We start from the raw sequence: 144,179 nt of genomic DNA on the forward strand, positions 1-144,179 counted from the left end.
GATCCACATTACAAGGGTAAGGTTGCAGAACTCATCCTGCCATCGCAGAGGGAGCAGAGGATGAAACATCTTCAGGAGGCCTTGAAGAAAGTTTTGTGCAATGCATTTCCAGACCCTGTGAGGTTACAATTTCCTGGTGCTGGACAACGTGTTGCTGAGGCTTCTGTCAGGTCACCTGAGGCCAGGTGACAGATGCACACTGTTGGGGTCAGGAGGGCACTGCAAAGGTAGTGGACCCTACGGCTGACTGCTGCGGTTGGGAGTCTAGGTGGTTAAGGAAGGCAGGTCCACTGGAACACCAACACTGGTCCCACAGGGGCTAGAGCGTAAGATTCCCCAGGGCACGGAGTCTAAGAGCCAGCAGGTGTTCACCAGAGCCTCTAGTGGTGAGGATGAACTGGGCTGCAACTGGCTCCAGGTCGCGACCCCCAGGGTCTCCCAGCTCACATCCACAGTAGGCTACAGGAGGACAGAGATAGTAAGGGAATAAGCCAAAGGGCGGGGTGACTAGCAGACAAGGATAAACATAGAACATGCCAAAGGTCAGGGTCACAAGCAGGCAGTGATAGTCAAGAACAAGCCAAGATCGGTAACTGGAATCAGTTGTAGAAAAGCAAGATGCACACGGAAGCTAAACATAGAAAAGTTGATCAGCAAGACAGACTTGCAGTACACAGGTTAATATAGAGTTCCCTGATAGGGGCTGGGGTGGAGCCATGCTTTGAGGAGAGATTATTTATGTAGCCAGGTGAGAGTGGCTGGCCTCTAAAGGTGAACACATGGAGGAGAGGTAAGCTGACAGACAAAGATTACTGCATAACCATGACAGCTTTGTTCAGTAAGAGTAAGAGCAGTGGAGAAGGTGGCCGGCTGAACGATGGCTTTAGACAATTTTTCAGTACTCAGTGCCAAGGTCTGATCAGTTCAAGCAACCATCACCAGCGTCTGCATTACATGGTGCAGGAATATCTAGGGGCAAGAGCAGACTTGGAGACTTTTCCAACAGAGCATCCACTGGGTTACTGGGTCTTGAGGATGGACCACTGGCCAGAACTAGTTCAATATGCAATTGATCTACTGGCCTGTCCTGAATCCAGTGTTCTTTCTGAATGCACATTCAGTGCTGCTGGACGGTTTGTAACGGATCATAGAGTGCACCTGTCCACAGACTCCCTTGATAGGCTCACATTCATAAAAATTAGTCAGTCTTGGATCAGCAGTAGCTATTAAGCACCTGATGCTGATGTAACTAATTGATTTTTCTATGGATGTGGGATCCCTTGAAGACTGCCTATGCTGAGTGACTATCCTATTCCTCCTCAATCTTGATGATGCTAGCTTCCAACAATATTTTTGGTTTAGGGCACCACCACAACTGCCTAAGGCCCAATTTTTCTGTCCCTGTTTAACAGGGGCATGTAATTACAATTTCTGATCTAATATTTCATATCAGGGCCCGTTCCTGCGCCCAACAAGAGTATCTGTGAGGGGTTACAGTGTTGGGGCACCACCATCACCAAAGGCCCAATTTTTCTGCCCCTGTCCCACAGCAGAAGATGCACAATGTCCATGACCAGCACTGTGGACTGTAGACACAGAGCCTGCTTGCCCTTTTTTAGTGGCCTGTGAGTGTCTGCCTCTCCTTGATGGCCTTCCGGACATGATGGGGATTTTGTTTTGCAACACCACACTACACTGTATTGTGCACTGTGTACACCACCAGAAAAGTAGTAGCAACTGCACTATGGGTGCACAGTATTGTGTACACCACCAGAAGTCTAATAGCAACTATGGGTGCACTGTATGTATTGTGTACACCACCAGAAAAGTAGTAGCAACTGCACTATGGGTGCATGGTATTGTGTACACCACCAGAAGTCTAATAGCAACTATGGGTGCACTGTATGTATTGTGTACTGTGTACACCACCAGAAAAGTAGTAGCAACTGCACTATGGGTGCACAGTACTGTGTACACCAACAGAAGTGTAATAACAATTATGGGCGTACTGTATTGTGTACACCACCAGAAAAGTGGTAGCAACTGCACTAGGGGTGCATGGTACTGTGTGTACGCGCCTGAAGTATATTAGAAACAGTACACCAGGAATGGCCTGCAGTGAGATATAGCTAAACTGTATGCAGTGGATATATATATATATATATATATATATATATATATATATATATATATATATATATATATGAGACTATCTGCATATATATATATATATATATATATATATATATATATATATATATATATATTAAATACACTGCAGCTAATTGAATCACCTGCCTGCCTGAAGTATACAGTACACTAGGAACGGCCTGCAGTGAGATATACCTAAACTGTATGCAGGGTATATATATATATATATATATATATATATATATATATACAAAACTATCTGTATATATATATATTAAATACACTGCAGCTAACTACCTGCCTGCCAGAAGTATATTAGAAACAGTACACAAGGAACAGCCTGCAATGAGATATAGCTAAACTGTATGCAGTGGATATATATATATATATATATATATATATACAAGACTGTATATATATATACATACATACATACATATATATATATATATATATATATATATATATATATATATATATATATATATATATATATATATATATATATATTAAAGCGGGGGTCCACCTATCTATCGTTTTTTTTTTTTTTTGTGTTCATTCACAAACTTTTCTTCTCAGCATTACATACTCACATATTGTGTGTAATACAGGGTATGTCCGCCTGTGTCAGATTTCGTCGGAAAGAATAACTTATATTATTCACTGCAGGCGGTTTCCATCTTCATTGTGGGCATTTGAAGCCCACAAGCATTTATTTCCTGGATGCGGTGAATGCTGTGCTCCCAGCATTCACCGCTCATTCCCGCACATGCTCAGTGGCATCCTGGGAAGCCTGAGACTAGCTCCCAGGAGGCTGTGCGGAGTCTGGGAGAGGCTAGAAACACGCCTACTCCCACGGGAGGAGAACCAGGAAGTGCAAAGAAGAATAGAAAAATAAAAGGTAATTACGGCGATTTAAATTTTTTTAAAAGGCATGTTAGCATCTAGGCAAGGAAGAGAATACATACAGATATTGTTCAAAATTTGGGTGGAACCCCGCTTTAAATACACTGCAGCTAACTGAATCACCTGCCTGCCTGAAGTATATTAGAAACAGTACACCAGGAACGGCCTGCAATGAGATATAGCTACACTGTATGCAGTGGATATATATACTAGACTATCTGTATACATATATTAAATACACTGCAGCTAACTGAATCACCTGCCTGAAGTATATTAGAAACCAGGAACGGACTGCAGTCCGATCTAGCAAAACTGGATACAGGGGATATATATATATATATATATATATATATATATATATATACATATACAAGACATATACATATATATATATATATATATATATATATATATATATATATATATATATATATATTAAATACACTGCAGCTAACTGAATAATCTGCCTGTCCGCTCAACCTAAATGACACTCTCTGCATTCACGCCAACAACACACTACACGAGGCCGACGTGCAGGCAGCCTTATACAGTGTGGGGCATGGACTTAGTCCCTCTGAGCCATGATTTGCAAAAGGCACCCTTTTGCCAATGGCCTGAAGGTCATGGTGCATGCTCTGGCCAATAATCATGCAGCAATGCACTGCACTCCCACAGTGCATTATGGGCTGTTATGTGCCGCTCGAATTTGGCATGAACGGCCCATAATGTTCGGTTTTCGACGAACGGGTGAACAGCCAATGTTCGAATTGAACTCATGTCCGAAACGAACAGAAAGCTCATCCCTACTCATTATATATTACCAGTAGCTATACATTCCACTTATGCAGTGCTACGAATGGGAGTCTGGCAGACCACCAACCTCATCCTGTCCTTGCACTTTGCGGGATGATACCGCCATTTGTTGAACTACCCCCAGGACCTGCCTCTCGGCCCCAGTGGAGCCTCAAGTTTTCCTTTTATACGCCCTCTACGGGTCTTTTTTGGAAGGCCAAAGGAGAGGTTTTTTCTCCTCTCCCTTTACTCTTTTTATAATAGAAGAGCAAATTACACATATACTTATGTGAAATAAATCCCACTTTCAACCACTTATGGATTTATAATAACTTCTTCAAAATACCTAGATTAATGTTTCTCCCTCGGAACCAAGAACATATTTGGTAGACAGACCGTGTCATTGTCGCTGTTTTAAATTAAAACTTTATGGAATGCCAAGTCAGCTAATGCAGTGTAAACTATAGAACTGTTTCTAATTTACACCCACCCTTGAGGAAGGAGGCTAATTTACTCAGAAACGCGTCGGGTGCAAGAGTACTTCAGTTTCAAACACTGTATACATATTAATGTAAAATTGTCTGATTTGCATTCCAAACAATAGATGTTATATTACTGTTATGTTTTTACTGTTTCTACTTAATAAATTATATTTGTACTTTATATACTTTTTAATGCTTTTTTTGTATGTGCCTAAAAAGTCCACCACTAGGGGACCCCTTCTGTTGTTTAGTTTATTTTGGTATTAGAGCATTCAGATATTTGACTTAACATATTTTTAACTATTACCATAGTTGCCAACATTGGAAAAAAAATTTCGGGACACTTTTTTGGCTGTAGGCGGAGTCAGCCTATAATCAGGGGGGGCATGCGTTAGGAGGCGTGGCATAGGAAAAGGGAAAAATGTGGCGCGCCAAGCGCGCCGCGCAACAAAAGGGGCGTGGTTTACGTGAAATAGTGGGCGTGGCTTACATGGGCGTGGCTAAAATGGTGTGTGGTTAGAGTCTGAGATAAATGAGGGATGCAGAGGGAAAGGGGGGTAGAGGGAGAGGGATGCAGGGACAGCAGACCCAGATCCTACACTACAATAGCAATGTTTATTCCAGAGTTTAACCATCAGCAGATAAAGATACTCCAAACACCTGGTGTTAGCACTTCAATCATCCCGGCACCATGGTTGTTATGGTGTCAGGATGATTGAAGTGCATTATTTCTATTACATTGTAATATAAAATGAAATCATTCAACTCACCATAATGCAGAATCATTGGGACCACTGAGCGTGTCGCCTGCCACCAGATGCCATCAGGTTCCCCCAGCAGAGTCTGTCCTTACATAAGGTGCCCCCAGCAGAGGGGGGAGAAGGGGGTGCAGGTATGTTGGTGACACAGGGGTGAGAAGGGGGTGCAGGTATGGTGGTGACACGGGGGGGAGAGGGGGGTGCAGGTATGGTGGTGACACGGGGGGAGAGGGGGGTGCAGGTATGGTGGTGACACAGGGGGGAGAGGGGGGTGCAGGTATGGTGGTGACACAGGGGGGAGAGGGGGGTGCAGGTATGTTGGTGACACGGGGGGGAGGGGGGTGCAGGTATGGTGGTGACACAGGGGGGAGAGGGGGGTGCAGGTATGTTGGTGACACAGGGGGGGAGAGGGGGTGCAGGTATGTTGGTGACACAGGGGGGGAGAGGGGGGTGCAGGTATGGTGGTGACACAGGGGGTAGAGGGGGGTGCAGGTATGGTGGTGATACAGGGGGGAGAGGGGGGTGCAGGTATGGTGGTAACACAGGGGGGGAGAGGGGGGTGCAGGTATGGTGGTGACACGGGGGGGAGGGGGGGTGCAGGTATGTTGGTGACACAGAGGGGGGAGGGGGGAATCAGGTATGGTGGTAACATGGGGGGAGGGGGGTGCAGGTATGGTGGTGACACAGGGTGGAGAGGGGGGTGCAGGTATGTTGGTGACACAGGGGGGGAGGGGGAAATCAGGTATGGTGGTAACATGGGGGGAGTGGGGTGCAGATATGTTGGTGACACAGGGGGGAGGGGGGAATCAGGTATGGTGGTAACATGGGGGGAGGGGGGTGCAGGTATGGTGGTGACACAGGGGAGGAGGTGGGAATCAGGTATGGTGGTAACATGGGGGGAGGGGGTTGCAGGTATGGTGGTGACACGGGGGGAGAGGGGGGTGCAGGTATGTTGGTGACACAGGGGGGGAGGGGGGAATCAGGTATGGCGGTAACATGTGGGGAGGGGGGTGCAGGTATGGTGGTGACATGGGGTGCAAGAGGGGAGCCAGGACCATCAATGTCCCCAGCCAGCGGAGCCCCGGTCCTTCCATGCTGGACCTCAGCCTTTGAGAAGTGTATTGCAGGGAAAGCTCCAAGCCTCTCATACACTGAGCACACCCCCTCCCCTTATCTCTCCTCTCCCCCACTACACTGACAGGCCACAACTACTCACAGGTCCGTCAGACAACTCCTGAACAGCCAGGTGAAGCCTCCCTTCTTCCCTCCGGTCACTCCCACCATTCCCCGAGCTCCGTCGGACACACGGGGCGGAGGTTGATGGCGGTGGAGGCTGATCATGTCTTCCTTGTGTTTAGTGTAGAGCGGGGAGGGGTTGCCAATCCCTCCAGCCAATAGGCTTCAGTGTACAATAGAATTTTCTATTTGTACACTGAAGAGAGAAGCCGATTGGCTGCCCCTCTCCCCTGCACGGAACTTTGTGACTGACTCGTGGAGGCGACGGCGGCCATTTTTGTGGAGCCGTTGCCGTTTTTTACAAAAACACTCACGATTTTCTCGGGACAAACCCAAAAATTCGGGAAAACACCCGGGACAAGATTAAATCGGGACGAGGGTCCCAAAATCGGGATTGTCCCGGGAAAATCGGGACTGTTGGCAACTATGTATTACATAGGAAAAGAAAGATGGTGCAAGAAAATTTTTACAAAAAAAAAAAAATTACAAAACAGAAAGTATAATAATAAAAAATGAAAAGTACAAATTTTGCCTGGTTCTTGGAGATCATGCAGAGTACAGTTCGATTGCAGAGTAGACCAATCTGGTATATCAGAGTCACTGACTCTCATGAATGATAGCATTTCTTTATAGTTTCAATGGAGATGAGAGCTACAGCTGCCAATGGCAATCGTTTTTTTGCTGACCCTCTAGAAGGTGTTGCTGAGCAAATCCCCACCCACTTAAGAGCTGCAGGGTGTGATGCAAGTGTGCTGAAGTTTTTTCATTGTACTTCAGCCGACACTGCCTTTAAGTGTTACTAAACCCACAACAATAAAATCAGTCTGTATATGCAGTAAAGCATGCTTGTTATACTCTCTGTGAAACTTAAGGGGTTAATCCTTTGCATTGTGTATAAAGGCTGTTTGATGTGTATTGCTAGAGAGTTTTTTTTTTCTTGGGAGGGTGCAAGTGATCAGTACAGGGCCAATCAGCACTGTCCAGACAGAGGATCAGGGGAGAATGAAAACTCCTCCTAAAAGCTTTACTAAAACTGATAGAAGTCACAAGGCTGCTATATACTGATGAGAAAGGGTATTTATCAGTTTATATTTACTAAAATAATTGCATTTCCATGTTATGTGTACTGTGGGAGACCAGATATAGTGAATGCAGGTTCCTGGGTTTAGCAACACTTTAATGCCAGTTATTCTAATTATATCTATATTTCTAGAACACAGGTTTGTACAGTCTGACAACCAAAATATTGTTGAATAGAATGAAATTCTGTTTTGATAGACACCAAATACATATTACATTCAATGCATATATTGCTTAGAAGAGTAAGAGTTCATTTACACCATGTGACAGACCCAACCAGGACAGGGACTGACACGTACCTCGTATGTGAGCCTGACGTGTAGAGGGAGACCTCTCGTACAGCCCTGGTTCCCAGATCACTGGAGTTGAGGACAGTGACCGTAGGAGCACAGTGGGTATGAGTGCCTGGTGGATTCTCTGGAACTGGAGATGATGTCCACTGGGAGACACTGGAACTGGCTGGAATGCCGGGTGCAGGTAAGCTGGATGCAGGTCAGCAGGATGCAGGTAAGCTGGATGCAGGTCAGCAGGGTGCAGGTGAGCTGGATGCAGGTCAGCAGGCTGCAGGTAAGCTGGATGCAGGTCAGCAGGATGCACACAGCAGGCAGAAGCAAGGTCAGACAAGCCGGGTCATACACAGTGGATCAGTTCAACAGAATCGGCAGCCAAGGAATGGTCAAGTTCAGGCTGGTTTCTGGTAACAGGAGATCAGGCAGGCAGGTAAACAGAATCAGAGTCAGGGAAAGCCAAGGTTCAGGATTGGAGACAGCAGCGTGGTCAGAGAGCCAGGTCAGGTGATCGGATGCTGATTACAGGAACAGGTCACAGGTGAAGCTGCAGATCAAACAGCAAGAGCTGAATGGTGGAAGCCCCTCTTAAAGGCCACTGGGCGCCAAAGCCAGCGTCACTGTGCGTGCGATCTCCGCGATCGGCACATGCGCATTGGCGCACGCCTGTTCGTTACTTGGAACCTGTTGGTGGGGATGCGCCTGAGCCCTGTTGCAGGTCTGGAAGTAGTATGTCCATGACAGGGACTTTTGGAAGGGATTTCAGGGTAGCCTCTTGCCTACTAACTATGGCCCCTGGCTTTTGAGGGGGCTCTATTCTTGGGAGGTGTGTGCCTGGGGGACACTTGGAGTGGTCTTATTTACAATAAATCAGTTCCAGTTCCAGTTTGCACCTGAGCTAGTGCTGTCTAGTTCTTGGGTGCTCAGTTATAAAACCTGGTTCCTGGTTCCAGACTGGTGGAAGCTGTATCTTGACTGAGGCACCCAAGCTGGGTGCTGGACGGTCTGTCAAAGACCATATGCAGAAAAATGCATTTTTAAATGCAGTACAAATGCATATGCAAAAAAAAAGACATAAGACAAAAACGTGGTCATGAACAGGGTTGGGGGTCAGGAACTAGCGACAGAGCAGAAGCAGGATCCAAGTTCAGCAACAGGGGAATAAGCAGAGTAATAGCAGGACACAGGGAACGGCTGAAATAGTACGCCTGGTGCCAACATGCATTCAGTGCACGTCCGTGCGCATTCCTGTGCACATTCCTGTGCGCATGTGCGAGCCTAATCAACATTCTGCTGAGAATTCTGCACACATATGTATTTCTATTAACCATTCTTTGTGTATGCACATTTCTATTAGCCAAACATCTGGTAGGCATTCTCTGACAGCTCTTAAGTGTGCATGCCACTTAGAACACCTCGAATAACTATTTGCAGCATCGCTGTAAACTTGCTGAATCATGTCAAACATCTCTGTGGCACATTTGCCCTGTTTCATGCAGAATTTCACCTTTTTTTTGGTGAGACTTGCTGTCCATGATGAAATAGTAGATGTGGTAATGCACATGGTCAGAATAGCACCAGTTGCACAGCTCCCAATGTACACAGGGCGATGTCTTTTGGCTGACTTATGACTTATGAAGGTCGGTGCTCCCTGTAACTGTGCGTGCAGCCTTGTGCTGCCATCTGTTGGCATGTTACAAAACTAGTCTCAAAACTTTTCAATACCACCTTCTATAAAATAAAAAATGTTTGGCTAGAGACAATCTTTAAAGCAGAAATCTAGGAAAAATAAAAATTAACACTTGCAATGGTTCCACCTCTGCAATACAAGTGCTTAACTCTCTAGAAACAGAGACATGAGCAGAAAAATGTACTGTATTCTTTGCTTCTGCTGGATTTCTCCCCCCCTACACAACCACTACCAAAGCTGCTTCTCTTGACCAATCGTGGCTTGGCTGATGTTGTCACATGCAATGAAGACCAGAATCCACTGCAAAGGTCAGCTTTTGGTCTATCTGCTCTGTGATTTATCTCTACAATTGTAGAGCACGTGTATGAACCAGGGCACCAACCTTTTGTCATCAAGGATTCCTGTTCATTTATTCACCCCTCGTTTATGTCACAGAGGATTTTTTCCCTGCACTTCTCGGCTGTAGGTGTCTGGCTGGCACTTGCACACAGTGAAGGAATCATCTTACTGAGTGATGCAATGGCAGGAATGATATTAATAGAGCAGGCTCAGTGCCCTGCTTCCGTGACTTTTCTGGGACTAGTGATGAGTGGTAGAGAGAGCAGTGAGAGTGACCCAAAGAAACATGTTTTCCATTGCTGCCATCGCTAAAGACATGCAACACTCTAGAAACATCAGAGGTGATGGGAGATTTTTATCATGCTAGGAAAGTAATTAGGCCTCCCATTCCTGGTATATGTGAACAATGCGCATGATTTACACAGTGATATAGACTTTCTTCTCACCATACAACTTTTAAAGTAAAACAACTGTCACCAACTTTCACCCAGAAAATAAGTAATGGCAGAAAAAAAGATCAAGTGGTCCATCCAGTCTGCCCATATTTTTTATATATATGTTTTTGTGGTCCATTGAATGTGCCCCATTTGTTTTGTTTTTTTGTTCAACTAAAAAGAAACTGTTTTAAAGAGACTGCCAAGTTCAATGCATATATTAAAGTTGGTACCTTCATCCCAGAAATATGGAAAAGAATGGAGAAAGGAGGCTGGAGGTGGACTTTAATGGTAAGACAGAAAGGCAATAGTCTCAAATAGAGAGTTTAAATTTTTATTACAAAAATATATATATATATATATATATATATAAAAAAAGAAATGTACAAATAATTTTCTAAAAACTGCATATGACAATCAAGGAACATTTGCTCTATAGTTACAAATTGTGACATCTTGTTACAGTACTACCATCTGTGTATTGCTTTCCCTATATGTTTTGCAGAGGTGGTCTACCGCTTCTTCAGGAGCTTTATAGTACATATATACATGTGCGATGCTTTATAGAGCGATTATCATATGACTATGAATAAAGGGAAAAACATACATGAATCAAGTAATACTTATTAAATTTCATATAAGTTAAGATAAAGATAAAGATACATCATATATATGCTGTAGGGACCCTATTGCCCCGTACACACGGTCGGACTTTGTTCGGACATTCCGACAACAAAATCCTAGGATTTTTTTCCGACGGATGTTGGCTCAAACTTGTTTTGCGTACACACGGTCGCACAAAGTTGTCGGAATTTCCGATCGCCAAGAACGCGGTGACGTCAAGCACGTACGACGAGACTAGAAAAGGCCAGTTCAGAACCAAGCGCGGCACCCTTTGGGCTCCTTTTGCTAATCTCGTGTTAGTAAAAGTTTGGTGAGAGAAGATTCGCGCTTTTTCAGACTCGTGGCTTTCAGATCGTTTTCTGCAGTTCAGTTTGTGCTTGTATCTGCTCTTCAGTGCGTGCAAGCAAGTTCCGCATGACTTTAATTAGTCATTGTGTTCTTGTTCGTTCGTTACTGTTTTTCAGGTCGCTCTTCACAGGCCTTGCTGTTCTTCAGTGCGTTCTGTTACTTCGTTCTGAGCAGCCGACCGTTTTCTAGCCATGTTGCGTATACGTACTCCTCGTAGAGTTCGTGCTGTGCGGGGGCTTGGTGTTGGGGTCCTGACCTTGACACAAGTCCAGTCCATGAACAGGGTGGGGAGGAGTTCATGGACCAAGAATTGGTTGCTTCAGCGTGACCAGTTCTCTCATATGCCTTTGCTCCATGAAATCCGTGAGAATAATCCTGATGATTTCAGGAACTTTTTCAGGATGACGGACCCCGTGTTTCACCGTCTGTTGGCTTCGCTGACCCCTTATATTAGCAGGCAGGATACCTGCATGAGGCAAGCCATCACTCCGGAGCAGAGGTTGGTCGCTACCCAGGGAGAAGTCTGCAGGACTTGAAGTTCTCGACAGGCATCTCCCCCCAGGCTCTGGGTATCATCATCCCAGAGACCTTTCCTGCCATCATACAGGTCCTGCAGAAGGAGTATATGAAGGTAAGATTTTTATCCTTTAATATCACATTTTATTGTATTTAATGTTTGTTAATATATTGTATTTCTTTCCTCGTTCCCTAATTACCATGATTGGAATATGCTGTGAATGTCCCCTTTGTCCTCATGCATGCTGGATTTTTATGTAATTAATTTTTTAGGTCCTTCATACAGATTGTCCTTCACTAACCTCCCCAGCATGGTCTCTCCTGGCCCTATATTCACCTCATGTAGTCACTTAACAATGTATTTTATCAGCTCCATAGTAGTGCTTTACCCCAAACACCCCTAAAATGTTTAGAAATGTTATTTTAGCTTTCAATTCTGGCAGAGTATCAGAGGCTTATTTTTTGTGGTGTCCCCAAATCATTTTTAGTAACCCTCCCCCCAACTGCTAAGTCAGCTGATCCCAATTCTCTATCTATCCTCAATCATCTATCTGCTGACTTTGCCAAACCCATACACACTATACCCATCTCTTTTGTGCTCTGATTTATGGATGAATTCCCCAAAGCATGTAGTGCAAGGGCCTGCCTGTATACTTTCCAATGGTACTGTTTGAATTTTTAAGATACTATTATTATCTTGAGTCAGGTAATAGCAGAATGTTCAAATGTGCTCAAATGTGTACAATGTGTATTTATATCTTTGTATTCGGACACTTCTTACCTGTCCAGTGGGCTGCCAATAGTGTAACTGAGGGGCTGTTCCAAGTAATACCCTGTATTTAGGCATTCATCTCTCAATGAAGTGAAGAGGGTTACCTGTCCAAGATTTCCACACCCCCCATAATGTTCGAATAGGCCCATGAGAGGGGGGGGGAGGGGGAATATGATAGGTGTACCTTATACTTTGGTGTTGTTAAATTCCCCTTAATAAATGCTATCTGGAGGTTGCCCCAGAATGTTTGTGCCTAATCTGCTTGCCATGTTTCTGTGCAAAAATATTAATTTATTTTTGTTTTCCTCAACAGTTTCCTTCCACGCCACAGGAATGGCAGACTGTGGCCTCCCACTTTGCCCAGCGGTGGGACTTTCCTAACTGCGGAGGGGCAATTGATGGGAAACATGTCCACATCATCCCACCACCCAACTCGTGGTCGTACTATTTCAACTATAAGGGGTTAAATAGTATTGTGATGTTGGCGGTGGTGTCGGCTAATTACAACTTCTTGTATGTGGACGTGGGGAAGAATGGCCGGATGTCCGATGGTGGAGTCATCGCCCAGACGGAGTTCTACAGGCATCTCCAGAATGGCAGCTTGGACTTGCCAGCTCCAGAGGACAATGTGGAAGGACTCCCATTCATGTTCGTTGCTGATGAAGCGTTTGCGCTGGAGGACCACCTGATGCGGCCATTCCCGATGAGGACCCTCACCCCGGAACAGAGGGTTTTTAATTACCGGCTGGCCAGAGCCCGAAGAGTGGTGGAGAACACATTTGGAATCCTGGCCAGCCGGTTCCGCCTATTTCTGACACCTATCCATATGGCGGAGTATAAACTGAACCATATTATACTGGCGTGCTGTATTCTCCATAACTTTTTAAGGAAACATTTGGCCAACTATGCTGGCTCAGTTGGGCCTGAGGCCGGAGTGATACCTGAAACACTGACGGCGCTTGAAAGCGGCCGTCCTGGCTTGCCCTCCCTGAGTGCCCGTGATGTCCGGTTACGATACCTGGAGTTCTTTGCGGGTAGGGGAGCCATCAATATGCCTTCAAATTTGTGAATCCTTTTTCCAATAAAAAAAAAAAAGAAATTCTTTGTGGACATTTGCTTGTGTTTGTTTTAGCTAACCCTGACAGCAATGTGTGGAGTCCTGAAAATGGTGTGATTGTGTAACCTTATACAAAGCACTGTTGGCTGTTATTTACTAAAGGAGTATACACTGTTTATACTACAAGTGCTCTTGAAACTTCAATCAAAATGCTCTTGTAGTGCAAAGAGGATTTGCCCTTAGGAAATAACCACCATTTTTTACGAAAACAGCAATTACATCACCACAAAATGTTGTCGCGTTGAGACAATAATCCACACATTCTTGATTAACAAACTTTTTAATACCTGCACAATCACATGTGCATTTAGAAACGGTTTTTAGAACAAACCAACATGTTTGTTGTATAACAATTTTTGGGGTGGCATTATCAAAAATAGAAATGTCCATTTATGATAAAACAGGCCTGTGTAAAACCAACAAGAAAGACAAAAAACTTGAACTTACAAAGTTCACATATGGTAAAACCTGAAGGCAATATCAGACATGAGTATTTAGGAATTGTGTTTGATATTGCGTTCAGATGGGGTCAAATCACCCCTTGAAAAGCCAAATTTGGAAGATGCACACCAATTTATGAATGTCAACATGTGCGACCTGCCATCACGGGGGATCAAGGGACGTGTTTTGGGGGAGCAAGCCCTTCCTCACCGTTACTTTATTATTGAGGAAGGGGTTGCACCCCCAAAACGCGTCCATTGATCTCCCGTGATGGCAGATAGCACATGTTGGCACACTGTGTGCATCCTCCAAATTTGGCTTTTCGAAACATTTCAAAAATATTTTAAACATTGTACCAAACCAAAGTGATTTTGTGGGGTATTAAATTCGCCCCAAAACATTAATGATGTTATTATTTTTTTTTAATCACATCATTGATTTTTGACTTGAGGTTCTCCCATTCTAAATTACACCCCATGATCTCCCCGGTCAGCATCTGGGCACTTTCTGATGTGAACGGATCTCGATTCCTAACAACACGATCACCTAAAAAGAGAGAAAACAAACAAAAACAGGTATCAAAAATCTGCCAGCATCCATCTCTTACCTGAGTCTGTGGTCGCGGACACTCACCTGTTGTGGTGCCAATTTCAACCACATCTTCTTCCTCCTCCTGCTCCACTTGGGTTGGGGGTATTTCACCTTCTTCCACAGGTGGGGGGTCTCTGGTCTCCTCGGATGAGGGGTGTCCTCCGAGTCTTTTCTCCCCTATGTAAAACAAAAAGGGTATAATTAGCACACAGTGATTTGATGGCAGAACTATAAATAGGAAACATTGCTTGGAAGTGGGGTACAATTGTCAATTTTAGCAGAGTTAAAAGATGTCGCTTTTTTATTGTCCTTTGTCAACCTGCAATACTTTACCTGTTTAGTACAAGCTTCACAGATGGAGACCCCCCTATAGTATACACTGGAGCACCTGTGTGCCCCCCCTAATAAAAATGGTGTTCTTGTGTCCCACACTAGTGCTCCAGTGTCCAGACGTAAAAACAGCTGCTGAGTGTCCTCTCCTTACACAGAATCTAGTTTGCATTTCATTCTAGTAACAAACCCATCTACACAACCAAATATTTTGCATCCAAGTAGGCCCTAAAAAATGTGTGAAAATGCATATGGCCTAAACAATGGTGTTTTAGAGGGCGAAAAAAAAAAATGTTTGATACGAACGAATAATGGGCCCATGAACATTAAAATTGACATTTTAAACTGTACAATTAAGAAAAGCATATGGAGCAGCACGAACGTAATAAAGACAAAAAGAATAGGAACACAGCACAACTACTTACTTTTTTGCAGCACTCTCCGGATCTTTCGGTACTGCTCGGGCTCTCTTCATTTTAGGTCCGACCACCGCTTCCTGAGCTGATCTTTCGATCGTCGTACCCCAAAATTCCTGTGCAGACTTTTGATCACTTTCGCCATGATCTTGGCATTTCTGATATTGGGGTTGGGGTAAGGCCCATACTTCCCGTCATAGTCGGCCTTCTTCATGATGTCCAACATCTCCCCAAAGGACATATTTGTGGCCTTAAATCATCTCCTTCTGGATCGGGACGTGTCCGGATCCGGGCTTTCCTCCTCCTCCTCCTCGTTGCTATAATTAGCACGCACCTGCTCTGACTCCGCCATGTGCTCTTCACCCACTGCGCCGAACGAAAAGGGGCGGGGAATAGACTAGAAAGAACGTCAGGGGCGGGCAGAGTTACACGCATGCGCAATGTGTATAAAGCGTAACACGCGTGCGTAGTACGTACGATCTGTGAGCGGACGAAGGAGCATTGGACGCGCCGATTGTAAGAACGAAGGTAAGAGACAAACTTGTGCCTATACTGCTTCTAGATTGAGGCCTATATTGTAACAAGATTAGGAGAGTTTTGTCTGACATTAGGCTTTGTCTTGTGTTGTGTCTTGCAGTGAACATGGATATCTTATTAAAAGATAATGACTTCATGTCACTATTCATTGATATGTTAAGGGAGCTGCCATGTCTGTGGGAGATCAACAACCCACATTACAAGAACCAAACAAAGAGGAAGGCAGCGCTGGATCAATTGTTGGAAATTGTGAAGCAGGTGATCCCCACGGCAGACATCACATTTTTGAAGATCTTAATTGATGGCCTGAGGAGCACTTATGTAAGGGAGCGCCAGAAAGTCCAGGATTCGCAGAGATCCGGAGCAGCAGATGACATCTATGTCCCCAGGATGTGGTACTATGACAGGCTGCATTTTCTGGCAGGCCAGACTGAACCCAGGTCATCCCTCTCCAGTCTTCCTTCCACGCTTCCTTCCCCTCCAGCCTAGGCTTCTGACGCCCAACCTGGGCCTTCCAGGCAACAACATGTGGAGGAGCCCAGATTGAGCCAGGTATAGCATTCCTCTAAATATTGCTGGTTGTCCAATCAATGATGTTAACTAGATGTTAGTTTGGAGTACTAATTTAGGATTGTGATTGATGATGCAAAAACTAAAACCATGTCCCTTTTTCATACACAGGGAAGTCTTAGCCAGGAGGTGGCTGGGCCGAGCCGCCTGCCTGATATGCCGGTCCCTCCCCAACACCTGGAAATAGAAAGTGGCAGGAGGAGGAGTGCCCTAGAGGAGGCTGTCATAGGTCTCTTTTGGAGGGCTACAGAGGCCCTGGGAGCACCACACACAATGGAGGAGGACATTGCTGCCCTCATTGCCTCTAAAATGCAGAGGATGGAGGAGGGACAACAACTCATGTGTGAGTCGCTCATATTGGAGGCTCTTAATAAAGGTATGAGGGGCCAAATTACATCTCAGACACACCTTTGCGAACTCACAGATGGTCCTCCTCCTCCTCCTGCAGGTCCTCCTCCTCCTCCTCCTTCTCCTCCTCCTCCTCCAGGTCCTCCCAGTCCTCCTCCTCCTCCAGGTCCTACTCCTCCTCCTGCCACATCTCCAACAGCACAGTCACAGCCCGGAATGAAGCGTGGAAGAAAGACCAGAAAGTGAGGACCCTGGATCCAGTCTGGTCGGCCAAAAGATGCAGCCTCTTGTGGTACCACAGCCTGGGGACACAGATGTCATCTGCTGCTTTGCGAATCTCTGGGACTTCTGGACCAGACTGCCCTCCCTTACATATGTACTCCTCAGGCCACCAATTTTGATGTTCAAGAATTGATGTCTGCCCTGGGGGTCCCAGGCTTCGCTAATTTCTCATGTTGATCCAGCGTTGCCTCCCTCTTTGTTTGGTTCTGAGCCCTTAATAAAGGAATTTTTGTTGGAATTATACTTGCCTATGTGTGTTTTACTTCAAAAAGGACAGTTTGTTGTTGAGGATTCAGGTACATTTCCAAAATACAATGTGAAATGAACAAGGGACACCAACAACAAACAATCTCCTTGAGATTAAATAATAAAAGATATCAATGGTGTTGTGGTAACTTGACACACAAAACACACACAAAAATATTCTGGAGTCAAACTAAAAACAACATTAAACAAAGATCAGCCTTGGAAAAAATACAAACATAAAATCTAAACCAAAAATGGCTTAAAAAACAAAAATAAATAAATAAATAAATAAATAAAAAACATTCTGTCAGATGTGACAAATAACAATATATTCAGGGAATCACAATAAAAAAACAAAAAAAAATGTTTGTGAGAAGTGTGTGTGAATATGAGCAGCAAAACTACTTCATTCTTGTCACATTTTAAAGAAGAAGAGAGTGCGCTGTATTAAAACATTTTTAACATTGCAGCGTGACGAAAGTGCTGTATCCATTGCGAACGCTAAGTTTACCAGACCAAGCTGTTCCGTGTCGGAATTTCTTCTGAGCATGCATGGCACTTTGTGCGTCGGAACAGGCCACACACGGTCGGAATTGACGCGATCGGATTTTGTTGTCGGAAAATTTTATCTCCTGCCCTCCAACTTTGTGTGTCGGAAAATCCGATGGAAAATGTCCGATGGAGCCCACACATGGTCGGAATTTCCGACAACACGCTCCGATCGGACATTTTCCATCGGAAAATCCGACAGTGTGTACGGGGTATATGGGTGAAGATCTTACCACAAAGTGCTGCAGTACAGGGGGCCCAAATGGAGGACGGCCCATAATGTTTAATCACAAGGTAATAGATAACACAACTAATATTCATACCAAAATTTTGGTTGGATCACGGGGACTCAAAAATGGATCCCATTAAAATGAATTCTCTATAAGATATTGGAAAATCTGTAGAGAAGTATACATGGATAAATGGATATCTAGCTAATCCCATAAATACACAGTTCATAATTGGAAAAAATGGGGGAATGAACCCCTATATGCTATACCTTGTGCCGTACGTAGATCACATTGATACGTATACACAGAAGTGTATGGTGTGTGCACAAGTTTTTAAAAGATATCTAGAACAAAGAAAGGGGGAAACAAATGTATGTATACTGGTGTATCTATCATACTGGAATATTTCAGATTGGTTAATAAATCTAGTATAGCAGGAAATGTCTTACCTTGCAAAAGGTTAAAAATTGGTGCTGTATAAATGGGGTGTGTAGGAGATGTACAGTGCCTTGCAAAAGTATTCACCCCCCCTTGGCTTTTTACCTATTTTGTTACATTACAGCCTTTAAATTAATGTTTTTTAATCTGAATTTTATGTGATGGATCAGAACACAATAGTCTAAATTGGTGAAGTAAAATTAAAAAAATATATACATAAAACTATTTTTCGGAAATAAAAAACTGATCATTGGCATGTGCGTATGTATTCACTCCCTTTGTTATGAAGCCCATAAAAAGCTCTGGTGCAACCAATTACCTTCAGAAGTTACATAATTAGTGAAATTATGTCCACCTGTGTGCAATCTAAGTTTCACATGATCTGTCATTACATATATACACCTTTTTGAAAGGCCCCAGAGGCTGCAACACCTAAGCGAGAGGTACCACCAACCAAACACTGCCATGAAGACCAAGAAACTCTCCAAACAAGTAAGGGACAATGGTGTTGAGAAGTAAAAGTCAGGGTTAGGGTATAAAAAAATATCCAAATCTTTGATGATCCCTAGGAGCACCATCAAATCTATCATAACCAAATGGTAAGAACAGGGAACATCAGCAAACCTGCCAAGAGACGGCCGCACACCAAAACTCAGGAACCGGGCAAGGAGGGCATTAATCAGAGAGGCAGCACAGAGACCTAAGGTAACCCTGGAGGAGCTGCAGAGTTCCACAGGAGCTAACACACAGACACCTATAAATAGAGGGGCTGTATGTCACAGCCTCTCTGGTGTAAATAAGGCTGCATCCCCAGAAGTGAGACTCTAAAGTAGGCTTTACTTATCAGTGCTTTTTGCAACTATACCTGACTGATGTATCCTAACTCTCCTATGGAAGGCCTTACGTATCACCTTTATTTTTATTGTAGGGGGGTCACCTTTTGCTCACAGCAACATGGATTGATGTGATTATACATCTCCTTCACACCCCATTTATACAGCACCAATTTTTAGCCTTTTGCAAGGTAAGACATTTCCTGCTATACTATATTTATTAACCAATCTGTAATATTGCAGTATGCAATATTGCAATATGATAGATACACCAGTATACATACATTTGTTTCCCCCTTTCTGGGTTCTAGATATCTTTCAAAAGCTTGTGCACACACTATACGCTTATGTGTATATGTATCAATGTGATCTACTTACAGCACAAGGTATAGCATATAGGGGTTAATTCCCCCATTTTTCCAATTATCAACTGTGTATTTATGAGATTAGCTAGATATCCATTTACTCATGTATACTTCTCTACAGATTTTCCAATATCTTTAATGCCCCGTACACACGGTCAGATTTTCCGACGGAAAATGTGTGATAGGACCTTGTTGTCGGAAATTCCGACCGTGTGTAGGCTCCATCACACATTTTCCATCGGATTTTCCGACACACAAAGTTTGAGAGCAGGCTATAAAATTTTCCGACAACAAAATCCGTTGTCGGAATTTCCGATCGTGTGTACACAAATCCGACGCACAAAGTGCCACGCATGCTCAGAATAAATAAAGAGATGAAAGCTATTGGCTACTACCCCGTTTATAGTCCCGACGTACGTGTTTTACGTCACTGCATTCAGAACGATCGGATTTTCCGACAACTTTGTGTGACCGTGTGTATGCAAGACAAGTTTGAGCCAACATCCGTCTGAAAAAATCCTAGGATTTTGTTGTCGGAATGTCCGATCAATGTCCAACTGTGTGTACGGGGCAATAGAGAATTCATTTTATTGGGATTCGTTTTTGAATCCCCGTGATCCAGCCAAGATTTTGGTATGAATATTTGTTATTGTTATCTATTACCTTGTGATTAACCATTATGGTAAGACATCTTTTCTGATTGGATTTCTTATTTTTCAATTAGACCATTACTGGTGCTTTTTTCTGTGTGAAAGGTTTCCAGGTCCTCCGGGACAAGCCATCCTCCATTTGGGCCCCCTGTACTGCAGCACTTTGAGGTAAGATCTTCACCCATAGGGTCCCTACAGCAGATATATGACGTATCTTTATCTTTATCTTAACTTATATGAAATTTAATAAGTATTACTTGATTAATGTATGTTTTCCCTTTATTCATAGTCATATAAAAATCACTCTATAAAGCATTGCACATGTATATATGTACTATAAAGCTCCTGAAGAAGCAGTAGACTACATCCGCGAAACATGTAGAGCAAACAATACGAAGATGGTAGTACTGTAACAGGATGTCACAATTTGTGACTATAGAGCAAATGTTCCTTGATTGTCATATGCGGTTTTTAGAAAATTATTTGTACATTTCTCTTTTTTATATATATATATTTTTGTAATAAAAATGTTAAATCTCTATTTGAGACTTTTGCCTTTCTGTCTTATGGTACCATTAAAGTCCACCTCCAGCCTCCTTTCTCCATTCTTTTCCTAAGAAGAAACTTTGCTAGTGGAATAGTGCAAAATAAAATGGAAAGAAGCTGGCACACTATGGGATATTTTCCGTAGCTAAACAATACTGGTAAATACACTATGCTGTGCTACATACTACATAAATGCATACCTCAATATCAAAAAACAATAGTGATAGTCCAAAAAGTCCATACTGGTGTAGTGATACGTGAAATAACACATGAAATGGTACTCCAAACACCATGCTTTTATTAAACACTTCTGTAAATCCCTCCATACCTCAGGACTAGTCGATAGCTGGAGAGTTCTCCACCCCTCGGATAGGAACTATAGCTACTATTCTAAGGTTCTACGTAGACCGCCCCACATTGGAACTCCTACAGTGCTCGTCCATCGAGAACATTACAATATCGGACCATGCTCCAATCACTGTCACCCTCGCCTTGCCCTCAGGCACCCATAGGGCCTGGACTTGGTGACTAAACGAAAACCTGTTGGGCGACCCAGTAGTAGTGTCAAAGATCTCAGAAGCCTTGAAATATTACTTCCAGGAAAACACAACAAAAGACCTTAGTGATGGAACGATTTGGGAAAGCCACAAAGCGGTGATACGGGGCAAGCTAATCTCTCTGGGTACCAAACTAAAAAAGGAGCGACAGGGCAGACTTTCAAAGAGTATTTTCCGCGCTCCAGCAGGCAGAACTCAAACATAAAACTGGGGAAGACCCTGAGGCTTTGCGGGAATTGATGGAGCTTAAAGAACTGTTTTCACGCTTACTTGAACGTCAAGCGCGACGGCAACTAAGATACCTGTCACATAAGTATTATGAACAAGGTAACAAATGCGGACGTATGCTGGCAAGAGCCATACGTGCGAAACGCACCTGGACCCAAGTACATAAACTTTGCTCCTCTTCTGGGGAACTGATGTTTCAGTCTTCTAAGATAGCCTCGGAGTTCCAAGATTATTATGCAGAGCTATACAATCTAGATGCCACTCTGACTTCAGACGCTAGAACAGACAGGTTGACTAAGATCTGAGACTATCGGTCAACGAACGGGTTACCACCCCTGACTGAAGACCAACAGACAGACTTAGAATCCCCAATTACCACTGAAGAGATCAAATCCACTATTAAATCGCTGCCCAATGGGAAAAGCCCAGGCCCAGACGGGTTCACTAAAGCGTACTATTCAATGTTCTCCCCGACACTCATAAATCCCATGTGTAGATACTATAACTCTCTAACAAAAGGTAGCAACATCCCCCCAGAGGCGCTATTGGCACACATATTGGTAATACTGAAGGAAGGCAAAGACCCCACTGTCCCACAGAGTTACCGCCCCATATCCGTACTGAATACTGATGTGAAGATACTGGCGAAAATTTTGGCGAACCAACTGAAATATCTTATACCCCACATAATACACCCCGACCAAACAGGATTTATCACCGGACTTGATGCTAGAGATAACTCCATCCGGGCGATCCAGCTCATACACTGGGCTAGGAATAGGCAAGAACCACCTTCCTATTTAATACTTTCCACAGATGTTGAGAAAGCATTTGACCGCATTGACTGGCCCTACCTCCGTGAAGTCCTAGGCAACCTGGGGTTAGGCTCAAACATGTCAGCCTTAATACTAGCCCTCTATTCGGAACCTAGTGCACAAGTTAAAATTAACATATCTTCTCATCCAGGTTCTCGACCAGGAATGACATGAGACAAGGGTGTCCCCTCTCGCCTCCCCTCTTCACACTAGCCCTTGGGACCTTGCTGCGCAGGGTGAGAGCGAACACAGACATCAAGGGCCTGACAGTGGGCAACACAGAGCACAAACTCTCAGCCTACGCAGATGATGTGCTGTTCCACTTAACAAACCCCGTGATCTCGTTGCCAGTCCTGATGAGACAACATTTCGGGACACTCTCGAACTTTAAAATTAACTTTTTTTTAAAATTAACAAAGTCCAAAATCCTGCCCATACAGTTATCCCCAGCCATGGCAGATAGCCTAAAAAATGCATTTCCCTTTACATGGGCTTCAACCTCCCTGTGCTACCTAGGTATTCAGCTAACAGACCACTTTGACACTTTGTACTCAACAAACTACCCCCGGTTGGTGACCGCGGTCAGACAAGACTTACTGCACTGGACAAAAACAGCCTTTACATGGCTAGGGAGGGTAAATATAATAAAAATGAATGTCCTCCTCAGGCTACTGTTTTATGCATTTATGCAAATGCTCCCTATTCCCCTACCCAGAAAAATTTTTGCTCAAATGTCCAGCATGCTCACTAGCTTCATATGGAACTCACGGAAACCATGTATAGCCCTGAAAGTACTAACATGCCCGAAACGCTCCGGGGGTTTGGGCATTCCAGATATACAAAGGTATCACCAAGCTATAGCCCTCCAGAGGATCCAGTCTAAACTTTGGATAACTATAGAGAAATATATGGCAGGGAGAAACTTATCCCATGCCCCATGGCATTCACCGAGGGTTGTCGGAAGACACGCCCCCCTGATGATCCACACACTTGGAACGTGGGACAGAGTCAATCGAGCACTGGACCTGGCCCCCTCTGTGTCCCCACTGGCACCGCTGGGGGGGTTCCTCTGGTTTCCCCCTGGAGAGTATACAAATTTCTTCGGAACCTGGGTAGACAATGGGAATGCCAGCTGTGGGAAACTGTTGAGGGATGGCAAAATGATACCCTTTGAATCCCTGATGGCTAGACCTGGGGGACCACAGATGAATTTCTGGAGGTACAGACAATTACACCACTTTTTCGAGGTACACGGCAGCTCCATAAGAGACATAACATCACTTACACACTTTGAAGGCCTATTTATGGCAGATGAGCCAATCCCACACATGGTCTCAGAACTTTACCTACTATTGGGGTCCTCGGCTTTGACCTCCAAGCCTATCTATATACGTGCCTGGAAGAGGGACTTAGGTCTAGAATTTACTGGGCCTTAGCTGACTCACCTTTATCAGCTTACCCACTCCAGCTCTGCAGACTCTAAAATGCAAGAAACAAACTATAAAATACTGTCACATTGGTACAGGGTCCCTGTAGACCTGGCGCGGATGTACTCTACCGATTCCGAATCATGTTGGCGGGGATGTGGAGGCCTGCTACACCTGTGGTGGGATTGCCCACAGATCGCACCCTTCTGGAAAGATGTTAAGGAACAGGTTAAGGAGGGATAGATGTCGTCCTCTCCCTGGTCCATTTCCTCCCACACATTCCTCCCATGCCAATAAAAATGCACTACCCCACCTGCTGAATGCAGCCAAGAGATTGCTTCCTATTTATTGGAAGAAGGCACAGGTACCGAGCAGGGAGGAATGGATACGCAGAGTGAATGAGATCAGTGAAGCGGAGGAATGGATTGCAACATGCAAGGGCAACAGGGATAAGCTTACTACCATGTGGTCCTTATGGACAGATCATTTTTCTGATCTCACCCAGGTACCTTCTAGCCTAGACGTGGCATTGTCTAGGCTAGAAGCCCTGGGCCACCATAACTGTCCTCGATTGTAGCTAAATACATCTCCCGTAGACTGGAGCACAGATAGCGAACATTGCATGCTCCCATTTTGATGAAGGACAGGACTACCTGGCGGCCGAAGACTCGGTGCAAGTCCTGAAGACCCTCATAAGCTTAAGGTGAGATCCTGATTTCTCCCCTCTTTTCTACTCTCCCTGTTTCTCCCATCTCCCCTCTATAACCATTTACTACCCCCCTCTTTTGTTTTCCCCTTTCCCACCTCCTCAGTTATTTATTGCTAAAGGGCTATACCGTTTGACGGCCTGATAACAGGTTCCTTACAACTGATAGGGCGATTAGGCATGAGAAAGCCTGAAATATGAGTCACCCAATCACAGGTAGTAATGATATGCCTCCCACTGGGGTTCTGGGTGGGCCCAGGCACAGCTTGGACCTGGGCGGAGCGCTGGAGGAAGTTAGTTGGAGGTCTTAATTACCCCCCTTTCTTGGTGTGGGGCCTGGGCTGGGCAGCGTTCGGGTCAGCCTAGATCCCCCCCACCAGCCGCGGCCGACACAGGGCAAGAGGCTGGCCCAATAAGGAACAGCATGCCCAGTCGTTCGCTATGCAGTTGGCAACTGAAACCCTGAGCCTACAACAGTTAACAGGCTGATATAAGCACTAGGGACATACGCCCTCCATACAAGAGTTACCCTCCTAATGTTATATCTACCTCTGTTTCTATATGTTGCCTTTTTTTTGTTAACAATGAAACAACAAAATGTATGTCACCATTAAGCATATGCCGCAAATTTATCTTAAGCTGTGACTGATCCTAATAACAAAGTTTACAAAAAAAAGTCACGGGGCACATGTCATATGTGAATTCTGTAGCCCACATAGGGCAGCCAGGGATTGTCAGAATACTTCTTTAAAGTAGAAGCCAGATTCTTTTTGCCATCTGTGTCCCATTGGAAATATTTACCTTTTTTCTTCCCTTCCTATCTCTTTCTCTTTATTTCTTTCTTCTGCCATCCCTCTCTTCCTTCTCCCTCCATCCCTCTTTCATCTCAGACTCAAACCACACCCCTTTAAGCCACGCCCAATATATAGTTTAGACACTCCCCTTTATTAGTTGCGACATGCTGTGCGCACCACATTTTTCCACCTCCGCTACACCACGCCTATGAATGAATACTCTGCCCCCTAATTATAGTAAGACCCCCACCTACAGACAAAAAAGTGTCCCTATACATTTTTTTAGAATGTTGGCAACTATGTGGCTCTGCCATTCTGAAAAGAGAAAGGAGATAAAGCATTGACAGGGGGAATAATGCGAACTCCATTAGAGGTAATAAATACCTTGAAGTGTTACACTTACACATTACTTAGCATGCATGCATGTAAGATGAAAAATATATCTAATGCTAGGTCCCGCTTGAAGCTTAAGCATTATACATAAAGTAAAATGATTAGGAAATCACTGACAGCTCAATGTGCAGAATGGGGACTCAAGAAGCTGAGATAAAAGAGACGTCATCCCAAAACTCCAGTGGCTGTCATGTCCCTGACAATGTAGCGCTAGCTCAGTTGCTATTTGTCATGTGTTTTAGAAACAATCATTGCTCTCATCTCCACGCTAACAAGCCTGTATCACTTTTCTTTCTGGGAAAAATATCCAGCCAATGCTCGGAGCCTAATACAAATATTTGTCTTTCATAGATTCGTGAACGGACAAGGAGTAGAGGTATCCATCAAATGTTGAGCTCTGCAGGCAGGGAAAAATAACTCTGCAAGCTGTCACATGCAGTTTATTCAATGGTGCTCCTACAACTTGAGTGACGTATGTAGCAATAACTCTCAGTGGAGCTGCTGGTTTAAAGTGGGCTGTTACCGTCACCTTCGTTACCTCAATTTCACCAGAACCGGGTCTGGGGTCCCATTGAGTTTAATACCAGACAATGTAGGCACCGGACACTTGAGTATCTTTTCCAATGCTTTAATAAACATAACTGAAGGAAGTAGCAGGAAAGAGGTAGAAGAAAAGTTGCAGGGAAGTTCAAATACCTTTTCTTAGTGTAGTATTAGAAATTGGAATCTTGTAGATGAATGTACTTTCCTCTTAGAGTTGAATCTTTGCCCGCCTGGATAGGTTCCTCTCACTAACCTAGCAGCCAGTACGCAGCACAAACAAAAGTCTCTGCCACAGACTTGAATGGAATAGAAACCCGTACGATCCTCTGCCACAGGATGTAATGGTTTACGATGAATAGCAAACACAGCACTAGAACCTTTAAGCCGACCCGGCAGTACTATGCGGTAGATTAACTTTAGGATTTGTCCTCCAACTGAGTCACCAGGCCCCTCTCCAGACCAGCACTCTGCATGATCCTTCCATGACGGGTCCTCCCCTGGGATCTTCTCAGTTGTCCAGCTTCTTCACGTAGGACAGACAGCCCAGGACCATTCCCCTGCCGCGGTGGTAGGCCCCAGACAGGCTTCTGGGCCCACCCACACGCTGCAGCAGCGTGGGCCTCCCGGTCGGAGGACCATGCGGTAGTACTCCTAACACATACCTGTCAGCCAGGAGGGCCAGCAGGTGGAACGAAAGACCCTAAAATATGACTTCTGTCCCATAAATACCCTCTCCCAGAATGCAACTCGGAGAACCACCTCCACAGAGTTATCTCTGGGACAGAGGAGCACTCATACACTTCAACGTGTTGCCTTTCCAACACCGACCCATGGTGACAACGACACCCACAGGCACAGTGTGAAACTACATGCAACTCAGCCAAGCTGGAACAGAGGCAAATCTGACTATGTATAAACAGATAACCCACTAAATTTACCTATAACCAGTAGATTGAAAAATCTACCAGCGCTACATACTCCCCCCACTACAATAGACGTTGTCTTCAATGTCTGTCAAAATAACTCCCAAGCCTGAGAGTAGGTATTTGAACTTAAAAAACTTGGATGAAGAAGAAGAAAAGACATTATGGAAATATGACAGTTTTAACATTTACAGAACAACATATTCACATTCGCAAAAAGAAATCACATTTAGAACTGTTACAAGCCCCACTATCTATCTAGCTGAAAAGCCTAACAGCTTGATAGGAGATCCAATTGTTCCTGAAAAAAACAAAGTTAGACACACACTAAATATGTACAGTATCCTCACTAAACAGTTTAGGAGCAAAGCCTCATTCCAAAAGAAGAATGACACTCTCTTCCAGTATATTTTCCTTTTAATGGAAACAAACTAAAGTAACTTGAAAAGTACATCCCTATCTTTAAGTGAATTACATCTTATCAATCAAGAAAATCCAGCTAGCAAAGAGTCTTTGGATTTGAGAACGCTGGGATGAATATTATCTCTTGATCACAGAGATCTCTAAACACTAACACTTTCTAACTATACACCCCAAAGTTCTTTTTCATAATCACCAATAAAACCGAGGACCTGGCAATGTCAGTTTCTTTCCCAGTTTATCCACTATAGTGATAAAGTACACAACATCATCTTTTCCAGGTCTGCAAATGACCACTTTGTCAGCATAGATGTGCCGACCATAGTTCCAGTGTAGGAAACATCCACTGAAGCGTTCACCCATGGCAACAGAATATCCAACTTTCCGGAAAGGTTTTGGCACAGACAAATAGTCCCAAACAGCTTCACTGTACCACTGTTCCCGGTTGGCCTCAATTTCCTGCATAATTTCCTGAGTAACGTAAGGAAATTCCAGACCATATTCTGTGGCAACTCGTTTAGTGAGCATTCACTGCAAATGGGCAAGTTTAGGCAAAGGTCTATTTTTCCCCAAACCTGGAGGCACACAAGAGTTCGGTGATTTACTCACCATAAACCCGACGGGTGTCGGAAGCAAACTAGCAACTTTAGACAATGTCTCTTTGGTAGTACTGTGCGTCTCCACACAAGGTGATGTCTTCCCAGAATCCAGGGCTGTCCACTCTGAGAAAGTAAGGACAGAAGCAACATCTTCACCCTGGGCCCACAGTAGTTCCTGTGACATTGTCTCAAACAAATCATCATCACTGGAGAGATCTGACATAGAATCTATCTCCAAGTCTCTCAACTCTTCTGCTGGCAAATATTTACAAAGAGTCCCAGATATGTTCCCCTTTGATCTCTCACCTGTTCCTGACGTGGACTTCTCCGGATTCAAATACTTCTCCGGCTCCGGTTCGGGTAGTCTCTGGGGTAGGCCTCGACCATGGCCGCGGGAAGCCTTCACATATCCCACCTTCCTCTGGACAGGTGCAACGGGGATAGGTGTAGTAGACATAGAAATGAAGGTGATGTCCGCTGAGGAAGCAGTAACAGCGGCATCTTCCTCGGAAGCACTCACGGTTGCAGACAAGATCACGGCCTGTTGCTCTCCAGCAGCAACAGCAGCAGTTTCCACTGTGGTAATTCCTGTAGCCCAATCCACACGATAAGCATGGGGCGACATGGTAGGTTGCTCCACTGTGAACAAATATTCTCCACACTGCAAACATCGAACAAATAGACGGAGATGCATGGCCAGTCCTTCACACTTGTGGCAAAGCATGCCCAGCCCTTCGATATCTCCAACTGTGTATAGCACAAACCTCTCCTGCGGCTTCAGATGAATGCCAGCATCTGTCAGCAGGGTTCCAGTCAGCATAGCACCCGCAGCGGTACTGGTAGGGAACATCCTGGATCCCATAGTAGACAGTACCAATGGAAAAGAAGACAAGGCCTCACTCTGATCTTCTTCAGCACGATCACGAGGCCTCTCTTCTCCTCCCACACATACGCATCCCACGCGGTAACAAATAGGTTAGGCTCCTCCCACTTGTTCCTCTGATCACGTAGCTCCTGGGCTTTTACTTCTTACCCGCAGCCTACACAGTCAGAATTAAAGTCCTGCAATTTAACCCCTTCTTCTCCTGGAAAAATGACAAAGTCCAGAAACTTCTTTTAACATAAACTCCCGGTGAAATACTTCTCAGGGTCACGGGAGGTTGACGGCTAACAATCCCGGACGACGCCCCCACATGTAGCAATAACTCTCGGTGGAGCTGCTGGTTTAAAGCGGGCTGTTACCATCACCTTCTTTACCTCAATTTCACCAGAACCGGATCTAGGGTCCCGTTGAGTTTAATACCAGACAATGTAGGCACCGGACACTTGAGTATCTGTTCCAGTGCTTTAATAAACGTAACTGAAGGAAGTAGCAGGAAAGAGGTAGAAGAAGAGTTGCAGGGAAGTTCAAATACCCTTTCTTAGTGTAGTATTAGAAATTGAAATCTTGTAGATGAATGTACTTTCCTCTTAGAGTTGAATCTTTGCCCGCCTGGATAGGTTCCTCTCACTAACCTAGCAGCCAGTACGCAGCACAAACAAAAGTCTCTGCCACAGACTTGTATGGAATAGAAACCCGTACGATCCTCTGCCACAGGATTAATGGTTTACGATGGATAGCAAACACAGCACTAGAACCTTTAAGCTGACCCAGCAGTACTATGCGGTAGGTTAACTTTAGGATGCGTCCTCCAACTGAGTCACCAGGCCCCTCTCCAGACCAGCATTCTGCATGATCCTTCCATGACGGGTCCTCCCCTGGGATCTTCTCAGTTGTCCAGCTTCTTCACGTAGGACAGACAGCCCAGGACCATTCCCCTGCTGCGGTGGTAGGCCCCAGACAGGCTTCTGGGCCCACCCACACGCTGCAGCAGCATGGGCCTCCCGGTCAGAGGACCACGCAGTAGTACTCCTAACACATACCTGTCGGCCAGGAGGGCCAGCAGGTGGAACGAAAGACCCTAAAATATGGCGTCTGTCCCATAAATACCCTCTCCCAGAATGCAACTTGGAGGACCACCTCCACCGAGTTATCTCCAGGACAGAGAAGCACTCATATGCTTCAACGTGTTGCCTTTCCAACACCGATCCATGGGGACAACAACACCCACAGGCACAGTGTGAAACTACATGCAACTCAGCCAAGCTGGAACAGAGGCAAATCTGATTATGTATAAACAGATAACCCACTAAATTTACCTATAAGTAGTAGATTGAAAAATCTACCAGCGCTACACGTGCATCAAATGATGGTTAGATCTGTGTTGTTATTTACATACAGAGAGTTGTGCAATTTGTCCAAATATGCCCATTAGACTATACACAGCTCTGAGCGACATTTAGGTCCACCATAGCAAAAAAATATTGTACTCTAGTAGCTGTATCAGGTCAATACCTGGCTGTAATAATAATATAATGTATGGTTTTTCTTTTACACAGGCCTTTATTTATGTTTTAAGCAAGCATTGCACATGCGCAGTTTGTTCACTCAGCCACTACTTTTGAATGAGCCAGAGGGACCACCGTTGGCGCACTTCTAACACCCAGCCTGTACAGGATAGCTAGCACTTTTTAAGCAGTTGCAGTGATACTTTTTGGGGAAACAATTTACAGTCCTGCAAGAAAGCTGTATATTTTGCAAACAGCCGCTGGTAGCGTTCGTACGTGGCAGATAAGCGATCTATAGAGTCTCTTAGTTCAGCTGGTTGATCATTGAAGTGTGACAAAACTGACATGCAGTGTGAAGTTCTATCCCATAAGTCTGACAGATTGCTGGAGAACTCATCTCTAGTGGCTTCATAGTTTTCTCTGAGTTTCTGTGTCGGTTTTATTGTACGTTTGGGTATTACACTCTGATCGGCAATATCTGCAGAATCTGCTCCCTGTACATCTGCGGGTTCAGAAGCATGGTGAATCTGTGTTGGTTCAGCCACAAAAGGGTGCTCAGAGTCTTGTGTAGACATTTTTCATGTTTTTGCAGAAAATGGTACTGTCTCTTTAAGAAGATGAACAGCAGCTTAGACAGGTGGGGTAACGCAGTTCAATGTAGAGAAACAGTTTTTAACATTCATATGAGGTGCAGTAAACTTGTGCGACCATGTGCTTTCTTTCACAAGATGGCAGATGGCACTGAGCTTGATTGCAGATCAGGCACACACATACACACAGCAGGCTGTAGGAATTCTATACATCTTTTGACTATTCTGACTCAGATTGATGTGAAGCGATTTATCCCTTGTGAGACCTCTATGCCTGGCCTGTATAAGCAGATATAATCACTGCGGACAATCCTCATCAGATAACTTGAACTCACCAATACCGATTTCCATCCACAGATGCTTTATTCCGAACATCAGATTACAGCAGATGACAGGATACAAACAGATGAACAGGTTGTGGTATTGTGCAGTCAAAAATATTAGCATGTTTCTTCATTTCCAAAAATTTGTGGCAAAAAAAAATTACATCACCTTGCTAGGCAGTGTTTGTTAAATTATTAATCGCATTTTTAAAGTTTTTTGTATGTTTGTTTGTATTTTCATTTGCAGCTTTAATAAAATGATAACTTGTAATTCTGCCACAAATATCATTGTTCAAACACTTTCAGTTATAATGTGGTGACTGTCTCCTGCGTTGTCACCCAGTAACATGTACCCTTGGTTGAGACTACAGGTCGCTGTGCTGACACACTGTTGCAGACATGATCCAGCATCCTCGCTGTCAGTAAATAGGTTCAGAGCAAGGATTTTTAGTTGAAAAAACTGAAACCTGTGTACATAGCCAAGAAGTGTCTGAAAGAAGCTAGAGGAGATCAGCAGTGGCGAGAAAAAAATAGTTGAAAATAGTATTTCATAAGGATTTATTTATGGAGATCTCATATTTTATGTACAGAATATTAAATGGATTGTGCTGCCTTAAAGTACAACTAAAGTCTAATGCCGCGTACACACGGTCGGATTTTCCGACTGGAAATGTTGGATGTGAGCTTGTTGGCTGAAAGTCTGACCGTGTGTATGGTCCATTGAACATTTGTTGTCGGACTTTCCACCAACAAATGTTGGCTAGCAGGTTCTCAAATTTTCCGCCAACAAAACTTTGTTGTCGGAATTTCCGATCGTGTGCACACAAGTCCGTCACACAAAAGTTCACACATGCTCAGAAGCAGAAGCGGCCGGTCTTGTAAACCAGCATTCATAATGGAGAATTAACATTTGTGATATGGCAAATTAGGAAATCTCCAAATACAGCGCACAATTCTCTTCTTTTTTAATTGGATAATAATGAAGCTGCTTTGCTGGTGATACTGATGGAGTTATTGTAAACTAATTTTCAAAGGCTTTTTTTTCAAGTGATATCAATAATAATATTAATAATATTAGCGCTAAATGAAAAACGCAAAAAGAAAAGCGCGAATCAACACTCACCAAACTTCTACTAACACAAAATTAGCAGAAGGAGCCCAAAGGGTGGCGCTAAAAAGCTGAAAAAACACGTAGTATGTCTAGTACATCACTACGTTCGTAATTGTTGGCCAACATTTGTGTGACCGTGTATATGCAAGACAAGTTGGAGCCAACAACCTTCGAACAAAATTCCACGATTTTGTTGTCGGAAAGTCCGATTGTGTGTACAGGGCATAAGAGTAAACACATCCTCATTGGTGGCTCCCTAACATGGCCAACATGCAAGCAAGTGTACAAAAATATTTCATGCTGGCAGGATACAAATAAAAATGTTGGATTCTAAGCATTTGATAGTTACAAGCAGCTGAGGCAGATCAGATGGATCTTAGGAGCACAGCTGAAATGCATGCAGAATCCAACAGAAAGGAAAACCAAAAGAAAAACATCCTTCAGATTATGGTGCATCTCTGTACACTTGACTCTTCTAGTGGTTGTATTCCAAATTCTGCACAGACATTTCTTCCAGTTTCACGGTTCATATATTTCATTACAGGCAGCCTAAAACCAATGCATCCATAGGGCACTGAGATGTCTAGATCTCCCAAGATGCATCTATAAGGCGGTTATATGCTTAGATCTCCCAAGGCACATCTATAAAGCAGTAGGAGGCCTATATCTCCCAAGTTGCATCTATAAGGTAGTATGATACAGTAGACAGTGTATGTAGGGAATATGACACATAGATCTCCCAAAATGCATCTATAAAGCAGGGGAATGCATATATGTTCCATGATGGATCTATAAGGCAGTAGGATACATAGATTTCCATAGATGCATCTCTAACTCAGTAGAATGCATTTATCTCCCAAGTTACATCTATAAGGTGTAACTATATGTCAGGAATGATTTACGGGTAGAAGAGCGGAATGACATCAGTGATGGGGCAAGGGGGGAGGTGGAGTCCATATGGGTGTAACTCCGAAGGGTGGAAGTAAGCAGGAAATTACTAGTCGGGGGTATCTTACAGGCCCCCTAACCTGAGAGAAGAGGTGGAGTTGGATTTTTTTTCATAGTTAGAAATGGCAACGAGACTGGGAAATGGCAGCGAGACTGGGACAACTTGGGAACTAGTGACCATAGAACTATTACATTCTGCATAAATCATAGGAAAGGGAGGCATGAGGGGCATACAGGAATCCTACATTTCAAATTAGCAAACTTTTCTAAACTGCGCTCAATGCTGCTGGATATTAAGTGGGACCAAATCCTTGAAACATTAAACTCGGAGGAAAAATGGGAGTGCTTTAGGAACATATTAAATAAAAATATCACTCAGTGCAGTCCAAGGGGTAATAAATATAGAAGAACAAAGGTTAAACCAAAGACAAAGGCTAAACCAAAATGTAAAATGTCACATTAACAACAAAAAATGGCCTTTAAAAAGTACAAAGCGGAGGGGTCAGTGTCAACATTTCAACACTACAAGGAATGCAATAAGAAGGGTAAGTACGCAATCAGGGCGGCTAAAAAGGACTATGAGAGACAAATAGCGGAGGAGAGTAAAAATAATCCCAAGAAGTTTTTAAAATATATTAACTGTAAAAAAGGCGAGGTCGAAACACATGGAACGAGGAAGAGAAGATGGTTGCAGATGACCAGGAAAAGGCAGCTGTACTAGATGCTTTCTTCTCCTCAGTCTTTACACAGGAAAAGGATGGGTATAACAACCATTGTATTGTTAGCAACACGCCACAGGATCTACCCTTGTGGCTAATAGAGGCTGGAGTCTGGAAAGGAATAGAGAAGCTTAACATAAATAAATCACCAGGACCAGATGGCTTACACCCAAGAGTCCTTAGAGAACTCAGTCAGGTTATAGCCAGACCACCATTCCTAATCTTCATGAACAGCATCCTGACAGGACTGGTACCAGTTGATTGTCGAAAAGCCCACGTGGTACCAATATATAAAAAAGGCAGAGATCTATTCCTGGGAACTATAGGCCTGTCAGTCTTACATCGGTAGTTTGTAAACTATTTGAGGGGATGATAAGGGACCATATCCAAGAATTTACTGATGAAGACAGTATAATTAGCAGTAATCAGCACCGGTTTACGAAAGGTCGCTCTTGCCAAACCAACCTATTAACATTCTACAAGAAAGTAAGCTGCCATCTGCACAAGGGTAGGCCAGTGGATGTGGTGTATCTGGATTTTGCGAAAGCATTTGATACAGTCCCCCACAAATGCTTACTCTACAAGCTGAGGACTGTAGGCATGGACGCTAAGGTTTGTTCTTGGATAGGGGGGCGTGTCCAAAGGGTTGTGATTAATAACGTATACTCAGAATGGTCTAGGGTGGTTAGTGGGGTACCCAAAGGCTCTGTCCTGGGACCAATTCTGTTTATTTATTAATATAATACACTATATTGTATTAATAATATATATTTATATTATATTAATAATATATATTTATAAATTATATAGAGAGTGGGATATATAGCTTGATCTCAGTGATTACTGAAATCAAAATATGTAGGGCAATAACAACACAACAGGATATAGAAACTTTACAAGAGGATCTGAATAAATTATTAGAGTGGGCTACTGAATGGCAAATGATGTTTAACATTGATAAATGTAAGGTAATGCACTTGGAGGGTAAAAATATAAACGCAAGTTACTCATTAGGGGGAGAACCCCTAGGGGTTTCCAGGATGGAGAAGGATCTGGGGGTCCTAGTAGAAGACAGACTACAATAGCATGCAGTGTCAAGTTGCAGCTACCAAAGCCAGAAGAATATTAACATGCATTAAAAAGGGAATTTACTCCAAAGATAAAGCGATTATTCTGCCAATTTATAGAACTCTGGTTCTGGTCACCAATCCTCAGAAAGGAATTGCTGGAGCTGGAGAGAGTCCAGAGAAGGGCAACTAAATGAATATGGGGACTGGAAGACCTCAATTTTGAGTAACGACTATAAGTGCTAAATTTATTCTCCTTGGAGAAGAGACACTTGAGAGGAGATATGATAGCAATATACAAATATCTCAAAAGTGATCTCAGCGTAAGTATGAAACTTTTCAGTCCCAGGGAGTGTAAGAAGACATGGGGCCACACGATGACACTGGAAGAGAAGTGGTTTAACCCTAAGCTGCTTGGGGATTTTTCACCATCAGGGCAGTAAGGATGTGGAACTCTCTTCCACAATTGGTGTTGGCAGGCAGGATGGATAGTTTTAAAAGACTATTGGATGTTCATTTTATGGGAAAAAATATGTTTACACACACACCTACACAGGTTGAACTGGATGGGCTGTTGTCTTTATTCAACCTTACCTACGATGTAAGGTGGTAGGACAGGTAGATCTCCAAAGATGCCCATATCTACCATGATGGATCTATAAGGCAGTGAGATGCCTAGAACTACCAAGATGCATCTTTAAGACAGTGGAGAAGCTTAGATCATCCAAAATTAATCTTTAAGGCAGGGAGATGGTTGTGACCAGGAAGTGCTGGAGATCCAATTTATTCCTATCCACTTTTTAATTGTAAATTGTCTTCTGTAAAATGGGATGCATTTTTTGCTAGATAGCAAGGGCATGCATGCATGGGGTGTGCATTGTTTACTTTGAGACTTTAGGTTAATTTTAACCACTTGCCGACCAGCCGCCACAGTTTTACTGCAGCAGAATGGCACGGCTGGGCGAAACGACGTTATGTAACATTGCTTCCCCCTGTGGCCACTAGGGGCGCGTGCGCACCCGCTGCTTGTCACTGGAGCCGATGCGAGTGCCCGGCGGCCGTGATCGCTCGTGACACACCGAGAATCAGGATCTGTGTGTGTAAACACATAGATCCCAGTTCCCTGAGGGGAGAAGAGACTGATCATCTGTTCATAGAAAGTATGAACAGCGATCTGTCATCTCCCCTAGACAGTCCCATGACCCCTTCAGTTAGAATACAGAGAGGGAACACAGTTAACCCCTTGATCATCCCCTAGTGTTAACCCCTTCCCTGCCAGTGACATTTTTACAGTAATCAATGCATTTTTATTTCACTGATCGCTGTATTAATGCCAATGGCCATAATATCGCAGTCCCAATAAAAATTGCAGATCGCCGCCATTACTAGTAAAAAAAAAATAATAAAAATGCTGTAAATCTATCCCCTATTTTGTAAATGCTATAACTTTTGTGCAAACCAATCAAAATATATATAAAAAAATGGGGATATTTATTATAGCAAAAAGTACAAAATATTGTGTTTTTTTTTGGTTTATAGTGCAAAAAATAAAAAACGTAGAGATGATCAAATACCACCAAAACAAAGCTCTATTTGTGGGAAAAAAAGGCGTCAATTTTGTTTGGGTGCAGTGCCGCACGACCGTGCACTTGTCAGTTAAATTTGTTTATTCATGTAATAAAATTTATATTTTTTCTACATATTTCCTGTGTGTGATCCATTTAAAGTCCCACTTTTCTGAGGAAATTGTCTTTACTATATGTATATGGGGATGGGATCGACAGACAGTTCAGACAGACAACAGAGGCAAATTCTCCTTTTTTGTCAGTTAAAGCCATTCAGGTCATTCAGCAGCCAAATCTTCTGGGGCTGAAGCGGTTAAAGGCCATGTGCACTCAAAACTTTTTATTTAGTTTTGGATGGAGTTGTGGAGGGCTAGAGCCTCTGTCAAAGAAGATTTTAATTTTTTTCTAATTTTGTCCCTACTGGGAAGACTTACATAAGCAAGCTCTGAAATAAAGTTTATTAAAACGTGTCCAAAGTTTTATATAATTGACCTGCAGATTGTTGTTGTTCCTCAGCAAAAACTGGATTTTCATTTTAATAATTCATAAATATCACACAATGCTCGCAGGTTTTGGAGATGCTTTTCAAGTTTTGTAGTTGACAAAGATTGTAGTTTACTGACAACACCATTATCTACAACCCTAAGCTACCAGGACGTAATAGCAAAATAACAAGTCTATGAAATACTGAAAGAGTAGAGAAACTTGTTATATTTACTTTACAAAAAAGGGCATAAAAGAGGAGAATAATAATCCTGATTCAGTAATGGTCATAAAAACTGTCTGATGAGCTTTTAATTTAGTACCATACTGAGCTGTCATTTTAAATTTTAGGCACCATTAGCTGACATAGCCTGTGGTTGCAAAATTGCGGTGTTAAGTATACCACTGTACCCTCCATATATGAATTATCTCCTGAGCTCCTGGACACCTCTAGTTATATAGAGCAAATGACCCATGTAGAAAGGCTGAGTGGCGTCAACTTGCTATGAGGGACACTGCTTTTTCTTAACTGCAAATTTATAAAGTTGATTTAATAAAAAGCTGTGCGACAAGTAAGATAGTACAAGTTGTGCCAAATTATCCTTTGACTTAATTGTAAAAGTTATCTACTGTATTTTCTGGCGTATAAGACGACCTTTTACACTTAAAAAAACGGCCAAAAAGCGGGGGCCGTCTTACACGCCGGGTATCAAATGCAGCCGGCTGTATGTCAGCCCACCGGATGTGCGGTAATACTGTATGTAGCTTCGGCTACATACAGTATACACCGCTGAGCTAATCCCGGTGAGCGATGTATTCTATTAATGAATACAGAGCCTGCTCAGATTGGAGTAATAACCTCTGCCAATCCAAACAGGCTACATACAGTAGCCTGCTCGGATTGGCTTTGAGAGTCAGAGGGGCGCGGGCTGATGATGTTACAGACTCTGCCAATCCAAGCAGGCTTTGCATTCATTAATAGAATACATTGCTCGCCGTGATTGGCTCAGCACCGTATGGCTCCAACTTCCATTAAGAAGAAGGAAATATACGCAATATGAAGCCTCAGAAGGGGGGTCGTCCTATACAGTGATTATAGGCAACAACTGTAGAAATACAGTAGAATTAGGGGGTCGTCTTATACCTCCGGTCGCCTTATACACCGGAAAATACGGTATACACTGTTGCTTCACAGCTATAAAGCTACTGTGCACTATACAGTTTTTATGAAATATGCTGCAGCATAATGATTGCCATTACAGCTTATATACAGATTTTAAGGAGAAATAAGTGCAGCTCCAAAAAATATTGCTAAAAATTTAAATATAGTGAGAAAAAACCTTAGTTGAATAGAGTCCTTCATGATAAAAAAAGAAAAAAAATGTTAAACAGTCCAGTGACACAATAAAAGTTCATTTGGGACTCCAGTGAAATAATCAAAATAAAATAATTTTAACACCAGCTGAGGTGAAGAAGTGCTTTCAAATTAAGAGTTCAGAAGATAGCCACCACATCCCAGGTGTCTTCAAACTATGGCCCCCCAGATGTTCAGGAACTACAATTCCCATCATGCCTAGTCATAGTTACATAGTAGGCGAGGTTGAAAAAAGACACAAGTCCATCAAGTCCAACCTATGTGTGTGATTTTAAGTCAGTATTACATTGTATATCCCTGTATGTCGTGGTCGTTCAGGTGCCTATCTAATAGTTTTTTGAAATTATCAATGCTCCCCACGGAAACCACTGCCTGTGGAAGAGAATACCACATCCTAACCGCTCTTACAGTAAAGAATCCTCTATGCAGTTTAGGGTTAAACTGCTTTTCTTCTAATTTTAGTGTCTTATTAAATTCCCTTTCGTCGAAAAGCTTTATCCCTTTTGTGGGGTCACCAGTACGGTATTTGTACATTGAAATCATATCCCCTCTCAAGTGTCTCTTCTCCAGAGAGAATAAGTTCAGTGCTTGTAACCTTTTCTTATAACCAAGGTCCTCCAGTCCCTTTATTAGATTTGTTGCCCTTCTCTGGACTCTCTCCAGTTCCAGCACATCCTTCCTGAGGACTGGTGCCCAGAACTGGACAGCATATTCCAGGTGCGGCTGGACCAGAGTCTTGTAGAGCGGGAGAGTCATAATTTTATCTCTGGAGTTAATCCCCTTTTCAACCACTTGCCGGCCGGGCCATAGCCGAAAGACAGCTACAACGCGGTTGGGTTTTTCTGGGTGGGCGTCCATGGATGTCCTTCCAGAATGTTGCTCCCGCGCGCCCCCCTGGGGCGCGCACCCGGGAACATCCGTGACTGCCAGGTTCTGAGGACCCGGCGCATCATGGTAAATAGCTGCTGATCGTGGCCGTTTACCACGTGATCGTTCCGTCAAATGATGGAGTGATCACTTGTAAACAAACCAGCGTCACGCCGGTTCCTCCCTCCCCTCTGTGTACCGATCGGTACAGTGTGAGGGGAGAGGGGGACAGATGGCAGCAGCGCTGTGGGCTGGATGTGTAGTGCCCACAGCGCTGCTCACTGCCAAAAATTTGCAATACTCTGCAACACTGTGCAATACTCTGCCAATACCCAGCAACACTGTTCAATACTCTGCAACACTGTGCAATACTCTGCCAATACTCTGCAACACTGTGCAATACTCTGTAACACTGTGCAATACTCTACAATACTCTGCCAATACTCTGCAACACTGTGCAGTGCTCTGCCAATACCCAGCAACACTATGCAATACTCTGCAACACTGTGCAATACTCTGCAATACTCTGCCAATACTCTGCAACACTGTGCAATAATCTGCCAATACTCTGCAACACTGTGCAATACTCTGTAACACTGTGCAATACTCTGCCAATACTCTGCAACACTGTGCAATACTCTGCAACACTGCAATACTCTGCAATACTCTGCCAATACTCGCCAATACTCTGCCAATACTCGCCAATACTCTGCAATAAATTTTAACAGAAACAAAGAATTTATTTTTTACCAAATTTTCAGTATTTTTTGATTTATAACGCAAAAAATAAAAAACCTAGCGGTGATTAAATACTACCAAAAGAAAGCTCTATTTGTGGGGGAAAAAGGACAAAAATTTCATATGGGTACAGTGTTGCAGGACTGAGTAATTGTCATTCAAAAGTGTGAGAGCACCGAAAGCTGAAAATTGGTCTGGTTAGGAAGGGGGTTTAAGTGCCCAGTGGGAAAGTGGTTAATGCATGCCAATATTCTGTTTGCTTTGCTTGCAGCAGCCTGGCATTGCATGCCATTGCTGAGCCTGTCATCTACTAGGACCCCCAGGTACTTTTCCATCCTAGATTTCCCAGAGGTTCTCCCCCTAGTGAGTAGATTGCATTCATATTTTTGCCACCCAAATGCATTATTTTACATTTTTCTACGTTAAACCTAATTTGCAATGTAGTTGCCCACCCCATTAATTTGTTCAGATCTTCTTGCAACGTATCCACATCCTGCGGAGAAGTTATTGCCCTGCTTAGCTTAGTATCGTCCGCAAATACAGAGGTTGAACTGTTTATCTCATCCTCCAGGTCGTTTATGAATAAATTAAATAGGATTGGTCCCAGGACAGAACCCTGGAGGACCACACTTTCCACCCCGGACCATTCAGAGTATTCCCTATTTATCACTACCCTCTGAACTCGCCCTTGTAGCCAGTTTTCAATCCATGTACTCACCCTATGGTCCATGCCAACAGACCTTATTTTGTACAGTAAACATATATGATGAACTGTATCGAATGCTTTTGCAAATTCCAGATACACCCCATCTACGGGCCTTTCTTTATCTAGAAGGCACCTCACCTCCTCATAGAAGGTTAATAGATTGGTCTGGCAAGAACAATTCTTCATGAATCCATGCTGATTACTGCTAATGATACTGTTGTCATTACTAAAATCTTGTATATAGTCCCTTATCATCCCCTCCAAAAGCTTGCATACAATTGATGGTAGGCTAACTGCTCTGTAATTCAAAGGGATGCACCTTGGCCCTTTTTAAATATTGATGCTACATTGGCTTTTCTGCAATCAGCTGGTACCATTCCAGTCAGTAGACTGTTCGTAAAAATTAGGAACAATGGTCTAGCAATTACTTGTCTGAGTTCCTTAAGGACCCTCGGGTGCAAGCCATCTGGTCCCGGTGACTTATTAATGTTACGTTTTTCAAGTCTATTTCTAATTCTGTCCTCTGTTAGCCATGAGGGTGCTTCCTGTGACATGTCATGAGGATAAACATTGCAGTTTTGGTTACTGAAGCCCCCCGATTCCCTCGTGAAGGAGAAGAATAAATTCAATACCTTTGCCATCTCTCCATCCTTAGTAACCACATTCCCTTCATCATTCTTTATGGGACCATTATGATCTGACCTCCCTTTCTTACTATTTATGTACCTAAAGAATTTCTTGGGATTTTTTTACTCTCCTCCGCTATGTGCCTTTCGTGTTCTATCTTAGCCGCCCTGATTGTACCCTTACATTTCTTGTTGCATTCTTTTTAAAGTTGGAATGCTGATGATGATCCCTCAGCCTTGTATTTTTTGAAGGCCTTCTCCTTTGCTTTTGTATGCATTTTTACATTGGAATTATGCTGCCCAGGACTTTTATTAGCTCTTTTAAATGTATTTCTCATTGGGATGCACTGACTAATGCCCTTATTTAATATGCTCATAAAGCATACCCATTGTTCTTTGTTCCTAAGATTTATCCCAATTATTATCTTCTAGCAAGGATCGTAATTTAGGGAAGTTGGCTCTTTTGAAATTCAGTGTCTTTGTATTCCCCTTATGTTTCCTATTTGTGTAATTTATACTAAAACTAATTGACCTGTGATCACTGTTTCCTAAATTGCCCCGTATTTCCACATCCGTGATAAGGTCTGTATTGTTGGTAATCAGTAGGTCTAGTAACGCTTTGTCTCTAGTTGGTGCATTTACCATCTGACCCATGAAATTGTCCTGCAAGACTTTTAGGAATTGGCTAGACTTAGATGAATGCGCAATTCCTTCCACCCAGTCTATGTGTGGATAATTAAAATCCCCATTATAATGACACTTCCCATTTTTGCCGCTAATCCAAATTGTGATAGGAGGTCCGCCTCTGCCTCCTGCCTCTGGTTAGGGGGCCTATTCCATACTCCCAGTATTACTTTCCCCTTAGTTTCCTCCCTCTGTAGCTCTACCCATAAGGATTCCACCTCCTCCCTTGTTCCCTTAGTGATGTCATATTTCACATTCACTTATACATCATTTTTGATATACAGGTATACCACTCCCCCTTTTTTCCCCTTTCTATCCCTGCAATATAGGGAATACCCTTGAGTGGTTGCCAGCCAATCATGAGAGCTGTCGAACCAAGTCTCTGTAATTCCTACAAAATCGAAATCCTCCTCGTACAACTGTAGCTCTAGTTCTCCCATCTTGTCCGCCAGACTCCTAGCATTGGTGAACATGCCACGTAATGTAGACCAGTCGCATACTATCTCCTTATTGGGTGCACTGGGGTTGTAAATAGGACTTGTTGCTGTACTTACCTTGGGTTTAGGTGCTTTAGTCAACCTACCACTAATGCCTCCAATACTACCCTCTGGAATAAGTTCCATGCTGACTATCTCTACCTCTAGACCCTCCCCTCCGTTGCCTAGTTTAAAAGCCCCTCTAACTTTTGGCCATCTTCACTCCCAGAAGATCTGCATCTTCCCCGTTTAGGTGCAGTCTGTCCCTTCTATAGAGCTGGTAACCGACTGAGAAGTTGCCCCAGTTCTCCAGGAACCCAAATCCCTCCTTTCTACACCAGCTCATCAGCCACTTGTTTACTTCCCTAATCTCCCTCTGCCTTTCTGGTGTGGCTCGAGGTACCGGTAGTATTTCTGAGAATACTACCTTGGAGGATCTTTTCCTCAATTTGGCTCCTAAGTCCCTAAAATAGTTTTTTAGGACACTCCTTCTTCCTCTGACTTTGTCATTGGTGCCAACGTGCACCATGACAGATGGTTCTTCCCCAGCCCCAAACCCAAATACCTTGTAGACAACATACAGTTCGGCCCTTCAGGTCTTTGTGACAGATTGCCCTCTCTGTCCTTCTAAGAATTGAGTCCCCTACCACCAGAATCTGTTTTTCTTTCCCTTGGCTTTACTCCCACCCTCACTGGAGGAGGTATTCCCCTGGCAGCTAGGGGAGTCACTCAGCCCCAGTAGTGCTGGTCCCTGACTGGTTTCACCAATGTCACTCAACGTGGCGTACTTATTGGGATGTTCCAGCCAAGGACCAGCCTCCATGACTCTTTCCCCCCTATCCTTCCTGACTGTCACCCAACCAATCTGCTTTGGTGCCTGCCCCTCTTTATCTGCACCCGCCTCTGTGCTGGCCCCTGAGAGACATAACTAATAAATAATAATGTCTGTGAATGTCAGAGTTTTACAATGCCTCATGGGATGTGTAGTTCTGCAACAGCTGGAGGGCCGTAGTTTGAAGATCCCTGATCTAGATTAATAAATACTACACTATGAGGATTACTCCTGGCTCCTGGTAAGCTCCTGGCTCGCTGGATCGGCTTACTGGGTACATTCCTTGCTGGTGGACAAATATAAAGCCAATACGTGCATGCTACTGTAATGACAGCCATTTTCTGGTGAGTGTTTACTTCACTGGGACATGGTGGCTATCTTCTGAGCACTTGATTTGAAAGCACTTCAGCTGCTGTTGAAATGATTTTCTTTTGATTATTTTACTGGAGTCCCAAATTAAGTTTCATTGTTTCAATGGACTGTTTAAAAAATGTTTTCTGTTTTTATCACAAAGGACCCTATTCAACTAAGGTTTTCTATTCACTATATAATAATATTTTTAGTAATATTTTTTGGCACTACACTTATTTCTCCTTATTATTTGTAAGTTGTGTATACTGCTTATTTGTGACAGCTGCCACTTTCACTACAGTGCAGAGACATTTATGTGTTTTTTGTATACAGATATACTGTTTGCAGTTTAATTGAAACAAATTGTGCTGGATCATTTTTACAAAAATCTTAGTAGGTACCTCTCTCTCCAATACTTATATATAAAGAAAAACATGTTTTGAGGCAAATGGACTTTCCTGGTACCGACATAGCAAACATTACAACATATAGATTAAGGTTAAAAAAGAAGGGTTTATTACAAAGTTCATTATTAAAACATTGTTACAAACAAAAAAAAATCACAAATGACTTCCTAACAGCTAGGCTATGGTTTCCAAGACAATACTTTCCATCACCATAAATTAATTAGTGCAATATGAAGACGAATATATAGCCAGCTCTTCCCAATGTATTTCATGGTACATCCGCTTCATCAGGAGTATTGGAGAGAGTGAGTTTCCTATGGGAAAATAAATATAACATAACAAATGTATAATAAACAGTGATGCTATATATAGAGAACAATCTTGCTTTGAGGTTCAATGCAACATAAGTGATATAAGGGAAATGGAGGCTTACCCAAAGGAACCAAGTGGGTAAAAGGGAATCAGCACACACAGACAACTGGGACCAATCCTCACCTGGAGGGAATGGGAGCAGTATATAAAAAGAGGGTAAAAGGTATCTGTATATAAAAAATGGATAACACATGTAAATCTTTTAAAAGTTCCTGATGACTTAATTATAGAAATATGCACATGTACAAAAAATGCACATATATATCTGATGTACATACATACTAGCCAAGAGAAAATCTTTAGATTCAAGGTAGACAGGTGGACAGTGATGACAAATGACTAGTATATGAGTAAGCCAATTCCAGTGGCCCAGAGATGGTTAAGAGTAAAAGAACAAGCCAAATGGGGGGGGGGGGGGGGTGTTGGGGGGGTAGTGTCTTTAGATATAAGAACAAGGAAATAGAACATATGCCACCATGAACCAAATATGAGGAATAGGATGTTGTAATGTTTGTGTCGGTACCAGGAAAGTCCATTTGCCCCAACAAAAACTATTCTTTATGTTTGCAGTTAAGCTCAACACTGGGCACAAAAAGTTTAATTCAAATGTATTCCTTACCTGCCACAGAGGATATAAATCCCTTTTTTGTATTCCTAGTGCCTTTGCAAACATAGTTTTTTAACTTGCAGAATAATCAGTGACATCATCACTGTGCTGCACATAGCCTGTGCAAAGAGCAGAGCTGTGGGAGGGACCCAACAGTCCCACCTTCTACAGGCTGCCTGCAGATAACTACTGGAGGGGGCAGATACATGACCAGGCACCCTGCACGAGGAAAGAGAGCAGCAGTGACCAGTCCTAATCACAGGAATCTCCTGCAGGTAAAGTTTCACACTGGATTATTGCACAGATCTGGAATAAATACACAAAGCACATCAAGAAGATTCAGGCTGCATTCACACCTGAGCGTTTCAAAGTTGCACGTTTTTTGCCACGATTTTGTACAGGTCACCACTGTAAAAAGCAGAAAAACGCCTGTAATCTGCCCCAAAGAAGCTCATGTTCTTTTTTGAGCTTAAGGCGTTTTTCAGGCGTTTAGCTTCAGGTGACAAAACGCTCAGATGTGAACATAAATGAATGGGATTTTGCTTGTTGGGCATTTTTCAGCATTTTTCTCTATGGAGACAATGTGGGAGGGGCTGAGATTCCCCTCTGCTGGCCATCTGATGTCACAGGGGAATCTCAGCCCCTCCCACTTCTCTCCATAGATCAGGGCCAGCCAGCTCAGAGGGATCACGTGAGCGCACAGCTGCAGTGTCAGAAAAGCTATTTAGTCTTTTCATTTCTAACAAACACACTTCTGGTAATGGCAGCATACCTGCCTGGGATACATGTAAAGTCACATAGTAAGTTTACAAACACTTTAAGTAGTAGTTGTACTGCTGTATTAACAGTAGCTGAGAATAATAAGGATAATATTGTAGTAGTGAGGTATTATTGTAACAATGCAGTAGGTAATGGTTGTAGTAGTATAACTTCTATAGAATTGTACTAGTTGTAGCAGTAGTGTGAAACTCTTGTTAGCAGTGGTAGTGGCAATGGTATAGGTAGTTTTGCTATTTCACTCGTTTATAGAGAGGAAAAAAATATGAGTTTTATGTAAAGCATGACGTGACATTAAAGTAGATGGATGAGTTGACTGCTTAAAATGTATTTAATTCTATACTTAATTTCTAACTCAAAGCTCATTTCCAGATGAATATATTACCTCATCCAGTTTTAGTTGTAATCTGTTATAATAGTGGCCCCAGCTCCAGCTTACACAAAATCCATTGGTTTACTCATTTCTTCCATATGGACTACATGCAAGCTTTCTAGCGCTTGATGAAAGCAGAGAAAATCCTATTTGATTTGGCTGGTTTAACTATAGTACAGAGCACAGTACAGTGCAGTTCTTAACCTAGGGTCCAGGGACCCCTAAGTGGTACATGGATGGGTTTCAGGGGGTCCGTGAGGATCAGATAAAAAATAACATTTGCATTCATTGAAATACACTATATAACAAAAGAGAAATGTTTTCAAATTCAAATAGTTTGATATTTGTTTTCCAATTTCCAAAGAGAATAAAATAGAAAAGAAGATAAAGGAATAGAATAGAAAAACATATAATAGACTAGGAAAGAATATAACAGAAAATAAAATAATAGAATATAATAGAGTTAAACAGAACAAAATAGAATAGAAAATAAAAGAACAGAATAGAATAGAAACAAATAGAATATAATAGAATAAAATATAAAGAATATAACCATCTTCTGAAATTTGAATAGAAAAAAATAGAATACAAAAGAATAGAATAGAACAGAAAGAATGTAACCATTTCCCAAAATTCAAATAGAATCAATTTGAATTTGAATAGATAAGAAAAGAATATAATATAAAATAACAGAACGGTATAGAAAACAAGAGAATAGAATAGAAAGAATATAACCATCTTCCTATTCTAATCTATTCTTTTCTATTCTATTCAGATTTTAATTGATTCTATTTGAATTTTGGGAAATTATGCTATTCGTTGTATTCTATTCTATTGTTTTTTAACTATATTCTTTTTCTATCTGTTTATTCTATTCTATCCTATTCTATTTTTTTCTATTCTATTATTTTCTATTCTTTTATTTTCTATTCTATTCCATTCTATTATTTTCTATTCAAAATTCGAATTTCAGAAGATGATATTCTATTCTGTTTTTTTCTATACTATTCTGTTATTTTCTATTCTATTCTAATCTATTCTATTCAAATTCAAATTGATTCTACTTCAATTTTGGGAAATGGTTATATTATTTCTATTTTATTCTATTCTATTCTATTGTTTTTGGAATTCTATTCTTTTCTATTCCAGTTTAGTTTATTCTATGCTATTCTTTTTTTTCTATTCCATTCTTTTCTTATGTATTCGTAGCTGAATTGATTCTATTTGAAATTTGAATTTCAGAAGATAGTTATATTCTATATATTTTATTCTATTCTTTTTTTATTCTACTCAATTCTATTCTATTCTTTTCTATTGTATTCATTTTTTTCCATTCTATTCCTTTATTTTCTATGCTATTTTATTCTCTTTGGAAATTTGAAAAAAAAATTGAAAACTGTTTGTGTTTGAAATCTTTTCGAATTTGAAAACTTTTAAAATTCGAATTTGAAAAATATTCGAAAACTATTCGAAATTGATTTGAATCAATTCTAATTCGAATTTCGTCTGAATTTTTTTTCCGTTATTTCGGATTTCTTTACATTTGGTACTACTGTAATTCGAATATTCGGAACTAAACGAACCGCACATGTCTACTTCTGACACCAGTCGTAGTCCACTCCTTCTGAATCCCGCCCAAATTCATGAATGGCCTTTGCTTCTCAATCCTCTCAAGGCTGCAGTTATCCCTGTTGCTTGTGCACATTTTTCTACCACACTTTTCCCCTCCACTCAACTTTCCATGATTATGCTTGAATACAGCACTCAGTGAACATCCAGCTTCTTTAGCAATTACCTTTTGTGACTTACCCTCCTTGTGGAGGGTGTCAATAACTGTTTTCTGGACAACTGTCAAGTTAGCACTCTTTCCCATGATTGGATAACCTACTGAACCAGACAGAGAGACCATTTAAAGGCTCAAGAAACCTTTACAGGTGTTTTGAGTTAATTAGCTGTTTAGAGTCTACAATATTGAACTTTTTCGCAATATTAACATTTTCTGAGATACTGAATTTTGAGTTTTTACTAGCTGTATGTAGGGATGGGTGAATGGTTCAGCCGGAGCATAAGTTGGAGCCGAACTTTCATTGTTCGGTTGTTCAGCGAACATTCGAACAAACGGCTCGTTCGACCGTTTGTTCGGCCCCCCGAACCGACCACAATGCATTGCAGCACTGAACAGTGCATTGCAAGCCCTGATTGGCTGAAGCAGTGAAAGCTTCAGCCAATCAGGGCACAGAGCACTGTCAGAGTCATGATTGGACACTGTCATCCAATCATGGCTCATTCCCGAATCCCGCCCCACAGTATAAAAGTATTCTTTTAATGGCAGCCATTTTCAGTGTGATTTCGGAGTGGAGAGAGATAGAACAGGGCTTTGTTCAGTGCTATTAGTTAGTTAGTGTGCTATACTGTACTAATTTGCTTCAATTGTCAGTGAGATGGAGATGATGATAATGAGGTCACTGATGCAACTTGGGTGCCAGATAGAGCAGAGGAGGAACCTGAAGGTGAGGCGGCACAACCCCAAGGAGGCCGACATCAAGAAGGAGTAGAGAGCAGCCACCCTATTCCATCACATTCTGCAGCTGTTATCTCCCGGCCCACTCCCCTAAGCTCAGCTGTCTGGGCCTTTTTCCTTACATCTGCAGCAGATTGCACTGTTGCTATCTGCAAACTATGTCTCAGGCACATCAAACGTGACAAAAACACCAACCATTTGGGTACCACATGCTTAACAAGGCATTTAACGTCCAACCATTCAGCCTGTTGGCAAGAGCACCTAAAAGCCGCACAAATCTGTCCCTCCTCCTCCTTACCCACTTCAGTCTGCCCCTGCTATACCGAGTCATTACCTCTCAGCAGGCTCCACTGACAGGGATGATGGTATAGCACAGGGTGTCCCAGGTCCTAGCAGCACATCTGCCAGAAGCACACCACCAGCTGTAGACTGCAGCTGGCAAATTTCTCTGCCCCATCTGCTGCAGCGGGAAAAAAAATACAGTCCCTGCCACCCACTTGCCCAGCATCTAAATGCAAGCTTGTCAAAGCTGTTGGCTCTCCAACTACTGCCTTTCAGCCTGGTGGATTCTGCCCCATTCCATGAACTCACGCAATGTGCTGTACCGTATCACAATGGCAGGTTCCCAGTCGCTACTACTTTTCACGCAAGGCCGTTCCATCTCTCTACCATCACATGGAAGGGAATGTTCTGGCATCGTTGGGCAAGGCAGTCAGCTGTAAAATCCACCTTACTGCTGACACGTGGTCCAGCAAGCATGTGCTTGTTGTGCCCCCACATCTCCATACAGCTGGTGGTGATGATGCCAGACCTGTGAGCTTTACCCCCTCCTCCTCCGCCACCTCCATACCCTCCTCTGCAGAATTGTCCTATGAACATCAAGTACCCCTTAAGCGTTCAAAGGGCTATTCCATGAGTCAGGCAAAAAGGTGCCATGCAGTGCTTCAGCCGGTGTGTTTTAGTGTATAGCTAGAGTAGGGACAGTTCAGATAGTGTCAGTGTAGTGCCGGTTGAACACTGTCTATTTCATTGCGTTACTGCCAGTTTAACGCCATTTACTTCTGTGTGCATTACTGCCAGTTTAACGCCATATAGTTTTGTGTGCGTTACTGCCAGTTTAACACCATTTACTTCTGTGTGCGTTACTGCCATTTTAACGCCATTTACTTCTGTGTGCGTTACTGCTATTCAACGCGATATAGTTTTGTGTGCGTTACTGCCAGTTTAACACCATATAGTTCTGTGTACGTTACTGCCAGTTTAATGCCATATAGTTCTGTGTGCGTTACTGCAAGTTTAACGCCATATAGTTATGTGTGTGTTACTACCAGTTTAACGCCATATAGTTCTGTGTACGTTACTGCCAGTTTAACACCATATAGTTTTGTATGCGTTACTGCCAGTTTAACACCATATAGTTCTGTGTGCGTTACTGCCATTTTAACACCATTTACTTCTTTGTGCGTTACTGCCAGTTTAACGCCATATAGTTTTGTGTGCGTTACTGCCAGTTTAACGCCATTTACTTCTGTGTGCGTTACTGCCAGTTTAACGCCATATAGTTTTGTGTGCGTTACTGCAAGTTTAACGCCATTTACTTCTGTGTGCGTTACTGCCATTTTAACACCATTTACTTCTGTGTGCGTTACTGCCAGTTCAACGCCATATAGTTTTGTGTGCGTTACTGCCAGTTTAACGCCATTTACTTCTGTGTGCGTTATTGCCAGTTTAACGCCATATAGTTTTGTGTGCGTTACTGCAAGTTTAACGCCATTTACTTCTGTGTGCGTTACTGCCATTTTAACGCCATTTACTTCTGTGTGCGTTACTGCCAGTTCAACGCCATATAGTTTTGTGTGCGTTACTGCCAGTTTAACGCCATTTACTTCTGTGTGCGTTACTGCCAGTTTAACGCATATAGTTTTATGTGCGTTACTGCAAGTTTAACGCCATTTACTTCTGTGTGCGTTACTGCCATTTTAACGCCATGTACTTCTGTGTGCGTTACTGCCAGTTCAACGCCATATAGTTTTGTGTGCGTTACTGCCAGTTTAACGCCATATAGTTCTGTGTACGTTACTGCCTGTTTAATGCCATATAGTTCTATTTGCATTACTGCGAGTTTAACGTCATATAGTTCTGTGTGCGTTACTGCCAGTTTAACGCCATATAGTTCTGTGTGCGTTACTACCACTTTAACGCCATATAGTTCTGTGTATGTTACTGCCAGTTTAACGCCATATAGTACTGTGTGCGTTACTACCAGTTTAACGCCATATAGTTTTGTGCGTTACTGCCAGTTTAATGCCATATAGTTTTGTGTGCATTACTGCCAGTTTAACGCCATTTACTTCTGTGTACATTACTGCCAGTTTAACGCCATTTACTTCTGTCTGCATTACTGCCAGTTTAACGCCATATAGTTTTGTGTGCATTACTGCCAGTTTAAAGCCATTTACTTCTGTGTGCATTGCTGTACATTTGGTGCATTATATTGCATTATATTATTGTGTATCCATGGAGTGTGTCTGCGTAGTGTGAGTACTCAAATTAAAGTGCACCAAACACCTCTTTACATTGATTAAAGTGCATCAGATTTCAACTTCTTCTTTACATTTGCTTATAAGCACCGCCCCCTCCCAATAATGTCTGGGAGGACAACAAGGAGTAGCAGACGTTCCTTTGGCACTGTAAGGGGGCCAGCGTGGTGGTCAGTCCTCAGGCAGGGCACCATTTCCTCTGTTTGGTGAGTTTGCCCATGCTATCCATCCACAGCAAGCAGAGGAGGTGGTGGACTGGCTTACTAAACCTTCCTCATCCTCTGTCATGCAAGCAGATACAAGTGTGCAGTCCCCTGCAGTTGCCAGAGTGGATAAACCTGCCTCCTTGTTCACATCTATTCCTGCCATAGCCCCAACATCAGCCATTGAGGAGTCAGCTGAGTTATTTGACCACAGCGTCAGCCACTTGCCCCTTGATGATGCCCAGCCATTACTAGTATCAGATGTTGGTTCTGAGGTTGCGGGTGACAGGAACATGAGCCTAGAGAGAGGGAGGAACACTGGTAGACAAATTGGCATTCATGTTCCCCAAGCCGCAGCATATTTCCAAGTTGTCTGCAGTGGTACTGATGAAGATGGAGGAGATGGAGATGATGATAATGAGGTCACTGATGCAACTTGGGTGCCAGATAGAGCAGAGGAGGAACCTGAAGGTGAGGCGGCACAACCCCAAGGAGGCCGACATCAAGAAGGAGTAGAGAGCAGCCACCCTATTCCATCACATTCTGCAGCTGTTATCTCCCGGCCCACTCCCCTAAGCTCAGCTGTCTGGGCCTTTTTCCTTACATCTGCAGCAGATTGCACTGTTGCTATCTGCAAACTATGTCTCAGGCACATCAAACGTGACAAAAACACCAGCCATTTGGGCACCACATGCTTAACAAGGCATTTAACGTCCAACCATTCAGCCTGTTGGCAAGAGCACCTAAAAGCCGCACAAATCTGTCCCTCCTCCTCCTTACCCACTTCAGTCTGCCCCTGCTATACCAAGTCATTACCTCTCAGCAGCCTCCACTGACAGGGATGATGGTATAGCACAGGGTGTCCCAGGTCCTAGCAGCACATCTGCCAGAAGCACACCACCAGCTGTAGACTGCAGCTGGCAAATTTCTCTGCCCCATCTGCTGCAGCGGGAAAAAAAATACAGTCCCTGCCACCCACTTGCCCAGCGTCTAAATGCAAGCTTGTCAAAGCTGTTGGCTCTCCAACTACTGCCTTTCAGCCTGGTGGATTCTGCCCCATTCCATGAACTCACGCAATGTGCTGTACCGTATCACAATGGCAGGTTCCCAGTCGCTACTACTTTTCACGCAAGGCCGTTCCATCTCTCTACCATCACATGGAAGGGAATGTTCTGGCATCGTTGGGCAAGGCAGTCAGCTGTAAAATCCACCTTACTGCTGACACGTGGTCCAGCAAGCATGTGCTTGTTGTGCCCCCACATCTCCATACAGCTGGTGGTGATGATGCCAGACCTGTGAGCTTTACCCCCTCCTCCTCTGCCACCTCCATACCCTCCTCTGCAGAATTGTCCTATGAACATCAAGTACCCCTTAAGCGTTCAAAGGGCTATTCCATGAGTCAGGCAAAAAGGTGCCATGCAGTGCTTCAGCCGGTGTGTTTAGTGGACAGGTACCACACCAGAGAAGAGATTCTTGCAGCTTTGCAGGGACAGGCCCAGAGGTGGTTCACACCACGCCAGCTGGAGCCAGGAATGGTGGTGTGCGATAATGGCTCCTGTCCGTCCTTAGTCAGGGAAAGTTGACATATGTGCCATTCCTGGCACATGTCCTTAATTTGGTGGTGCAGCGTTTCCTAAATACGTAACCAGGGTTGCAAGATGTGCTAAAGCTGGCCAGAAGAGTCTGTAGCCATTTCAGGCGGTCATACACAGCCAGTGCTCAGTTGGCTGAAATTCAGCGGGAATTCCACCTGCCCATAAACCGCCTGATTTGTGACATGCCCACCAGGTGGAACTCGACTTTGGCAATGCTGCATAGGCTATACTTGCAGCATGGCTGATCATTAAGGAGGCATGCACTGTATTGTCACCATTTGAGGAGGCCACAAGGATGGTGAGCCGTGACAGTGCATGCATCAGTGACACAATCCCTGTTGTGTTCCTGCTGGAGCAGACTCTGCGTGGCATTATGGACAGGGCACTGGAACCACAGCATCAGGAGGAAGAGGAAGACTTCCTTTCCTCTCAAGGCCCACTTTATCCAGACACCATCATTCCTATGTCACAGAACACACTGGAGGAGAGAGGGGAGGAGGATGAGGAGGAGGATTTTGGCACTTTCATAGGCTTTGAAGAAGAGGAAGACATGCATCAATCTGTAAACAATGGCTTTCCAACCCCAGGACCCTTGGGAGTAGTACGTGGCTGAGAGGAGGAAATTCCAGATACTGTCATCCTGAGTGACCCCAAGGAGTCTGCTTCTCAATCCTCAGAAAATTTGAGGCGCATGGGCAACCTCATGCTTCAAAGCCTGTGAAAGGACCCAAGAATGCGTGGCATAAAGGAGAAGGATGATTACTGGTTGGCAACCCTCCTTGACCACCCTTATAAGGAGAAGGTCTCAGAACTCATCTCATCCCCACAGAGAGTGTAGAAGATAAAATCTCTTGCGGACACGTTAAAGAGGATTTTATTGAATGTTGTTCCTGACTCCAGTAGGTTACAGTGTCGTGGAGAACGTAGTTTTGAGTCTTCTGTTGGTAAAGAGAGGAGCGTTGGAGAAGGCGTCCACCTAAGTGAGACATTTCGGAATTTTTTTGGTCCTCGACGCCCAGGGCTGTCAGCTTTCACATTCCATCTGCAGCATCTGCATCACATGGTGGACGATTACCTTGGGACCAAAACAGAGATGGAGAGCTTTGTGACTTAATGGGTCATGAGAATAGACCACTGGCCAGAACTTGCCCAGTAAGCTATTGAGTTGTTGGGCTGCCCTGCATCCAGCATGTTTTCAGAACAGGCATGCAGTGCTGCAGGAAGTTTTGTTACTGATCATAGAACACGTCTGTCCACAGACTCCGTGGATTGTTAGACTTTTCTAAAAATGAATCAGTCCTGGATTACCAGCTATGAATCCCCTGATGCCGATGTCACTGATTAATTCTTTTTGGGATGTGGAATCTCTGCAGGATGTTTTCAGGATGTTCAATCATTTCATCTGGAAGAATGTTTTTGGTATAAGTTTCATGGGCACAATTAACACCCAAAGACCAATTTTTTAGCACCTGTTTGACAGGTGCATATCATTGCAATTTGTTTTGCCATCATCAAGAGCACCTCTATAGGGTTACGGTGGGAAGGCGCCCCCCGACACCCAAAGAGTAATTTTTCTGCACCTGTTTAACAGGTGCATATTGTTGCACCTGTCAAACAGATGCAACAATATGCACCTGTCAGACAGGTGCATATTGTTGCAATTTTTTTCAGCAAGGTCAATTCTTGCTTTCATCAAGAGTACCTCTATAGGGTTACTCTGGGAAGGCGCCACCGACACCCAAAGATCAATTTTTTCTGCACTTGTTTGACAGGTGTATATCATTGTAGTTTTTTATAGCAAGGCCAATTCTTGCGTTCATCAAAAGTACTTCTACAGGGTTATGGTTGGAAGACGTCACCAACACCCAAAGATCAATTTTTCTGCACCTGTTTGACAGGTGCATATCATTGCAATTTTTTACAGCAAGGCCAATTCTTGCTTTTATCAAGAGTACCTCTATAGGGTTATGGTAAGGCGCCACCGAACCCAAAGACCAATTTTTTTTTTCTATCCAAAGTCAAAGTGACACCAGAATGTATCCAAAAAAATCTCTAATCTTGTTCCCAGTGCACTACATTATGGCCTCATCATACACACTGTCTCCCCAGCTGTTGCTGAGCAAAATAAAGGCAGCTTGCAGGGAAAATGTCATTTTTTTGGCTTTATAAATGCAATTATTGCTGCAGCAGATTATAGACATGGTACAGATCTGCCACTTTACAGGTAGACTAAGGAGACCCCCCAGGCACTATATTGGAAGGAATTTTTCATTTTTATGCTTTCACTTTAAAAATCAGAAAGTCACTGCTCATTTAAAAATGAAGTTTTTCACAAACTTTTTATTTATTGATACATGTCCCCCATGGCAGGACCCAGACCCCTATAACCATTGTATGCCCAATTACTTGCATATAAGCATTCAAAATGGGCACTTTTGATTTTTGACGTTGGGGTCCCATTGACTTTAACGGGTTTTGATATTCGGGTCCGAACTTTTGCGGTGTTCGAAAGTTCTGGTGTGAACCAAACAGGGGTCCATTCAGCCCATCCCTAGCTGTAAGCCATAATAGTTAAAATTAAAAGAAAGAAATGCTTGAAATATATCACCTTCCTTACTACTGTAGGCAGCCTACTACTAATGGTTAGAAAACTATTCTGACTTTTAGTAGCATACCACAGTATGTGGCCTTGGATTTTGTTGTAGCAAGCAGCATACTCTACACCATAGGCGGCAAACACAAGGTCCCCGGGCCAAATTCAGCCCACCAGGCTTTGTCGTGTGGCCCGCGCAGTGGATGCCAGCCGCCACCTCTGTTTGTCACCACCGTCTATTTTTCTCACTGGCAGGTCTCCCAGGCAACAAGAGTAAACATCCTCCATCCCACGTACGGCACCAGCTTTGTGTGAGTGCATGCACGGGAACATCTCCCGCTCTCTCTTCTCCTCAGTCCCTCTAGCGGCGCTGGCTGTTTGTGAGCTAAGCACATGTGCGGTCCTCCCGGCATACCTGTCAGTGTCCGAGGTTCCTGACAGCTAGCAACGACAGCTATGGTTTTTTTTTTATCCAGCGGTCTGCAGCCTGACAGCGGACTTTTTAAACTACATGCATCTTAAAATTGACATGTGCTAAGTAATAAAGATTACGCCCACTGTGATAATCACTATTTTGCAATACCACAAAAAAAAAAAAGAATGCACAAAAAAATTGCACAAAAAAGTCGCTCAAAAAATTCCACAAAGATGCTGTGCAAAAAACTTTTTTGTTAATACCAGTGTTCATCAGTGATAACTTAGTACATATACATTCAAAAAATGAAATAATGTGATAATCACTATTGTACAATGCCAAAAACAAAAAACACACAAAAAAATTGCATAAAATTTCACCAAGATGCTGTGAAAAAAATTCCAAATATTAATACCAGTGTTCTATCAGTGATAGCTTAGTGCATATTTATATCAAAGACGAAAAGTGCTGTAAAATATGCAGGTTGAAGTCCTTATTCAGCTGTGACTATTTACAAATCCTTGCACTTCAATCTGTACGTAGCACATTCCTGAACTCTGTATTCCTGAACCCTGCACTCCTTGTGCAGCGCACTCCTGAATCCTGCACTCCCTATGCAGCACACTCCTGAACCCTGCACTCCCTACGCAGCACACTCCTAAACCCTGCACTACCTATGCAGTGCACTCCTGAACCCTGCACTCCCTATGCAGTGCACTCCTGAACTATGCACTCCTTATGCAGCGCACTCCTGAACCCTGCACTCCCTATGCAGCACACTCCTGAACCCTGCACTCCCTACACAGTGCACTCCTGAACCCTGCACTCCCTGCGCAGCACACTCCTAAACCCTGTACTCCCTACGCAGAGCACTCCTGAACCCTGCACTCTGTACGCAGCGCACTCCTGAACCCTGCACTCCCTACGCAGAGCACTTCTGAACCCTGCACTCCCTATGCAGCACACTGCTTAACCCTGCACTCCCTACGCAGCACACTCCTGAACCCTGCACTTTCTACGCAGCACACTCCTGAACCCTGGACTCCCTATGCAGTGCACTCCTGAACCCTGCACTCCCTACACAGTGCACTCCTGAACCCTGCACTTCCTATGCAGCGCTCTCCTGAACCCTGCACTCCCTACGCAACGCACTCTGAACCTTGCAATCCATACGTAGTGCACTCCTGAACTTTGCACTCCCTACGTAGTGCACTCCTGATCCCTTCACTCTGTACGTAGCACATTCCTGAACCCTTCAATCTGTACGTAGCACATTCTTGAACTCTGTATGTAGCGCATTCCTGAACCCTTCACCCTGTACATAGCGCATTCCTGAACCCTTCACTCTGAATGTTGTGTACTCTTGACTTCTGATGGTGGGGGGCTCTTGACGTCTGATGTATGGGGAGGGGGGTGGGGTGCTCTGGATGTCTGATTATAATTATTATGAGAATAATACAATTCCATGCCAGTTGAAAAGGATGGTTGCACACCGCTGGTATCATCCACAAGAAAACGTTATTGGAGACTGCTCAAACCGAACACCATGGTGGAGTGCAGATACAGCCGACCCTTTGAGGGCAACCAAACTGTTGATGCAGCCCCCGATAAATTTGAGTTTGACACTCCTGCTCTACACTATAATTTAGAGCCAGATCGGCACAAGAGAAACTAGGTAAATGTCTACAATAGATAGATGTTTAGGGGGGCTGTTCCTGTAGTAAACCAGATAGATAGTGCACTTGGTCAAAGCCGTGCACCTGCTTGTCACTTTACAAGATGATGTCTGAAGGGATTGGGGGGAGGGGAAAGCTGCTACCTTGCCTAGGGCCCCATTGTGATGTTAATGCATCTTTGCTATAATTGTATGCACAAAGCATTGGATTGGATGTGACATGATATGCTGTATGTCGCAGTGGGAAGAAAGGCAAACATGTAGCCATATACAGTATAAAGTTATGAATGAAGCCTCAACAACATACTGGAAAAGATTCATTATCTCTTTGATGCTGATCTTTACATCAATCTGCTAAGAAATCTTGTTGCTGCAATATTTCTTATTAGTTTCTCAGTCGTGATGACTGATGAGAGCAGAAGAGCGAGAATTTCACTCCAAAATGCTTAATTCAAAACAATAAATGTGATTTACCTTACTGTATACACTCCCTGGCTGGAGTGTAACCACTTGAGCTCCACAAGATTTTTCCCCCTTCATGAGAAGGCAATTTTTTGCTATTCAGCACTGTGCTATTTTAACTGGTAATTGCAACGCTGTACCCAAATGAAATGTATATAATTCTTTTTCACACAAAATACCACCAAAAGAACGTCAAAGGATTGTCAAAGGATCTGCAGGAAAAGGTAGTTGAACTGTATAAAACAGGAAAGGAATATAAAAAGATATCCAAGGAATTGAGAATGCCAATCAGCAATGTTTTTAAAAAAAATTATTGGATATGATTTATAGCAGAAAGTCAAAAATATCGTTTTTTTCAAAACTTTCGGTCCTTTTCCGCTTATATAATAAAAAACCCAGTGGTAATCAAATATCACCAAAAGAACGTTCTTTTGGTGATATTTGATTACCACTGGGTTTTTTATTATATAAGCGGAAAAGGACCGAAAGTTTTGAAAAAAACAATATTTTTATTATTTTATTTATTTTATTTATTTTTTTATTTTTTTTATTTTTATTTTTATTTATTACCACTTTAAGAGGTAAACAGTACTGAAACCTGTGTTTTGGTAAACACTTGACTTTCCAATGAGAAAGTGGGCACATTTTTTGTCACCTTAGTTCCCACACCTCACTACCAGGACCAGAGCAATTTTTACATTTCAGCTTTCAACCTATCAATTTTTGTCATTACTTAAGCTATCAAAATAATATACACTTTCATTTTTGCAGAACAGGCAAGACTTTATTTTGGCAATAATGTTTTTCACAAATGGTTTTATTTCTTTGCAATAGAACAGCAAAATTAAACCTGTAGTTTAACCAATTAGTTTTAGTTTCTGTAGATAAAAAGTATAGATAAAAATGTTATTGTAGAATTTGTACCATTTATAATTACACTAAAATGGCATTAAGCATAGTTAAGTTCTTACACAATTTTTTTAAAAAACAATTGTATATTATTTTAACATGACACAAAAAAATTGTAAACTTGAAAAAATGACACCTAAAGAGGAAGTAAACCTTGGTGGGTTTTTCTTCCTTTATTTTTCCATGCAAAGTAAAAGCATAATGTGCTGGTTTGCATCGCATACTAGCACATTATGTGACACTTACCTGCAAACGAAGCCCGCGTCGTCCCCGCTGCAGGCTGCATCCATCTTCGGCCATTTTCCTTCTAGGGCCTCGGACTCCGGCTCTGTGACTGGCCCGGAGTCAGGTGATGTCACTCATGCCCATGCGCTCGGGAGCCGCTGGTCACGGCACACTCACCTTAAGAGACGGCACGAGCCGTTCCTTCAGAGCGCATGCGCCAATGGCATAGTCGGTGCAGTAAACTGTAAATATCTCCTAAACAGCGCACGTTTGGGAGATATTCACAGTACCTATAGGTAAGCCTTATTCTAGGCTTACCTATAGGTACAACTTACACAGGGAGGTTTACAATCTCTTTAAAGGGTGTGGGGAAGTTATTTAGAACTGATTAAAGGTTAACAAGAGATTGAATGGGAACAATTCAAAAATAATTTTCTTTTATTTGGTTGCTTCAGGGGCGGATCCAGGGATCCCGAAATAACTCTGAATGTTATTGTATCCTCCTCCTGCCGCTCCGCTGCCGGCCCGAGTCTCTCTCTCACATGTGCTAATCAGCGGCGCCGAGAGAGAGACTCGCGTGTGGTACGGGCGGCGGCGGTCACTGTCTGACACTGAAGGAAGGAGGTGGGTGGGGCCTCTTCCCTGCACTCGTTGCTAGATGCCAGGCGGCCCTAGCGTTAGCAACAAGTGACGTCAGTCACACTACATGTGTGAGTGAGAGTCACAGCGTCACATCGGAGGTCGGAACTCGAGTCTCTCTCAGACTCAGAGCTGACCGACCCGGTCCCGACGTGACGGTGACAGTGTGACACAGCCTGGAGCGGCGCCTCCTTACAATACAGCAGACAGCAGTAACTACTAGTACTAACTAACAAGTATATAACAACTGAGAGTGCACTGCACAGCACAGCACACGTCCAGCCAGGCTGCCAGCCCGTCCAGCACAGGCTTTCTCCGCCCCTGACTGTGTTGGCCCCACCCACCGGCACCCTCCTCCTGGCTCCCTCCATGTTGTCCACACTAAAGTACAGGCCACCACGTGGCAGGCGACATTGGCAAGTGACAATCCGCATCTTGTGGCAGGCGACATTGGCAAGTGACAATCCACATCTGGTGGCAGCCAACAGTGGCAAGTGACACGCTGCATCTGGTGGCAGGCGACGGTAGCAAGTGACATGCTCAGGGCTCCCAATGATTCTGCATTATGGTGAGTTGAACGATTTCATTTTACATTACAATGTAATAATATAAATAATGCACTTCAATCATCCTGACACCACATCAACCATGGTGCTGTGATGATTGAAGCGCCAACACCAGCCATTGCCCCAACAAATTGGCCGCAAAATTTTATGGCAGTGCCCCTCCCGAGACTAGGCTCTGGATCCGCCCCTGCATTAAATACAAAGGAGCCACTGCAGCAATTTCAGACACACAGAGCAAGACTCAGCTGTCTTTATACTGTCAGAACAGCCCAGATTTGGTAGAAGGACCAGGGCAATGGAGGTACTCCCAGGGAATTTACATGAAGTTTTTAGGGCACACCTTATACACACAAAGTTTATAGCTGTTTAAAATTAAGTGCAGTCTTTAAGTTGCCTCCACGGAGGATTGGGTTGTGCTGCAAAAGTTGTTCCACAGAACTAAGATGAAGTCATAAGAGAGAACAAGGAGTTGCTTGCCTGCTCTGTTCAGAAGGATGAGAGTTTTATTCAGAGAGTGAAAGAGAGAAACTGGAATCAAATTATAAATTAAACCTGGTGCTCATGGATTAACTGTTTCATTATTCCTGTTTAGTTAAAAGAGAAGTATGGCCAAAGCTTTTTTTTTGCCCATACTTCTCCTGTGGGTCACAGGAGTACACTCACTTGTGGTCTCCTGTAACCCAGAATCAATTGACAGTGAGCTAAAGTCCACTAAAAGTCCACTAAAGTCCACTGTTGGCTGACATCACAAGGCCACTCCAGACTCTGGAAGGATCCCAACCGTATTGTCGGGAATCACCCAGATGCCTGATTGACAGTTGGCTCAGCCTCTCAGCATGCACCACCCACTCTTCTGCTCGGCTTCCCAGTGAGCACTAGAGGGGCAGAGCAGACTGAAAACTGAGTGATCAGTGGTCATGTTCTCAGTTCAGTTCTGAGGCTTAGGGCAGGTGGACAGCTGCAGCATCAGACTGAAGCTGTAGCATGAAGGTGACTATAGATGTTTGTGATGTTTATAGATGTTTTATGACCCCAAGCTTCTCCTTTAAGTGTTTGCCCTTCTTATCCTCTATCTATGCAATATGTAATATATAGGGTCCTCATAGATGATGTGAATTTACTGTCCTGTAAAAGCCTTGATTGTGTTGTTTGTTTCAAAATAACTAAACTTCTCAATAAAAATTTACTTGGTTAGAATAATTATAAATGTAAAAAGTAACTAAATTAAATTGAACTATTAAAACCTCTTAACCAGGAGGTATAGTTTTTATTTTATAGAAGAAAATTGTCTCTTGCTAAAAAGAAACTCTTTTATCGGTGTGCCAGAAATATATATTTTTTCCAGTTCACGCAATACCACAGATTAAGTATCATACATTAGAGCAATACAATCAGAGACATAATTCACAGGAATCTTACAGAAGGTACATACAGTATTAGTAAATGAAGCAGGTAGTAAGAAAGTATTAATGTATACCATTAAGACACACAAGTGAAGTTGGAGATATGTGAAAAAAGACCATATTTTATCATATTTGGCTGGGCAGGCTCTGCTCATGAATGTTAGTTGATATAAGGGGAATGCAGAACCCATATCTGAACACCAATTATTAAAGAAGGGTGGAGTGGAAAGTTTCCATTTTATGGGAATTTCCCTAATGGCATTGTAATATGTGTAGAAGAACAGCAGTTTGGCAAGAACATTTTCTACCTGTACACTACTACATGTCAAGAAGGGTGCCAGTATATTGTAACTCCAGCATGCATGCACAGAAGTTACCTCGTTAGTAGCTGCCCAATATGTGAAGAAAGAATGCTGCTTTGGAAGAAGCAGTGAAAACAATGGCAACAGTGGAGAGCATGGATCTGTCAAGGAGGGCAAAATATAGGGTAACTTTGCTATGATTAGCAAGTATGCACATTATGACAAGTGCCCAACCACTCCTCACACAAGTTCTGCTTTAATAGGGAATTACAGCTCCACTCCAATTCAGTCCTCCCACTTTCTTCTTCATCTCCTAAGACTTCCTCGGATGCATTTTAAACCCTATCTTGTAATCTTTAGGCGGATCCAGTGACATTACAGGTGCTTTATCCTCTTCCATGGCAGCTATGGGCTGTCCTTCCTCTTGTACTGTGTGGCATTCATGTAATGAAATCTGAACAACATTCAGCTAAGTCCCCAGTCCAGGAGTACCATGAGCCCATAGTGCCCCACATCTAAGGAAGAGGGCTTGTCCCTCGAAATGCAATGGCTGCAGCCAAAATCTGATGGTGATGCGCCTGGTGGCCATTGGTTTATCTTAAAACCTCTGTTAATTCTCCCTTTGTGAGTATTATGATACCTATACAGTAATGCACAAAGCTGGTGCGCCTTCATCCTATGTTTGTTTCTAGCCCCGGTTTTCCCCGGTTTGAAGAGGGCAGCAATGCTCCAGTGCTTACATTGGTGGTTCAAGAGGAAGGATACTTGCAGTGTTCCATTTTGGGTGGTCAAGGTGAAAGATGTTCTATTTTGTCTCCCTGACGATTGGACTGCTAGGAAGATTACTACACCTGTAGCGCCTACTTTTTGCACCTTTACTAGTAACAACAGACCCAGTAACATTTCTGGTAACAGGCTTGCTAGTACTTGCAGTAACAGTGCCATAAGACTTTAGTAAAAGGTACATATTACCACACTCCACTCCACACAGGTACAGCGCGGGTCCCAGCCAAATGCTAACGCGGTTCTTAAGGCACAGGACTGGTGGAGCAGTATAGCTAGGCTGGCTGATACAGGGAAATTGTAGTCTAGAGCTGATATGCAGTTTTTTTTCTAAGGCACAGTAGGTCACAGCACAGACTGAATCAGCCTTACTGGGGCAGCATTGGCTAGAGGGGTGGTTGACTGGCAGGTGACCATAACAAGAGGCAGCTCAAATAGACCTGAAGTAAGAGGTAATAGAGGTAGGAGCGAAATGCAGAGTCCCCTACTCTGTCCCTTCTTGCACTAGACCCTTTACCTGATGCTATTTCTCTCTTCCTACCAGATGGGGTTCCTCTCTCTACCCTATCCACTCACAAAATCCACACCAGATACAGCAATACAGCTAGATACATTGCCCCAACCAAGATGGCTTCAGGAAGTCACTGTGGGGCAGCAACGACCAATCAGATAGCCGTTTCCCCCTTTGGCACCTATGGAGGCTGCAAAGGAACTACACTCCCCTTAGGATTCCACTGCATCCCTGAAGCAGCAAGGCACCACTTACTGGGTGGAGTAAGTACTACACCTGCCAACAAGTCTGTGGAAAACATTGCCACAGAGGTGGTGAGTAGTGCAACAAAAGCTGTTTTTTTTTTATTTTACAGGTATTGAACAGTGTAATTTTTAATTTGAAAGTAAAGCTGGAGTTTTGCTTCAAACTTTAGCGCCAACGGTACGCACATATGCGGCCTCGGCTTGAAGGGGTTATACTGGGGTGTTGCCTGCATTTGCACGCATCACCCCGGTGCTGTTTTTCAGAGCTGGCGGTCGGCTTTTTAGTGATAACAACCGATACGGCTAAAATCCGCTCGACTGTTATCCTAAAGAAGCGGGAGGGGACGCGTCCCACCGGGAGACCCGATCCACGATCCGGCACTTCCGAAGGATAGACTCAGACTGGAATGAAGCCAGAAACAGCTTCAATCTAGTCTCCTATGTAAAAACACGGAAGCAGCGTCACAACGTCACTTCCGGTTTACTCGGCTGCCAATGGCGCCCATTTAAAAAAAATGACAATATTCAGAATCGCCGTTTTTGGCGATCTTAATACTTTTAAGTGCAAAGGAGGGATTTGGGGTCTTTTAGACCCTTGATTCCTCCATAAAGAGTACCTGTCACCATCTATTACTATTACAAGGGATGTTTACATTCCTTGTGACAGCAATAAAAGTGATCAGAATTTTTATTTTTTTAAAGGGACAATGTAAAAAAATAAATAAACAAAATAAATAATAAGAATTTTTTTATTTTTAAAGCGCCCCCGTCCCTGCTAGCTTGCGCAGCAAAGGAAACACATGCGTAAGTCACGCCCGCATATGTAAACGGTGTTCAAATTACACATGTGAGGTATTGCCACAATTGTCAGAGTGAGAACATTAACTCTAGTAAAAGACCTCTTCTGTAACTCTAACCTGGTAACCGTTACATTTTTTAAAAGCGTCACCTATGGAGATTTTTAGGTACCATAGTTTGTTGCCATTCCACAAGTGTGCGCAATTTCAAAACATGACTTGTTAGATATTTATTTACCCAGAATAACAACTTCTTTCACATTATACAAAAAAATTGGGCTAACTTTACGGTTTCGTTATTTTTTAATTCATGAGTGTCTTTTTTCCCAAAAAATTGCATTTGAAAGATCGCAGCGCAACTATCGTGTGACATAAAATATTGCAACGATCACCATTTTATTCTCTAGGTTCTCTGCTGAAAAATATATATATATATATAATGTAATGGTTCTAAGTAATTTTCTACCATAAAATACAGATTTTAACTTGTAAGCAACAAATGTCAGAAATAGGCTAATGCCACGTACACGCGATCGGAAAGTCGGCCAGCAAAAGACCGATGAGAGCTTTTGGTCGGAAAATGTGACTGTGTGTATGTTCCATCGGACTTTTGCTGGCCGAATTTCCAGCAAAAGATTGAGAGCATGTTCTCAATTTTTCAGACGGAAAAAGTTTCTATCAGAAATTCCGCTCGTGTGTATGCAGTTCCAACGCGCAAAAAAACACGCATGCTCAGAATCAAGTACGAGACGGAGCCACTCAGTCTGGTAAAATGACCGTTCATAATGGAGATGGCACATTCGTCACACTGCAAATTTTTAAATCTTTCAATGCAGCGCATTCTCTTCTTCTTTATAATGCTAGAAGAATGAAGTTGTTTTGCTGCTCATATTCACACAGAGTTCTCACAAACTGATTTCTTTATTATTTCTCGTGATCTCCTAAAATCTTTTTTGTTTTTCAAGCCAGATCTCCCTAATAATGTTTAGAAATAATTTTTATAGTCATTCTTTTCTCCTGTTGTTTTTTTTTTTTTTTTTATTATTATTATTTTATAGTGATCTCAATTTTTTTTTTGTATGTCACGTTTCCACAACACCATTATTATCTTGTATTTGTAAATCTCAAGGAGGTTGGTTGGTGTCCCTTGTTAATTTAACATTGTATTTTTTACCTGCCTACTCACAAACAAACTGTCCTTTTTTAAGTAAAATACATAGGCAAGTATTTCTGAAAACAAAATATCCATTTATTCTGGGTCATAACAAAATAAAGAGGAAGACAACGCTGGTGAAACTGGTGAATTTTGCGAAGCCTTTGCACCCCAGGGCAGACATCAATAATTTTACAGTCAAAATTGGTGGTTTGAGGAGTCCTAATAATAGTGAGCACAATCCAGTCCAGGGCTATAAGAGATCAGAAACAGCAGCAGATGACATATCTGTCCCCAGGCTGTGGTCATAAACAGCCTGCATCTTTTGCCAGACCAGACTGAACCCAGGCCATCACTCTCTGGTCTTCCTTAGATGCTTCCTTCCAGGCTGTGGCTGTGGTGTTGGAGGTGTGGCAGGAGGTGGAGGAGGACCATGGTTCAACTCACAAATGTGGCTTTGACTTTTGAGTTGGCCCCTCAACCCCTTATTTAGGGCTTGTAACATTACTTCCTCACATAAGAGGCATTGGCCCTCCTCCATTTCCAGCATTTTGCAGGCTGTAATGTATGCAAAGTCCTCTTGAACACTGTGGGGGGTTCTTAGGGCCGCAGTAGCCTTCAGAAATAGGCCAATTGCTGCCTCCTTCACGTTACTCCTCTTCCTGGCACTTTTTGATGGAAGGTGGAGGGGAGGGACCTGCGATTCTGGCAGGCTACTGGGCCCGGCCACCTCCTGGCTGCCACTTTCCACTGCCTGGCTGAGGCTTTCCTGTGTATGAAAAAGGGACATCGTTTTAGTTTTTGGTTCATCAATCACACACAGTTTTCATCTCATGACTGTTGCAAATTTAATGTTAATAAATAGAAAAGACTATCATTCTGACGCCAGCATTTTTCATTCTTGTCCCAATATTTTGTGGCCACTACTATCTATTGATATGTAAAACACTTTGTGAAATCAGAAATTAGTGATCAAAATTAGCATATATTTAACATCATTAATTTGACAACCAGAAATATTTTGAAAAATGGTATACCTGGCTCAAGCTGGGCTCCTCCATATGTTGCTGCCTGGAAGGCCCACATTGGACTTTGGAAGCCTCAGCTGGGGGGGAAGGAAGTGTGGAAGGAAGACTGGAGAGTGCTGGCCCGGGTTCATCCTGGCCTGCCAGAAAATGCAGTCTGGCATAGTACCACAGCCTGGGTACATAAATGTCATCTGCTGCAGCACCTGATCTCAGGGAATCCTGGAGCTTCTTGAGCTCCCTATTATAAGTGCTCCTCATGCCCCCAATTAGGGCCTTTAAATAGGGGATTACTGGCTTCACAAATTCCACCAATTGATCCAGTGCTGCCATCCTCTTTAGTTTATTGTTATAAAAGGGGTGGTTTACCTGCCACAGACAGAGCAGCTCCCTGTACATATTAATGAATATGGCCATAAAGTCCTTGTCATTGAATAGATCCATTTTCTCTGCAAGACACAACACAAGACAAACCCTAATGTCAGGCAAAACTCTCCTAATCTTGACCCAATATTGGCCTCAATCTATATGCAGTATAGGCCACTGATGCACCAACTTAAAATTGTACCTTTGTTATAACGATCGGCGCTTCCGCTACACCTTCCTCCGCTCACAGATCGTACGCACGACACATGCGTGTTACGCTTTATATACACTGCGCATGCGTGAAACTCTGCCCGCATTGCCCGCCCCTGTCATTCTTCCTAGAATATTCCCCGCCCTGTCTCTTTCGTCGCAGTCGGAGAGGAATATGGCAGAGACACAGCAGATGCGTAATAGCAGTAACGAGGAGGAAAGCCCGAAGCAAGAAACATCCTGATCCAGGAGGAGGAGATTTAAGGCCTCAAATATGTCCTTTGAAGAGATGGTGGAGATGGTGGACATATTGAAGAGGGCCAACTATGACGGGAAGTATGGACCGTACCTAAACCCAAATGTGAGAAAGGCCAAGATCATAACTAAAGTTGTGAAGAATCTGCGCCGGAATTTTGGGGTACGACGATCCACGGAGCAATTAAGGAAACGCTGGTCGGACCTCAAATTAATGGAGCAAGATCAGTATAGAAGGATCAAGAAAGTGCTTCTAAAAAGTAAGTAGTTGTCGTGTGTTCCTAATCTTATTATTACTTGCATGCTGCTCCATGTGCTTTTCTTTACTGTTGTACAGTTTAAAATGGCTACTTTCATGTTTGTGGGCACAGTAGTCGGTCGTAGTAAACATCGTTCATTTGCCAACTAAATACAATGTTTTTTCCAGATACAGGGTTAGCTACATTTGGTCATGATAATTTGTCTAAAAAGAAGTTTAGGACATTGTTGTCTAGATGTCTTTGAAACTAGAATTAATTGCAAACTTGATTCAGTGGAATGTAAGGAGAGGGCACTCAGCAGCTGTTTACACATCTGGACTCTGGAGCACTAGTGTGGGACACCAGAGCACATTTTTTAGGGTGACCCACACAGGTGCTCCAGTGGATACTTGGGGTGTCTCCATGTGTGAAACTTGTCCAAAAAAGGTAAGTATCTCAGCTTGGTTAAGGGAATGAATCATGTCTTCAACTTGGAACTCTGCCCAAACAGACAATTGTACACCACTTCCAAGCAATGTTTCACATTCATATTTCTGTCCACAAATATCTGTCTGCTAAGTATACGTTCTGTTTCATTCTCATAGGGGAGAAAAGACTCGCTCCGTCGGAGGACACCAGCAACACCACACCTCATGAAGGAGGGGAGCAGAGTATTGTGGTACCTCAGGATGTGAAGGAAGGAGAGGTGGAAGAAGTGCTCAAATTTGGCACCACAACAGGTCAGTGTCGGACACCACAGATTCAGGTAATAGATGTATGCCTGCATATTTTTAATACATGGTGTGTATTTTTATTTTAGGTGATGTTCAGGTTGTGGTACCAAAATCGAGTCATTTCACCAGTGACAGTACACAACGGCTTATCCAGGAAATCATGTTTTGTTGTCATGATTTGGACCTTATCAAGGAAAAAACCAAGGAGATTGAACACAGACTGAAGAACATGATTGATGTACTAGGGAGAATCTAAATCCTAAAAAGATTCCTGGATTTTTTTTATTTTTTCTTCTAAAAAGTTTTATTTTTAATACAGTTTAAAATTTGGAAGATGCACACAGTGTGTCAACATGTGCTATCTGCCATCAGGGGATTTCAATGTACGCGTTTTGTGGGTGCAACCCCTTCCTCCCAACTCTAGTAGGTGAGAGGAAGTGGTTGCACCCCCAAAACATGTCCATTGATCCCCCATGATGGGAGATAGCACATGTTGACATTAGGTATGGGATCAAAAGGGAAATCCTCATTTTGACTCACAATTTGTGTGCAACTTCTAAATTTGGCTTTTACAGGGGTGACTTCACCCCATCTTATGAAGGCAAGATCAAGACCTTTTTCACACTATAAAATGTCTGATATTGCCTTCTTTTTTGCAATGTTGAACTTTGTAAGTTCCAGAGTTGTGTATGTTATGTTCAGAAACATGCCTGTTTCTGTATTTTTTCAAAAATTTCAAGGTAAAAACTTTGAAAAAAAACATTTTTTTTTTTACCACCAAATGTTTTATAAAACGCACACGTGAATGTGCATGGAGTAAAAGTCTTTCTACTCAACAATGTGGCTTCTTCTTTCAGAGCTCAATAACACTTTTTGTATTAAGTTGGTGTATACAGTGACAATGGGTGTTATTTAAATAATGTGAAAATCACTTGGCACTAAAAGTGCACTAGGAGAACCTAGGAGACAGATAAAACAAACACAAGCAGTAAATCCAAATCAAGATTTTATCATATACATTTTTTGTTTATTTAAAAAATATTTACAAATTAGCTGGCATAGCAATAGCCCCCTACCCGTAAAATATTCCACATATTTTTCACGCACTTCACGGGCGCTTTGGGGGGGCAAGCCAGGACGGACAGCTTCCAGGGCCGTCAGTGTTGGTTCCTGAAGTCTGGCCTCAGGCCCAACTGAGGCTATATAATTTGGAGCATTTCTTTTTAAAAAGTTGTGCAGGATGCAGCAGCATAAAACAATGTGGTTCAGTTTGTACTCCACCAGGTTGATTGCCGTTAGAAAAAGGCAGAACCGGCTGGCCATTATCCCAAAGGTATTCTCCACGACTCTTCGGGCTCTGGCCAGCCAGTAATTAAAAACCATCTTCACCGGGGTGAGGGTCCTCTGGGGGAATGGCCTCATCATGTGATTGGCCAGACCAAATGCTTCAGAAATAAAAACAAACGGAAGTCCTTCGACGTTCTCTTCCGCAAGTGGCAATCCCAAGCCACCGCTCTGGAGACTTCCGTGGAACTCGGTCTGGGCAAAGACTCCACCATCCGAAATCCGGCCATTCTTCCCCACGTCCACATAGAGAAACTCGTATGTCGCCAACACCACCACCATCAACACGATACTATGAAACCCCTTTTGTTAAAATAGTATGACCCCGAATGGGGTGGTGGGACGATGTGGTTGTGCTTCCCATCTATTGCCCCTCCGCATTTGAGAAAGTCCCAACGATGGGCAAGGTGGGATGCCACAGTCTGCCATTTCTGTGCCATTGAAGGAAACTGTGGAGTCCAAACAGAAAAAAAAAAGTTAGTCATTTTGCACATAAACAATGCAAGCAGATTAGACATAAACATTCTTGGCCAACATCAGTATAACATTGATTTTAATGCGTATTAAAAGACAAAAAAATAAGGTCCACTTATCAGATTCCACATCCCCCTCTGATGGCCCATTGTCAAAATTTTAGGGGGGGAGAGGGTTCTAAATAAATTTGTGAGCCCAAAAAAAGCCTCTGACACTCTGCATGAATTTAAGGACAACAATAACATTTGTACACATTATAGGGGGTGTTTAGGGTAAAGCAGTACAATGGAGCTGACAAAATACATTGTTTAAGTGACTAGGCTAGGTGTGTATGGGAGGATAGCATGCTGGGGAGGTTAGCGAAGGCAAATATGCATGTAGCCAAAAAAGGAGCATTAAAAGATTCAAGCATGCATGAGGACAAAAGGGACATTCACAGCATATTACAATCAGGGTAATTATGTAATGATGAAAGAAATACAAAACATTAGCATACATTAAATACATATAATGTGATGTTAAACGATAAAACTTACCCTAATATAGTCCTTCTGCAGAACCTGAATGATGGCAGAACAGGTCTCCGGAATAATGATCCCCAGAGCCTGGGGGGAGATGCCTGTAGAGAACTTGAGGTCCTGTAGACTTTTCCCCGTCGCCAAGTACCGCAAGGTGGGGACTAGCCTCTGCTCCGGAGTGATGGCTTGCTGCATGCAGATGTCCTGCCTGCTAATAAAAGGTGTGAGCGAAGCCAACAAACGGTGAAAAATGGGGTCCGTCATCCGGAGAAAATTCCTGAAATCATCAGGGTTATTCTCCTGGATCTCACGCAGCAGAGGCATATGAGAGAATTTGTCACGCTGGAGTAACCAAGTATTAGTCCATGAACTCCTCCCCACCCTGTTCATGGACTGGACTTGGGTCAAAGTAAGAACCCCAACACCAAGCTCCCGCACAGCATGAACTCTACAACAAGTACATGGCTTCAAAATGGTCGGCTGGTCAGAACGAACTAACCGAACGCACTGAAGAACAGCAAGGCCTGTGAAGAGCGAGCTGAACATCAGAAATGATCGGACAAGAATGCACTGAAAAACAGATACAAACTGACTACACGCACTGAAAACCAGATACAAACACACAAGCACAAACTGAACAGCAGTAAAACAATCGGAAATAAGCACGAGTCTGAAAAGTGCAAATCGTCTTTCACCAAACTTCTACTAACACGAGATTAGCAGAAGGAGCCCAAAGGGTGGCACACTGTGTATTGAACTTCCTTTTTCTAGTCCCGTCGTACGTGTTGTACGTCACCGCGTTCTTGACAGTCGGAATTTGGTGTGACCGTGTGTATGCAAGACAGCTTGAGCGAAATCCCGTCGGAATTCCATCGTAAAAACCATCAGAGCTTATTCCGACCAAAATTCTGATGGTGTGTATGCGGCATTAGGCATGAAATAGGAGCAACATCAGAACTATTAAAACAGAAAACATTCCTATTGTTTCTCTGTGTCTTCTAACCATTAAAATCAGTGTACGGTTAGCTCAGTTCTAATCATTTGTCACCAATACTTTATAACAAGTGCAAGTTCAGAAAAGTCAAGACTTTTTGTCTTGTCTACCCATTTGTAAGCCCAGTGTGCAATGGCATGACATTCCCATAAGAAATATAGAAAAAAAAAGCGCTAGAGAAAATATCTTTGGAAAAAAAGCAGCAGCATACAGTGCGACAACACAAAAAGTCTAATATAAAATCTAGAAACTGCGCTATAAAACAGGAGAATAATGTCCAAAAAAAAAAACTATATCTATGGGCATCCAACAGAAGCACAAAGGGTCTTCCAAACACCAAAATATGTACATAAAACAATAGGGTAAGGTGCCCGACCACCGTGGCTGTAAATTGCGCTTACCAAACAGCAAGCAGTATGAGCAGATGGCTTACAACCCAGCCAGAGCCTTTTAGATGTACTGAATACTTCCGCTCTCTCCAGGCTCAGATCACCATTCCTTCAGTACATATAACAAAAAAGAGAGAAAGAACAAGAGAACTGGCCATACTGTAGTATGTCTAAGTTTCAAATGTAGACACTTAAGTTGCAGCAAACACCCTGATGTGCACGTAAAACCAAAGTGATAGCCTGACCACCGTAGCTGTAGAGTGTGCTTACCAACTCGCAAGCTTTATAGGCAGATGGCTAACGACTCAACCTGGGATCTTAACAGATGATGATGGGAAGTAAGGATATTCACCCACTACAGCCAGGAGATCCATTTCCTCAAAGTGCCGCCCAAAAAGGAGATAAACTGACCATAGTGTAATACATCCAAAACAGCTTTAATAGATAAAGTAATGCACTTACAGTTTAAAAGGTAATATCGCGTAGTTGTGTATAAAAAACGCCGGCCGGCATAACAAACATGAGACGGAGCCCATCCTCCTCCTCTGGTCATGTGGTAGCGTCACTACATGCGTACCCAGATGTGTTTCGTCATCAATCGGACGTTCTCAATGGGGACGGGCAGCTTAGTGAACCACCACCATTTATACGGGACCAAGCCTCGTTCTGAGTTACAAGTACAAGGACGCCATATTGAATATGGGCAAATAGCCCAAACTTAAAACGGGGAAAAATTTTATGCTGACAGTATTAATACTGGAAAACTTTTTTTGGCAAACTCATTAACCAAAAAAAGGAATTATAAATAAAATTAAATAAAAACTATGGCTTGAATATTAGGTAGAGACAAGGAAATAAAAAAAAAAGGAAAGAACATTCCTTAAAAGAATTGTATAGAAATAATATGGTTGTATATGGAACCCACTTCTAACTATCTAACTATACCCACTTCTAACTATTTTTTTCCCCTTGCAGACAGGGAGGGCCCAGAGGGGAAGTTTGGACACAATGGAGGTAACACTTGTACTTGTAACTCAGAACGAGGCTTGGTCCCATATAAATGGTGGTGGTTCACTACGCTGCCCGTCCCCATTGTGAAAGTCCGATTGATGACGAAACTCGTCTGGATAGCGCACGTAGTGACGCTACCACGTGACCAGAGGAGGAGGACGGGCTCCGTCTCATGTTTGTTATGCTGGCTGGCGTTTTTTATACACAACTACGTGATATTACCTTTTAAACTGTAAGTTCATTACTTTATCTATTAAAGCTGTTTTGGATGTATTACACTATGGTCAGTTTATCTCCTTTTTGGGCGGCACTTTGAGGAAATGGATCTCCTGGCTGTAGTGGGTGAATATCCTTACTTCCCATCATCATCTGTTAAGATCCCAGGTTGAGTCGTTAGCCATCTGCCTATAAAGCTTGCGAGTTGGTAAGCACACTCTACAGCTACGGTGGTCAGGCTATCACTTTGGTTTTACGTGCACATCAGGGTGTTTGCTGCAACTTAAGTGTCTACATTTGAAACCTAAACATACTACACTATGGCCAGTTCTCTTGTTCTTTCTCTCTTTTTTGTTATATGTACTGAGGGAACGGTGATCTGAGCCTGGAGAGAGCGGAAGTATTCATTACATCTAAAAGGCCCTGGCTGGGTTGTAAGCCATCTGCTCATACTGCTTGCTGTTTGGTAAGCGCAATTTACAGCCACGGTGGTCGGGCACCTTACCCTATTGTTTTATGTACACATTTTGGTGTTTGGAAGACCCTTTGTTCTTCTGTTGGATGCCCATAGATATAGTTTTTTTTTGGACATTTATTCTCCTTTTTTATAGCGCAGTTTCTAGATTTTATATTGGACTTTTTGTGTTGTCGCACTGTATGCTGCTGCTTTTTTTCCAAAGATATTTTCTCTAGCGCGTTTTTTTTCTATATTTCTTATGGGAATGTCATTTTTTTTTTTGGACATTATTCTCCTTTTTTATAGCGCAGTTTCTAGATATTATATTCCCATAAGAAAGCAATCTGGGACACAGTGGTACCATTATCATCTTTTTTTACGGTTATTTTCTTACTAGTACAATTAGAATGCTACATATGAAAATAATAACTATCAGTGCTCTGATTATGAACTGTTATGTCATTATGTGTAATTCCTAAAAATCTGTGATCTTAGAATGCTGTTGCTGGAGGTTCCTGGAGTTTTTCCCTGCTTATCCCAATCTCCGTGCCTGTAATCCATTTTATTTTTATCATAATTGTTGATATCATTGAAATAACTGGTGCAGAGTTTCATAGGAATGGAAAGAAGACTGAAGTCTCTTGGGTAGTAGTTATAAATAACAGCTGGTAAGACAAGGCCCTATCAGCTCATCAGCAGTAGAAACATAGACTGTGACAGGAGATAAGCATCCTGTCTAGTCTCTGTCCATTCTGTTATCTACCAGAAAACCACAGACTATGTTTGTTCCTTTGTGTGTCTTCATTCTTTTGATATTTGCATGTTGATGCAGTCTCCATTTCAATATCTTAAATGGATGTTATTATCCAATGAATAAAATTTGCAATATATCAATGGCCCAGTGGAGTATGTAGTTCAAACTCTCAATAGGACTCAACATGAGATTGTGATCCACGTGCACGGTCCCAATGGTGAAGGTCCTGACATGTGTCTGTGTGGTACACATGAGACCATACAGGGAAGATCTCAAAAGATCTGGGACAAGTAAAAATAAGACTGGGGGCTTACAAAACTAGGTGTAACTGCACCTAAAATGGTTGTAAATCTCTGAAATGAAAAATGAAAAGAGTATATCATTGAAAAAGTGTGTACTGGTTATGTTGACACCAAACAATCTAAAAAGACAGCCCTGCCCCTGGCACACAGCGTGTCCATGTTTCCCTATGAGAGAGTGTGTGTATGTGGGCTAATGTTGCCACATCATCCCTTTAATCCAGGACACACATGAATTACACACGTTCTATGGGTGATTAAGATGGTAATTAAACTCACTTGGTGCCTTATCTGCATTAAATCAACCTCAGAACCTGTGTAATTCATATGTGTCCTGGATTAAAGGGATGATTTGGCAACCTTAATGTGGGCTGGGGCATGATTTGGGGGCATGCCCAACCCAGGTCTCAGGCAACACTGAGCTTTCCTCGCTATTCTACTATTCTGTGCTGTGTGTGACATCAGATCCCTGTCCCCTGCCTCTTGGAGCAGAGAAATAGAGTTTGATCTGTGTCTTTTAGAAAGAAAAAGAGAAGAGAGGGTGGCAGATAAACAGTTACAACTTATGCAGGAGGATTTGTTTGATCTCTGTATCACCTGAGGCTAGTCACTTTGGTGACTATATGTAAGAGTTTACTACCACTTTGAAGTGCAGTTACATTTGGGGTGTGCTAAACAGTGCTTAATGCATGCTAAAATGTCATGATCATACTACTTGTGAGACAACTAAAGCATGTCAGCATGTCTTCATCATGTCTAAATTCCTTAAATGCATTGAGTTGCTGCCATGTGATTGGCTGATTAGCAATTTGTGCTACCAAGCAACTGAACAGGTGTGCCTAATAAAGTGGCCTGTGAGTGTATGTAAAACATTACCTTGTAAAACAACCTATTCAGTTTAAAATAGAAATGCAAGGCAAAAACACTTCTGTATATATAAAATATTATCATAAGCATCTTTTTTTAAATAAGTGAGCTCTGCAGGGGACATGTCAGCAAAAGTCAGAGAAACAGCAGTACTCTGATCTTCCCAGTGATTAGCTGTGTGTGTGTGTGGGGGGGGGGGGGGGCGTTTTGTCACAAGTCTGACTATTGAATTACAGGTAGGCTGTGCTCTAAAGTATAATGCAAAGAAGAAACCTGACCACACTGGGATAGATGTATTTCCATGCATGGTGTGGTTAGTTTGATATAGGAAGGCAGGGGAACTAGCATGATCACCAGGTATTTCAAACAAATGAAGCAATGCAAAAAGAGGATACTTTTTATACAAGTACATGGTACATCAGGCACATATCAGGAATATGGAATGTTAGGGTAACATAGACTTTAAACCTCCTCTCAGCTAGACAGCTTAGTCTATATGTAAATGTGGAGACAAATATAAAAGAATTTGAGATAAAAAAAAGAACTCATAGACCGATTATTATCATTACGTGCATTAATCACACACTTACTGTTATCAGAATACAGTACCCTTTAAAGCATCTGCATTAATTTAGCAGTTACTATTCCTAAAGATTCTCTTTTGTGTGTCCCACACACAATATGGAAACACTTATATTAAACCTAATACATCTATTTTATACATTTGATAACAGGGTCAAATATTTTGAAGGTTGTTTGGGAAAATGATTCCACAGATGACTTTTCATAGACGATGGTGCTCCATAGTAAGACTGGAATTTTAATCATAATAAGGAATTGGGGAAGGGAGGCTGAAAGGTAATTGTTCAGTCTGCTACTCACAAGCAGCTTTTAAAGATAGTCCTCGGGTTGGACAACCACCCCTCCTCTTCCCTTCCACCCCATCCTTCTTTCCAATTTATTTAAAAAAATGTACACCATATACACACTATTGGTGTCAAGAGGGGTCCTTCCTCTTCTCTGGTATCAGCAGTGGGGGATCCTCAGTGCTGCAAAAAAATAATGCCCATGTAGTGAAATGAGCAACTTTCTTTGTAGAGTCCTATGATAGGGGTGTCCATGACACTGAGGTGCGTGGCCTGGGCTCATAGGAAATGGGTTTATTGACCTAGAGAGGTTCCCAACAGAAAATTGTCTTTTTCTCCTGGACTAGACCAACCTACAGCAGCCATGTGGAACTCTCCATTAATGACCAGGGTCCTACTGAGCCTAGAGAGGGGTTCTGGGAGTGTTGTGTAACTCTGCAACAGATGAATTTGATTTTTATGTGTATAGTAGTAAAAGATCGAATATACAAATGGTATTGCCTTCCTAGAATGCTAAGTGTTAAGAAACTTGTATTAGTATCTGCTTAACAATTAAAAACCCTGACCAAAGCTGCTTTTCTGGCCTTTTGGCAGGAATGGCTGGCTATATAGTGTCCCTGCTGGTATGATGGGGGCCCTGAAGGCTAGTACTTGAACCCAAACTGGGATGCCGTAGAGATATGGAGCATGGGAGTAAATCCCCAGGGGAGGCTGGAGGGGCCCAGTGCCTTATGATTTGAATGGGTCTACCTTGTCTGGCCATGGATTGGGAAGGCAGAAAATCTGTGCCCCTGGGAGCTGCTTACCCCATGAATGCTCCTGGGTAGCACTTGGGTTTGCGAACCCGACTGTTTGAAAAGGTAGATGGCCAAGTCGCTAAGATTTTTCTGCACTGCGCTTCTATGGACTAGGCCCTTAGGCTAAGTCAGGGGCAGTTTTCGTTACCAGGCCTCAGGGCCTAGCCAGTGCACCAGCAGCGGCACTATTTGTTTATTTTAATTTTCTCTTACATTTTGTCACTTTTCACTTTTGTCTGTATTTCTTTTCCCACTAGGAGGGAGGGTGTGGGTCCTCGAACCTACCCAGAAGTCTAGAGGGAGGATGTGTCGCCATTGGGGTCCTTCCTCCACTGAACGGGGGGGGTGCTCTCTTTAAGATGGCTCCCTATAGCTGCGAATTTGAAATAGTGGCTGCTGGGCCCAGGAGCAAGGGCATCCCATAAAAATACAGTCTTAGGAGGGGAAAAAGGAAACAACTTGGACGGGGTTATAAATAAATAAGGTATCAAAAATATACAAAATCTCTTTGCAGCAGTATATGCAAGACATAACCACAATATTTACATCCTAGCTACAGGTCCCTGCAGCTATCACTACACAGTATTCAAAAAGATACAAGTAAGGCCGGAGCACCTCCCCCTTGAGAAAAGCCCCTTCAGACCACTGGAAAAATGTGAGTGGTCACCCACAACGACACCTGCAAAACATAAAAACACAAAAATATATATCTCTACCACTAACTTCAACTAACTATTCACAGATTCTGTCAGCGGGGAGTTATGATCATACTGACAGAAAGGTAAACAGCAAAGCACACTTTTTTTTTCTCTCAGCAGCTGGCAGAAAAATAAACATTTTAAAACATATTTTTTCTTTCTTTAGAGTCCCTGGTGAGACTGCCCCTCCCTTGGTCAGCAGGCTCTTTTCAAAGGCTTGTGTCAGGATCTAGGCCTCATCTAAGCTCATCAGTGGGAAGAGTTCATCCAGCTGGCATAGGTCAGGGTAGCAGGCTGGCTTAGTCCAAAAAAAAACAGAAAAGCAAGGCACAGGCAGCAATCTCCCAGCTGTCCATATGGCAATCTCCGCCTGTGAGCTGCACACTCCAGCAGTCCTTCACACATAGAGATCTGGATCAAGCAACCTTCTCATGCTGCCATCAGCTTTTCTTAATGCAACAGAGTGGTTTCGAGCTGGACGCCCCACCTTCACAATTACCACTCTGTCCTTGTAGATTGCTCTCCCCAGGCTCCATTCCTGGCGAATGTCCTGAAACTGGGCCCAGGTCTCCTTACAGTCTGGCACCTGCAGAGGCTTAGGGATATGCATATATTCCCGTACCAGGTCATCATCCCATTCTCTCCGGGAGTAGTCCATGACGTTCATGGTATCGGGAGGCACTTTGGGGTAGTCCACACCCCAATCCAGAGCTGCCTTTTGCTGAAATTCCCACTGGAGCCAGAGAAACCTGGACAGTTCTCTGGGCTTCCTTTTCCCTGGAAGGACACAGGAGCTGGGCAACCTCACTACCTACTGCCTGAATTCAGCTACTTTATCTGGGTGCTTGGGGGTCTGTTAAGGAAGGTCCACCTAACACTGACTTGGGCTTCAGTGGCTTCTCCGGTCCCTTCAGCTGGATCTGGCATGTTCAGCACCTCTACTGGTGCCTCCTCCAGCCTCTGAGTGGGTCCTCACTCCCACTCCTCCGAGCTGCTGTGGGATGACCAGTCTGCAAACTCGTCATCCATGGGCCCAGAGTGTGCCTGAAGTCTGGGTGATCCCCAGTCTATGTCCCCACCACTACCAATCTCCACTGGCTCACCTGAAGACTTGTCATCTTCCTGCAAAGGCTCCTTCCAGGCAGGGCTGGCAGGGTTATTGGGTAAGACCGGCACGTCAGGGATGTCATCTGGCTTCTGCTGGGCAGCACTACAAACACAGGTCCCGGACTGTGCTGCAGGCCACGGCAGATCTCCAACCTTCCTCCCCGATGTCACTGTCTTTCGCAGAGGAGTCCTGCTCCTGCAGACAAGGCAACCAAGTCAAAGCTGGGTACATGTGTGAACCCTCCACCATCTTGCTCCCCTCTCACGCTGCTAGCAGGGACCACTGGGTCTCCTCCGGGGCGTGACTCCACCCCCAAGCTTCCAGACTGGCTTGGGGGTGGCCTTTTCCCACGCTCTCTGCTGTAACCCTTTGCTCCCTGTTCTGAGGTTTGCAGGCACACTGATACTTACAGAACTTGCCTAGATATGCGATTCTGCACCAACTGTGAGCAGGTGGCAGCTGACATTTGTGGTTGCCTTTGGTAACAGAAAAGTCTATGGCACATATTTCACTGTAGTTAGCAGGTTTAGGACAGTCCTTCCCATTAGCCGTGGTTGGACAACTGGCAAACACCCCCCTGCAGGCACCGCTGGCTTACCCCGATCACCATGGGCAACAGAAGACATTTCTGTGCCTACTTTACTGTGTTTAGCAGGATTTTAGAACATAAAGTCACCTTTTTCAGCTTTAAGCAAATTGCTGGAAATATTTGTAATCCATGGGCGCGATCGTTTGCCGTAGATGCCATGGGTAACAGCGCACACTTTGTAATCCAAGGGCGCAATCACCCGCCGTGGTTGCCATGGGTGACAGCACATTGTACACTTCACTAAAAAGCAGGTGAATACAAGTGTCCATCCCAGCCACAGTCGGGGAAACTGGGAATGCAGGGCAGCAGTAATTTCAATGGCAGCTCCAGCTGGTTGCTATGGACAAAGGCACTTGGTTTTTAGAGCAACAGTCACAATCAGGCATAGCACATAAATCCATCCCTGATTCAACACCTCTGGTGGTCTTGGAACAAGGCACAGTTCCCTGGATCAATGAGAAACTCTGGTTGCTAAAAGCAACAGCTGACAGGTTATCCATGAGCAAATATCCCAGACGAGCCCCCAAATGTAGCGCTACCCCCCTGCTGGTGAATGAAGTATCTCCCACCCTGCACAGCCAGGCACACAGAATTGAGCCAGGCACACAGCACTCTGGAGTCATGAAGCAGTCCTTGCAGCTTTGTTTTTGTATTTTATTAGGGGTACTGAACTTGGATAGAGATTCAGGTATTATGGGATGCCCACTTGATCAAAGTAGCAGAACTCTGCAAAAACACAACTATATACAGTCCTTATATTCACTTTCCTTCTACCTCCAGCACAAGTCTAGCTTGTAGAACTACAACTCTCAGGACCAGCTGGCACTGTATAGATGGTCTGACAAGAGTGCAATCAGACCAATAGCAAATGCTCTTTTCAGGCAGGGACCGTGGACCCCTTTGGTAGTGTAGCAAAAAGTCCTAGTGCCCAGCTGTCCTCCTGTGGCTACTGATCCCAGCACCACCTCTTCAGGCACTGCCAGCCCACCTGGCTGCAGCTGGCCCTTTCACTAGCCCTCCTGGCTAAGACTCCACAGTCTTCCCAGACTGACTCTGCATCCATCTCAGACCGTTCTCCTTAGTCCTCTCAGGCATGCCTCTCAGTCCTCTTGACTGTAACACTCACCAGCCCACCTGGCTGTCTTCCTCCCTGGAGATTTGACTGGCAGTGTTCTCCTGCTGTCCTCCACTTGGCTCCGGTACCTCTGGTCAGGACACCTCTTTGTGTCCTGAAAAAGGTCCCTTCTGCACCTGAGCTCAGGCCTGAGGTCACCCCCTCCCAGACTGGGGGCTACCCTCAAGGGCCACTGACAGTCTAACACGCCATCTCCAGCTTTCACCCAAACTCCACTGCCCTAGCTGGGCTGATCCTGAGTATTTAGGGGAACTGTCCCCTGCCAACCCATCTGTTGGGGATTGGTCAGGGCCCTCAGAATACTCCAGGCAGCTCCTCCTTACCTCCACTCCCATTCTTCTGTAATCTTCTACAAGTTTCCAGAAGTAGGGGGAGATCTCAGAGATGCTGCCTGTGAGTCATCCAGCCCTCCCTGAGTCACTCAAACCCTGACCCAGAAAAACACACAGGTTTGGCTGCCGGCCAAGCCTTAATTTACCTACCCTAACAAAGTCTACTTCTAGCACACTAGCAACACAGCTAGGGGGTGCTACAGAAAGAAAAAACACAGAATACAGTACCACCCTAAAATAAAAGCCCAAAATAAAAGCCTTGCAGCATAAAAAAGCAGTTAAGCCTAACATAAAGACCCTAATAACATACAATAAAAAATACACCTCCAAAATAAATAAGGAAAGCCTTGCAGCAAAAAAAAGTTTGTTTTGGATGAGACAGCAGCTAAAAGCGAATGCTGATCTTAAATTAACCACAAAATAAGATGACTGGCAAAAAAAATAAAATGAAAGACAATAAGAACAAAAAAAGGCAGCAAGTTGATTGGCCAAAGAGTTGGCAATCAAAATAAAAGTGCAGTTTTCCAAACTGACCCTATACTTTCTCTATGCTGTTTTCCAGATTTTCCTATATCTTGATTAAAACAGCTGCCGACTCTTGCCTCTATTTCAGTATATAGCATAATTCCATCTCAGCACCATTTGCAAGGCCAGGGCACCAGGAGGAATTAAATTATTAAATAATATTTATTATTAAATTATTAAATTATTTTTTGCCCATGTAATTTCCTGAAACAACATGTCCTATGGTTCTTTGGCAGTTCTGGGAAGAGCTGTGAGTAGTAAAAGGGGAGTAATATGATATGTTATCCCCCCCCAATAGCTGTCTAACACTGCGAGTGTACTACAGGCATGGCTGGGTGGTATGCATGACTGGGTGGGATTCTATGCAAACTGTAATCCATTTCATTCTAAACAGCATTAGCAGCAGTAATGTGATGATGTCACCTCAGTAGTCCCTAACATCATGACATCACCTCTGTAGCAGCACAGCCAACACTAAGGTATTCATCTGCAGCTGGAAGTGATTACTGACAGGCCGGTGACCTGTGAGGAAAAGCAACGGAAGGACTTAAATCAGGAGGTAATTACAGATGAAATCATAATTTTATAATCAAAGTTGAAGTTCCATTTTAACCAAAAACTCTTATTGGTCATTTTAAGCCTGCTGGCCATAGTTGAAATGTAATACAGAGCATTATGGATAAAAAAAATCTTGTGGTTAAATTTGCACATTACTTTGCCAGGACTGTGATTCCTGAACTTACAATATTCGCCAACAACCCATGGTAGCAGCAATTCCAAACCTTATTCCTGCTTAGCATTTTAGTTCAACAGAAAAAGCATTGACAGCTCTCTACAGGAATTTAAGTGCACACTGGATTTTCCAATACTGTCAATGGGTATTTTTCTGTACTTGCAGCATTTTAAAGTGATAAAACATGATCAAATGCACATGTATTGCAGAGATGTGCTGAATATGTTTTTCCTTTTTTTGCTTTGATATACACTTTACAATTTAGAAAAGAAATTTCTATTGGAAACATAATTGTTTTAACATGAAATTTCCTGAAAAGAATCATTTCCTTATATGTGCCCAGATAGCAAGTAATTGTGCTGCAAGTTTGAAAATGACTTGCTAAGCTATCACTAGACTTGCCAGGCTTTACGAGTTTATTGCACAATTACAGTAAATCTACATTGCATGACTCCAGATCAACTTTCTTTGCCAACATTCTGCAAGTCTGCTGCAAGTTCTGGTTCAGTTATGTTGTGTAATAGTTATCCCACCACAGGGGTCACTGTGACTGAATTGTCATCATTGCTTCCTGCTATGTGTAAGGTTTTTTTTTAATTGGTGCTGGGGCAGCCAAAGAAACTGTTATAGAGTGGTGTGCAGAGAGGTGAGTGGTAACCATGAGATCTGATATGGAGTTCAGGGAGGTAAAAATCAAGGAGTGACTAACCCTAATATCCCATTGGTGTAGCACAATTTGGAATGTTTTATTTTTCCTTATTTATATGCTGAGATTTAGAAGAAAATGTGTGTATTTAACAAGGGGTGGAAATAGAAACCTCAAAGACCCAGTGCAAGAACCTGGTAGTTCCACCACTGTATAGAGGACTACAAATCCCAGCAATATAGTAACAATGCAGGATACCAGCAGCTATGGGGGTGTATATAGAGAGCTATGTATTGTATATAGAGAGATGACTGCACTGGTCTGTGTTTTAAAGAGATCCATGTACTGTACTGTATACAGGGAGATTAATTCATTGTGGAGTATACAGAGAGCCCCATGCATTGTACTGTATACAGAGAGATCCCTTTCATGGGAAATAGGAAAAGGTGGATACTTTTGTCACCATCTAAACCAGGCTCACCTCAATCTACAGAAGTCCCAGGTCACATGACCTTTCTGGTCTAGGCATGCCTTATATCCCTGACAGTAAAGCAGAGAGATGAGCGGAGGGTTCCCCCACTACTGATTTCTCTATTTTGCTGTATTGGGTTTGGTCTATAAATGGCTAGATTTGCCTCCTACATTGTGTGCAATGTCTACCATATCCCTCTTACATTCTGTTGAGGTCTTCTGTAACTATATTCCTGGCTGGCTATTCTCTGCAATCTCTGTATTTATGCATCTGTTGCCCCTTGATCTGAAAACACAATCATGGGGTGCCCTGTGTATTTGTGTATGTAATAATAATAACAATAATAATAAATGGTGCGCTAAGAAGCTATGCAGCAAAAATAGACAAATATGCAGGAATGACTATCCCTAATTTCAACAAAAAATAAAAAAATGCAGTAATATGCGATAATATTGTGAAACAATGATAAAGTGCACTAATTCAAAAAGCTATGCAGCAAAAATAAAAAATTTAGCATGAATGACTATCCCTCATTCAAAAAAATAAAAAAATGCAGTAATATGCAATTATAAGTGAAACAGTGATAAAGTGCGCTAATTCAAGAAGCTAAGCAGCAAAAATAGACAGATATGCATAAATGGCTATCCCTAATTTAAAAAAACAAAAAAAACAATAAAATGTGGTAATATGTTAAAAAGTGATAAAAGTGCTTGAATCAAAAGCAGATTTTTTTTTTATTATTGTTCAAGTACTCTTACACTTATTATTGCATATTATTGTATTTTTTGTTTTTTTTTAATTAGGGATAGTCATTTATGTATATTTGTCTATTTTTGCTGTTTAGCTTCTTGAATTAGCGCATCTTATCACTGTTTCATATATTATTGCATATTACTGCATTTTTTGTTTTGTTATTTTAAATAAGGGATAGTCATTCATGCATATTTGTTTATTTTTGCTGCATAGCTTCTTGAATTAGTGCACTTTATCATTGTTTCACAACATTATTGCATATTACTGCATTTTTTTATTTTTTTTTTATTTGGGATAGTCATTGATGCATATTTGTCTATTTTTGCTGCATGGCTTCTTGAATTAGCGCACTCTTTTTTATTATTATTATTATTACATATACACAAATACACAGGGCATCCCATGATGTGAATTGTGTTTTCAGATCGAGGGGCAAGATGCATAAATAAAGAGATGCAGAGAATAGCCAGCCAGGAATAAAGCTACAGAAGATGTCAACAGAATGTAAGAGGGAAATGGTAGACATTGCACACAATGTAGGAGGCAAATCTAGCCATTTATAGACCAAACCCAATACAGCAAAATAAAGAAACCAGTAGTGGGGGAACCCTCCGCTCATCTCTGTGCTTTACTGTCAGGAATATAAGGCATGCCTAGACCAGAAAGGTCATGTGACCTGAGACCTCTGTAGAGTGAGGTGAGTCTGGTAAAGATGGTGAAAAAAGTATCCACCTTTTCCTATTTCCCATGAAAGGGATCTCTCTGTATACAGCACAATGAATGGACCTCCCTGTATATAGTACAGTACATGGATCTCTTTACAACACAGTACAGTGCAGTCATCTCTCTATATACAATGCATGTCTCTCTATATACACCCCCTATAGCTGGTGGTATTCTGCATTGTTACTGTATTGTTGGGATTTGAAGTTCTCTATACAGTGGTGGAACTACCAGGTTTCTTGCACCGGGTCTTTGAGGTTTCTATTTCCACCTGTCATTAAATACACACAGTTTCTGCTACATCTCAGCATATAAATAAGGAAAAATAAAACATTCCAAATTGTGCTACATCAATGGGATATTAGGGTTAGTCACTCCTTGATTTTTACCTCCTTGAACTTCATATCAGATCTCATGGTTACCACTCACCTCTCTGCACACCACTCCCAAAGAGATTTTATGGCTGCCCCAGCACCAATTGAAGAAAAACCTTACACATAGCAGGAAGCAATGATGAAAATTCAGTCACAGTGACCCCTGTGGTGGGATAACTATTACACAACATAACTGAACCAGAACTTGCAGCAGACTTGTAGAATGTTTGCAAAGAAAGTTGATCTGGAGTCCTGCAATGCAGACTTGCTGCAATTGTGCAACAAACTTGTGAAGCCTGGTAACTCTAGCAACAGCTTAGCAAGTCATTTTCAAACTTGCAGCTCAAATACTTGCTATTTGGGTTGTTTCATAGAAAGTTTTGTATGATAGATGAATTGTTTTATGCAATGACACAGGGTTTATCATTATATATGATTGTTGGATTGAATGTATTTCACACGTGTACAGTAAGGGATTAGGTTAATAGCAGTAGGTTCATTATCACCAGATTATGGGATTATAGATTTGCGCTACTTGTTTCTTTTTCCTTGCCAAAAACAGAGACCTGAATAACTCTGGCTATAGACTTGTGCAGGGCTCTTGCTGTAAACTTGCGGGGCTCTTGCTGTAGACTTACCACTGCAACTTCGCTCTTGCTACAGACTTGCCATGCAAATTTGCTACAAATTGGAAAAGTGTCAACTAGAACTTGTGTTTCAAGTGCTCTGCAAGTGTACAGTTGGCCAGGGAAGATGTGCAGCAAGTTAACAAGACTTAATACTGCCACAAATGTGGGTGTCTTCACACAATGTACAGTTCGAACCCAGAAAGCAAGGATAACGTGCTACAAATTTGTGGCAGGGTTGAATTGTAAGTCTTGTTAACTTGCTGCACATTTTCACTGGCAAGTTGTACACTTGCAGAGCACGTGAAGCCCAAGTTCTAGTTGACGCTTTTCCAGTTTGTAGCAAATTTGCGTGACAAGTCTCTAGCAAGTGCAAAGTTGCAGTGGTGAGTCTACAGCAAGAGCTCTGCAAGTCTACAGCATGTACATTCAGCCTGAGTGACCCCTGTGGTGGGATGACTATTGCACAACATAACTGAACAAGAACTTGCAGAATGTTTAGAAAGTCATTTTCAAACTGGCAGATCAATTGCTTGCTATCTGGGCATGATCACCTTTCTACTATAGCTGCATTACTGGCAACCTAGGCACCTGGCCTAAGTGCTTAGGTTGCCAGTAACGCTTAGTGCTCCACAATAACCTCTGAGATACCCTACCTCAGGAAATATAATTTTAAAAAGTTCATATATACAGTATCTCACAAAAGTGAGTACACCCCTCACATTTTTGTAAATATTTTATTATATCTTTTCATGCGACAACACTGAAGAAATTACACTTTGCTACAATGTAAAGTAGTGAGTGTACAGCTTGTATAACAATGTAAATTTGCTGCCCCCTCAAAATAACTCAACACACAGCTATTAATGTCTAAACTGCTGGCAACAAAAGTGAGTACACCCCTAAGTGAAAATGTCCAAATTGGGGCCACAGTGTCAATATTTTGTGTTGCCACCATTATTTTGCAGCACTGCCTTAACCCTCTTGGGCCAGCACTGCCTTAACCCTCATGCGACAACACTGAAGAAATTACACTTTGCTACAATGTAAAGTAGTGAGTGTACAGCTTGTATAACAATGTAAATTTGCTGCCCCCTCAAAATAACTCAACACACAGCTATTAATGTCTAAACTGCTGGCAACAAAAGTGAGTACACCCCTAAGTGAAAATGTCCAAATTGGGGCCACAGTGTCAATATTTTGTGTTGCCACCATTATTTTGCAGCACTGCCTTAACCCTCTTGGGCATGGAGTTCACCAGAGCTTCACAGGTTGCCACTGGAGTCCTCTTCCACTCCTCCATGACAACATCACGAAGCTGGTGGATGTTGGAGACCTTGCGCTCATTCATCTTCTTTTTGAGGATGCCCCACAGATGCTCAATAGGGTTTAGGTCTGGAGACATGCTTGGCCAGTCCATCACATTTACCCTCAGCTTCTTTAGCAAGGCAGTGGTCGTCTTGGAGGTGTGTTTGGGGTCGTTATCATGTTGGAATACTGCCCTGCGGCCCAGTCTCTGAAGGGAGGGAATCATGCTCTGCTTCAGTATGTCATAGTACATGTTGACATTAATGGTTCCCTCAATGAACTGTAGCTCCCCAGTGCCAGGAGCACTCATGCAACCCCAGACCATGACACTCCAACCACCTTTCTTGATTATAGGCAAGACACACTTGTCTTTGCACTCCTCACCTGGTTGCCACCACACACGCTTGACACCATCTGAACCAAATAAGTTTATCTTGGTCTCGTAAGACCACAGGACAAGGTTCCAGTAATCCATGCCCTTAGTTTGCTTGTCTTCAGCAAACTGTTTGTGGGCTTTCTTGTGCATCATCTTTAGAAGAGGCTTCCTTCTGGGAAGACAGCCATGTAGACCAATTTGATGCAGTGTGCGGCATATGGTCTGAGCACTGACAGAAAAGTCCCCTACCCCTTCAACCTCTGCAGCAATGCTAGCAGCACTCATACCTCTATTTCCCAAAGACAACCTCTGGAAATGACGCTAAGCACATGCACTCAACTTCTTTGGTCGACCATGGCAAGGCCTGTTCTGAGTGGAACCTGTCCACTGTTTGGTCTTAGCCAACGTGTTGCAGCTCAGTTTCAGGGTCTTGGCAGTCTTCTTATAGCCTAGGCCATTTTTATGTAGAGCAACAATTATTTTTTCACAGATCCTCCAGGAGTTCTTTGCCATGAGGTGCCATGTTGAACTTCCAGTGACCAGTATGAGAGAGTGAGAGTGAAAACACCAAATTTAACACACCTGCTCATACCTGAGAACTTGTAACACTAATGACTCACATGACACCGGAGAGGGGAAATGGCTAATTGTGCCCAATTTGGGCATTTTCACTTAGGGGTGTACTCATTTTTGTTGCCAGTGGTTTAAACATTAATGGCTGTGTGTTGAGTTATTTTGAGTGGACAGCAACTTTACACTGTTATACAAGCTGTACACTCACTACTTTACATTGTGGCAAAGTGAAATTTCTTCAGTGTTGTCACATGAAATGATATAATAAAATATTTACAAAAAAGCGAGGGATGTACTCACTTTTTGAGATACTGTATATGTACAGTGGGGACAGAAAGTATTCACACCCCCTTCAATTTTTCACTCTTTGTTATATTGCAGCCATTTGATAAAATCATTTAAGTTCATTTTTTTTTCTCATTAATGTACACACAGCACCCCATATTGACAGAAAAACACAGAATTGTTGACATATATCAGATTTATTAAAAAAGAAAAACTGAAATATCACATGGTCCTAAGTATTCAGACCCTTTGCTCAGTATTTAGTAGAAGCACCCTTTTGATCTAATACAGCCATGAGTCTTTTTGGGAAAGATGCAACAAGTTTTTCACACCTGGATTTGGGGATCCTCTGCCATTCCTCCTTGCAGATCCTCTCCAGTTCTGTCAGGTTGGCTGGTAAACGTTGGTGGACAGCCATTTTTAGGTCTCTCCAGAGATGCTCAATTGGGTTTAAGTCAGGGCTCTGGCTGGGCCATTCAAGAATAGTCACGGAGTTGTTGTGAAGCCACTCCTTTGTTATTTTAGCTGTGTGCTTAGGGTCATTGTCTTGTTGAAAGGTAAACCTTCGGCCCAGTCTGAGGTCCTGAGCACTCTAGAGAAGGTTTTTGTCCAGGATAGCCCTGTACTTGGCCGCATTCATCTTTCCCTTGATTGCAACCAGTCGTCATGTCCCTGCAGCTGAAAAACACCCCCACAACATGATGCTGCCACCACCATGCTTCACTGTTGGGACTGTATTGGACAGGTGATGAGCAGTGTCTGGTTTTCTCCACACATACCGTTTAGAATTAAGGCCAAAAAGTTCTATCTTGGTCTCATCAGACCAGAGAATCTTATTTCTCACCATCTTGGAGTCCTTCAGGTGTTTTTTAGCAAACTCCATGTGGGCTTTCATGTGTCTTGCACTGAGGAGAGGCTTCCGTCAGGACACTCTGCCATAAAGCCCTGACTGGTGCAGGGCTGCAGTGATGGTTGACTTTCTACAACTTTCTCCCATCTCCCGACTGCATCTCTGGAGCTCAGCCACAGTGATCTTTGGGTTCTTCTTTACCTCTCTCACCAAGGCTCTTCTGCCCCGATAGCTCAGTTTGGCCGGACGGCCAGCTCTAGGAAGGGTTCTGGTCATCCCAAACGTCTTCCATTTAAGGATTATGGAGGCCACTGTGCTCTTAGGAACCTTAAGTGCAGCAGAATTTTTTGTAACCTTGCCCAGATCTGTGCCTTGCCACAATTTTGTCTCTGAGCTCTTCAGGCAGTTCCTTTGACCTCATGATTCTCATTTGCTCTGACATGCACTGTGAGCTGTAAGGTCTTATATAGACAGGTGTGTAGCTTTCCTAATCAAGTCCAATCAGTATAATCAAACACAACTGGACTCAAATGAAGGTGTAGAACCATCTGAAGGATGATCAGAAGAAATGGACAGCACCTGAGTTAAATATATGAGTGTCACAGCAAAGGGTCTGAATACTTAGGACCGTGTGATATTTCAGTTTATCTTTTTTAATAAATCTGCAAAAATGTCAACAATTCTGTTTTTCTGTCAATATGGGGGTCCTGTGTGTACATTAATGAGGAAAAAAATGAACTTAAATGATTTTAGCAAATATAACAAAGAGTGAAAAATTTAAGGGGATCTGAATACTTTCCGTCCCCACTGTATATAACTTGCAATGTGCATTTGTTGTTGTGGTGTTCATTGTATCTTTGTTGTACCACTCATTGACATCTTAGTAATAGCAGTAATTCTCCAATTTGTAAAAATATGTACCCCTTTAAAAAAAGTATTTGCAAGTACTTGCTAATGTTGAATTAATTTATTTCACTTACTCCTTGACATGAATATGTTCGTACCTCCTGATTTCATATAAAGGTTTTCTAAACAATCCCTTTTATGTTTACAATGATATAATTTACTATTCACTAAAACGATATAGTGCTTTAATGAATTTAGGTTACCAGGCATAAGAGCCCTCTGAATCTGTCAGTAGTCACTGGAGTTAATTTACTAATGGTTGAACACCTAGGAGTTTTAGAATATCATCCTTCTCTGTTCCTTTATAGGTTTTTTTTAAAACAAAGAAATCATCTAAAAAAGGAGTTCCCTACAAAGAAGAAACTAACTACTTACCACGGAATGCCGCTCCATTATAGAGGACTGCTGCCTGAAGTTTCTTCAGAATCTTACTCTTCCAGGGGTGTCAGCCTCCTATGGCCCCAGCTGTACTCACTTCTTCCTCTTGCCGACAGCCACATCACTAAAAGACGTAGTGGTGTGCTGTAATCAAGTGGGTAGTTAAAGTGGTAAGCACTGAGTTTACACTTTGCAGAAAAAAGTTGAAGAAAAAAGTCACTTTAAAGAAAGTCACAATCTAGTCGCAATCTTACTAAATATAGAAAAATATTCATTAAACAATTGTATACATATTGTGTCAGCATTCAAATATGACTGTGATCATAGTGTATTTAACACCATCAAATATACACATAGTTACACAGGGTACAGTCCTGTTTGGGATAATCAAACCTACCCCGAATTGACCAAGTTACAGCATGCGGCTAGGTGGCGAGGGTATGGGGTAACGCATATCAAACATATCATGACTAATGGTCATTTAATCTCCTTTGCACAATTGCAGTCCAGATATGGCATTTCCTCTAATATGTTCTTTTATTATTTTCAATTGAAACATGCGGTGAATGCTCAGCGGTCTCTGGAGGCCTCTGAGATGTCACCGACCCTGATCTTTGGAATTATGCAGCAGTCCCATTCTACCAAGGGCTTTATCTCCAACTGCTATGCTATGCTCCTGGGGGTATATCTGGAGAAATTCCCTAGCTCTGCATGTGAAAGGTGGGAGAGGGACATACGCGATATCCCGGGAGACCAATGGGAGGAGGCTCTGGAGGCAGTGTGGGGGTGCCCTCTTAACATCTCACAGAGACTATTACAATTATACATTCTATTGAGAGTTCACCCTACCCCACTCAGGCTACATTCCATGGGCGTATGCCCTGACCACATATGCGCTAGATGTAACAGGGATGTAAGGGACTTAATACACTTGCTATGGAGGTGCCCGAAGCTTCATCGCTACTGGAATGCTGTGGTTACTACGGTGAACTCCGAATTTCAGATCTCCATAGACATGGATCCTAAACACTGTATACTAGGTTTGCTTTATGCTGTAATACCAGATAGGTATGTTAAAGAGCCCGCATCCATAGCATTGTTTCAGGCTCCCAGGCTCATTTTACTTCATTGGACTTCCAGTACTCCCACTTCACCTTAAATGTGGCTTGCACAGATGGGCACAACATTGAGGTTGGAAAAGCTGATATATCAGCATAGGGGCAGCTTTTCCACATTTGAGAAGGTATGGGGTAGTTGGTTGGCTTCTCCTGGTTTGGCCCCAGCTGATTTAGTAATGGACAGGTTATTGTCGTGAAATTTATCACAAAAATGGATATGTTTAATTCAGATGGTAATGTTATGGCTGGAATTTGCATGCCCTTGCTTACCAAATGTTTAATGCTTGTCTACCTGCTCTGATATGGTGGCCCTAGTGTCCCGGTTGTGCACAACCCTAGATACAGCTCCAAAGGGCTCTTAAAGCATTCCTGTGACGTGAACTACAATACTGGTATGCTGAATTGATATCTGATGTGAACTACATGTACTTTTAATGTCTGGTTGTACAAATTTGTGGCATCTCAAAAAAACCTTTGCCTGATTTTAAAAAAAAAAAAAATAAAAAAAAATGATAGATATATATATATATATATATATATATATATATATATATATACACATATATATATATATATATATATATATACATACACATAGATCGTAAGCTCTAACGAGCAGGGCCCTCTGATTCCTCCTGTACTGAATTGTATTGTAACTGTACTGTCTGCCCTCATGTTGTAAAGTGCTGCACAAACTGTTGGTGCTATTTAAATCCTGTATCATAATAATAATAATAATAATAATATATGAAAATTGCCAGAATGTTTACATAGAAACTATTCACACCTATATTTTGTGGTTGCAGCAACTAAACAGTAGGCTACGCCCGGGGCAGACAATTAGACCAGGAGGTAAGTCCCAATGACCGGGAAATACCTCAGGTTTCTACAAAAGGATTGGGGACTTTTTCCCCACATTTCCCAATGCTACAGAGCGGCAAGGATGTGGAATTCCCTTCCACAGGCGGTGGCATTGATAGTTTCAAAAAACTATTAGATAAGCACCTGAACGACCGCAACATACAGGGATATACAATGTAATACTGACATATAATCACACACATAGTTTGGACTTGATGGACTTGTGTCTTTTTTCAACCTCACCTACTATGTAACTATGTAACTACAGCAGCCCATTCAAATAAATGTGTGCCGCACAACCCGCACAAGTGTGAACCTACACTAAGAGAAATATGTAGGCTGCCATTGCGCAAATCTCATTTGAACATCATGCTTAATAGCCCATGTCTGGTTTCTGCACCTCCTAATCATGAACCTGAACAAGTATAGAGATAAGGAATGCTAATTGTTCTCTAATTTTCAAATGTTGCTTGCTCAATGTCTACAACATAGCAGTCTGGAAGCCATACACGGCCTGGCAATTAGCGTTATCAGGAAGCCAGACAGATTTATTTTACCTAATTTAGTTTAAAGAATTAATTGTTTGTGTTATAATGATAAATAATAATAAAGGAACTTCATATGACAATCCTTCCTGGGGCCCTTTGTGTTTTTAATCGAGTTCTGCTCTCTACTTAACAGGTACAGGAATACAATACATTCTCATCACTTGTGAAATGCATCAAATATTTTTTGCTTTTCGGGGTGGATTTTGCCATATGTGGTTAGTTAAACACAGGATCTTGGAATACGTGTTCACATCACTTTTCATGTTCCTTCATGCTCAGTCACCTCTGCAGTCTTCAAGTCGTTTGTGTTCAAATAAGGTTTCTTATTGTATGGTTGCAAAAAGGTGTGTGTGCTTTACAGTACATGCACTTGTGTCAGCAAGTGGTAGTATATTTGTTCATGGTTACAGTATACAATAACTCTCCTCTTTCTTAAATGAGAAAGAGGGACACCGGCTTTTAGTGTTCATTCAGGCAGGTATTGGCCCCTGTCCTGTGTGCATGACCTTTTTTTTCTTGTGACTGCATCCATCCCAAGCTGTGTGCAGGCATCCTATAGGACTAGCCTCAGATGCACACTGTCTGCATTTAGATCCATGCACCTGGACCTATATTCAGGATTGTAGATGAAGAAATATGGTACTTTGGAAAAACTGTGTGTAACCCCCTGGTTCCTGAAGTTGTGAGACATCCTGGAGAAGAGGAAAGGAATCTTGACAATGTGCTGTTTTATGGAGCAACCTGCCGTTCAAAATAAAAAAAAAAAAAAAACAGAAAACAACCAGTGTGGACAATCCTTTATTACAAAATTTCCTCAGGTATGTGGAGCATGTGGGCCTTAAGCCAGGCAAACAAAAGTGACCAAGATGGCAGAATGACTTTCTACAATAGGTATATGCATACCCTGTCCAAGCCCTGTAAAAAGGAAAACAGGGCAGGTAAAAATGAGGAGCAGAGGTATTTAGAAGAAACATATAAATATATACAGTGCCTTGAAAAGGTATTCCTTGTCAAAAGAAGTTTATTGAGTATACAATGTTATAAAGATACATAAAGTATGTTTACAAGGATCTATAAAGTAAGCTCATTGTTTTACAGTAGGGTTTATATAGGTAAATATCATGAAATTTCAAATATTAAACATTGGGTTCACGTAAACCTAAATTAAAGATATATATAATTTCCTTAGTTACTTTTGTAGGTATTTAAATGATTTATACCTACTATACATATTGTTTACAAGTAGAGTGTATATAGGTCAAATAAATTCTGATAATGAGCTTTAATCGTAAGGTGGAGAAAAGGAAAGAGAAAGAAGAAAAAGGGTTGAAAGGTAGAGGTATGGTCCACAAGGTTGTCCCGCTCGTCAGTTTATTATTCTTTTTAGTTCCCTTTGAAGCCTTAGAATGGGTGTCTCTGTAAGTCATTTAATCTGTTACCATGGCAACAGGACAGAGTCATTGAAGTTTGACAGGAACTGTTGTTTTATCCAAGGATGCCAAAGTTTTTCAAATTTTGGAATTTGATTTTGATCGATGGCTACCATCTTAGCATGGGACATTGTATTATTCATTCTGTGAATTGTTTCTGCTAGTACCAATGTAGGAGATTTCCATGCCTTGGCCACTGTTTGTTTTGCAGCCGTTATTAGTTGGATCATTAGTTTGAATTGAGAGAGTGTTAACCATTCCGGTTTTAGATTAAGTAAAGTTAAATATGGATCTGGTTGTATTATTTTTTAAAATATTTTAGATGCAATCACGAAGACTTCCTTCCAGAAGGTTTGGATTACTGGGCACGTCCACCATATGTGTAAATATGTGCCTATTTCTGGGCATCCTCGAAAACAAAGAGCTGAGGTATTAGGTGAATATTTTGCCACTCTAGCGGGTACAAGGTACCAACGAGTTAGGACTTTATAATTTGTCTCCAGTGCTAAGATGTTGGGTGAAGATGACTTAGATGTGAGCCATATGTTAGACCAGTCCGTGTCTTCTAAAGTTCGTCCCAGGTCCTCCTCCCACCTCTGAACGTAAGAGGGTCTATTAAGATTTGCTACTCCATATAATTGATTATAAAGTGATGAAATTGTACCTTTAGCAAATGGATCTTTTGTACAGATTGATTCAAAAATGGATAATTGGGATAATGGTGTATCCCCCTTTAGGAATGGTGTATAGAAATTTTTGATTTGGAGATATCTAAATATCTCAGAGTTTGGTAGATCATATTTTTCTCTAAGCGATGGGAATGAAAGGAATGATTTAGATGCTATGAAGTCATTTAGTGTCTGAATGCCTGATGTTGTCCAAGCTTTAAAAGAATTTGGGTAGATCCATGCCGGATAAAAGGCCGGATTTCTGATAAAAGAAAGGAGAGGATTGTGTGGAGATTGTAACTGATATTTGGTTTTTAGTTTATCCCAGAGAGATAAGAAGTGTTTAGTTATGGGATTATGAATTTTAAAGCGGTCTTTAGGATCAAGCCATAATAAATTTGATATTAATAGAGGGTCATTTTCTGAAGCCTCTATAAATACCCATAATGGGATTTCCTGTTTTGCATGGTATTTGGACAGACTGGCCAAATGTGCTGCTCTGTAGTAGTTAGTAAAATTAGGGTATCCCAGGCCTCCTTTATTTTTGGGAAGATGTAGTGTGTGTATAGGTATACGTGGTTTAGAAGAGCCCCATATAAACGAAGTTGCTCTTTTTTGTACTATTCTCAAAAAATAGGAAGGAATTGGAATAGGGAGGACTCTGAATAGATAAAGCAATTTGGGTAGAATAGTCATTTTGATTGCATTAATCTTCCCTATCCAGGATAAAGGAAGTTGCGACCATTGTTTTATTAGATTTGTGATCTGTCTTAATACAGGAGGATAATTGGTTGAGAATAAGTCAGAATGAGATGCTGTTAAATGAATTCCAAGATATGGGATTGATTTTTCTGCCCATGTGAATGGGAGTGCAGCCCTAGCCGGGATCAATTCCATGTTTGTGAGTGAAATATTAAGCACTAGGCATTTCTTAGGATTAATCATAAGGCCGGATAGGGCTGCAAATCCATCAAGAGCTGGTATTAAGTTAGGACCAGAGACCTGTGGTGATGATAGAAAAAGTAATATATCGTCTGCAAATATACATAATTTGTGTGTAATACCTCCTACTTCAATGCCAGTTATAGTTTGGTTTGTTCTGATGTATTGGGCCATGGGTTCGAGTATAAGGGCAAATAATAAGGGAGATAATGGGCAACCCTGTCGGGTACCTCTTTCGATATTAAAGGCTTCAGATTTGTATCCAGCATATTTTATATAGGCTTTGGGTTTATTATATAATGCTTTGATCCATGTTAAAAAGTGGGGTCCAAAACCCCATTTTTGTAATGAATATTGCATATATTGCCAGGATACTGTGTCAAATGCCCTCTTAATATCGAGAGATAGAAAACATAAAGGGATTTTCCGTTTTTTAGCAATATGTGCCAATAACACTGCCCTGCGTATATTATCACCTGCCTGTCTATTTGGCATGAAGCCTACTTGATCTCTATGTATTAATTTTCCTATAATGCTATTGAGGCGTTTTGCTATTATTTTTGCTAATAATTTAATATCGAGGTTTAACAGAGAGATAGGCCGATAATTCACACAGGAAGTATCATCAGAAAGGGGTTTTGGGATCATACAAACAATTGCCATTAGTGTTTCTTGCCGAAAAGAATGTCCATCTAGAAGTTTGTTAAAAGTTTCAGTGAGAATGGGAGAGAGTATTTCTGAGAATGTTTTATAGTATAAAGCCGAGTAGCCGTCTGGGCCTGGTCTTTTGTTAAGTTTTAGGTCTTTTATGGCGTTAGCAACTTCATCTATAGTTATAGGCTCATCCAAACTGCTTTTTTGATTCTGAGATAACTCAGGTAAGGTTATTTTTGAGAAGAAGGATTCAGCCTCTGTAGGATTAAATTCATTGTTTGTCTTGTATAAAGTTGCGAGATGTGAGTGAAATTTATGGACTATTTTAACTGGGTTACAAGTGTAAACATTTTTTGATAATTTCAAACGTATTGGTTTGAAAGATTTGTTAGTTGAATTTAATGCCCGAGCCAAATATGTACCTGGTTTGTTTGTATTCATGTAGAAATTGTGTTTGGAGCGTTTGAGGGATTTATCAACTGACTCAGTGAGAAATAGATCGTATTCCAATCTAGATTTTTCCAGATGAGATTTTGTACTCTGAGATGGATTATCTTGAAATGATATGTAGGCTGCATTAAAATTAAGTTCTAGTTTTTTTGCTAGATTTTTGCGTTCCCGTTTAAATAGTGCCATTTGTCTTTGTCCGGTAAGTACCACGTTGGGTCATGCGCTTTTGGTATGGCTGAGGCTATAGTAGTGTATACTGCATTATGGTCAGACCACGGAATCGGAATTATATCTGATGCAATAATTTCTGGTATCATTCCTATTGTTAGAAAAATATGATCTATTCTGGTGAAGGTTTGATGAGGGTGCGAGAAATAAGTGAATTTCTTTTTCATTGGGTTACTTTCTCTCCATGAATCTACCAGATTGTATTTGGAAAGAAGTTGAGAAAAAGGTAATCTAGAGGTTATTTTGGATGGTGTAAAAGGTGATTTATCTAGAAATGGGAGGAGGACCTGGTTCGAATGCCCACACATTATCACTGTTCCTATTTTGTGTGTATTAATCACTTGTAATATATGTGAGAGGAATGGTGTAGGTTGTTTGTTAGGAGCGTAGTAGGAAATCACCGTGATTGCTGTATCCATTATATAACCCATGAGTATCAGGTATCTACCTTCTGGGTCTTTAATTTCTGATGATAAGGTGAATGGTGTGGATCGGTGAAATGCAATTAGAGTTCCCCTCTGCTTGGCACAGGCAGAAGCCGTGTAAATTTGTTGATAAAAAGGAGAAATATATTTTGGAGTAGAATCTTTGGTGAAGTGTGTTTCTTGGAGGCATACTATGTGAGCCTTCTTGTTATGGAAAGTACGGAAGGCTTTGGTCCTTTTTTGAGGGACATTTATTCCCTGAACATTCAGGGAAAGTATATTCAGTGGTGCCATGGCAATAGATCAAATAGTTTTGACTTACTTTTTGTTATGCAGAGCTGACTGCGCAGATCAACCTGTGTGGACTGAAGAGATGAATAGATAGAAAAGAAACCAGTGAATTCTGGAGTAAAGAGTAAACAAAAAACATATGAGATTAGATGATACATTGTATAAATTATTTTTTGCAAGTAATCACAATTTACCCGTGAAAGAGAATAAATATCTCTCTCAGGGGAATAAGTGCCTTCGTCACACTCCCACATAATATGGTTGGGAGAATGAGGAGGGCTAATGGGGGTACACGGATCTTCCGCTTACAGGAGAGAAGTGCTATGTCAAAAGACATCAAAATGATGTTTCATTAATTGGAGTGCAGAATATAGTTTTTGTTGAAATTATTTATTCCAGGGTGGTTGTATATGGTTAGTCTTGCCCTAGGCTAAATAATTCAGTTAGAAAGGTACTGTTAATAACTTTGGTATTGATGAAGATAGTTTGAATTATTTTGGGATTTTAACCCTTTTAGAGTAAACAATTACATATTTTATTCATATGTAACTGTTTAGATATGTTAACTCATAAAATTGAGGTTGTATTGCTTCAGATTAGAATAAACAAAAACATAATTCTAGGAACTAGTTAGGTAATAATATATTTGTTTTAAGAAAAGAAAGAAAAAGCTTCCATTACTTCTGGATTATTGAACATATTTGTCCTAAAAAGTAATACATCTATTGTTATTACCTGATAATATATAACTGAAAAAGAATTTCCTTATTTCACTTATATATTCTAAGGCTATATGAATCAGAAGTAATAAGAAATATAACTGGAATGTAACATGATCCCACACAGTGTGTGACTATCAGAATGCAGTTACATTCAGTTATAAATACAGGTTTTTTATAGAGAACCATCTCTTAGTATAATAAATGAAGAGATATCAGGAATTAGGATGTCAGTCCATTGAATCTTCTTGGTCCATGGATGATGTGGCATAACGGCCTCTTTTGTGAGAATGATGATTCCCATTTTGTTCTGAAATTTTCTGGGTGCTGCCTGAAGGTGAAGATGATGCCATTCTTCTGCGTGTGGGAGTGTTGCTGTTTGTGGGTTCTGTCAGATTTAATTTTAAAAGGGTTTGTTGTAGTTCATCTGCTGATCTGCTTCTGTAAATTGTACCTTGGTAGTTAAATCTGACTGAAAAGGGGAAGCCCCATTGATACATAATGTTGTGGCGTTGCAGTTCCATTAGTTGGGGTTTCATTGATCGTCTTTTAGTAATAGTAAGTTGGGATAGGTCAGCAAAAATTTGATAATTGTGTCCTTGAAAATTAAGTTCCTTTTTTTCTCTTGCAGCGATTAGTATTTGTTCTTTCGTTCTGTAATAATGAAATTTTGTGATTATATCACGTGGGGGTCCATCTTTCTTTTTGGCTGTGAGGGCTCTGTGTACTCTGTCCAGTTCTAAACGTTCCATAGGGATATCTGGCTTTAGTTCTTGTAATAGAGCAGTAATAGTAGATTGCAGGTCTGTCACAGTTTCAGGTATTCCCCTTATGCGCAAGTTTGAACGTCTGGCTCTATTTTCGTAATCTTCGAGCTTAGTTTGAAGTATTAAATTCTCTTTTTTTAATTGTTCCAATTCTGTTATATTTTCTTGGGTTGTAATTTCAATTTCATCCATTTTTATTTCTAAGGCTGCGGTGCAGTTTCCCAGCTCTCTTATTTCTTTGGTTAGGCTTTTTGTTATTTGGTCTGAGGTTTGTTTTAAAGCCTTATGAAGCATCTTTTCAAATTGTAATAATATTACTGGGGATACTGAGGAGGCTTGTGGAGAAGTTTGTGAGAGGATTTGTTCTGTATCTGACTCAAATGGAGAGTCTTGCTGTGACATTTTCTGTCTGTGAGAGCGCCCTGATGCTGTATCTTGTGAGGTGACTGGAGCTGCTTCAGCTGCAGTGAGTGCCTGTGAGCTCTTTGTGAGGTGATTTTTATTTCTGCCACGGTTTCCTCCCATTACCATATTTCCTGCCCAAACTTTCACAGTTTGTTCCCAGGGGCAAAAAGGTTCAAATGGATACCTTTTGAGTCTGCAGGCTCCGCTTTGTCCTTCTCTTCTCTCCTCAGCGGTGTGGAGCTCTAACAATGCATGTCTGCTCCGCTAGGCTCCGCCTCCTGCCCCCCCCCCCCCCCCTTGAAAAGGTATTCATACCCCTTGAAATTTTCCACATTTTGTCATGTCACAACCAAAAACATAAATGTATTTTATTGGGATTTTATGTGATAGAACAACACAAAGTGGCACATAATTGTGAAGTGGAAGGAAAATGATAAATGGTTTTCCAAATTTTTTACAAATAAATATCTGAAAAGTGTGGCGTGCATTTGTATTCAGCCCCCTTTACTCTGATACCCCTAAATAACATCTAGTGGAATGTGATTCTGCACAGACTTGCTAAATTCACCCCAGGAGCATCCAACACTTGATTTAAAGGCTGATGACATTCAGATGCACATCTACTGAAGATGCCCAAAAATCAAAATATACTAGACTAGTATCTAATAATAATATAAATTAACTTATATAGCGCCTTTAAAGGTAGCTAGTGAAAGTGCTTTACAAAGACACGAAAAACAAGAAATACACGGGCTAAAACAAAAGAAAAAAGGGACAATTGCTTGAAAGCTTGTTTGAAGAAAAAAGTTTTGATTTGATTTGAATGAGTTTAGAGATGATGACTCTAAACTCAGAGAACTTTACAGAAAATTAGTAGGGGGACACACGGGGTGTCAAGCCATGAAGAGCCTTGTAGGTTCTTGTAAGAGGATCTTAAATTCTATGCGAAACCTGACGGGTAGCCAGTGCAAGGACTCCAGGATTGGGGTAATATGATCACTGGTACCAGACCTAGTCAGAATTTTGTGCTGCAGAATTGTGTACATATTGTAATCGATTAATAGTGGATTTAGATACACCAGCGAGTAGAACATTGTAGTTGTCAAGTTGGGAGAACACAAATGTATGGATCAACTTTTCAGCTATAGTGTATAATAGCATAGGACGCAGCCGAGCAATTTTTTCTCAAGTGAAAAAAAGATGATCTGACATAATTTTGTACATGTGTATCAAAGGTTAAATTAGCATCAAATATCACCCCTAGATTTTTTAGTTTAGACGGAAGCTCAAGTACAGCACAATCTATAGATAGGCTATCAGGACTGGCCTTACATAATTGATAGTAGGTGCCAATAAGCATGACTTGTCACAGTTTAATTCAAAGAAATTATGGGACATCCAAATTTTTAGATCACAAATACAGTTAGATAGGAGAGAAGCAGCCAAAGTAGAATCTGGTTCATTGTGGATGTATATTTGAGTGTGAACAGCATAGAAGTGATAATTGAGCCCATAGGATCTAAGCAGTTATTCAAGTGGAAACATGTAAGCCGGGTTCACACTGCTGTGGTGCAAACACCGCATGTAATTCGCACAGGAATCGCAGTACATTCCTGTGCGAATTACATGCGGTATCTCTTTGGTGTGATTTGAGCCATGAATTTGTATGGCTCAAATCGCACCGCATTCGCACCAAACTGGTGCAGGACCCTTTTTTTGTCTGCACCAGAATCAGATCGCATGGGTGTTCACACCCATGCAATCCGATTCCGCAAATCGTGCTGCATTTTGCAAACCAATTGCGGGGTGTCGTTAACCTAACAAACTCTGCAATCGGATCGCATGGAAGGGTTGCGATTTAGATGCAGTGCCGAATCCACAGCAAATTCACTGTGAACATCCTGTGTGAACCTAGGCTGATTGCTAAAAAGTAAGGGACCCAAGATTGAGCGCTAAGGAACACCGAACTTGACTGGACCAACCGCAGACTGGAATCCGACAGAATATACCAAAATCTGTGATCTTCCCAATGGTCTACAAAGCAATAGATGAGGTGGCTGCATAAGTTTTCTTTTTAGGCTTTTTTCCTCTCTGTTTGCACCTGATATCCTGATAGTAACACACCTCCTGTATTATGCCCCCACTAAAGATGAATGAGCAACAGATATACCATTGGAGAGCAGCATTGTCAGTCTGGAGTGAAGGGCATGTTAGATGTACTAGCAGATTTAGATACACTAACAAACTGAAGTCACATTCCAGCTAATACTTTATAAGCAATTACAGCAACAGTTTTTTTTCCTTTTGGGATAAAGGCTTTACATAAATAAATAAAAGCTGATCATTGTAAGCACCCCTGTTAAATGGTATGTTTCATCCCTGTAACTAATACATTCCGTAGGAGAGCTTGTTCTTTTGAAAAACAACAGACTTACTGGCTGGATCAACAGGTGAAAATAGAAGAAAGAAAGCCTAAAAAAAGAAAACTCATGCAACCATCACATCTTAGAAATGGTAAGCTGCACTAAAATAAATGTTTGCTTTGGGTTTAATGCCATTTTAACAGGCTTTATTTTCCATTTTTGGGGGGCTCAAAACTTTTCTTTTAATGTTTTTCGTTTTTTATATATCTCTGTATGACTTTTTCATGTATATATTAATTTTTTTTTACTTATCTAATTAACCTTGTTTTGTATATTTTGCTGAATGGCTTTTATATTGAAAAAACAATTAATTAAAAAAAAAAAAAAAATTCAGTTTTTAAAAATGTTACCATTCTTTGTAACAGGTATGATTCAGCAAGGTCACTATCGAAAAGCCAGTCCAGAGCAATGATGTGCAGCTGACACTCATGAGAGTGCATGTAGACACAAGCTGTTGAATGAGACTGGAAGAAATCAACAGTACTGCGATTCAAGAAAGGAAGAAAAAAGGGTGAAGACAAATATATTACAGAAAAATCAAACTTAACTATTGTCAATGGTACATGGACTTAAGCAAATTATATGTCATCTGGTTGAAGTTTACATCCACTTTAACACTGAACATCAGACACTTTTTTATTGGGTATGCAGGGCTGTAAAATGCTTTAGTTGCATCTTCAATGCTTTAGTTGTATCAGCATGACAGTAAAAATGTTTATACCTGAGCAGAAGAATGTTATATTTATTCTGGTAGCATTGCATAGTGTTGCTAGATGTGCCATTGGGTTGTTGAGTCAGAGGTTCTTTCAAGTTCCTTGCTCTTTAGGTCTCATTAAAGGTACATTTAAAAGCAGAGATTAGATTTGATTCAATTTGTTAATTAACAATCTAATATAAATAAGCAACCTAAGATCTATTTTTAATTAAAGTACACATATACAGTACATGTATACTGATTCACTAAACCTAGCCATACACTTCAAATGGCACTCTTGTTAGCACAATCTGATGACCTTTATGGCAAGCTCAAGTTCTAGTCTGTTCTGAGACTTTGTAGACCCAGCTGAGCTTAAATACTGAGTACCAAGACAGGAAAGGATTAGCTTTCTATAGATTATAAACACACTTTGAATGTCCTCCCTTGTTATGTCATTTTGAACATTAAAGAAAAACTTTACACTGAAAACAAACAGAAGTTCACAGAAGGACTTCAGCCTGAGAAATGATTCCCGTGGGTCTCTGTAATGTGGGAATGGGATATATTTATATTCTATAAGTAGCTTATAGTTTCTAAATATGTGCAGAATGTTATACAATGCAAAACTATTCTCTGGGGTCTTCTGAGCATTACAGTATGGCATCTATATGAATTATAAACTTTGGGATGCCACTTAACCCCTTTGCCTCCAAGGGATGTTTGTAAGCAGAACAGAGTTTGAGATAACACTAGGGAGTGGAATTGAATTCCAAATTTTGAACCCACCGCTGCCATAGTTCACCACTTTGTCCCCAAGTCTCTACACTAGTAGACCTCATCGTCTGCATTGGTTGCAATTTAAAGGATCGTACCGACGTGGAGGTAATGGTTGTCCATGTTGTCATCATATAAAAAAAGGGGAGATGTTATACATTCTACCTCTTTGAAAAAGGATTTCAAGGTATCTACATTCATTAACTGCAACACCAAGTTTTTGGTATATGTGGTTACCTGTGAACAGTGTTCATTTCAATATGTGGGTGGCATAACCCGTGGGTTGGGTGACCACTTGTACGATATAGCCAAAAATCATTCAACTAATATAGCAAGACATTGGAACTAATGTCATGGTAAAGATGTTAGCAGTCTGAGTATCCAGGGAGTTGAAAAGATGGTACTATCTAGGAGGGGAGGTGACAGGTTTAGATTATTGTGCAAAAGAAAGGTGTATTGGATATTCCATCTCGATACTAGAAAGCCCATTAGCCTCAATTTCGAGTGGGATATTTCACATTTCTATGAGTAAACCATAGTATTACCTCTACTGGATGCTGGGCATTCTCCACTTTGTCCCCCCTCCCCCCTCTTCCCCCCTCCCCTTTTTTCCCACTTTCTTCACCCTTTTTTTTCTCTTCTCCCTCCCCCCCCCCATTTTTTTCCTCTTCTCCCTTTTCTCTCCCCTTCCCCTCCCCTTTTTTCCTCTCTTCCATTTTTATATTGTATTTTCTAGATTTATATATTCTTTACTTATGTATATGATTTGAATAGAATAGATATAAGGAGGAAGGAAAGAGTAGTATATATGTACATTTCCCTAGATTATGATTAGCAATGTAGCATACCTTGATGTTTTGAAAGGGGGATTTGTTACGATATACGCTGTATATGATGTTGTGTATTTCAATACAGGTTCTGCTTGTGTGTGCACACTCATACACATGAAGAAGGTGAGGTGTATTATATTCTGTTCCCTCATTGTGTATGTCTGTGCACATATATTTTACTACATACAAAGTTTTATATTGTGTGTGGATGGTTTCTTGTTCTTTTTTTTGTTTTGTTTTGTTTTTTTTTTTTGCTCTCTTTTATATATATATTTCTAACGTGAAATTCATTGTGAAGATTCATTCATTAATGAATTGATTAACGGACATTGGCTTTTTATGTTTTGCTATCCACTGGTGTTTTCCATGGACAATCAACGTCTCACATGTTTTTGTGAAATTGTTTAATTTTTTAATTGTTCAGATGTGTATATATATGCCTGTATGTGTGTGTGTGTGTAGCACTTCAGCTATGAGTAAGTGCCATAACCAGTATGAAACATGTTAGCTGTGTATGTTGGTCTGTACCTATCTGTGAATGCTTTTGGATTTTGTTTTTACACAGATGTAGCACCCTGATGTTTAGGCAGGGCTGCTAGTAAATTTTTTAAAAGAAAATTACTGCGCTACTAGTGAAAAAATTATTATAAATGACGTAGTAAAAGCTGCCAGCACCAAACAATAAGACTAATTGTAAGCAGAGAATGTGAAAGGAAGTGCAGCGCTGTAACTACATATAATTTCCAGAAATAATAGTGGAAGTATAAGTCCCATAGGACGAATTGCATTGGATCTCTGTCTGCTGAGCTATGCACATTGTGCCAAATTTTATACATTTCTTTGTGATCACATTTTTAAAGCACACATCTTAAATGATGTTTATACTTTTTAATAAATCCGTACGTTGTTTTGACCTATGCCATGTGGAAGCCTTCCTTTTTGTTTTTTATGATAATCCTTTACCCACTGCTGGAGAAAAATCTTTAAGGATACCACACAAGATCAGAAGATTGTGGTTGCCTTCCAACCTTTGGTTCGTTTTGCCTATCCTACTGCTGAGATTGTGTGCCTGCACCTTTCCATCATTGGAGATCGTGACCTTGGACTTGGGTGTCCATACATGCTTGTTTGACTCACCGCCGCTGGCGTGTGTGTCCACGCCCTATGATAAGAGTACTTACCCCTCTCCCCCAGTGGTGGCAGCACAGTCCTGGGTGTTTTAAAAGTATGGGAACATTCATCCCGGGCCAACAGATTGCCCAATTCACCTGGTGGGTCAACAAGGGCCTATACAGAATTGCTCATTTTTATAAAGAAAGCCCAATTACTTTAAGGAAACCTTAGAAATGCCCCTCACAGAGACATTTTGTCTCTGCCAAATTATACACTTCCTTCAAACCTTACAGAGGGATGGGGTAGATGTCACCACAAGGACCATCTTTGAGAACAGGTGTGTGAAAGGGTTGGAATCACGGGGAGGGATCACGGAACTATACATGTTCATCAATCAGGGTACCAAACCCTCCTACCAAATGGCATGGGAGGCAGACCTAGGGAAGATAATTGAGGAGGAAGTGTGGACGAAATGGTTGACCATGGTGCACAAAAGCATACTCAACACCTCATTGGTGGAGACGAATTATAAAGTGTTATCACGCTGGTACCTTGTTCCTACAAAGTTAGCAAAAATATACCCTGGTACCTCTTCCCTGTGCTTTCGGGCATGCGGACAGGAAGGAGATATGTACCATGTCTGGTGGTTCTGCCCGAAGGTCCAACGGTTCTGTATTAGAATGTTCTACCTAATCTACTCCGTGATTGGACAAAATATACCTAGAAGGGCCAGTGATCTTCCGGAAGAGACCCCCAGACATCTGCACACTCTCATATCTTTCATCCTTCTAGTGGCCAAAATTACCATTGCACATGCATGGAAATCGGCTGTAATCAATATTGCCCTGGTGAAACACAAGATCTCATGGATCATGATCAATGAAAAACTGACTAGTATCAGTCGGGATAAGCAAACTAGGTTTGAAAAAGTGTGGAGCCCCTGAATCGCTTATCTCCAGGCTTCTTGAGGGCGTGGGGCGTGACAGGTTTGTGGGGGGAGACCCGGAGTGAAGGGACCCACCCAACTCTACTCTTTCCTGATTCCCCCCCCCCATTTTTAAACCTTAACCCCCTCCCCACCTTTTTTTTCTTCTTCTTCTTTCTTTCTTTTCCTTTTTTTTCTTTAAATTTCCTTGTTATAAGCTCTGCAATGCCGTGTGGCAAAATTTTGGTAGGATGCCACTAGGAGACAGTAACCGCCTTCCAAGCCTTTGGGATTTATACTATATACTATGACATTCATCATTTGATGGACTTTGTATTGTGATAATGTGCATTTAGGTGGCATTTTATTATTCACAAATAATTCACTGATATAATGTTTATATATATATTCCTTGTTTTAAACTTGGTTGGTACTTACTCACTTGATCCATAAGGTATTGACCTTATGGTACCTCATACTAGCACTGGATCTATTGATTAGTGCAGTTTACATTTTGCACAACTGATCATTGTGTGTGTTCACTTATTACCCAGTTTATTTCTGGAGATTATATGTAGTTACAGCACTGAAATTCCTTTAACATTCTCTGCTAGTAGATTTACCTGCCAGGTATAGTCGCCTTGGCCAATTGATAGGGGATCAATTGATTCTACCCTAACTCTGGAATTGCTGCACTTCTCTCTTCTGTCACTAGATGGCTGGGTATCTGGTGGCACTAGATAAGACAAGGGCATTGCAAGGACAGATTAGGAATATATGGGGTATCTCAGCCAATGGGCAGGAATCTTCTTTGGTCCCTTGGCCTGCTGGGAAAGCCTGTTTAGTTGGGTGAGGTCAGGTGATCAGGGTTCTATGCCACCTGGCTGTCTGGGTGGACGTGTGTTGTACTGCCCCAGGCTGCTGGGCCAGAGCCTGAGGCCTATCCTGGGGACATCTGGCTGCTAGGCTGTCTGAGGGCTTATCCAGAAGCAAGAGAGCAGCGTAGGGATGGGACTGTGGCTTGGTTACGAGGCATGGTGGGTGTAATGCAAGGCAGAATCATGGGCGCCAGACACTTCTTGAATGCAAAGAGATTTATTGTCTCTTAAACAGAACTGTGAGAGAGAGGATTTAGGGCCAGGGCACCCTTTAGTAGTTGCAATGTTAATTGAAGATGGACTCCGAGACTTTTATAGGTGGACAGCCATGCAGGGAAAGGCACCCAGCCGAACACCACATCTGCATGTGTAGACAAGCTGTCTCCTATGGCGCCAATCTTGATTAGTTTCTAACAAAGGTTGCAATGAACTCTTTACTTCCTCCACAATCTCCTATTGTAGATCTTATATTGTAGATCAAAAGTGACGGTTGTAGACCAAAAGTGACGGTTCTGCCGGCCAGAGAACCTGTCGTGGTCAGAGGTAGAAGAGAAGCTGTCGCCACTAAGGGAACATCCACCTTGTTACCAGGGACCACAGTGAGTAGCTGAAGCAAGTACCAGAGCAGTATACTCGCCAACTGGGGACAGTGAAGAATTGGGAAACTTCAGCAGGTGTCCAGCCAGGGACCCAGCCAGCGTTGGTGACGCTCGCAGAGAAGCCTTGTGTGTCAAGCCAGGAACCGAGCAGGCCAGCGAGGTAACACTTGAGGAGTATCTTGGATGCCAAGCTAGGGATCTCAGCAGGGAAGTGGGGGTGACGCTTGAGGAAGATACTGAGAGAGAGAAGAGAAGAAGATTGGAAGAGTTCAGGAGATCCAGTAGCAGTGGATCAGCAAGTCTAGTGAGAGAGACTGGGAGGTCAGTTTAGTGAAGATCTACAATAGGAGATTGTGGAGGAAGTAAAGAGTTCATTGCAACCTTTGTTAGAAACTAATCAAGATTGGCGCCATAGGAGACAGCTTGTCTACACATGCAGATGTGGTGTTCGGCTGGGTGCCTTTCCCTGCATGGCTGTCCACCTATAAAAGTCTCGGAGTCCATCGTCAATTAACATTGCAACTACTAAAGGGTGCCCCGGCCCTAAATCCTCTCTCTCACAGTTCTGTTTAAGAGACAATAAATCTCTTTGCATTCAAGAAGTGTCTGGCGCCCATGATTCTGCCTTGCATTACACCCACCATGCCTCGTAACCCACTCTACACAGAAGGATGTCAGCTGTCCCGGGCTCTGGAGGTCACCATTATGCTTCTGGAGGCCCAGTATCTTGCTACACAATAAAAGGTGAATATTTGGAGTGCGGCTATCCAGCGTTTTTGTTTGCAAACAGAGCTGGCACCCATTTAGTTGTGGAGACAGCTGATACCAGGAGGGGTGATTATCTTGGAGCAGTGAACTTTCATTACTTCACCACTGTGTCTTCCAGTTGGCAAGGCTATGAGTAGACATCATGCTGCTCTAGGATCACATAAATGATGTGTATTATTTGTACAAGATCTGACCCTCATTTATTGTAGTTATTTTCATTAATACTCAGTGGCATGCTTAAGGGGGTGCAAGCAGTCTGCATTGGGAACCACCATTTACAGTTTCCCCCTGTGCAATATGCAGAGTAGCAGTAATGTGCCAGTTAATAGAGTGCTTGCTGCATTCCAGCAACGTACTCTGATAGAAAAATGTGTCCAGTATCCAACTGGATGCTAGAAGTGGGTGCAGGCAGCTCTAGGCTTTGAGAAGTTTTACTGGATGCCCATTGGACACCTTTAAACTCAATCTATCAGTTGTGCTACACCCTCCCTCTGATACCTGGAAAGGAGAGGAGTGGGAGTGCTTTGAAGCACCCTTACCAAAGTGATGTTGCGCTTTGGAGCACAATGTTACCTTATTTGCATTTTCTGAGCTACTGGGATTCTTCTAACTTCTCTTGACATTCTCCCAACCCCCTTCTCTTTAACTATATGTACAGAACAGGGGACACTAAACAATAAAAACAGCTTACATAGCTTATACATTTTCTGATGCCTGGTGTTCCCATGTACCATTATGGTAAATACAGTCCTGTCAAGAGGTCCGTAAAAAAAAGAAAGGTCATTTGCAAAGTACAATGTCACGTCCGAATAATGCCAAGAGAGTTTGGAGAGATCAACAACATGGTTAAAACATCATAATATATTTTATTGTAAACTATGCAATTAACAATCCAAAGATGGAGGGCACCAAAGTCCCATCGTGTGTGTGTATATATATATATACTGTATATATATATATATATATATACATGATGGGACATGAATAGGGTCGTAGCAAAGCACTATAACAAAAGGCATGGGTGGGGGACACAATTTAAAGCTCACTGTGTAAGGGAGAAGATATAAATGAAGATTTGTAATTGAGAGCAATCAGCCATATATGCATGTTCAGACTATCCTCAGTCACCATCACTGTTCTGCAGGGCCACATACATGCCCTCTTGGGTGAGTCAAACATCATTTACATTTGTGGAGATGGGAGAGAAAGGAGATAAGCGGCATATAAAAACTTCCAGAACTGCTTTTGTCATATGATAGCAATCTTGAATGAAACAAGAAAAGTCGCTCCAGGTGAGTGAGTCTCTGGTTAACTCTTCACATCAGATTTGAGTGTATGTACCGTGTACTCCAGCCGAGTTCTCTTTGTGATACTAGCTGAGTAGGGATGAGCTTCGAGTTCGACTCGAACATTGGCTGTTCACAAGTTCGCCGAACAGCGAACAATTTGGGGTGTTCGCAGCAAATTCGAATGCCGCGGAACACCCTTTAAAAGTCTATGGGAGAAATCAAAAGTGCTAATTTTAAAGGCTTATATGCAAGTTATTGTCATAAAAAGTGTTTGGGGACCTGGGTCCTACCCCAGGGGACATGGATCAATGCAAAAAAAAGTTTTAAAAACGTCCGTTTTTTCAGGAGCAGTGAATTTAATAATGCTTAAAGTCAAACAGTAAAAGTGTAATATCCCTTTAAATTTCGTAGCTGGGGGGTGTCTATAGTTTGCCTGTAAAGGGGCGCATGTTTCCCGTGTTTAGAACAGTCTGACAGCAAAATGACATTTCAAAGGAAAAAAAGCCTGCTCCTTTGTACCGCGTTGCCCGCCTGCTGCCAACCCTGCTTGTGACCCGACCTGCCTGCTCCACTCCTGCTCTGCACCTGCTGCCTGTGCTTCAGTTGACTGGTGATCTCCAGAACCACCTTTACCGGGATCCTCCTGCGGCTAACCCGCCAGGCTCTCATACCATTCTGTGCTCCCGTGCCTCCTGTTCATACTACCAGGGACTGGGAACCAGATACGTAAGGGAGGCCTCCCCCTGCTACATCGGGCTCATCGGTCTGGTACGTGGAAGTTTGACAGTATCGGACAGCCATGTCCGAGCCCGAGCAGGGAACCTCCCCCATGGAGGAACTGTGTAGACACCTGGCGGGTCTCACACAAGCCGTGAAGAGCCTCCAGGAAGGCTATACAAGGTTGGAAGAACGAGTCCAAGTTCTGTCTGCTCCAACCCATCCTCAAACCGCTTCATCTGCTGGAGTGTCATCTGCACCCTCAGTAGTAATGCTACCTCCTGAGCCTAGGGTACCCATACCCGGAAGATTTTATGGGGACCGTAGTAAATACCGGGCCTTTCGCAATGCCTGTGAACTATACTTCGCTCTGCAGCCCCGCACTTTTTCCTTGGAGGCAACCAAGGTGTGCTTCGTAATTTCCCTCTTATCCGGTGAACCACAGACCTGGGCTCACCGCCTCCTGGAGCAAAAATCTGGAGCCCTGGATAACCTTGATGCTTTTTTCATCACCATGTCACAGTTGTATGAGGACCCCCAGACACCCTGGACTATGTGGTGGAATTTAGGCGGTGGAGCTCCGACACTGGTTGGAATGACGCGGCTTTGCGTTATCAATTCCGCATGGGATTGTCTGATCCCTTGAAGGATGAGTTGGCACGGGTCGGAATACCCCAAACCCTGCATGAGCTCATCAATCTGTCTATTCAGATCGACCGACACCTCAGAGAGCGTCGCTCCGAGAGATCTACCAGCCAATTTCGCCCTAGCTGGATGCTCCCCAAGGTTCCGAGTTCTCCCAGCCAGTCTTTTCCTGCACCGGCCACACCGGTTCTTGATACCTCTGAACCAATGCAGCTCGGTCTGCTCCGTCCCTCTCTCAATCCAGAAGAGTGCCAGAGCCGAAGAGTCAACAACCTCTCCATGTACTGCGGGGAGTCTGGACACTACGTGAGGTCTTGCCCTAACAAGACGCGTAAGTCTCTGCCAATCTCTTCAATTTGTGCATCTACTCTTCCTAACCCTGCTAATCACCTTGCTCTCTCTATCATCTTACAGCTTCCAGGAAGGAATATTCCAGTTACGGTCATAATTGACTCAGGAGCCTGCAGCTGTTTCATTGACCTAGCCTTCGCTGCAAACCATCACATCCCTCTCCAGTCTAAAAATCGGGGACTTGCTGTACATCTCGCTGATGGCTCCTCTCTTCGTTCCGGTCCCGTCACGCAGGAAACCATTCCTTTGTTGCCCACCATGGGCTCCAACCACCAAGAACTCCTGCGCTTGGATGCCATCTCCTCTCCTCTCTTTCCCATCATACTGGGGATGCCGTGGTTGCAGGCCCATAACCCCAGCATCGACTGGTCTAGCGGGGAAGTCAAGTTCCTTTCCAAATATTGCCATACGAGTCCTGTTGAATCTACCCAACTACTTTGCTTGGACACCGACTCCGAATTACAGCAGGTGATCCCTGCGCCTTATCGGGACTTTCTTGACGTTTTTAGTAAAAAGGGAGCAGAGACTCTACCTCCTCATAGGCCTTATGATTGCCCAATCGAGCTGTTACCTGGAACGGAAGTTCCCTTTGGGAGGATTTTCCCATTAACAGAGCAGGAGTTGGATACTCTAAAAATATTCATGGACACTTCGGTGTGCTAAAGACGTCTGAATTGGTTCAGCGCACATTCTGGTGGTCTCAGTTGGCGAATGACTGTAGGAGCTATGTAGAATCCTGTACAATCTGTGCACGGAGCAAGAATAGCCGGACAAGAGCCTGGGGTCTGCTAAGACCGTTACTTGTCCCGGAAAGACCGTGGAAGATGATAATGATGGATTTCATCGTAGAGCTTCCCCAGGCAGAAGGCTTTTCTACCATCTTCGTCGTCGTAGACAGGCTAACCAAAATGGCTCATTTTTTACCTATGAAGAGCACACCCTCGGCTATGGAGACAGCAAGGGTCTGCATCAAGGAAATTGTTAGGCTGCACGGAGTCCCATCAAATATCATATCTGATCGCGGTGTTCAGTTCACCTCCCGGTTTTGGAAGGCTCTCTGTGGTTCTCTGGAAATTGAGCTGGCACTCTCCTCTGCTTACCATTCCCAGACTAATGGGCAGACGGAGAGAACTAATCAGACTTTGGAGCAGTACCTCCGTTGTTTTTCGTCTTTCTCACAGGACGACTGGGTTTCTCTTCTGACAATTGCTGAGTTCTCGTACAATAACTCTTTACATTTGGCCATTAAGCAAATGCCCTTTTTTGCCAATTACGGCTTCCACCCGTCCTTCCTGCCCAGGTCTTTACCCGAATGTGCTATCCCTGCGGTCTCTGAAACCGTGGACTTCTTCTTTACCAACAACAAACTCTTGCAGGAAACCATGGTTAAGATCCAAGAGTATAATAAGAAAATGTTTGACAAGAAGAGGCGGGGAGGGCTCATCCTGGAACCTGGCAACCAGGTTTGGTTGTCCACAACCAATTTAAGAATGGCCTGCCCTTCAAGGAAATTGGGCCCTAAATTTATGGGTCCGTTCTCAGTCAAGAAGAGAATTAACAACGTAGCCTACGAACTCAATTTACCTGGTACCCTGAAGATTCACCCGGTCTTTCATATATCGTTGTTGAAACCTGTTATACCCAACACCTTTGCTGGCCGAAGTACTGACCCACCGGAGCCCATAATTATTGATAACGAAGAAGAGTTTGAACTGGAGGCTATTTTGGATTGCAGGAAAAGACACAATCAGTTGCAATACCTAGTCAAGTGGAGGGGGTACGGACCAGAAGACAACTCCTGGGAGCCAGAAAGCAATCTACATGCCGAAGAGCTTCTGAGGACTTTCAGAAGTACCCACGCCACCAGATTGGCTCAGTTGGACATCCGGAGGCTGCCCTTGAGGGGGGGGCACTGTCAGAGAGTTCCCCTGGGCAGGCGCGCTGCTGGTGTGCGTCCGGCTGGCCAGAGCGAGAAGAGTTGTGGAGAATGCTTTTGGGATTCTGGCCAGCCGGTTCCGCCTGTTTCAGACAGCTATAAACATGGCGGAATACAAACTGGATTACATTATTCTAGCGTGCTGCATCCTGCACAACTTTTAAAAAAAACATTCCAACAATTATATTTTATCAGTTGGGCCTGAGGCCGGACTTATTAGTGACAATCCTCTGACGGGCCTGGATACTGTCCGTCAAGTTCGGGATCAATATGTAGATTATTTTATGGGTAGTGGGGCCATTGCAATGCCACAGAATATTTAATTTTTTTTTTTTTTAAATCTTGATCAGATCAAATCTTGAATTATATTTATTGCTTGCCTTTCTTTTTGGCTTTCTCCTAGGTTATCCTAGAGCACTTGTAGTGCCAAGTGTATTTTCCTTTAGTAAATAAGCCCTATTGTCACTGTAAACAACTAATAACTTACAAAACTGATATTGAGCATTGAAAGAAGAAGCCACACATCTTGTTCATTACTAACAGATTTTTTATTAATCTGTGCACATTCACTTGTGCGTTTGTAAAAAATGGTGATTGTCACAAATATATATATATTTCAAATTTTTTAACAATATAATTATGTTGTGTTTTTTACATTATTTAATATCTTTTGGTTTTAACAAACAGCCCTAAATATTCATTTATTTTTTTTATTTTTTTTTACAAACAGGCCTCAATATTAATTTTGTTTGTTTTTTTTTAAAAACGGGCCTCTATATATTATTTTTATTATTTTTTATTTTATTTATTTATTTTTACAAACATGCCTCTATATGTATATATATATATATATATATATATATATATATATATATTTTTTTTTTTTTCTTACAAACAGGCCTCTATATATATATATATATATATATATATATATATATGTGTGTATATATATATATTTTTTTTTTTTTTTACAAACAGGCATTGTGCACTGTCTGTGCTAAAAGGTTCAATCAGACCTAAAATTGAAGGAAAAAAAAATGTATTTAAAAATATGCAGCCATACATAGATTACCGTAAGATGGTATGTCAGACACTCACCTGGTGGGGTGCCCATGTCGCGTACTTCGTACACATCCTCAGGGGTGGCGCTGGTGCTTGATTCTTGCACAACCAAATCACCTAAAATAGAAGATATATATATATCTATATACATACACATAGATATATATAGAGATATAGGTGTGTGTGTATATATGTAACAATGTTTACTAAGATAGTTTAAAACGATCTAAACTCGTACGTTAAAGAAAAGCACATAGAGCAGTATACAAGGGAATAAACAGAATATGAACACACGACAAGTACTTACTATTTTTAAGCACTTTACGGATCCGTCTGTACTGATCCGGCTCCCGGAGTTTGAGGTCGGATCATCTTTTCCGAATCTGATCTTTCGAGCGCTGTACCCCAAAAGAAAGATGTAATGTCTTCACCACCTTCGCCATTATTTTGGCTTTTCTGAAATTAGGCCTAGCGTACGGTCCATACTTCCCATCATAGTCATTTTTTCGCAAAATTGCCACCATTTCCACCATCTCTTTAAAGGCCATATTGGAGGCCTTAAATCTCTGCTTCCCAGATCGGAACGTTCCGGGCTCCAGGCTTTCGTCGCTACCTGAGGTAGTACACACCTGATGTGTCTCTGCCATTGTTTCTCCCACTACGCACCGTAGAGAGAAGGGGCGGAGAATATTCGCTAAAAAAGAACGTCAGGGGCGGGCGACGCAGGTGGAGTTTCACACATGCGCAGTGTATAAAAAGAGTTATTACGCATGTGTCGTACGTACGTTGTGTGCGTAGAGACAAGGGGCGGAGAATATGCGTTAAAATAGAACGTCAGGGGCAGGCAAAGCAGGCGGAGTTTCACGCATGCGCAGTGTATAAAACGTTATTACGTATTGTGTCGTACGTACATTCTGTGCGTAGATGATAGAGGACCGGAACGCCATAAACGAAGGTAATTTTTATTTTTATTTGTTTTAACTTTGTAGCAAGCAGCCTATACGGCTTACAGATTGATAAGGCCTATGTTAGGATAAGATGATGAGGGTTTAGCTGAAACATAAGTGTTTTTGTCTTGTGTCTTATCTTTTGCAGAAAACATGAATGCCAAATTTAAAGAGCCTGAATTTCTGTCAGCATTTATTGACAAGTACAGGGAGATGAGGAATCTGTGGGAGGTCAAACACCATCAATATTACCTAAAACATGTAAGGAAGTCAACGCTGGGGAGACTTCTAACATTTGTGCAGACGTTCATCCCAGAAGCAACCATGGAGATTTTGTTACAGAAAATTGGGATCTTGAGGAACATGTATAAGAGGGAGCATAACAAGATCCAGAATTCCCTGCGATCAGGAGCATCAGCAGATGATGTATATGTACCCAGGCTGTGGTACTACAATAAACTACGTTTTCTTGATGACCAGACTGAAGCCAGGGCATCACTATCAACCCTTCCCTCCACCCTTCCCTCCACCCCAGCAGAGGCTGATGAGGACCAAGCTGGGTCTTCCATCCTGGAAGAACCGGATGTGACCATCTGGAGTCAGGTAAATTAATTTTAAACATATTTAGTGTCCTAATATTAATGATGTTAGAGTTGAAAATGTTTTTATTGTAATAAACAACAGAAAAAAAATAATACAATTGACATAAGATATGGTATATTGAGAGAACAACCAGCTAGCAAAATGGCTATCGCCCACAGCTAAACTAATAGTTATTAAGTCAATTATAATATAAATAAATCATGTCAAGTATCTGGATAAAAAATCAGAAAAGAGAAGGAAGTGAGTAAGAAAAAAGAGACAGATAAGAGAAGGGGGGAAGGGGGGGGAGGGGTAGGAGGGGGGGTTCTGCTGTCTGGGGTTGAGAAGGAAAGACCCCAGGTCCTCAGACATGGTCATGAGAACAGCTGGTATTCAAAGTTGTAGGGGGAGCTATACTCTGGGAGGTAGGAAGCAATGAAGACAGCGTATCTGAGGAGGAGAAGCGTCGCCAGACGACCATAATATCGTGAATTTCTCATAGGTGTCATTGTCAAGCGCTAGCATCTCCTCCATACGCATAATATCATTCATGGTGGAAGTCCAGAGAGACAATGGGGGGATAGTCGTAGTCTTCCAAAAAAGGGGTATAAGTTGGCAAGCAGCAGACAGGAAGAAACGTAGGAGGTTGCGTTTTTGAGAGGCTATTGAACCTAGTAAGATAGATAGGAGAGCTATTTCGGGGGTCAAATGTAAAGGGTCATCGTAAATTTTTTGATAAACCTGGGATACCTGATTCCAAAGGGGCTGGATCCGATCACACTCCCACCAGACATGTAGGTACGACCCTGTCGTAAGAGAACAACGCCAACAAATAGATGAAGTTGAGGGGAAAATTTTCCGTAGAGAGGCGGGGTCCCTATACCACCTCGCCATGACCTTATAGTTTTTTTCTTGAGAGTAGCATGAGATTGAGGACTTATGTGGAAAGTGGAATGCAGTTTGCCAATCCACTCTGGAAATGGTCTTTCCCAGGTCTGCCGACCATACTCTAGTGTAGGTGGGTAGGTCTTTCTGTGTGAGAGATTGAATAAGACTATATATATGTGATAGCAAGTGTCTAGGTAGTTCTTGCAATGAGCTGAGATGTTCAAAGTCAGTCAGGGGGCGATGGACCTGGGAGGAAGTGAAAAGATGTTTGGTAAAGGTAGAAAGGTGAATGGAAGTGAGCCAGTCTCGATTTCCTGGAAGAATATTTGGTGTTCCATTGTCCGGCCGAACGAAGGCATGTGCTTGGGGCCATGAGGAGCGGGAGAAAGAACCAATAGCATGAGCCCCTATACCATGTGGAAAGGCAGGATTATCGAAAAGTGGTGATAAGGGAGATGGGTCCGAAGATAGGATCTCACATAAACCTCTCTTATACCAAAGTACAAGGGCAGCTGTAGTTAAGGGTGATGAATCAGCCAAGGCTGATAAATTACGTTTATAGCCCCAGAGTAAGGCCCTGAGATCAACGGGGGACAAATCCTGTTCAACCATAACCGAAGCTTTTTGGGAGGGTCGTGGGAACCAGTCAAGGATACGTGCCATTAATGTGGCTTTGTAGTAAAGCTCAAAATCAGGTAAACCTGTACCCCCTTGCAGTTTTGGCCAGGTAAGTAACTTGAATTTGATTCTCGATAATCCTTTATTCCACAGAAAGCGGATGGAAAGAGAACGCAAAGTAGAGAAAAAGGATTTGGGTATTACAGTCGGAATGGTCTGAAATAGGTAGAGCAATTTAGGTAAGATGTCCATCTTGAGGGTGTTTATGCGTCCAAACCAGGGTATGGGTTTGTCTCCCCAAGAGGCCAGATCTTTACGGAGTCGGGAGAGGAGGGGGATGTAGTTCAGCGTGAAGAGAAGTGAAAGATTGGTTGGTATGATTACGCCTAAGTATTTAATGCCTTTGGACTACCAATGAAAAGAATAATTGGATTTGAGGGAGGACAGAGTGGGAGCAGGGAGAGAGATATTAAGTGCCTCCGTCTTGGAAATATTGAGTTTAAAATTACTTAAACTTCCAAAGCGTTGAAACTCCAAGAACAAGGAAGGGAGGGTAATATGTGGTTGGCGTGCGTAAATGAGTAAATCATCAGCGTACAGTGCAAGCTTATGGTGTGCGGATGGTGTGTGTATACCTTGTATGGAATCATTTTGTCGAATGGCACAGGCTAGGTGTTTCATTACTATAACAAAAAGAAGGAGTGAAAGGGGACAACCCTGACGAGACCCGTTGGAGAAATTAAATGCTGCTGAAGAAGTACCATTGACCAGGACTGAAGCAGAAGGATGGGAATATAGTGACATGATTTTGGAGATGAAAGGGGATCCCAACCCGATTTGCTGAAGGGAGAGTTTTAGGAAATGCCAGTTAACCCGATCGAAAACCTTCTCGGCATCAAAGGAGAGAAGGCAGATCTGTTGATGGTGGCGTTGGGCATAAGAAATGAGGTTAATGGTTTTGATAGTGTTGTCCCGTGCCTCCCTACCCAGGACGAAACCCACCTAAATCCCTATGTATGATCCTGGGTAGAGAGGGAGAGAGGCGGTTGGCAAGGATTTTGGCAAAGAGCTTAAGGTCAATGTTTAATAGAGATATCGGGCGATAACTGCTGCATTGAGAAGGGTCCTTGTTGGGTTTCGGAAGGATGGAGACATTGGCTGATAGGAGTGCTTTGGAGGGGAGCGTAGTGTCATCAATGGAGTTGAAGGCCTTAGTGAGATACGGTACCAACAGTGGTGCAAAGGTTTTGTAAAACCTCGTAGAGTAGCCATCGGGGCCTGGGCATTTACCCGGTTTCCATTCCTTGATGGCGCCTAGGAACTTCGGTTCCAGTAGGGGGCCATCCAAGTCCGCGGACACCTGGGGGTCAAGCACAGGTAGTGCCGTTTCCATTATGTAGGTCTGCATTGGGTCTTGGGATGGAGGCAGAGAACTATGGGGGGAAGTTTGCGGAAGATTATATAACTGAGCATAGTAGTCTTTAAATGTGGTGGATATGTCTTTGCAGCCAAAGACTTTAGTCTGGTCAGATTTGGTGATAAAGGGGATAGGATGACGTGGAGCTCTAGGGTGGATAACCCGTGCCAAATGTTGGCCGCATTTATTGGCTATAGAGTAGTAGGATTTTCGGGCACGGTCCCTAGCTATGAGAGAGTGTGAGTCTAATAATTGGAGTAGATCCCTACGAGAGTTGGAAAGGGCAACAAAAGTGGAGGGGTCTAAGTTGGATTTGTGTAGGGATTCCAAGTCAGAAATGTTGGTCAGGAGGCGCCGGATGTCATCAGACCTGATTTTTTTCAAACGAGAACCGTTTTGAATCAAAACGCCCCTAACCACACACTTCAGGGCCTCCCATTGGTTGAGTGGAGAAGTTGTATCTGCTATGTGATCAATTCTAAAGTTATGAATCGCTTTAGTAACTTCAGCGATGCATACCGAGTCCCGCAAGAGATTGTCATTGAGGCGCCAGGAGTGCCCCCCATGTGAATGTGGGGGTCTGGCGAAAGACAAATAAACAGGGGCATGGTCAGACCTGAGGGCATGTCCTAGAGAGGTTTGTAAAGGTGTATCTAAGAGGGATTGGGAGATGAGAAAATAGTCCAGTCTGCTGTACGAGTTATGTGCTATAGAAAAGTATGTGAAGTCTCTGTCTGTAGGATGATGTATACGCCACACATCCACTAGATGGTAGGACTGTAATAGAGATTTTATGTGTGAAAGTGAGGTCGTGGACATGGAAGACTTACCAGTAGAAGTGTCGGCAGACGGGGAAAGAGCCACATTGAAGTTGCCTCCAACGATAACACTAGAACCTCCAAAAGAGGTCAGTCTGGCCGAGGGTGGATGATAGGAAGCGCGCCTGATCTGTGTTAGGAGCATAAATGTTGGCAACTGTAAAGAGAAAATTATTAAATTTTAATTTGAGAAATATAAAGCGACCATGATCATCAACATGTGAGTCAATAACCTCAGGGTGTAACGCGATCGAAACCCCTTTGGATTTTGCAGCGGGATTGGTACTATGAAACCAAGTGGTATAATATCGGTTGCGCATCATGGGTATGGAATCAGTCCTGAAATTAGTTTCTTGTAAGAAAAGAATATTAGTTTTCTGTTTATGGAAGTGATAGAGGATCTGACTACGTTTCTGCGGGGTATTAAAGCCTCTACAATTGTAAGAGGCTAAACTAAGTGGTGGAGTAGTGGTCATATCAAGGTGGGTATAATGGGGAAAGGGAGAAAACAAAAACTATGGGAGTCCCTCGTGAGACCGCCCCAGCCAGCAGAGGATGGGAAGAGGTGGGGAAAATGGGGGGGAAGGGATAGGTGTAAGAAAGTGAGTAGGAAGAGATATAAGAGATATAGAAATAGTCCTAGGAAGGAGCGAAGGAGGAGAGAGAAAGAGGAGAGAGAGCGTGGAGAGGCAGAGAGTCCCAGCAACCATAATTGTTAGGTCAGTATAACAGTCTGTCCTGAGAAGGTCAGAAGGGGGATACTGGGACCCTGATCCCTGCAAATTAAACAGTATACTGATTGAAGTAGGATAAACCACAAGGTGGTACCAGTTAAACAAAAGTTGAAAAAAAGAAAATAAAGTACAATACAAAGAACTGTAAAGTATAAAACATCTATAAACCATAGTACGGTGCCAGGTAGGAGCACCGAGTATTCCTAAGGGGGGTTAGTGTTTAGCATGACGAGAGCTCCCGGAGCCCCGGGGACCACAAGGGCAATAATATGTGGGAAAAAACTAGGCTGTACATATAAACGTGGTATGCAGCAATAGGTATATATAATAAAATAACATAATCATAATCAACATCAGGATGGAGGAAAGTAAAGGTTAATACAGCATTATAAGACAGTTGAGTGTGCCATGAAAGCAATGGTGGGCTGCAAACAGGAACACCAGTCCCTGGTAAAAAAAGGAGAAAAAAGAATGGTAGTTCAAAAGTTGCAAGCCGGGAACCTCTGGCGTAAAGGAACAGGAGAAACTGTGGGAGCAGTTTCACAGCAGGTAAAGACAATATTAATGATGTTAACTAGATGTTATAATTGATTAAGAATGTTATCCTAAAAATTATGTATACATATCAATTGACAGTAGTGGCCAAAAATGTTTGTCACCTGCTTAAAAAATGATGGTGTAAAATTTCTATACTCTTATTAATATATGTATTAACATTGAATTTGCAAGTCATGAGAAGAAAATTGTGTGTCATTGATGAACCAAAAACAAAAAACTAAAACTATGTCCCTTTTTTATACACAGGATGAGGTCAGCCAGGAGGAAAGTGGGGAAAGTGTCAGGCAGGAGGAGGCCGGACCCTGTGTCATCCAGGAGGAGGCCGGGCCCAGTGTCAGCCAGAAGGAGGCCAAACTCAGTGTCAGGCAGGAGGTGGCTGGGCCCAGTAGGAGCCTGACACAATCACAAGTGTTTCCACTCCGCCTTCCTACAAAAAGGGCCAGGAAGGGGACGGTGACACAAGAGGCATCACTGCGCCTCATGAGAGAGGCAACAAATTTTCTGAAGAGCCCCCCCCCCCCGAAGCTGAAGAGGCCTATGGCTGTTATTTAGCCAGCAAGCTGCTTCAAATGGAGTGGGGCCAACGCCTCCTGTGTGAAAAACTTTTTTCTGATACTATCCACAAGGGGCTGAAGGGCGAGTTAACTGCCAACACCCAAATAAATGAGGCAGCCCCTCCTCCTCCTGCCACAACTCAACCACCTGAGCCACAGCCTACAGGGAAGGCTGCAGGGAAGGGTGCAGGGCAGCGTGGAGGGAAGGCTGTAACGAAGAGAAGAAAGTAATGACCTGGGTTCAGTCTGGTCTGACAGAAGACGCAGGCTGGTGTAGTACCACAGCCTGGGGACATCTATGCCATCTGCTGATGCTCTTGATCTCCGGAATTCCTGGACCAGATTGTGCTCCCTCTTATATGGACTCCTCAAGATCCCAATTTTCTTTTCCACAGACTTTTGCCAGCATTGACTTCCTCTTTATTTTCTTTACCATAAATAAATTGATATTTTAGTTTATGAAAAGACTTTATGTGTTTTAATTAACATCATTTATTTAGAGATAATGTCAAATTAACAAGGGACAACAACCTCCTTGAGGTTGCAAAAACACTAAAAAAATATATAATGTTCTTGTGGTAACTTTACCAAAAATAAATAAATAATATAACCAAAAAAGGTTCTTTGTGGGAACTTTATATACAAACAAAAATTACAAATTTATAAAAGTAATGGTTCTTTGTGGTAACTTTACAAAAAAAACACACACACAAAAAAAAATTATTTGTGGTAAATTTAAGAACTACAAAAAAAAAAAAAAAACAAACAAACAAAATGTTTATTTGTGGTAACTTTACAAACAAAAAAATATAGATAAAGATAAAATAATTTTGACAATAATCATAAAAAAAGATCTTGATGAAATAAAAAATAAAAGATGACTCCAAACAAAAATTGTGTAAACATCAGTATGGAGATATGGCTTTTAAAAGAAATACAATATCATTCATGAGATCAAAGGAAATAATCCAGAAATCAGTTTGGGAGAACTCTGTGTGAGTAGGAACAGCAAAACAACTGTTCTTATAGCATTATTAAAGAAGACAATTAATGCGCTGCATTCAACAATCACAGAATTTGCAGCGTGAGGAATGTGCTACCTACAATACGAACACTAGTTTTACTAGACCGAGTGCTTCCGTTTAATATTTGCTTCTGACCATGCATCGTTTTTTTGTCTGCCAAATTAGCATACAGACGAGCGGATTTCTGGGTCCGGCGGAGTTACGACGTAAAGATTTGAAGCAAGTTCCAAATCTAAAGTCGTCAGATTTGCGACTGAAAAAGTCCGCTGAAGGTCCGGTGAAGCCCACACATGATCGGATTGTCCGCCGGATTTGGTCCGTTGGCATCCGTCAGCGTCCGTCAGACAAATCCGGTCGAAAAGTCCGACCGTGTGTACGCGGCATAAGTCTAGAATAAATTTGTTCAATTCCCCATTAACCCCCCTGGCGTTATTCCCGAGTCTGGCTCGGGGTGGATTTTCAATACCAAAAGCGGTATCCCTGAGCCAGAGTTTACTTACCTTCTCCCCTGGATCCTGCGATGTCTCCCCGCTGTGATCGGCGAGCCGCCGTGTCTCGCTTGATTCACAGTGCCGAGCTCCGTTCCCTGCGAGCACTGTGACGCACGGGGACGGAGTTCGGCGGCAAATTCAAAAAGTAAAACACACAGTACAGATACAGTATACTGTAATCTTACAGATTACAGTACTGTATCAAATAATTACACATCCCCTTTGTCCCTAGTGGTCTGCCCAGTGTCCTGCATGCAGTTTTATATTATAAAAACTGTTCTTTCTGCCTGGAAACTGGAGATTGTCCATAGCAACCAAAACTGTCCCTTTACATCAAAAGTGGCTTTAGACCAGCTAGAAAACAGCGATAATAAATTAGAATCACTCGCACAATTGAGTGATAATGATTTGTGGGGAAATCCGTCACCAAACACTAAAAGTAACAAAAGCGACAATTCTGCAACTGAGCAAACTTCAGTGTTTTTGATTTGATTACATTATTGAATAATTTTTATTATTATTATATTATTATTTGTTATAATTATTTATAGTTATTTATTATATTATAATTTTTTATTTCGTTTTTCAAACTTTATCATACCCGGGATGTCTACTAGACTGTTGTTTGGACAAATTTAAGTGAATTATTCCTAAGAATTACAGGCCTATAATATAAAACGCCAAATTTCTGTGCAAAATAATGGCACCTAAAATCTGAAATAATCATACCACCAGGGAGGTTAATGAGGGTTCCTATCACTTCCTGCCCTGACAAAGATGGGACATTTCTAAAAAAAAAGGATACTGACAACAATAAATACATGACCGGAGTTCTAAGTTTTCCCCCACGCTATTCAAAATGTAATAACATGTTTGACTGGAGCTGTCAGGTGATATGAAATACTTTCATCATGTACCAGCTGAAGCCTCCCTTGGGTATACAAATCAAAGGTTTCCTGCATACTCTAGATACCTATTTCACTATATTATTGCGGAACATGCAGTCTTATAAGGTCAGGAACATGCACTTGTTGAGCTGGCAGTGAGAGATGGGTATTTTCTGTGTAGAGTAAGACACACAAACCGAATGCTACTGGGTTATGTTCTCTTCTCCTGGAATGTTACCATCTTTGACCTGCCCATGGGAAATGCATGTTTAAACCTCACCAAGACTGCAAACATCTAAACAGAAATAAAGAACAGAATGTCTGATAGGAGTCCCAATGTGAAAAACAAGACATTTTAGCGCTACAGGCACGTAGCTCAGTGTCTGCAATTGCTCATTCTGCCTTTACGAAACGGCATTTCGACAGGATACAAAAAACTGTTATAACACTTGACCTTAGCCCATTTAGTCTAGGAGAACACAAACAATTTTAGAAGTACGATCACGCTTCTAAAATCACAAGTGATTAATCTGTAGCAGGAGTGATCACTACACATTTGGAACAAATGGCTCCCTATGGTCTAAAGCACACAAAGGGGCTTATTTGTAACAAATTTGCAGAGCTAGGCTATTTTCTCTCCAGGTTGAACATTATTCATTTATAAAAAATAGAGTATATCAGCAAAATACTGTGTTATGGCCTTTAGATTAAAGAGAATCTCCAGTTCCTTTGATGCTGGCACCACCTTTTCCTCCGTCAATGCCACCATTTTCAGTTGCCAGGCAAGTGCGAACATGTGCCAAAGGTCTCTGCCTGCCTTTTGGGACCTTGCAGAGCCCTACAGCACATCTGAGCACGTGGCGAGCTGTGCTCATGCATGAACAAGAGAAGAGATTCCAGACCTCCTTCAATGCACTCCGCTTTACCATGATTGCCAACTCCAGCTACTAGCCAATGTAGCCATATTGCGGTATTTTCCAGATTTATGCTATTTTTATAAATGAAAGAACATCCAACCTATAGAAAAAAATATTCTAGTACTTTTGCCAGTAAAATTCGAAGGAGCAGGATGGAAAGTTTTTCGTAGCCTCCCTGGCGGTATTCCCGAGTGTGGCTCGGGGTTAAAATTCAGTACCATTAGCGGTAACCCCGAGCCACACTCGGGATCGCATTGCAGGATCCTGGGGCGGCGTTACTTACCTTGTCCCCGGGATCCTGCGATGTCCCCCGCAGTGTCCGAGGGCTCCGTCCTCCTCCGAAGCCTCTCCGTGCCAGGCTCCGTTCCCTGCGAGCGTCGCGACGCACGGGGGCGGAGCCTGGCGGCAAATTCAAAAAACTGTCAAAATCATAACACATACAGTACTGTAATCTTACAGATTACAGTACTGTATGAAATGATTTCACATCCCTTTTGTCCCCAGTGCTCTGGCCCATGCCCTTCATGCAGTTTTACATGATATACACTGTTCTTTCTGCCTGGAAACTGGAGATTGTCCATAGCAACCAAAAAGTGTCCCTTTACGTCAAAAGTGGCTTTAGACCAGCTAGAAAACAGCGATAGTAAATTAGAACACTTGCAGAATTGAGCGATAGTGAATTGTGGGGAAATTTATTTTATTACTATTTTTTTTAATTTTTTTTAATTATTTATTTTTATTTATTATATTATAATTTATGTTTTTGTGTTTCAAACTTTATCATACCCGGGATATCTACTAGACTCTGGTTTGGACAGATTTAAGTGTGTTATTGTTAAGATTTACAGACCTACAATATAAAACGCCAAATTTCCATGCAAAATAATGGTACCGCTTTCAGCACCTAAAATCCGAAATAATCATACCGCCAGGGAGGTTAAAAGAATTTCTAACAATGTATGTGATTAATTATGTTAATCATTCAGAATAATCTATTCACTTCAAAATAAAATGTTTCAAACAACAATCACAAAAATCTGTACTAGAGAATTTTCTTACGAATGTTCATTTGCAAATCTACTAGTATATAGCCATCTTTACTAGGGTATTTTACACAAACAGCAAAAAAAGGGAAAGTGAAGATGTTCACACAGCAACCTTTCTTATTCTAAATACCAGATTTGTCAAACACAAGGTTCGCAAGCCGAATCATGCCCTCCAGGCCATTTCATGTGGCCCTCGCACCTCCCCTGTAGATGTGGCACCCCCTCATCTCCGCCCCCACCTTGTCTCAGCAGTTGGCAGCAGAGAGGATGACAGCACTACCTGCGCCTCTCTGTGCAGTACCCCCTCGTCTCTGCAGCCCCTGGTCTCAGCATTCAGCAGACTCCAGCAGCTGACTCACGCCCTCCTCTGGTCCTCCTCCAGACCTGGCACTTTCTGTTTCCCAGCTTCTTCCCGGCTGCAGCACAAGGTAAAGTGATGCACTGTTATGTAATGGAGGGTGAGAAACTCTTGACTTTTGATGGTGGGGGTGCTCTTATCAATTGATTAAGGGGGGTGGGGTTCTCTGGACATCTGCTTATAATTATTGTGAGAATAATACAATTCTATGCCAGTTGAAAAGGAAGGTTGAACACTGCTGCTATCATCCACAAGAAACTTTATTGGAGACTGCTCAGACAAAACGCCATGGCAGAACCATTTTGTGTTTAAGCAATCTCCAATAAAGTTTCCTGTGAATTATACTAGCGGTGGACCCTTCTTTTCAGACTTGCGTAATCTGCTACTGGAGTGTGAGTGGGCTCCATGCCGGTCTGCACCTGCCCTTCACAGTTTAAGTCTTAAGTTATTACTAAAACCAGTAATAATCTAATGCAGAGGCAAATATTTAATATGATAAAGAGTAGATACATTTGTATAGTCTTACAGATACAGTATCTCACAAAAGTGAGTACACCCCTTGCATTTTTGTAAATATTTTATTATATCTTTTCATGTGACAACACTGAAGAAATTACACTTTACTACAATGTGAAGTAGTGAGTGTACAACTTGTATAATAGTGTAAATTTGCTGTCCCCTCAAAATAACTCAACACACAGCCATTAATGTCTAAACTGCTGGCAACAAAAGTGAGTACACCCCTAAGTGAAAATGTCCAAATTGGGCCCACAGTGTCAATATTTTGTGTGGCCACCATTATTTTTCAGCACTGCCTTAACCCTCTTGGGCATGGAGTTCACCAGAGCTTCACAAGTTGCCACTGGAATCCTCTTCCACTCCTCCATGACAACATCATGAAGTTGGTGGATGTTAGAGACCTTGCGCTCCTTCACCTTCTTTTTGAGGATGCCCCACAGATGCTCAATAGGGTTTAGGTCTGGAGACATGCTTGGCCAGTCTATCACATTTACCCTCAGCTTCTTTAGCAAGGCAGTGGTCGTCTTGGAGGTGTTTTTGGGGTCGTTATCATGTTGGAATACTGCCCTGCGGCCCAGTCTCTGAAGGGAGGGGATCAAGCTCTGCTTCAGTATGTCATAGTACATGTTGACATTAATGGTTCCCTCAATGAACTGTAGCTCCCCAGTGCCGGCAGCACTCATGCATCCCCAGACCATGACACTCCAACCACCATGCTTGACTGTAGGCAAGATACACTTGTCTTTGTACTCCTCACCTGGTTGCCACCACACACGCTTGAAACCATCTGAACCAAATAATTTTATCTTGGTCTCGTCAGACCACAGGACAAGGTTCCAGTAATCCATGCCCTTAGTTTGCTTGTCTTCAGCAAACTGTTTGTGGGCTTTCTTGTGCATCATCTTTAGAAGAGGCTTCCTTCTGGGAAGACAGCCATGTAGACCAATTTGATGCAGTGTGCGCCGTATGGTCTGAGCACTGACAGGCTGAACCCCCACCCCTTCAACCTCTGCAGCAATGCTGGCAGCACTCATACCTCTATTTCCCAAAGACAACCTCTGGATATGACGCTAAGCACGTGCACTCAACATTTTTAATCGACCATGGCAAGGCCTGTTCTGAGTGGAACCTGTCCTGTTAAACCGCTGTTTGGTCTGAGCCACCGTGTTGCAGCTCAGTTTCAGGGTCTTGGCAATCTTCTTATAGCCTAGGCCAGTTTTTTGTAGAGCAACAATTATTTTTTCACAGATCCTCGGGGAGTTCTTTGCCATGAGGTGCCATGTTGAACTTCCAGTGACCAGTATGAGAGAGTGAGAGTGATAACACCAAATTCAACACACCTGCTCCCTATTCACACCTGAGACCTTGTAACACTAATGACTCACATGGCACCGGAGAGGGGAAATGTCTAATTGGGCCCAATTTGAGCATTTTCACTTAGGGGTGTACTCGTTGTTGCCAGTGGTTTAAACATTAATGGCTGCGTGTAGAGTTAATTTGAGGGGACAGCAAATTTACACTGTTATACAAGCTGTACACTTACTACTTTACATTGTGGCAAAGTGCAATTTCTTCAGTGTTGTCACATGAAAAGATATAATAAAATATTTACAAATGTGCCACATGTGCCCTTGGCATGTATACAGTCACCCAGCATGCATTGAGGCATATTCCTCTGCCAATGGCCAGGGCTGTAACTATGCCTATGCTCTTACTTATTAGGTTTCCTCCCACTGTCCAATATGCCCCATCCTATTGGACCAGTGTGAAACATTCAGAACACATGAGCAGCATCTGAACACCATGAGCAGACCCTATCAATGGATCCCCGTTCCCTGGTAAGCAGAGAGCATCTATATTTACCTGGCAGCCTTCCTGGTAAGCAGAAAGACCCAAAAACAACACTCTCTTCTAGCACCTACCTAGTAGAGGCTACAACATGTTCTAGTTCACAGAATAAAATTGAAAAGACTGATAACATTGTTTTAGATTTCATATCAGTGCAAAGGAAGTTACAGGTATTTTGAATTTCTGGAAGAATCAAACCAGAACCAGAAATGTGAATAAAATGTTCTTAACCTGGAAAAAAATACATTTACTGTTAAGCTACAATAATATATCTGGGTTTCTAAGTGTAGGGATCCATTATAGTTTCTTTAGGGAAGAGGAGGAGCAGGCCCATCTCCTGAGCCATGCAGGGCTATTTTTAGTACAATAGATATGGGCCTCTTTCACACATATGGACCATTTGTCCGTTTTTCATCCATCCGTTGACGGATGAAAAAGGACATCAATACATCCATATAAATCAGTTTACATTTGCATATGTCATCATCAATTTTTTTAAACTGATCAAAGCTCTATTTTTCTTCAGTTAAAAAAATGGATCGGACGAAAAACGGATGTAAACTGACAAAGGATCAGTTTTCCATCTATTTTTGCATTGGTAGTGGATGTAAAAAAAACTGATGAAAAACTGATGAGCACGGATGAAAAACTGATGAGCACGGATGAAAAACTGATGAGCACTGATGAAAACCTGATGAAAACCTGATAAATACTGCTGGCCATACACGATTCGAATTTTGAAAGAATTTTTGTACGAATTTCGCACCATTAGTAGGCTGCAGCAACGGCCGATTTTCGTGCGGCCATCAAATTTGAGGAATCGGACATGTTGGAAATTTTTAGAAAAACAAACGATTTTCTAATCAATGATGGGAGAATCATGCTAGAAATGTAATAAGAAAAGAAAATTTACGTAGAGATTCCCGGCCACGAAAATTCATTTTTGTAGCAGCATGAGGTGAAATTGAAGTCTTGGTCGGCCGAATTTCGAAAATCAATGGTGACATCATCGGATCACAAAAAAAATGAACTTTCTGATTTTGAAAAGAAAATTCATTTGAAATGCTTTAGAAATAGCCCTGGGTGAGATCATAGCTTGTCACCTGCTGGCTGCAAAGGAGAGTGATGAGTCACTGCTGTGATTCACTGGGTAATAATTCAGCTTCATAAATATTAATAATTATAATAATAATGTTATATTATAAAATAATATTACAATAAATAATAATAATGCTAATAATAATAATAATAATTATTATTATTATTATTATTATTATTATTATTATTATTATTTTTCATAAATAATATTTCAACTTTAAATACACTTAGACAAGCACACATGAACAATATACTGTAGCTAACACATACGATTGGCAAGGGTTTTGAGTTTCATGCTTTTAGCTCTTAAAAAAAGGGTAGCTAGATTTTAATGACTTATGATGCATATACTAAAATACTTTGGAATTTTCATTTAAAATAATGACTTCATGTGCACATGTAAAACACATTGAATGAAATTACAGTTAAACAGAAACATAAAAATGCATCTCTTCACCTAAACACTAAAGGATTTCAGTTAAAACAGCATAATACATTAATTCAAATGTAAACCTCATGTAAGGGAATTCAGTACAGATAAAGAAAATTGCTTCTCCTTCGAGACTTAGATGCATGTAAGCTATGTTGTTGCCTGTAGCTGTAGCTAATTACCCCAGAAACATAATGTTGGGATAACAAGGAACAGTTGAAAGGTTAAATAGTACTATTCTAGGCAATGTTTTCCAAGCATTACAAGTCACCCTAAGTAGGGTTTTCTTGAGTTATCTGTAGATGCTGTTTTTTTCCGTCACTGACCCGAGGTTTACAACATTCCTCCTATCAGATATAACCCAAATTCTGGTGCTAAGCAGTGTACTGTTGTGTTTTACGCATATTTCTCTGTTTCCTATTAAGGCGTTTAGATACTTTTTAAAGTGGAACTGCTCTTTACAGAGCTCCCACCCTGTCTGCATGGTGCTTACCTGTTCTTGTTTCTTGCCCTTTTCTAACCTGAATGGAAGGGAGAACATAGTAGTTTTGTACTTTTTTCATTTATTTATTATGGTCAAGACTAAAAAATACATTTTAAAAATATATACTTTTTGTATTCAGGAAAAGAATATGTTACACCCGGTGATTCTTCCACTGCTCACACATTGTCAAAACCATCAGAATGCAGCTGACACCTTCCCTAGTCAGCATTCTTTTCTTGCTAGGAGCTGCTTGTTAGAAATTATGTAACAGCAAAGTAGCTGCTCAAAGGTGCCATGGGAGAAAATAAGTGGTGTCATAGGTATCCTGGCGTCTTTGTAGAGCAGCTTTTCTCAACAGGAGAGGTTCCTTGGATAATAAGCAGCTTCTGCCTCTCAGATGAGTAACCATTGACACCAATCATTTTTTTAACTATCTTCCTAATAATCACAAATGCAAGGAGCATACTTTCTACTGGTCATCACAATAATGAACTGTGAGTTGTAGACATAGTAATTATTAGCAGTGATTCTCTGAACTCAGAGAGTTGTTTTAAGGGTTCAATGTTTAAAAGGTTGAGAAAGGCTGGTGTGGCATGTGCTGTTGTAGGAAGGCTCTACTGTGCTTCCCCCTGAAAAGGAACTGTAGTGAGTAGCATGATTGCATTAGATGACACACAGATTGTTTAAAAAAATAATCATTTAAATGGGTAGAGGTCTCCTTGTGTTCAAAATTTCTTCAACGTTTGGGACTCTTTTATTCAAACCTTGCCCGTAGAAACTCAACAATCTATAATACAATGTTTTCAATATACTCAATGGTATCTACTCAGACTCCTAGCCAACGATCCTCCAATTGACACTCCACACCGCTCTTAAATTAAATTGCATTTATTAGTCTAAAAGTTTAGCTCTCCCAATCTTCTCTTTGCTTGCTACTTACTAGCCTGACCACCAACCACTTAAATGTTTCTGTCAGGTCTCTTTCGACTTATACTAACATATATATTGTCTTTTTCGATTTGACTTGTTGACCAAATGTTGTGGCCATTGTTCTTGTTAACTGCATTCTCACAATTCAAAAATATAATTGTTTAATTATTAACCAATTAAATATTAATAAATAAATTAATCATCTGGTTATAATTAATATAGTTGGGGGACTGTCAGGGAAACAGGCGCATCCCCATGCATAGTTCCAGAAGGTCAGCTAACCAGCACAGGCAAGGTCGCGCTAACGCGCATCAGCGCACACGGATGTGCAATACCGCTTTTAGATGGACGCCTGGCGCCGCAATCGGGCGAATGCGTGTGCGCGACAACGCCGCAATCGTGCGAACATGTGTACGCAATGGTGCACGCATGACGTGACACAGGCGCCTTGTTTATTTAAACGCTCCACTGACAGTGCCACATCGCTGGATTATCATCAGCTCTTTCTGTGTTCCTGTGTTTCTGTGTTCCTGTGATTGTGATTCCTGTTCTCCTGACCTCCTGTGTACCGACCCGGCTTGTTGATCTACTCCTCTTAACCTCCTGGCTCTACCTACCGGCTTGCTTTTGACTCCTCCTGCCTGCTTCCTGCATCTGACTCCAGCTTGGCTAACGGACTCCGCATACCTATGTCTCCCGTACCTGGATTAGTTGATTCAGTTCTTGGACTGTCTTACTGTGTTTGACCCCTGGCCTGGCTTCTGATTTCCTATTGGACTTTCATCGGTCCCCCTCTTCGGACCTTAAGCACGTTGCCTTCAGTGACTTGGTTCTATCAAGCTTCCAACATCGGCTTCTACTTCCAGGCAACCCGTGCTTCTGTGAGCACCACATCCCTGTGTCATCTTCAGGGTTGTGCTGCACTCAGCTGCAAGGGGAACCCTCCCAGCATCTTGGCCTCCTACCAAGATCCTGACAGTATAATCCAGCCATCTCAGAGGCCGACGGAGGTGACTCCCCGATGAAGGCTGTTCTCCAGCAGATCACGGCTCTTACCCCAGTCATCCAGCAGCTTCAGGAGGAATACTTCCAACACCGGCTTCTATCAAGCTTCCAACACCGGCGTCTACTTCCAGGCAACCCATGCTTCTGTGAGCACCACATCCCTGTGTCATCTTCAGGGTTGTGCTGCAGGGTTGTGCTGCACTCAGCCACAAGGGGAGCCCTCTCAGCATTTTGGCCTCCTACCAAGATCCTGACAGTATAATCCAGCCATCTCAGAGGCCGACGGAGGTGACTCCCCGATGAAGGCTGTTCTCCAGCAGATCACGGCTCTTACCCCAGTCATCCAGCAGCTTCAGGAGGAATACTTCCGGTTGGAGAAAAGTCTGCAGCACCTACCTGAGTCACCCTCTCCCTCAGTTCAAAGCCCACCTCCAGCGGCAACTACTAGGTTTATGGCCCTTCCAGAACCACGAGTCCCAGCGCCAGAATGTTTCCGTGGCGATCGAAGGAAATTTAGGTCCTTTAAGAATTCCTGTTACTTATGTTTTGCCTTGCAACCACAGACTTTTTCCAGTGAAACAGTCAAAGTGGGTTTCACTATCTCCGTACTACGTGGTGAGCCGCAGACCTGGGCCCATGGCCTGTTAGAACGAAGCAGCCCCGTCATCAACACTGTGGACCAGTTCTTTGAAGTCATGACCCGGTTATATGATGATCCTCTATGGGTAGCTACTGCCGAAGCAACTCTACATTCCCTTCATCAGGGTCAGCGCCCTGCGGAAGACTACACAGTAGAGTTCCGCACATGGTCCATAGACTCTGGCTGGAATGAGGCAGCACTAAAGTACCAGTATCGATTGGGGTTGTCTGAGGCCCTCAAAGATGAGCTAGCCAGGTTACAGGTTCCATCCACACTAGAAGATTTCATCCAGTTAACAGTTCCTGGGTCCTTTTGAGATCAAACGTGAAATTAACCCTGTAGCTTTTGAACTTATCTTACCTGAGTCTTTCAAAATCCATCCGGTTTTTCATGTTTCACTTCTTAAACATGTTGTTTCTAGTCCTTTTCCAGGGAGAGAAGAAGTGCTCCCACCTCCAGTCCAGATTGGAGATGAAGCTGAATTCAAAGTTGAATCTATCCTTGACTGTCGTCGGAGAGGTAGGACAATTCAGTTTCTAATTAAGTGGAACGGGTATTCTGCAGAAGAGAACTCTTGGGAGTCTGCAAGTCATGTGCATGCTCCTAGGCTGGTACAGAGGTTCCGCTGTAGGTACCCCAGAAAAGTACTGAAGACCTTTCATGACCATCAGCTAGCTGGTACTTTCGGGGTCCGAAAAACAATTGAGCTGGTTCAGCAGTCCCTATGGTGGCCCACCTTAAGATATGATTGTAAGGACTACGTTAATTCTTGCATAATCTGCCAACGGAACAAGGGGTCCAACGCCAGGTCTTGGGGCTTGTTAAGACCACTGCCAGTCCCAGAACAACCATGGAAGAAGATTTCCCTGGACTTCATCGCGGATCTGCCACCCTCAGAAGAGTTTACTACCATCTTGGTGGTAGTAGATCGCCTGTCCAAAATGGCGCATTTTTTGCCTATGAAAGGTACTCCCTCTGCCTTGGATACAGCAAAGATCTTTATTAAGGAAATTGTCCGATTACACGGATTACCAGATAACATCATATCACATAGAGGGGTACAATTTACCTCTAGGTTTTGGAAAAATCTCTGCAAACTACTTTCAATTGAGATATGCTTGTCCATAGCCTACCACCCACAGAGTAACAGGCAGACCGAAAGGACCAACCAGACGCTAGAACAATATCTGCGGTGCTTCTGTTCTTTTTCTCAGGATGACTGGATTCAACTATTACCTTGTACAGAATTTGCATATAATAACTCGGTACACACTTCTACCAACCAATCACCCTTCTGGGCGAATTACGGCTTTCATCCTTCATTTTTACCCAACGTCATTCCGGAATCTTCAGTCCCAGCAGTTCAGGACAGAGTGGATTTCATCCATACAAATTACCAGATGCTCCAGGATACCATGAAGAAGGCCCAAGAAGAATATAAGAAACAATACGATAGAAAGAGAAGAGCGAACCCTACTTTTAAGATAGGGGATAAGGTGTGGCTCTCATCAGTGAATCTCAAGTTACCATGCCCATCTTGGAAATTGGGACCCAAGTTCCTGGGTCCTTTTGAGATCAAACGTGAAATTAACCCTGTAGCTTTTGAACTTATCTTACCTGAGTCTTTAAAAATCCATCCGGTTTTTCATGTTTCACTTCTTAAACATGTTGTTTCTAGTCCTTTTCCAGGGAGAGAAGAAGTGCTCCCACCTCCAGTCCAGATTGGAGATGAAGCTGAATTCAAAGTTGAATCTATCCTTGACTGTCATCGGAGAGGTAGGACAATTCAGTTTCTAATTAAGTGGAACGGGTATTCTGCAGAAGAGAACTCTTGGGATCCTGCAAGTCATGTGCATGCTCCTAGGCTGGTACAGAGGTTCCGCTGTAGGTACCCCGGAAAATGGGCACGCTTGGGGAAACAGGCGCATCCCCATGCATAGTTCCACAAGGTCAGCTAACCAGCACAGGCAAGGTCGCGCTAACGCGCATCAGCGCACACGGATGTGTAATACCGCTACTAGATGGACGCCTGGCGCCGCGATCGGGCAAATGCACGTGCGCGACAACGCTGCAATGCAAACACGCGTATGCAACGGTGCGTGCACGACGTGACACAGGCGCCTTGTTTATTTAAACGCTCCACTGACAGTGCCACATCGCTGGATTATCATCAGCTCTTCCTGTGTTCCTGTGATTGTGATTCCTGTTCTCCTGACCTCCTGTGTACCGACCCGGCTTGTTGACCTACTCCTCTTAACCTCCTGGCTCTACCTACCGGCTTGCTTTTGACTCCTCCTGCCTGCTTCCTGCATCTGACCCCGGCCTGGCTAACGAACTCCGCATACTTCTGTCTCCCGTACCTGGATTAGTTGATTCGGTTCTTGGACTGTCTTACTGTGTTTGACCCCCTAGCCTGGCTTCTGATTTCCTATTGGACTTCCATCGGTCCCCTTCTTCGGACCTTAAGCACGTTGCCTTCAGTGACTTTGTTCTATCAAGCTTCCAACACCGGCTTCTACTGTCCAAGATCCTGACAGGGACAAATAACCATCTGTTCTTTATTTCACAGCAGCGGGTTTATTTAGTTGTAATTGTGCACAGCAAAAGCCACCCCATTGGATTATTGTCATCCCTTCAAGAGACAAGATTTCCAACTCATTACCTTCAGCTTTGGCTGAAGATGGTGAATGGATTCAACTTTAAACAGTGTGGTAACAGATCCCCATCAGCCATTGGAGTTGAAACGCCATCAAGCTTCCTTCCCTCCTGTTCTAATAATTTTTAATAATAATTATTATCATGGCTTTAATTGAGGAGGGGATGGTTACTCAGATTACAGTTGAATTGAGTTGCTAAAGCTAGGTCTATTATTGTCGGTTACAATTTATTTGGTGTTTTATTAGTATTATATTGGGTACCCTCTTAAATAAATAACCACTGTCTTTTCAAGCCCAAGAAACCTTGTTACATGTTCTTTTATGGTTATCTTTCTTACTTACCAGATTTCATTCAATGCTTTACTTGGTTCCTTTTAGCCAAGCTCTCTATCATCTAGTTATACTTTTCTTTAGTCCCCAAGTTCTACTCTATAGAAGCCATGGTTTGCGTAATGATGATGGCCAACAAGCCTGAAACAAGTGTGTGCTGTTTGGAATAAATTACTCTATATATTGGGTTATATCTATGCCAGTAATAAAGTCTTTCATTTCAGAAGCCCCTTATTTAGAACAAGAATTGATTAGTTAATAACAGAACCTGTAGCTTTAAGAGAACCTAGTAGAGCTATGGCCTCCCGTTAAAACCGTATAAACTGTTCTCTCAGCTTAACGCTATTATCAGAACAAGCAAGGTGAGAAACTGCATCTTTTAAAAGGATGGGAAAATTTCTCAGCAATGGCAAACCTTTCCTAGTTAACAGCCAAGCTTTCCATGAGTCTCTGAGCTTACAAACTATTTTTTCTACCTTATATGGTTTATTTTAATCATGGAATAAGGAAAATAGACAGACTGTTAAGGAAAATCTATTTTGCTGGATAAATAATGTCACTGGATAGTGTCAAAGTGAAGCCTGCAGATTTGTTACCATGATTTCCATGGAGATATGGAGATGTCAGCATGTGAGGAGATCTAATGCCCTGCACAGAAAACACCACTGCATTCTTCCACAAACAGGAAGCAAGTGCTCCAATTAGCAGCCTGTTCTGTTAAAAACTTTCTTCTGTAAAATGCAAAATCCAGCAATAAATACAGTAGGTGTCAACTGTTTGATTTACAGAGGCAGGAGCAAATTCTGAAAATGTCTCAGAAAATTGTCCATCATTTTAAAATTTGAGTAGTTAGACAATTAAAGCTGAAATCCAGCAACGGTATATTTTGCATACTTACATTGGGCTAGCATGGTACATACTATATGATATCTGATCAGCCCTTGTGGAAGCTGTAAATCATTGTAATAGCCTGAGCTGTGGCCGCGATCTTCCAGGTGCTATGCCGAATAGTTGCCCTTCTGCATAGTAAAACTGGGGTCACATGCTTGGTGTAGCTGCCATTCAGAGAGTCCCTTACATTCAGTCCCTTACATTCAGAGAGCACAAGGTGCTCTCTTATTGTCCCCCCCCCCCCCACTGTGGTTACTATGTAGAAGGGCAGCTACTTGGCACAGTACCCTGGGAGATCACAGCCATGGGCCACTACAGTGGTCATCCTGTGACCCTAAACCCCTCTCCTGTTAAAGCTCTTCAGCAATAAATACTAAAAAGACATCCCCTAGACTGAGCCTGAATTGTCAGTGTGTGTGTGGAAATGAGCTTGTGTAATTGACAACCTTTGTACTATTCGGGAGATTCTTTCTATTTCCGGTGGCCCCTCCAGGGGTAATCGCTACATGTGCAAACCAATAAATTTATTTGAACTAGTTTATTATTTGGTCTGGTGCTCCCTCCATTGGTGCATGTTTTTTTTTTTCTTTAGAAAGATGAGCTAATCAATCTGCTGCTTTTGTAAGTGTTACTTAACTGCAGCAGGGTTGCCAGAGAGGTCTGTGCTATGAGGCAGAGTGGGGCAAATGATAAAACTAGATAAACAGAATTCTAAATCCTTTGGTGAGTAAAAGTTCATACATATATCTGTGTATTTAGCAGTTTGCACAGAGTTTAGTTTTTTAGTGCTCATTTTCCAACTTTAAAATAGTGACAACTATAGCAAAGTCATTGGAAAGATGTCCATGCATGTAAGGTCCACTTGTTTAAATAAGCTTTTTGTTTCTTTTGGCCCCTTTGCCTGTGCTTGTAGTTGGATCATAAGCAGGGCTTTTTTTCAGGGGGAACTAGGTGGAACTCAGTTCCACCACCTCTGGCTCAGACCCTTTGGTGCCTGCTCACCACGATCACTTGTAAACACAGAAGTCCGGTTTCTGTGTTTACAAGTGACAGCTCTGCGCTCTGTATGTAATGCAATCCTGGTATTTAATGCCCCTTTAAGACCCTCCTACTGTTTTCGTGAAATTTGACTGAACACACACTATTTGATGTGATTTGGAGGGTGTGTGTAGGGGGAGGGGTGTTGTGGGGCCGTGGTTAAGTTCCAGCAACTATTGTTTGAGAAAAAAAGCCCTGATCATAAGTATGACCTAAACTCTTTTAAAGAAAAAATTTCACCCAAAAACACACATATATTCAGGATATATTTTTTTAAAATTGCATAGGGTTAATATTCCAATTATACACACATCTAAGCATTCAGTCTGAGTGTCCAGAAAAGGACAGCCTCCTCTCCCTTTCAAAGCACCTTGTCACAGTTTTGAGGGACAGCAGCTTCTTCCCCACCTCTGCTGCCCCAAGAAGGAGGTGGGAGTAATATGGGGCAAACTTGTTGTGGAATCTGAAAGCATCCATTATAATGAGAGGGGCTCAGATATCCACTCCCTCCCTAAGCAATAAATACATGGGTACATGTGCACTCCCACAAAGAGTTAAAAGCATATAAACACACCAGGAAAAGGTGCTTTTATAGGAATAAAACACAAACATACAAAACATATATTTAATTTGTGTCCCCTGATGTAAATCCTTGTCAATCATGATGTCCAACGATATAAATCCATCATCAATTACAGTGTTTAGCAATGTAAATCTATCATCAATTAAACAACCTGACACTCGCTGATGTGTACAGGTCTAAAAACATATTTCTTATTTTATTTTTGATATAGTAAGTAAGTAGCTCAGGGACTTAGAATGGGCGGCACACACGCATGAAATTGACTCTCACAGTGACACTGACAGCAGTGTAAAGCAGCACAGATGATGATGACACCTCACTGACACAACACGTCCCCTCTTGAGTCACTGTAACAGCTTCTCTCCATGCCAGGTGGTCTCTTCAGTCCACTCATGCCGAAACAGCACTGACAGTCCTGCTCCTGGCTTGCCTTGCTTCTGTCCTGCAGACCCGCACGCTCTGTCCCGGCCGCCTTTCTCTGCTCGAATCCCTTGCACTATGACATCACATGACACACTCAGGTGCCACCTCCACCAGACCTGCCCCCTGCCTGCGCCGCCCAAACACACTGTAGCAGGCGCTCCTTTCACCACCCACATTAAGGCCCAGAAACACCCATAGTAACCCTAGGACCCACCCACATCAACTCCCAGAACTGCTACAAGTGACTCCCATAGCCTTCCCTGAAACTACAGAGGCTCAAAGCATGATGGGACATGTAGTATCAGGACTGGTAAAGGAAGGAAACAGGAAGTCAGAGAACTTTGAAATTCAGCCAGGAGTGACATCACAGATACAGAAACCTGCTTTATATAGCTAAAGTAGGCAAGTCAGCAAGGCACACACAATCTGACAGTGGGGTTGTGATTCATTTACATGCACAGTGCACCTGTTGGTTTGGGGTGGAAAAGCTGGAGTTTCTATTTGAGGTAGACCTACACCACATTTTTTTCTTTTGACAGTGAACATTTTTTTAACAAAAAACACAACTGTTAAAATGAAAATATCCAAATAAATAAAGCAGATTGAGGTGCTGCTGCTTGTAAGTCAAGCAAATTGTAACAGAAAAAAAATCTACATCCAAATACATATCTGTTGCCGTTGTGTGCTATCGCTGAGACTGTCTGTGAAAATCGTAGTGCCCTGTAACACAACATACCACTTTAAGGCATCCTCCAAGCATTTTTTAAAGGATATGTGCATTTGCAATGTTACCCTTAACCACTTCCATGCTGGGCCATTGTAAAATAACGCCAGCAGGAACATCTCCTCCCTCCGGGTGGACATCATATGACGTCCTCTGGTTCTCACCACTCTTGCGGGCCCCCAGGGGCCCACAGCGCGGCAATTGGGGATGAGGCGTGTCCTTCTGACCCAGCCCATTCCCGATCAGAGTAAAGAGCAAATCAAATTGGCTCTTTACCACATGAACGGCTGTGTCCAATAATAGCCAGTCACAAATGTCAAGAAACGGCTGTAGTGCCGTTTCCGGGTTCTCCTTCTCAGTGTGTGAGGAGGAGAACTGGAAGAAAAATGTGATACAGTACATCGATCTGCTCTCCCATTAAACAACAAATAAAGAGTACCTGTCACTGCCCATCAGAGTACCTGTCACCAGCCCAAGAGTACATGTCACAGCCCATCAGAGTACCCGAGTACCTGTTACCAGCTCATCAGAGTACCTGAGTACCTGTCACCAGCTCATCAGAGTACCTTAGAACCTGTCACCAGCTCATCAGAGTACCAGAGCACCTGTCACCAGCTCATCAGTGTACCCGAGTACCTGTCATCAGCCCATCAGAGTACCAAAGTACCTGTCACCAGCCCATGCCTCATAGAATATACGTTGGGGTGTTTGCTTTTCAAATGGGGTCATTTTGGGCGTGTTTCCATTGTCCTGGTGCTGCGGGACCTTCAAAAGTGTTATAGGTTGTCAGGATACTAAATGTGTAATTTATGCTCCTAGAACTCCTGATGGTGCTCCCTGCATGTTGGGCCTCTCTATGTGGCCTGGCTGTGTAAAAGTCTCACACATGTGGTAACGCCATACTCTGGACATGTAGCAAAATGTATTTCTGGGTGTAATTTTTGCTATGTACATGCTATGTGTTAGAAAAATCTTATAAATTTACAACTTTGTGTAAGAAAAAATGTTTTCATTTTCTTTCCACATTTTCCAAAATCTTGTGGGAAAAAATGACCTGTTCAAAAGACTCAGTATGCCTCGTAGAATATACATTGGGGTGTTTGCTTTCCAAAACTGGGTAATTCTGTGGGTAATTCCACTGTCCTGGTGCTCCAGGACCTTCAAAAGTGTGATAGGTAGAAATGAAATTATATGTGTAATTTATGCTCCTAGAACGACTGATGGTGCTCCCTGAATGTTGGACCTCTGCATGTGGACAGGCTGTGTAAAAGTCTCACACATGTGATATCACCATACTCAGGCAGAGTAGCAGAATGTATTTTGGATGTACTTGGAAGTATGCATATGGCGCGTGTGAGAAATAACTGTAAAAAAAAAAATTTCTTTATTTTCAAAGAATTGTGGGAAAAAAAACTTAAAAAAACTCACCATGCCTCTTACTAAATACAGTGGACTGTCTACTTTCCAAAAAGGGGTCATTTGGTGGGTATTTGTACTGTCCTGAAAATTTGGGGCCTCAAGAAATGAGATAGGCCTTCAGTACTCCAGGTGTGATCAATTTTTAATGATTTGCACCATAGCTTGTAGACCAGGGGTCTCAAACTAGCCGCCCTCCAACTTTTGCGAAACTACACGTCCCATCATGGTTCTGCCTGATGGAGTCATGCTTGTAACTGTCAGCCTTGCAATGCCTCATGGGACTTGTAGTTTTGCAACAGCTGGAGGGCCGCCAGTTTGAAACCCCTGTTGTAGACTCTATAACTTTCACACAGACCAAATAATATACACTAATTTGGGTTATATTTACCAAAGCTATGTAGCAGTATAAATGTTGGCCCAAATGTATGAACAAAAATTACTTATTTGCAAATTTTTATAATAGAAACTAAAAAAAATTATCGCCTATTAGCCTTAAAAATGGGCATAAAAAAAAAAAAAATTAACAATATTCGCCTCCTATAGACTTCAGTAGAGTTCAACGCTAAATTTTGGGTTTGCGGACTTCACAATGGGTTCACCCAACCTACTGCAAACCTAACCAGGGTAGATCTGCTCATTCCTACTGGACTTGTTTCTGGAAAGTGTGAACACAACCTTTTTGTGTCTTTTGTGCGCTTTCAATTCTCTTGCTCTGTTTTTTAAATGCCCCTATTATGAAATTAAAATTTGCTCATTTCTACAGAGTGTTAGTAGCTCCCTTGCTGTGATATGTGATTACACTTGCAGCGTTTTCCCTAAAGAATTAAACTGTATAGAGTAATACTTGTTGAGAATTTCTCCTGTAGAGCAGTTCTACCTTGACGATTGATGTTATATGACTATCTTACACTTAGGATCTCTCTAGAGAGCCGTCATTTGGATTAAATAGAGCATTCACTGCTTACATGAACAAGCTCAGTAAGGACATAGCAATACTTTTGAGGGTATTGCTCCTGACTCAGAATCCTTCTCTGCACTCCTGCTACTTCCAATCTTTCAGCTATATCAAACTTTTTAAAAGCTAAGTTTACCTCTTATAAAAAATAGATAAATAAACAACATAAATGCACATATTTTGCCCTTCTGTTGCAAGGCTGACAACAAGAGTAATGACAGCGTCAGTGATTTTGACAAGCAAGTTACTGCTGGGTGTAGGATCCCCTAACCTTGCACATCATGAGCGGGGAGGGGCAGTTTGGAATCTTTGCCCTGTGCGCTGGATGACCTTGTCCCGGCAATGCTGCAAAGCACTGTGCCCGTAATCAGTGGATCATGGGTGCATTGTCAGGTTCCTGCAGGCACTCAGTACAG

Source organism: Aquarana catesbeiana, linkage group LG03 (assembly GCF_042186555.1).
Source record: "Aquarana catesbeiana isolate 2022-GZ linkage group LG03, ASM4218655v1, whole genome shotgun sequence".
NCBI lineage: Eukaryota > Metazoa > Chordata > Amphibia > Anura > Ranidae > Aquarana > Aquarana catesbeiana.